The 139033-nt window shown below is 43.0% G+C and overlaps 1 protein-coding gene and 1 non-coding gene across 2 annotated transcripts; one reads left to right on the forward strand and one right to left on the reverse strand.

Moving 5' to 3' along the window:
- Positions 1 to 13110: 13110 nt before the first annotated feature.
- FOXO1 (forkhead box O1) lies at positions 13111 to 111310 on the reverse strand. Its single transcript, XM_045978211.1, has 3 exons — positions 110240 to 111310; positions 17457 to 18811; positions 13111 to 16995 (listed from the first exon to the last, which is right to left on the reverse strand). The coding sequence occupies exons 1-2, from the start codon at positions 110888 to 110890 to the stop codon at positions 17474 to 17476; spliced, it is 1989 nt and encodes a 662-aa protein (XP_045834167.1). The 5' UTR covers positions 110891 to 111310; the 3' UTR covers positions 13111 to 16995; positions 17457 to 17473.
- Positions 48897 to 48999, forward strand: LOC123925363. The gene has a single exon (XR_006814968.1). It is a non-coding gene; the product is annotated as a U6 spliceosomal RNA (small nuclear RNA).
- Positions 111311 to 139033: the final 27723 nt, after the last annotated feature.

Below are 139033 nucleotides of genomic sequence, written 5' to 3' on the forward strand. Positions count from 1 at the left end.
AGCTGCAAGGTAGAGACGTGGAGTGGCTTCAGATGGAAAAACAGTATTTCCAGTTATTTAGAAGTAGGAAGGCTGGGAAAGACTAGAGGGGCACTCTCAGTCTCACGGGCTGTATCAGAGGCGGACAGTCATGAAACGCCAGTGAGTCTCTCCTCCAGGAGGAGCCAAGAGGACCTGCTCAAGTCTACCACTTCACACCTGAGCCAGAAGAAAAGTATCAGGTAAACTATTGTGTGTAAGTAGGGTGTCCATATGACATACCCAAACCAGAACACTTCTGAAAGTGATAAGTAGGGTGTCTGTATGACATACCCAAACCAGGACACTTCTGAAAGTGAAAGAGGATACTATTATTAACTACCAGAGGCCAACAAGTAGAAGTTGAAGCTGTCCTGAGAAAACTGGGATGAATAATCATTCTATATAAAACAGAATCCCTAGCTTAAAACAATGGAGACTAGGGGTGCCTGGGTGGCCCAGTTGGTTAAGCATCTGACTCTTGATTTTAGCTCAGGTCATGATCTCGGGGTCATGAGATTGAGCCCGGCAACAAGGTCTGCCCTGGGTATGGAGCCTGCTTGAGATTCTCTCACCCTCTTCCTCTGCCTCTCCCCCTTCCCCTCTTAAAAAAAAGGGGGGGGGGAGAAAGACAAAACGAAACAAACAGTGGAGACTGGTAAACTTTTACTGAACATATGTGTATCTTTAGGAAAGACCACGGCAATCTTGGTTGAGGTTTTAAGGGAAAATAGATTGCTTCACAACTGAGTTAAATGTCCAAAGGGATGGCAACTTGGTTGGGTGTGTGTAAGCTGTATTTGTGGAACGGCATTGAGGGCTAAGAACACAAGGAGGCACAAGCTGCTTAAGAGGCAAAAATCATCCCCCTCCTCCAATCAAGACAGAGTGCAGACCTCAGCCCATGCCCCAGGTGGATGGTATGTCTCCCAGCAGAATGGACTGCTCTGTAGCACAAGCTCATTCATCTTTCAAATCTTGACCACTTTCTTCTTTCAAGTCAAAGCCAATTTTAAGTATTCGGTTTAATAATTTCCTTCAAACGTCTCGTCACTTAGGTCATTTCCTTTTAAAAGACATGAAGCCACAAGGATGGAAAAATGGGGACTCTCGTCAGGGAGGGTGTGTTCTCTGGGATAGTGCTCTCCTATGTTTATTTGGAAGCAAGCAGTCACAAACTCCACTACCTACCCAAGTTGTCTCCATGTGGTCTGTAGTGGGAAACACCTCTTTGGCAACAAGTCACAATCCGGTATTATTTTTCCCATTCTACTGAGGAGGAAATGGAGCCTTTGTCAGGGTGGCATGACTTGGTTAAATTTCTGGTTTGAGTCAGTAAGCAGCCAGAGTTGGGATTACGCCTGCTGGAGCCACAGTCTTTCACCTTTCATGGGAATAGTCAACATCCAGTTATAGGAGTGTTTATCCTGAGGTCTTATTTTTTCCACGCAGGGAAAGGCATTTCATGGTATCAATCTTTTCAACCTAAAAAGTTAGAGGAGGGAAGCCTTGCACATATCCATAGTGGAAGCAGTGGCCTCCAAGAAACCCACAGGGAAGATCAGGGATGATTAAATAAATTAATTATCTTATGGTGAAAGCCATGAGGATCTATGAGTAATCATTTCCACCTCGGAGTATCTGATGAGTGACCTACATTGAATACTTAGGTTAGAACCTACCCCGAAAAGTGCTCAGCGGACAGTGATTATTATTGCTGTTGCTGTAAATATTAATAAGCAACAACTTCAGGTTAACGCTGTGGGGAGAACTTAAAACCGGTGGTACAAAGCAGGTTAGCGATCTGCTGAAATCAGTGATGTCCTGGGAACTATTCAAGGTAAAGTCCATAGGGCGCCCAAATAGTTGTTACAGGGAGTTCTCTTCATAGAAGTTTTCAGCTAATGAATTTAAAAGAAATGATAGAATTTCCTCATTTTATAACCCGTAATAAAATAATCATGACAACAATGACCATCAGTGGCTGCTAAAATCATAAGAAAGAGACACAAACGTCATGTACTTCTCTTCCTATGTATTCACAGAACACCATGATACGCTCTTTACAAAAAATGAACATACATATGATCATAGCTCGAGATCTAACTAGTAATTTTCAGGACATCCAGGGATGAGAAATAGACTAAATGATCCCATGAAGATACAATCTGAAATCCAAATAGTGGGGTAGTCTACAAGATCAATGACCCAGTTTCTTCAACAGAGTGCAAAAAAAGAAAAAAGGCAAGATATATAGATTAAGAAAGACTCTTAGAGATGTATGAAAATAGCAGTATAGAACGTCATTTGGATTCTAATTTGAATAAACAAACTCTAAGGAAAAGTTAGAAAATAATAGAAAATTTTAACATTGTGTTCACTGGATCCTTAATAATATTAAGATTTTTCTTACTCCTTATGTGTGATAATGGTATTATGTTTGTATTTTTGTTGTTGTTTTTGTTCTTGATCCTATAAATAAACAAAAAAATGATTAGATGAAAACATAAGAAAACACAGGGGTGGATAAAGATTTCTTGGTGAAAACACGGAAAGCACAAATCCTAAAGGAAAAATGCGAATAAAGTGGACTTAAAAGTACTATTTATCAAAAGACACTGTCAAGAAAATTGATAGCACATTGGGAGAATATATGTGCAACACCTAGATCTGAAAAGGTAGATAAGACAAACAGAATAATACCCGTATCTTGTACCCACAATATATCAAAACTTCCAAAACTCAATAATAAAAAGACAAACAACCCAATCAAAAAAATGAGTAAAATACTTGAAGAGACACTTCATGAAAGAGGATGTACAAATGGCCAATAAGCCTATGAAAAGGGGTTCAACAACATTAATCACCAGAGAAATGCAAATTAAAATCATAATGACATACCACTATAAGCAACAGAATGGCTAAAATTAAGAAGATGAAAAATGCTAAATTTTGGAGAGGATGTGGAACAACCAGAACTCTCAAACACTGCTGGTGGGAGTGTAAAATGGGACAACCACTTTGGGAAACCATTTGGCATTTTCTTAAAAAGGCAAATATACCTATGACTCTGCAATCCCTATCCGAGGTATTTACTCAAGAGAAATAAAACTGTATGTGCACACACACAAACACACACACACACAAGCCTTGGATAGGACTGTTTATAGCAGTTTTATTCATACTAATCAAAAGCTGAAAACAGCACAGATATCCATCAACAGAAGAATGGATCAACCAACTCGCCTATCTATTCAACGGAATACTACTCAAAAATAGAGGGGTCAAACCACTAATACAAGCACTAATACATGGCTGAATCGCAATAAGAGTACACCAAAGGAAGCCAGGAGTTCAGAACTATGATCTCATTTTATGAAATTCTCAAATAAGCAAAAATAACCAGTAACAGTAAAAATCAGATCAGTGGTTGCTTCTCAACACAGGGAACTGACTGAGGAGGGCACGAAGGGATGGGATGATAAAAACGTGATTTACCTTGAGAAGGAGTTTCCAAACTCACTGAATGGTACACTTGCATTCTGAGGGTCTGAATGTATGTAAGTTCTACGTGTCAATAAAAATATTTTACCACTTAAAAGGATTCTTCTCTATATAATTATACAGATAAACCTTTTAAACAGGTGAAATCACGTGCTATATGGAGTTTCTTCAAAATAATCCAGGGTGAAGGGTGGGTATATATAAAACAAGTTTGGTCATGAGTTGATAACTGTTCAACCAGGGGGCGAGTACATGGAGGACCACTGTACTTTCTATTCTCCCTGCTTTTGTGTAGGTCGGAAACTTTCCACGATAAAGAGTGGGGAGAGTGAGAGACCCAGGGAGAGAGTTGAAGGGAGGGAGGGCCCAAAACCGAGATCTGTGTCAACAGCGCCAAGGACATCTCTGAACCCCAACTTGGCTCACTCGCAGATATTCTGTCATGTCATCCAAAAAGGTCAAGTTGAACCGGGTAAGATTCTTTTTGTAACCAAGATTTACGTCCTACTTTGGGGGACACTTTTCAAGCAAAAGAAAAAATCCAGGCAGCCATAGGAGCGGCGACTTCCTGTGAAGGTTCCCTTGTGTGGAACAGAGCTCAGCCTGAGGACACCACCCAAATGAGGTGTCAATGCATTATCACGACCGAGTGTCTGACCCTCCCCAGGGCAGTTCGCACTGTGGCTGTTGCTCCTCACCAGGGCTTTGGAACAGAGGCTCCCCACCCTGGAGCTGCAGCGGGCTTGGCCGGGGAGCAAGGAGACACTTGCCCAGCCTGGGCCACAGAGGTCTGTATGGTAAGTTCATCTCAGCCAGAACAACCGGGTCCAGCTTACGTTCCTTCAAAGATTTTGCAAGATGAGTTCCTTCTCTCCTACGGCTTTATTATTATTACTATTTTTTTTTTTTAAAGCCTCATTTCCAATGGAAAACAGATCCTTCACGGGCTGGATTATTTTCCTCAGACCTGGAAGCATTTAGCTCAGCCATGTGGTCACTCTGGATCAAACCGGCTGTGTTTCCAGGTCTGCCTCTTGGCTCAAGCTGCTTAAAAGCCACTCCACAGCATTATTCAGGGATTGGGCCTTGTGCTGGTGAGAAGCCAAACCAAGCCCCGACTCGTAAGCACCTGGAGGACAGGGGTCTGGTCTAGCCAGCCCACTTACTCAGCACTCACCAGCATGGTAGACAGAGAAAAGCCTTTGGTGGCTGACAGAAATTTTGGAGTTTCGGGGTCAGTTATTGGCCCAGGATTTATCTGATCCAAGTAGCCTTTTTTTTTTTTTTAAGATTTTATTTATTTGACAGACAGATCACAAGCAGGTAGAAAGGCAGACAGAGAGAGAGGAGGAAGCAGGCTCCCTGCCCAGCAGATAGCCCGATGCGGGGCTCAATCCCAGGATCCTGGGATCATAACCTGAGCTGAAGGCAGAGGCTTTAACCCACTGAGCCACCCAGGCGCCCCCCCAAGTAGCCTATTTTTAAGATTTTATTTATTTATTTGAGTGAGAGAGAGAGAGAGAGAAACAGCATGAGAGAAGAAAGGGTCCGAGGGAGAAGCAGGCTCCCTGCCCAGCCGAGAGCCCGATGTGGGACTCCATCCCTGGACCCTGGGATCATGACCCGAGCCGAAGGTAGTTGCCCAACCAACTGAGCCACCCAGGCGCCTCCCAAGTAGCCTATTTTTAAAGAATACTTCATGATGTCTTTCTGGTCGAGCAAATCTCCCTCCACAGCTGAAAAGAGTAGGAGTCGTGGAGCCTCAGGAGGGTGGCTGACGGGTCTACCCCTGTCCTGCTGACCATACAGCGTACCCCTCGCACTCTGCAGAAGGCCCGGGACACAGCAGGTGCTCAGTAGATATTTAATCATTGGACGGATGAATGAATGGCAGTAAATGTTATTAGTACCTCCATAGACCTGGGCGGGGTAAGGGGGGCAGTTCTCAAACATCACCGTTCATAAAAATCCCCCGGAATAGTTAAAATACGAATTTCTCAGCCACTATAACTCCTTTTTTTTTTTTTTAAGATTTTATTTATTTGACAGAAAGAGATCACAAGTAGATGGAAAGGCAGGCAGAGAGAGAGAGAGAGAGAGAGAGAGAGAGAGGGAAGCAGGCTCCCTGCTGAGCAGAGAGCCCGACGCGGGACTCGATCCCAGGACCCTGAGATCATGACCTGAGCCGAAGGCAGCGGCTTAACCCACTGAGCCACCCAGGCGCCCCCCACTATAACTCCTTTTGCAGATTCCGAGCCTGTAGGTCTGGGAGGAGCCCTGGAAGGGGCGTGTCTACAGAGTCCTCCCAAATAATCTTATTGGCCACAGTGAGTAATTCCTCCTTCCAGGTTCCCTCAGGTCTCCAGTAACACAAGTCCACTGCCCAGGGGACATTTTTTCCTAGTCTGTGGTCCACCTAGAGTGGGTTTGCTCTGCTCTCTTTATTTAGTTTTGTTTTCAAGTAATCTCTACACCCAACATGGAGACTCGAACTCGAACTGATCAAGAGTTGCACACTCTACTGACTGAGCCAGCCAGGTACTGTTCTACTCTTTTTAATTCAAAGGGAAGAGGAGGACCTTACATCAGCAGATGCTTGGGATCCTTTGACGGAGGGCATTACAAATGCTAAGCGCTACCGAACTCATGAAAACTTCTGAACAGGAGGCCTTGACTAATAACCCACGCACTTTTCTTAATTATAGTTTTCCCTCCACAAGTCTTAGAACTGTCCTGGAAAAAAAATATGGGCTCATTTCGCCAAGAAATACGCAATTCCAGCACCTTCCTTGTGTAGGTCAGTAACTAGCCCTGCTGCTTTCAAACATTTTACATTTGGGACTTTTATACTCAGGAATCAAGGAAGGCCTCCCCTGTCACTCAAGCTGAGGAACAGGTACCTGCAGCTTTCTTCCCAAGCAGGAACAATTGAAACAAAGGCATGCTTCATTCCAAGACACTTGGGTCAACCAGCATCTCTGGGATCCGTAGCTGATTCAAATTTCTTTTTGCTGTCAAATACATTAAGAAATTCTAACCCCAGAGGGAGTATCATTGTCCATAATAAAGACTGAATTTTCATTCACTCAATTCCTATCAGTTTCTCCAACACTCAGATCCAGGAGGGGGGAAGATGGCTGGGTTTGGAGCCAACTCTTCGAGCAAAGGAAGGTAAACTCAGACTCCAAAAGTATTACACAACAGAATGCCCAGTCCTGGAAACATTCCGAAGTCTTTTTTTAGTTCCCCAGAAATGACAAAGGAAATTATTTACTCCAGGAAGGTTTGCAGATTGGTGTGGCTGCGAGATCCAAGAATGCATTTTTCTTATGTCTTCCTCCCTATCCCTACTCCTGCCAGTAACCAAGTGACAGCAGAATTATTGCTAGTCATCTATTTTTTTAATCATGTGATTTTCTTACAAAAGACAAGGACAATTGTTTCCAAAAAAAAAAAAAAAAAAAAAAGGCACATGATGGTTACATGAGATTCCATACAGCTGTTAAATGCTTCCAGCCTGTCCTAGCCGGGGTTTTGAAAATTATTCATGCTTTTAACGGAGTATCAATTATTCAAGACAGAAAACAGAGTCAGAAGGGAACTGGAACCTAAGATAACACTAATTTAAAGTATAGCCCATAGGGCTTGAAGAATTTTGAGATCTCTTCAGGTTATGTCTTATCACAGCTTCAACAGTATTTCTAAACAAAATGGCCAGACCTCAGGAAATGTCTCGTTTTTACCAAGTCCTGGGTTTGGTAGGTGTGGTGAACTGAAGTAGGAAAAACTTCTTGTTTTTCAAAGGAGAAAATCACCTCCCTTTCAAAATATTTTATTTCCAGAAACAGTTGAAGACTTCAAATTAATTTCAAAATAATATTCTTAAAAATCAGGATGCAAAAGTCCACGTATTTTATCTAATTCCACTTGGTAGGGGGAGAAGTGGAGGCCACCCAATGCCACAGCAACACTTTTTAAGACAGAAATTACAAATGACAGCATTTATGTCTTTTTCAGGGGAGGTTCTATGAAAACACATCAGCAACTAAGGCTGAACAGTTGCCCCCCCGCCCCCCTCCGCCGCCCCAACCTGTTTTCTAAACTGACACAGGATTGACACAACCCGTAGCTACAGACATGCAGCTTCCCTTCCCGGGGTGGCGGTAAGCGGATGCACAGGCATTATGTTCTTAATGGCAACTTCGGAGGTAGGTGATAAACACAAGGAACCGGCTCTGTCCCCTGAGCCCAAAGAAAAGCCATATGGAAAGGCAGGTCCCCCATATGGGGACCACCGGCTGGAAAGAAGGCTGATGATCTCTTATAGATATTTCATCATGGGTCCTTTCCCCTCTCCCATCTTTTTGAGCCTTTCCTTGGTTGAAGAAAGCAAATAGCAGTTCCAGACCTGTCAAAGTACCTTGGGCTTCTTGGTCCGCTTTTAATTTGTTGGAATGTTGGCAGACGCACACTGGCTCACCAAAGAATGCCTTTGGCTGTGTTTGGTGGTCAAGTGTACCGGCCAGTTGCTTTCGGCTCCCTGGAAGCTTGATGATGACCCAAATGAGTCAGGCCTGGCTCCGAACTTCTTTTTAAGATGGCTACGGGGCTGCCTTGGACTACGAAGGATTATTATTATTTAGCTAGAGCTCATCACGGCCACACTTGTGTAATGGGAAAAGAGCCCTGAAACTCAGCTAACCCACCTGTTCAAGTAAACCCTCTGAGAGGGGAGGCTGGGGTGGGGCTGAACGGTAGGGAAGGCTTTGAGCTGTACCTCGCTTAAGGAAAGGAGAAAGACATTGCCCCCCCCCCCCGCCCCCAAACAAATAGTCCAGCAGATGAAAAGTCTGGAAAGAAGGCTGGAAAGGATCTCATATGCCCGGGATTACAGTATGACCCTCCAGCCCAAGGCAGCTTCTTCCAGGGGGCCCTCAGTGCGCTCACCCACTGGGAGCTCTGAGTACCTCCATCGTGAAGGGAGGACTCCGGGAAGCAGAAACCGAACAGCAGTTATTCATGGGTATAGTGAACATGTAATTAACCACCCAAACCTGAAACCTTCGGAGTGATAAGAGCAACAGTAACAATTACGCCGGGCACAAGTTGCCTAAGCCTGTCTTGGGCAAACTAGAATGTTTGGTCACCCCAATTTCTGGAGCCCTTTCTGTGTGCCAGGCATTGTGAGGGGGTCTTGACTTGGGTCATTTAATTTCCCCGCTCACTCCAGTAAGTAGGTCCCTACGTGACACACCTTGAGTCGAAAGCAGAACTGGCATCCTTTTGCATTCCACTTTCAACTCTGGAAACTTTCTCTTCCATCAGCAAGTTTCAAAGCCTCTGTTGATGCTTAGGGCATCCGGCTACCCTCCTGTGTGCCCTTCCTGGCTACTGATAATCAGCTGCCACGTGCCTCCTGGTTTCTTCCCCAAATTAAAGGCATTGGCACTTGAATTTGAGACCTCCTCTGCACCCCAGGTGTTGCTGCTGTCCCTTTCATTGGCTCTGAAGTAAGTCTAATGTGCATGCTCCACGCGACTGCCAGGCCTCACCTTCCCCTGACCTCATCCCCCCTAGGGCCTGTACCTCACAGCAGCATCACCCAGTGCCCCGACCACACCCTGGGCCTCGCCACCACTTCCTGTTCTGTCTGCCCTATTCCCACTCTACCTGTTTGTTCTAGATCACCCAAACTGCCAGTCCTCTAGTGTCTTCATGACGCTGTCAATATTTAACCTGCTCTTCGGATGCCTGGATATACAGAAGTTTATTGTGAATTTACTGCCATGAAGGATGTGTAGCATACAATTTACAAACAACATAATATACCATACTCTCTGTTGTAAATTCTGTCAGGCCAACTGATTCTCACAAAATGCTTTCATTGACTTTCGCCTGACTCTTTTTTTTTTTTTTTTTTTTTTTTTAAATTTTTTTTTAATATTTTATTTTATTTATTTGTCAGAGAGGAGGAGAGAGAGAGAGAGCACACAGGCAGGCAGAGGTGGAGAGAGAAGCAGGCTCCCTGCCGAGCAAGGAGACCATGCGGGACTCGATCCCAGGACTCTGGGATCATGACCCGAGCTGAAGGCAGCGGCTTAACCCACTGAGCCACCCAGGCGTCCCTCGCCTGACTCTTTTATCTGGTGCCAACATAGGACAGCGATTCAGCCCGGATTAGATGAGTGGACTTGCATCTCAACAGACTCGCTTCTCAATAAATGTATTTTCCCAGTAAATTTAACTGTTACGATTTACTGTTAAACTATTTCTTACCCTCATTCAAATTACATTCATTCAACTGAAACTGTTCAGCTTCAGCAGAGCGGTAGCACGCCAGGAAACGGTATTCCCACCAGACAGACACAGGCCACATACACACCTCAAGGGCAGACAAGAGTACAATGTAGTTGAGCCCCACGTCGGGCTCTGGGCCTGGACCCTGCTTAAGATTCTCTTTCCCGGGGCGCCTGGGTGGCTCAGTGGGTTAAGCCGCTGCCTTTGGCTCAGGTCATGATCTCGGGGTCCTGGGATCGAGTCCCGCATCGGGCTCTCTGCTCAGCAGGGAGCCTGCTTCCCTCTCTCTCTCTCTCTCTGCCTGCCTCTCTATCTACTTGTGATCTCTCTCTGTCAAATAAATAAAATAAAATCTTTAAAAAAAAAAAAAAAAAAAAAAAGATTCTCTTTCCCCCTCTCCCTCTCCCTCTGCCCCTTCCCCCACTTGCTCTCCTTAAAAGAAAAAAAAAAAATGGCTCTCAAAATCCCTACAAATTTAAGCACCACTTCTCATGAACTGGAGGGTCAGGATCCAATACCTCACTGTGGCCTCCACAATATTGGGTTTCCCCGCCTCCCCTCTCCCTATCACACAGGATGGTCTGAAAAGAACACATAGAATTGGTGTCCTCCACGGTCTACTGGGTAAACATGACTGGAGTGAAGTTAAGGTCAAGCAGCCTAAAAGGTCTCTCAATTTTCTTTAGTATGGGTACATGGGAAACTTCTTGAAGACCAGTATCACTAGTTTGTATTGGGCACTTAACAGGTTTACAACTTACTATTTACCAAGTGCTTCCTTCTCAAGTTACCAAGGAAAGAAAAGCCTACCGACTCCCCTGGGAGTATGGATCTGGCCAACTGTCCACACCCTCTGCTTGAGAGATGGAAGAGTGCAAGTAAGAATGCAGAGTGAAGATGGAAAGGAACCAAGTGGCTCTCCCACTCATCCTGCAGGAAACGCTGACTGTCCAAAAGCCCCATTAAGGAAACACATCCCCAAAGCCTACTATTACCTACACTGACACCAACTTACATGTACAAGGTCTTTCTTCCCGACACAGGAAGCCATCTTTAGACATTACCTCATCCCCTAATCCTCGCATCAAACCTAGGAGGCAGGTAGTAGAAGGTAGCCTCCACTTTGCTTATCTGTGGGGCAATTACTTCGCAGGCATCAGAGCTGATCACACTCTTCTACTGAGCATCCCCAATACCAATGGGGAGCTCTGTTCTCGTCCTGCAACTGAGCACCGAAGTGCAGGACAGACCTCCCTTTTGCTCCAACGCATCAGACAGAGAGAAAACTCTGGCGTAAAATGCTCCCCCATGAGCCCTACTGCAAGCAGTGGTTTCAACGAAGGTCATCTCCATGGGCTAGCCATTTTCCTATGATTACAACCCCAAACATGTTTGCACAAACCCTAACGGTGCAGGTGCCCAACATGGTTCCCAGGCCACATCCACAACTTGTGAGCTCTCTGAGAATTCTGAAAAACTGGCTGGTGGGGGACTGGAGCTCATGGAAGGAATGAGAAGTAAAGAATGAGTAGGTGAGCTCACAAAGTTGCCCTCTTTCTTCCTGGAGGATGTAAATCCTTATTTTCCACCAGTGGTTTCTGGTGCAAACAAGACTTGCACTTTTGGAAGGCAGAAAGACGGCAAAGGTACTAATACCAAGAAATTTCATTTGGCCTTTAAGTTCACAGTGGACTGGGAGGCTGGGGTAGGGGAGAAGATTGCATCCCGCAGTTAAGATCAGTTAAGACAAGTTTTCTTTCTAGAAACAGTCTCCTTTCCTAGAACAGACACGTCTTCTCAGTGTGGAGCCTCTCCCTTCGCAGCCATACTGCCAAAGCCAGGCGTCCGCACCATCAGCCACCTGCAGTAACTAGCAATTCTCTTGAACATCTGGATGCCTGTGCCACTTTGTAGCTTCCTCCAAAGTACCCAGACACCTTCAGCTCACACCACAGCTGTCCCCATTTCACATCTGGTTTCCTGATGTATCACCCACTGTCAATGGGACTCCCTGCCTTCTTTCTTCTCTCACACCATCAAACATTATCTCCCTTTCCATTCCACAGAAACATCATTTTCCAGTTTAAGGAAATGGAAAAACATCCTAGATTCCATGTATGTAATTTATCACAGTGTAAACTTTTTAAAAAGATTTTATTTAGGGGCGCCTGGGTGGCTTAGTCAGGTAAGCGGCTGCCTTTGGCTCAGGTCATGATTCCAGGGTCCTTGGATCGAGCCCCACGGGGAACCTGCTTTCTCCCTTTCCCTCTGCCTACTTGTGCTATGTCAAATAAAATCTAAATAAACAAAAATAAAGATTTTATTTAGAGAGAGAGAGCAGGGAGAAGAGTAGACGGGAGGGGTGAAGAGGGGGAAAGACTCTCCAGCAGACTCTGCCTTGAGTGCAGAGCCTGACCCCACCACCCTGAGATAATGACCTGAGCCGAAACCAAGAATCAGACACTTTACTGACTGAACCATCCAGGTGCCTCCACCAGTGTTCTCCACCAATATAATACAAGAGCAAATTGGAGTAAGACACCTGGCATGACCACACCCTCATTGTGGAGGTCACGGCCCTACCGGGCTGCAGGCTCACAGTGTAACGAGCACCAACAGATCAAAGCTCAATGTGCATGCAATGCGTCTACTTCGGAGACTGCCACTTAGTGCCATACAGGTCTCAGAGCCGTCCTCCGCCTACCTAACGACTCCAACCAGCATGCCTTTAATGAGCCCATCACTGCTGGGGGCCAGCTCAAATGCCAGACAAGAGCCGACGCAGAGCCCATCAAGGCGGCAGGTCTACTGGTCAGGAAACAATCCTAGGTACGATTCCTGGTTTTACCGTCAGCAGTCTGCTCGTTATGGTTATGAGAGGAGCCTGCCAGCTTGAGTTCTGATGGTATGATCAGGGCACTTCTCTGCATTTGGGCTAAATCAGTTTTCAAAGTGATCTGTGTGTGAGCCCCAGGGTCTGGGAGTAGATGCTTTTTATCTGTTCTACATTCCGATCTTTCCGGCTATCATGTGTTTTGAAGGGTTCTATTTGCTAGAAGCAAGGGAAACCAACCAACCAAACCTGAAAGCAGGACTGACCTTCTGGTGCCTAAAACCTTATAAACATTAGAATAACCTATCTCCTTGTTGCTACTCTAACTCATTTATTCTCTTGCCTTGTAAATGAGTCAGGAGCAAGGAGACGGCGCTTTGTCCTGGTTTCAAAATTTTAACCGTATTAATCTAGCTCATTCCTCAGGTATTTTCTGAATAAAACAATCATATAAACCTCCAATCTGTGGCCACTTCAAGGACACAATCCTCTGCCTTCAGCAAGGCATGCGGAGTAGGGACAGGAGCCACATGTGGCCCCAGAAAGCCACTGCTCCCTCCACACCAGCTAATGTCTGCTCGGTGCCCTCCCGGCCAGGACCCTCCTAACTTGCCCTTTTACCTTTAGCACACTCTGTTTCGACACTAGATTTAATATGCCCAGGAATTACTATACAAAATGTAGTTTCAGACATTCCAAAGACAAAGTACTCCAGGGCCAATGATTATCAAGAATTACTTGTTCGACTCTTGGAGCTTAGAGGGACTCTTAGAGGGACGGTTTCCCTGCTGGCATCCCCTCACCCCAGCCCCCACACCAAGGGAAATACCAGATTTGAAGACACCATGGCACTGGAGCTCACAAGGTTTAACTCAAGCAAAAAAAAAAAAAAAAAGACAACAAAAACCCACTAATAACAGAGCTTATTCTGCACAATTAGTAAAGAAAGACACCAAACCATTTAAACATAATTTATGTACATTTATGGCTTTATACAATAATAGCAAAGATTGTTCTTGTGTCTGTAAGTACATCAGCATCATCAGGCACTTCTCAGAGAGTCTCGGAACAGGAACATGGAATCCGCACTGTTACTGAACTCGAGTAGTGAAATGCGGGAGGGCGTGGCCGCGTCCTGACCGACTCCTCTGGCCACCTGGCCACCATGCCAGGCTGTGCGCACCACCCTCGAGGAGGAGGCCAAGAGTAATGCAAGGCTGTTTTGTTTGCATAAACCACATAGCATTTTTTAATGAATGATTACTCCCAAACCAAAACCACAAGAGAAACTTCCCATTTAGAAGTCAGTTATAAATTAAGCACTCTTAAGAGCTGAATGTGAGAATTTCAAGTAAGTCTGGGGGAGGGAGAGTGGTGTTGGGGACATATACCCAGCAGTTGTTGAACAAGTCCAAATTGTATAACTTTTGGAAACTTTCTTTTTCTTTCCCGTTTTAAGTGTCCTTCTCCTCTTCTTGGTACGTTCCATTGATTTACTGCCCACTGGGATACAACATTTGCTAATCAATTTAGACTGTCAGTTTGTTGAAGCGGAACTTTGCAAGTAATGCGTCTATTATCTAAATATATTCCATACGTCTATATTACGGAAACAATACTTTATATTTAAAATATCAGAATAGCTCTATAATACAATATGCTTTTAATAACAGTACAAACCAGAGGAAATAAATCAAACAAGGCTGCATAGGTGGTATCATTTGCACATTTCACAAAGCAATCATGTACAATAACTGATATACTAATTACTCCAGAAAGTCAGTATTCGTACAGAAAAAGAATTACCAGAGGTCACATGATGTTTGTTTTCAAAATAGACAAGGTGCCTTTCACTGGACTTCACTGTACCCCAGAGAGATACCCAAGACTCATGTCAGAATCTCGACACAAAGAAAAAATTGGAAGGAAGGAAAAAAAGATATTTACATAGACTCAGGAGGAAGAAACATCTTTTTAAAAGTTACTCTAGGATGTAGTAAGATTTTAAGAGTGATTTTCGCTGTAGTTGCCTCTTTAATGAACAAATGGGGGACTCTAAGGCTTGTTGTATGAGGAGGGCACAAGAGGAGGAAAGAAGGTGGACACGTCAACAGGATTGGGAACCCAAGGACTCTGGCACCAACGAGTTCTATCACATACGCAGAAGGCACTGCTTAGAGGAACGATAGTTTCCAAAACCAGACATATTTTGGAGTGGCCAACCGTGAAGATGGCTGGAGAGGAGGCTGTTCAATGAATTTTCAAAATAGTAGAAGTCACAGTGGAAAGCTTACAATAGAGCTGGCCTCGCATAGGAAATCTTTCAGGAACAATTGTGTTCTTGTTAAACATGTAGGAAAAACCAAGCCAACAGATCTGCGATTCACATGCAAGACAAAGCAAGTGTGATCCAGGCTAAGTACACAGAAAGAAATCAGAGCCCTCTCAAAAAGGCAAGAGGAACACTTTTGTACACCTGCTCCTTTTATTGTGCTGATTTAGGGCATTCCACATGACTTGAAAATACTGATGGGATGCAAAGCCAATTAACCTGGTCTGTCAGCTATAGGTAACTGCAAAATATTAAAACATAATGACACAGAATTATAGCTGAGGTTGCTAAAGGCTAAAGAAATTCTCCAATTTCTAACTTACACTAAGAGCTTTGAAAATAAATTCAAGAACAACTTATAGCTGGTTTGTCGGGTTTTCCAATTAATGGCCCCGATTTTTTAACAAGCTCTAGTCCCTTTGGTAGCCATCTGCACTCAGGGACACAAAGTGTTCTGCACATCAGTAAAGCCCTATTTTAAATTTTCCTCCTTCTACCTAAAATTTCCACAGTGTGCTACGTAATCTGCAGGACAGAAGGGAGGGAGGGATAAAGTGTGTGAGTCTTAACATAATCCTTAGAGGCAGAGCTACAAAACCAACCTCCACCTACACCAAAATAAAAGCACAGAAGGATGAGGGGAAACATTTGGTGAAGCTCAGCACAGAAAGGTTAGGTTGACCCCAACTCCCAGTTCTGAGAGAGGAGCACGAGCACGATTTTAGACGCAAGACTCCCTTTCTGAGCCACAGACATCATCACGAGGCCCCTCGGAAGCAACTGAAGGAACACAGCACACAGGCATCTATCACAGGACTCAATGCTCTGCATGCACTTAGTTCACGGGAAAACAGGAGCAGACGGGAGCTTTTTCAAATACATACATTAAAAAAAAAACGTATTAAGTTCTCCTAGACATGAAACGCAAATGTCTGTAACTATACATCGCTCTCCTGCCAAAACAGAGCCCGAAACGTTGAGTATGCAAGTACTAATTACAATGATTTTAAGATTAGTCAGAAACACCGCGTAGCATCCTGAAGTGTACAAACCAGTTAAACACGTATAAAATTAGTACTAATCCAGTTAGAAATACGAAATGAAAATTATGGATGCTGCCTCAAATATCTGGGATTCCACAAATTTACAAGCAGACTATGTAACAAAGTAGACTCTAGTTTTAAGAAAACATTACAGTTCAGTATCTATTCCAAAATGATCTCAAGTCCCAACGATAACATCAAAAATCGCTTATCTGGAAATTAGAACCATTTAAATGTTTGTACAAATTTGCAAATAACAAGATAAACAAACAAAAAAAATAGAAAAGACCTGTACAAGGCTGGCATTTAATCTGCTCCCCCCCCCCAAAAAAGGTGTTTGACAAGTCCATGAATTCAGCAGACTGATAACAGGCTATCGGTTCTCATGTGAATTGTGTGGCTGTGTGAACAGGCCCAAAGCTGTTCCACGGAGGCCCAGGATGGAGAGCTTGGTTCTCTGTGGTTCATCTGTTCAGCGGAACACAGGTAGTACAAACGAAAGTCTAACTTATCAAAGACATGAGACCATCACAGTATTACAAAAAGAGTATAAACTTTCCTTGGACCAAATGGATATATTAAAAAACAAAAACAAACAAACAAAAAAAAAACCCAAAAAACACACAAATACAATTCTGTAGCTACTGTTTATGTACAAAACTTGAAAGCACACCAGGGTTCAAACGTCTTTTCTGCAATTATATGGTGTAGTGAGTTTGGCACTTCATTGTAATGAAATTTCCAATGGCACAGTCCTTATCTACAGCAGCACAGAACCTGCAAACATCGGGCAGACATCCTGTACAGGAAAAGTGTCTTCGCTGCCAAGTCTGACGAAAGGAAAAAAGAAACTTTTTTTTTTTTTTTTTTTTTTAAATCAAGAAATGAAAAGGAGGGGTGAAGGACATCTTTGGACTGCTTCTCTCAGTTCCTGCTGTCAGACACTCTGAAGCACTTTTAAGTGTAGCCTAGAAAAAACACACAATGAAAATACAGCCAAATTAAAATCAATTCAATTTAACATATTAGAGTGACAGACATGCTTGGGGGTGAGGGGAAGCTAGAGCTTTCTCAACAGCTCCAACATCATTCGGGGTGGGGGGGGCATTCAACTTAAGAAAAAACTGCAGTAGTTGTTTGTATCAAACACATTCACTTATTGAAGAGCTACTAAAAAGATGCAGCCATCTAACTGTCAGAAGAAAATCTTTAAAGCAGTCAAAGGAAGCTTCCCTATGCTTTAAAAAAAATTTTTTTTTTTTTGAGCTGTGAAAAGGGCAGAGAGCGCATGATAAAAGATGCCTCTCTGCAAGGAACAGCCAGCTGACTTCAGAGGAGGCCTAGCTGTGGAAGATATATGTCAAGCTACTGTGTTCCTCTCTTTCAAGCTCTGGCTTCAGAACGTTTTTTGATAGTGGGGTGATCTTACCTGTTCGAAACTCACTCTTAGCCTGACACCCAGCTATGTGTCGTCGTCTTGACGCTGTGTGGGAAGCTTTGGTTGGGCAACACATTGTCAAAGTTAAAATCCAAAGTATCTCCATCCATGAGGTCATTCCGAATGATGGACTCCATGTCACAGTCCAAGCGCTCAATAAACATGCCGTCCAAGTCACTGGGGAGCTTCTCCTGGTGGAGAATGCCCATTCTGCCATAGCCATTGCAGCTGCTCATGGAGGAGTAGGCCCCCAGGGTGTTCATCTGCATGGGGTGGGACAGAGGCACTGGTAAAGCTGTCTTCACTGGGGCCAAACGGTTCATACCCGAGGTGTGGGGCATGGTGTTGACCGCGTGGGGCAAGGCACGCCCATTAACTGCAGATGTTGGTTGGCTATGTCCAGGGTGGGTATGGGAGCTGGGGTTCATCATTTTGTTATGAGATGCCTGGCTGCCATAGGTTGACATGACCGAATTAGGGGCAATCAACACATTCTGACCAAGGACCCGGCTGTTGGGTTGGGCGACCCCAGGATCAACTGCTGTCATAATGTCATTATGGGGAGGAGAGTCAGAAGTAAGCAACTCCTTCAAGAGTCCCGGCGCACAGTTATACTGATTCATACCTCCATAGCTCGATTTGTTGTCCTGAAGTGTTTGCATAGGCATTTGGGGCAAAGGGTTCATGCTGGACTGGCCATATGTATATTTTTGGTAGTTTGGACTGGGTGAATTCAGACTGGTGTTTGGTGGTGCAAATGAGTAGCATGGTGTCTGCTGCATCATGGTGCCAGGTGAAGACTGGGTGGAAACAGTTAATGGCGTTGGTGATGAGAGAAGGTTGAGATTATCCAAAAGATTTTCCATATTTTCAGGATTGCTTATCTCAGACAGACTTGGTAGGGTAGATGCCATCTTTGCAGCAGATGGCGGGTACACCATAGAATGCACATCCCCATCTCCAAGATCATCCTGTTCGGTCATAATGGGAGAAAGTCTCCCACTAATAGTACTAGCATTTGAGCTAGTCCGAGGGCGAAATGTACTCCAGTTATCAAAGTCATCGTTGCTGTGAGAGCCAGGACTCGCGGGCCACTTAGAAAACTGAGATCCTGGGCTGTCCCCAGCACCCTCCTGGCCAGACTGGAGGGATGCTTTCTTCTTAGCAGCCCGCCCCCGGCTCTTAGCAAATTTACTGTTGTTGTCCATGGAAGCAGCTCTTCTCCGGGGGGATTTTCCACTCTTGCCTCCCTCTGGATTGAGCATCCACCAAGAACTTTTTCCAGTTCCTTCATTCTGCACACGAATGAACTTGCTGTGTAGGGACAGATTATGGCGAATTGAATTCTGTAAAGCAAAACATTACGTTAGAAACACAATACTTCTCCAGTTGGAATACCTACTGGAATACCTATATCCAGTATAGGTAGACAAGTAAGACAAGCAAAAAAAAAATTTCAGGTTTGTGGTACAGATTTCAATCCATACAATCATATGGGTTCTGAACTTCACTATAAAAGAGCTCAAACCAGTACAAGAGAAACAGTATCTTATCTTAAAAGCAGCATGTGCATCTTACTGTAATGAGGGGACAAAATTAAATAAGCACTATTATAGACATCTTTTCTACAGCTATATTTTATAAGGCAATTACACGAACTGGTTTTAAAGCCACTTAAGTTTCTGCTTGGCTACAGTGCTATGCAAATAGCACTCTGTAACTAAGTGCTATCAAAAACCCTTCCCGTTCTATCGCCCCTAAAACTACTGCCAGTTCTCTTCAGACGGCACATATGCCATTTACACAAGTGAGAAGTTTTATATTACTGGGCCCACATGATTATGGAAAAGAAAGAAGTGAAGCAGGGTATATTCTTAGTTAAGAATTAAAAGCCTGAAAACTAGTAAGACCTAAATTCCTTTCTACTTTTCAAGTCCATTCGGCAAATATAGGTGAACATAAGACAAACAGGATCGTATTTCTTATTTTAGAAAGTTGAACTGCCAAAAAGAGGGAGAATTTAAATTTCAGTGTTGTTCACCAGCGCCCTCCTCCCGAAAACAACCAGTAGTACATGCCAACTAACTGAATGTCAGTCACTGCATCGGAGGTCAAGCTCTGTCCAAACAGACCCCCTGGGTCAGGGAGAAGTGGCAGCAGTACAAAGCGCCATGCTTCAGCCGCTAAGTACAGGGGCTCCAGGGTTAAATCGTGCCACGGGTATGCTTAACACAATTAGTAAAGAAAATCAACTTGACTTTGGGAGACTGCTTGGCCCCTAGATGTCTTAGGCTTCCTTATCTATAAAACAGAGATAAAAAATAAACCCATTCAGGGCTATACGAGAGATTGAATGACAGAGTTTATAAAATGTCTGATGGTGCCTGGCACATGGTAAGCAGTCCCCAAGAAGTAGGTACCAGATCCCAACTTTGGGGGCTCAAGGATATTGCCAATCTGAACCCTGCTCCCCTCTTCCAATTCACTGGGGGTGTAAGTTGGAGCTTAGTTGTAAGGCAAGCATACACCTACAACTCCAAACATACAGGAGAGGCCAGAGACCATCTCAAGCTTGGGCAAAAGCACCAAAGTCAGGCTGCAAACAATGAAGCCCCAATCTGATTCCTCTAATGGACGCGTGGTGAGACTGCCAGCACCTGGGGAGCCCCTGGGACATATGGAAAAGGAACAATGGGTTCCAAAGGAAGGACTCCAAGGGTCTCCTATCCCTTGTTTTAGAGCTTTTTGATCTCCATACCAAACAGGGCACACAGCAGACCCTTCCTAGCTGCTCATTCAGCAGCCTCTGTCATCAGGGCCCTGAGCTCAGGTCCAGGAGCAGGATTCTGGGGGTCCTAGACACCTAGGAGCAGGGCCTTGTGCGTGACTTCCAAGCCTTCCCTGGCACCCTCTGCCAACCGCGAACAAGGCTTAGCAGACTGAGCCCCCTGGACCTCTTGTGGCCCCTCTCCCCGACCACAAGAAGGCTCTGGCTGGATTGTGGTCAGCTGGGGATGCAGCCACAATGTCCACATCCTTCTGCCACCCATATGGGATGTAGATGCTTGAGTGCCCATCACTGTGCCAGAAGCGCAGCAGGATGAGGCAAGGCTTCAACAAAAACGATGAGTTCAAGTTCCTTCTTATTAAAAAGAGACTAGAAACAGAAAAGAAAAGTAAGTCTCCCTTTCTAAAAAGAGATGCGAAAGTCTGAGTAGAGTAAGGCCGGACAGCCAGGGCTGATCCCTATTTCAAAATGCCCTCTGACCCTCTGTACTACATTCCACCCAAGAATTGCAACAGAGCAGTGACATGACAAGCCCTTCTGCCAGTGTATACCGTGAGTGCGGGGCAGACACGGGGCTTCTGGGCTGGATGCCGGGGTAAGTGTGCAAGTGGGTGGCAGCCAGTCTCTTTTGTTCTCTAGACTTTCCCCTTTCTTCCCATCTCCTGACCTATCCCCAACTCCAGCTAAGCTCTGAGGAAGACTTTAAGTACATAAGGACCCCTAAAAGAGGCCAAGGACTACATTTCTACAATGGTCTATTTTATTCCCAAAGAGTCTCCAAATCCTACAGAGGTATCTTAAATACACACACCTATGTATGCTCCAAGAGCCACAGCCTCATCTCCGGGGCCCACCAACACCAGCACACTAAGTTCTAAATCCGTCCTGAAGGAAGGGGGGGGGGGGCGGCATGTAGACCTGGAAGGGAGCCAAGTGCTCCGCCCCTGTGACATGTTCTATAGGGTGGAAGTCTGGACGTTTGCACAATATTCCATCATGACTATCTTGTTTTTGGAACACAACAGACACACAGATAAGCCACACAGAAATCTCTGGAGGAGAGGAAGCTTGACTCCTGTCCTTGTCACATTTAGTTAATGATAAAGGGGGAAGATCCTCCCAGATAACAGCTTCCTGGCTGTCTGCACTGCCTGAGAGGGTGGTGCAGCCCTCCAACACACAAGATAATTACACCAGGTCATTGGGACTGCAATTAGGGGACATTTTTAACAAGACTGCAGAATGTGTAATGATGAAATCTTTAAAAAGTTTGGAAAGCATTCAACTAACTCAGGTGGGACATACACTAACTCATTACTAAGACTCAGACCTACTTCCCCCCGCCAAAAAGGGGGTCCACAGCAATCCCCTACTTATCAAAACATCACGCTCCATATTTTCTAAGAGGACATTTCAGGTCGCTCTTTGAGTAACAGAGCTGTCTTCTAACTTTGCCAACAATTAGAAAAATTTTTTTTCCAAACAGGAAAAGGTTTGCTGTGCAGGGCTTGTTACAAAAATTCCTGTTTTTCATACAGCCAGTGGGGCTCTGGTGGAGGGGGCGGGGGCGGCCAATAAGTAAAGCTTGTAAAATGTGTGCTGCTATTAACAGTATTATGTCTGCAGATCCCTGTGGGACACAGCCATGGCTGCGGGAACCATAGTGCTCCCGTGAACCATGCAGCACAGCCACACATGGCTGCCGGTGGAGCTACTCAGTTCTTTTTTTTTTTTTTTTTAAATATTTTATTTATTTATTTGACAGAGAGAGAGGTCACAAGTAGGCAGAGAGGCAGGCAGAGAGAGAGGGAGAAACAGACTCCCCACTGAGCAGAGAGCCCGATGCGGGGCTTGATCCCAGGACCCTGGGACCATGACCTGAGCCGAAGGCAGAGACTTAAACCACTGAGCCACCCAGGCACCCCCAGCTACTCAGTTCTGATGAACGAAACAGTATCCAAGGAACGAGGCAGGCTGTGGAGACAGAAAACTCAGGCATTGCAAGCCACTTACCCAAATCCCGAGTTTTTACATGATGCCATTCGGCACCCCACCCCCCGCCCAAAGACACATCAGCAAATTTCCTCTCCACCAGCTGTATTTCCCTGCAGCCTGGGCTTTTTACTAATGCTGAGCTGGATTTCCTCTGCACATACCCTCTCCCCAGCCTGCTCCCCCGACTGTGCCCCAAACAAGGCAGCATGCTCTTCTTGGGAAGTCCCACCTGAGACCTGAGGAACCCAGTGGGTCGCGTCGGGGGCAGGAGCAATTGCACAAGGTATGCATTCACTTGTTCGGCCTGTTTCTGACTCCCAGGTGCTCGATTTCATGAGCTCTATGGATTCCAAGCTGCTTAAAGGCCAAGGGCTGAAGGATGGTTTTATTTCCTAACCTGAAAGCCCCTAGAAGATGCTCCGTGCATGTGCACGCAAAAATACACATGCTCCACACACAAGACAAACTCAATGCGTATCTGTTGACAGTCATCCCAAACCCATCACAGGGAAGATGTAATGTCTTACACATCTTTACCCATCTGTCCATGCACCGATTCACGCCAATTAACATTTGCTGGGACCTATGTTGTGCTAGGTGCAAGAAAGGGCAAGAGAAGGCATTAGGCAGAGTCTGCCCTCTAGGTGTTTTATGATCTATGATCTACCTGGGGCAAGAACAAGTCCACCTGAACAGCCACGTGGGACAAAAAATGATGCACAAACAACTGTCCAGGCGCACTGACATTGTCCTGCCAATGGTCACCACCACCCAACCTCCTCCAACTGCTCTCTCAGCCCACACGTCCCTCTCTTCTGGAACCATCCCATTCTAAGGCTCTCTGACACAGGACCTTGTTTACTCACCACAATTACGATTCTGCTATGTGTGGTCCCTTGAGGGAGGGCCTGGCTCCCCACTACACTGTAAGCTGCATGAGCTCGGGCCCTGGTCTGTCTTCTCATACACTGTATCCTCACAGCTCCATCACCAAGAGGCACTCAAGTATCTGTTGAATGGATTAATAGGTTCTGCGTTTACAGGGCTGTTGTCGGGATGAAATGAGATAACACATGTAAAGTGCTTACCTCAATCAGTGCTAGCTGCCGTTATTATTAGGATAATGGTACCTACATTGGTCTTATTTATGATCATACCTTGCACTGTTGCCACTAACATAAGACTTTTATATGTAAGGTACTGAAAACATAGACCAATTTGGGGTAAGAGCTACGATGTTTTCTCTTGTACTAGATAGTGTCTCGAGTGCTGTGGACAGGTGTCAGTAAGGAAGGAATTCAGAAACCAAAGCTGGTCCATTACTACCCTAGACAGCAAGTGTCACGAGAACCCTGAAGTCTTCTCAAAGGTGTGGACACCGAGCCTTGCATGTGGGCATCATACACGGCTGTGGGCTCGCCACACTCTGGGCTAAACCAGCCTGTGATGGGGGGGAGCGGTGGCAGGGATTACACGGGTCACAGGCCACTGTCCACAGACCACAGTCTGGTATCTCCTCGGGGGTGGTTATGACTGAGCCCTGCTGGTCCTCTGCCTCCCTGGCTGGAATTAAGCTAGGCTCTGAGGTTGGCCCCTAGAGACCCTGAGGACACAGGACAGGAATTGCCCCTCCCTAGGATGCTCCCAACCCTCTGTCAAAAGCAGTGATCAGAGAGTCACTGAAGCACAAGCAAAAAGAAATCTTCACACCTTTCATCTACTTCTAAGTTTTTTATTCATTTTAAATCTGTATTTGCAAATATGTTACATAATGTATGCAATGTATTGTTATACTACACATTAATAAATGGTACATTGGAGAGCATATGTGATTTTTACAAAAACATTTAGACACTCCTAGTCTATTATAGTAGGCTTCTAGTCTACCAGAAGCCTGAACAAAGAAAATCTAGGGAGCAGACCAGCTCCAGAGTCAAGTCTAGCAAACTGTTTGGCCCCCCCAGACCTGGGTTGAAGAAACGGTCTAGTCTAGCCCTTGGTCTGCATCCCCCCACCGCCCCTGCCCTGCCCCGCCCTGGGCTCCATCCTGACCACTTCTCTGTACCCTAGACCCTCATCATCCTGAATTCTGCCGTCTGACTTAGGCTGGCTCCATCTAGCCTATCCACTGGTGTGTGTGGAGACCGGGCTCTTGCCATCACTCTACTTTTTTTCCTGCTTGGCAGTTCTAAGACTACTCTGGTCTTTGTGTTTAACCAAAATATAAAACGAAACCATCAACTTAAGTTGGCCTTCATACTTTATGTCTGAATTTTACTTTATACACAACTCATCTGGGGGACGCCTGGGTGGCTCAGTTGGTTGGGCGGCTGCCTTCGGCTCAGGTCATGATCCCGGTGTCCTGGGATCGAGTCCCACATCGGGTTCCTTGCTGGGCAGGGAGCCTGCTTCTCCCTCTTCCTCTGCCTGCTACTCTGTCTGCCTATGTTCGTTCTCTCTCTCTCTGACAAATAAATAAATAAATAAAATCTTTTTAAATAAATAAATAAATAAAACTTCATCTGGGGGCGCCTGGGTGTGGCTCAATGGGTTAAGCCTCTGCCTTCAGCTCAGGTCATGATCTCAGGGTCCTGGGATTCATTGGGCTCTCTGCTAAGCAGGGAGCCTGCTACCCACCCCCCACTGCCTGCCTCTCTGTCTACTTGTGCTCACGCGCTCTCTCTCTCTGTCAAATAATAAATAAAATCTTTAAAAAAAAAAAAAAAGCCCTCATCTGATCCCACACTTGGAAGATCGTTATAAGGCAGATATTACTGAACCTGTCTTAGAAACGGGAAAACTGAGGCTCAGAAAATGAACTGACCAACTAGGATGCAGACCAAGGTCTCATGAGTTTGCATGTAGCACTGCTGCCAGCCAGAAGACCCACCTCCTTGGCTCCTCCACCAGTAAGCAGCAGCAAAAGAACATACTTAAGACTAAGGTTATATGAATGTATCTTGAGGGAGTGAAAATAATTCTGCTTACAAAGACTAGTTTACAAAACTAATTTTCTGCCTCACTGGATAATAGATTTACAAACTATGATTTGCTTTCATTCTAATGGGTTACGCTTCATGGCAGAAAAGCATAGCAGCTAAGTGTGAACTTCAGGTACCAAGCAGCACCCTGGGGAAAGCGTGTGTAAGGAGGCTGTGGGGACCCACAGGAAAATGGAAAGGCCCCAGGGGCCCCTGCAGCCTAGAACTGCCCATCACCCTGCCACAGGGTGGGTGTGAGCAGCAGTCACCAAGTCAAACAAAAAGAACTTCAAACTAAGACACTGGAACACATGACTAAATGAACTTGTTGTTCTAGAAATTCTAGAAATTCTTTCAAAATGCTAGGCAAACTAGATTTTTCCAAAAGCATTTTATCTAATTTCTGTGAACTCTGCCAATGCATGTAATTGTTCTGTAGACTCCCAGCATGAACTTGCCTCCCTCCTCCTGCTTCCTCTCTTTTACACCATCTCTTCCTGCACTTCTACGAGTGAAAACAAACTAAGGAGAAAGTCGGAATAATCTGTATTCAACAGAGTTCCCATTAGAGTTGCTAATAAAACAACTTTGTAAAATAATCCATTTTGCCTGCAAACAGAGGGAAAACATGTGACCGTTTGCCAACTGTTCTTTTTACAAGTGACGTCAATAGACACGCTATCAATAGCCAGCATATAGATTCAACTTTGAAAAGTGTTGTAATAAAAGATCTGCTGTGAATAGCTAATCTGCATGCTTACACATTAGGCTCCAGCAGCCTTCAGCTCTTCTTCCAAAGGCTGATATCACTGCCCAGGAACCTATCCTTCTTGCCTGGACACCAACGATCCCATAGGCCACTGTCCCCCGGGGTCTGCACTGAGGAGGACTCAGGCGTCTCCAGTAAGCCCAGGGCTGTGAAGAAAGGACTCACAGCCTCATAGTATTTGCAAACTAGAAGGCACTGGGAATGTCATCCGGCCCCATTTCACATTAGGGAAAGGAGAGTTCAGAAAGATTAAAATGCAGATGAAAAATTTATGAGTGTTCATTTACAAAAAGCAGAAGCACATGGGGCTTTACTCCAAGAAGAAATGTAGAACAAGTATGAAGAACGTGCACCGTTCTTCCCCTAGCCAAGCCAATTCTTAGCTATAGATTCTCAAATGGCTACAGATACGCATTTAGCTCTAAACAGCTTTCTCTGACTCAAATCATTCCAAAGAAGGAAAATATGACTACATTAGAGAATCTCCAGCAAAAAAAAAAGCATGTGGGAGATTATGCTCTCATGTAAAACAACACCAAAAAGACAAATGTAAGAACTCATGAGCACCCTGAGAAGTTTCACGTTTGCGGGGAAGCACACAGAAGGGCAGAACCCAGGGTCAGGCTGACTACCGGTCCATCCTGAGTGAGTGCCTTGATCTCACTAAGCCTCAGTCTCAGTCTTGCCATTTGTGAAACAGTGATAACACAGGACTGTCACACAGGATGCTTAGGGACTGAACAGCAGCATGTGTATAGAAAGCACTTAGTGCACCCCTGGACACAAAGCTGAGGAAATAAAGGTTGGCTATTTTGTGATAGGAAGCAAAGGGATATATAAACAGGAATTTTAAAGCTATCATGAATGGTTACAACTTGATTAAAAGCCATTCATCACAAACTTCCTGTTTAACAGGCTGCCAGCCTTCCTCAGACTTGTTTCCATGTCCTTACAACTGAACTATAATCCTTCTCTTACAGAAAAATTATTTTCGTCTCTTAAGATTTTAAATGCAAAAATGTGATTGTTGGGGCACCTGGGTGGCTCAGTAGATTAAAGCCTCTGCCTTCAGCTCAGGTCATGATCCCGGTGTCCTGGGATCAAGCCCTACACCGGGCTGTCTGCTCAGCGGGGAGCCTGCTTACCCCCCTCTCTCTGCCTGCTTGTGATCTCTGTCAAATAAAAAAAAAAAAAAAATTGTGATTGTTTAGTGTGTTCTTGTTGGCTTTTTGGATAACCTACATCAGAACACATGTGTGCCCAAGGGGTTGTTCAAGAAGGAGACAGACCAGGGCGCCTGGGTGGCTCAGTGGGTTAAGCCGCTGCCTTCCGCTCAGGTCATGATCTCAGGGTCCTGAGATCGAGTCCCGCATCGGGCTCTCTGCTCAGCAGGGGGCCTGCTTCCCTCTCTCTCTGCCTGCCTCTCTGCCTAGTTGTGATCTCTTTCTGTCAAGTAAACAAATAAAATCTTTAAAAAAAAAAAAGGAAAAAAAAAGAAGGAGACAGACCAGCTGACTGGTGACAGCTTATATTTAGGAGGGCAATTATTAGAACAGTGCTCTTTCTCATTTCTTCTCACACTGGTGAGAAATGGTGGTCTTACCACCATTTACTTTGCTGAGAAGAAACCCTATAACAGCCCTTTAGAGGTGGGGGATTTCACAAACACACTGCAGGACAAAATATTCTGTAAAAAGGTAAGCTACAAGTGAATGGGACCACAGTACTTATAAACAATGAGGGAAGACAGGCACCCCCAGCCTTGAAGGAAGGACAAGAAGAAACCTTGCAATGCAGAAAACAGATGATGATCCGAGGATGTAAGACGATGCTTGCCTGATCTTTGACAAGCTCTCATATTAGTCAAAGCCTAAATATTTCAGAATAACATGCCAGCCAATAACCTCAATGGTTTAGGATTTAAGAACAAATCTTCAGGGATAGAACAGAAAATTTACTTAATGATAACAAAACTCTCACAAGCTTTGATTTTTCAGAAGGTCATAATCAAAAGAAGCAAGTGCTTCCCCTTGCTGTGTCCTACAGCAAAACCCCATATCAAAGAAAGCTACTAACTTAGGAAGAAAGGATAAAGCCCTTAATTTTCAGAACGTGAAAGGAAAGTCTTTCCTGTACCATTTAATGCCTATGTCTTACATACTATCAGAAACTAGGAATTCCAAAACACAAAACTCCAAAAAAATCCAGGTAAGATTGAAACCTTAGCTATAGCTAATAGATACAAGCATCTTTCCTTCCGTTCCAGATCATGGGGTGTTTATCTTAATCACTCTCCCTCTAGGACTTCCATAAAAGTTGCTAATGTGGATCCCTATTTTAAGTCTAGAAAACAGAAACTACCTCAGGCTGTCATACACTTAGGCCAGATCACCACAAAACCCAACAAGGCCACTCTCAAGTGTGTGTCATCAACCCTGGCTAATTAGGTCCCAGTGGTGGATAGAGAGAGACTAAATTTCATTTAGCTAGAGTTCTCTTAAGTGTGTGCGTGTGTGTGTCTTTAAGGGATCTGTAGGCTAACTAAGGATTTCAATGTGGAGCTTGTTTCTCTCAGGACTAATTTCGTTTCTGTGCAGCGTGTAGGCATAGCTGGCAACCCTTTAACCCACCTCCTCCCTCAGGGAGACATACAGACCAGGCTCTGCCAAGTCCACAGCAGAGAGCTTCAACTCCCCACCCTACACATTTAGGTGACCTAAAGGAGCCCATCCTTTCTGAAACTTTTCTGTTTTCAAGATTGGTCTCTGAGCGCAGTGTGGAGCCCAACCAGGGGCTCAGTCTAATGACCCTGAGATCATGACCTGAGCAGAAATCTAGAGTCAGATGCTTGACTGAACCATCCAGGTGCTCCTGAAACTCCAATTTAATTGTCCGCTCAGAATATGGACTTCTTGCTGCTGTTGCCTATGACTGCCTCAGACACATAGGGCCTCAGACACCAAAGCGTAATGTTAAGAAGAAATTCATTTGTTGCTGAAGTGATCCTGCTGTTTCCTAATTAAACTTTTTGTCCATTTTATAGGCCATACCGTTTTTCTCATCCTCAGTGGCTTTACAAATGCTCTGCTTTACAACGCAATTAACTACCTCCGTATTTGGCTACCAGAGTAAGGTAAAATAAAAACAAAGAACACTTTAGAAGTTATTTTCTTCTGATAAATAACTCAGATTAGGCATAAAATGAAAATAGCACAAACAGTTTGATCAATTTTCAAGTTTTCTAAAGTTATTAAAGGACCAAAGTGAATGTTAAAATATATTGTTGAGCTTATATTGGAGTCCATCCAATCTGCTCATGTTAGGTGAAATGTTTATTCTGGTTATGTGCCCCAACTCTTGGCAAGAGCCGGTGAAAAACTTTATGAACTGAATATAAATTCAAAGGCAAGAACACCGAAACTTTGAAGGATTAAAATCTCTAGAATAGGGCACCTGGGTGGCTCAGTCAGTTAAGAGTCTGCCTTCAGCTCAGATCATGATCTCAGGGTCCTGGGATTGAGCCCTACATCAGGGCTCTCTGCTCGGTGGGAAGCCCACTTCTCCCTCTTCCTGCCGCTCCCCCTGCTTCTGCTCTGTCAAATAAATAAATAAAATCTTCTAAAATAAAATAAAAGCTCTAGGACATCATCCCATCCATAGAATGCACGATCTAGAATTGTTTTTCACCCTAAATATGTTCACTGCCTGGAAAATCTAGGGAAGAATGAATCCACTGAATGCATAATCTATCTACCCAAGAACTGCTACTCTTAGTGCACAGAATTTAGAAGTATGAAGTCAAAGTCTTTTTTCCATTTTGGAACTCAAATATCACAAATCCAGATTACAAAAAGAATGGAAAGAAACTGCAAAAATACAATATTCTGAATTATATATTATCTGCAAAAAGAAAATAGCTTGCTTGCCCAATACTCTGGCTAAGGGGCCTAAAGCAACAATGATTTGTGAATGCTAAGCATATATTATTTTCTGTTTGGGGCCACCTCCCAAAAACTCTTGTCCCAAATCAAATAGCTATTAAAAAAAAAAAAAAAAAAATCACCGGCTGACTTAATACCAAAACCTAATAGCAAAACCATCTGGGCCCTTCTGCTTCATGATAAAATAAAATCTCCCCTGCCATGGGAGACTGGGCCCAAGCCAGGGCTGTTTCCAAGCATCCTGTAGATATCCGGATGCAATTCAGCAAGCAGACCACATGCTGCATAACAGCCCTATCAGGTCCAGATTCCAGAGAGGAGAGAAATCCAGGCAAGACAAAAAGGATCCCAAACCACCTGAGGACCCCCACCCGAGCAATCAGCAAACCTTTACATCTGCAAAGTTTTCCTTGCATTAAATCTTTTACTCTAATGCACACTTTCAACTCATATCCTCTTTGGAAACATGAACACAGCAGCTAAGAATTAAAAGTACAAGACTGTGTTTATAAATCTCCAAAGACAAAAACCTCACAGCTACTTCTAGTAGTAATAAATATCATGTTTAGGAAGGCATTATCTTTTAAAATGCACTAACTACACATAATGCTCATTTGTTGTTTTTAGCTGAGAAAGCAAAAGGAGAATTTTGTACAGTTAGCTCTATCTTGAACACTTAAGAGAGAAACCAGCAAAGGGAAATGAATAAATGAACCACTTCCTAGGGTGATTCAAACCAGTGGAAAACTAGAACTTCTCACCTGAGCCCAAAGTTGGTGATATACCTTAAACTCCTCTTTGGAACTCCGTGCTCCCTGTTCTCAGTCTGAACTCCCTCCAAAAGGGAATTATTAGCAACCATCATGCCTGGAATCTTGCACACAGTACAAATGCTTTGCATCTCTCCCAAGCTACTGCACTTAAGGATACTGAACCATGGCTAGGATCTATACCACAATTTATTTATGTAGTATATTCAGGATGCCCTTTCCTCCACTTAATCTTTAAGAATTATGTATTTGCCAATAAGAATCAGTATTAAGGGTCTTCCCACAGGGCAGGTCCTGTAACTGGGTCCAAGTTAGGTCACGGACTCCAAAGGTTGATCTGACATGACAGGTCAGATGGTGCCCCAGGGCCTCGCCACTATATCACCCAAAGTAGCACTGTGATGACTGAGCACATGTTTGGAAACCATGAAGAATATTCAAAATATAAAAGATACTAACAACTTCCACCGCACGAGAGAATCCTTCTGTAACTTGATATTCCAGAACAGAAGTAATAAGGTTTTCTAGAAGTTGTCACTCCTGTTATCATGGATACTTAACTACAAGCAGTGACATCGATCTAACAGACAGCTTGAGCATGTCACCTCCTCTCAAAGTCACTCTTCTCTAAACCAATGGCAGTCTCTTTCTTTGGTATTAATTTTTTATAACTGAGAAAAGCAATTCAGTCAAATTCTCTTTTTTAAAATGTTTTATTTGTCAGAGAGAGAGAGAGAGGGAGGGAAGAGTGCATGTGGGGGGACGAGGCAGAGGGAAAAGGAGGCCACCACTAAGCAAGGAGCCTGGTGCAGGGCCCTGGGATCATGACCTGATCTAAAGGCAGACACTTAACTGCCTGAGTCACCCAGCATCCCAATCTAGTCAAATTCTGACAACCTAGTTAAGATTGTAATGGATAGTTTAGAATTGCTATCAAATTGAACAAAGTAAAGTTTGAAATAATCATTCTTCAGTGCAACCCTAGCCCCAGAAGATAAATATTTCATTTTAACCATTTTTCAAGTCCACAATACATTTCTATTAAACAATTCATGGAGATAAACACCAATATATTGGATAACCATTTCAGTCCTCAAAGTAGCTATACATTAAACCAGAGTATCACACAATTTTAGAACAAAACCTAGTTTTCTAGATTGGGTTATGTGTGTGTTTGCGCACACACACACCTGACTGTTCTAAAAAGACCATAGGATGAATCAGGGTTGGGATAGAACATGCTCAGTCAATCCCAGCCCACCGTCAGGGGAGCGGGGGGCACCGTGTACCAAGAAGGAAGGATCTCACAGGACCTGATGTCAGCCATTTTTATTGGAATACAAACAAAAGATAAAATTTTACCTTTGTTTTGAAACTGGGAAATCCATCCAAAATTAATCAAGAAATTGAGCAAAGCCTAGATGAAATCAGTCTAATGCAAAGCATTTAAATCTACTGACAATCTCAGAAATTTATTTATTTACATTCACATTTCAGTTTGAAACTTGGCCAAACTAAAAAGCAACCAATGGAATTTTCATTCAACAATATTCTATTAAGCACCTACTGCATACCAAGTCCTATGGAAACAATAAAGTAGCATGAGCTTTCCTGTTTCCTGTATATATATTTGTATACGTGTATGTGTATGTATATGTGTGTATGTATATATGGGCAACAACACAACAAAGGAGCATTCGGACTGCTGAATAAAAAGGGAAAGGGATTCTTAATGTGAGGGCAGAGCATGAATCAAAGTTGACAGCATACTGTGGGGTAGCTAAGAACATGTGTTCTAAAACCAGAAACCTGGACTCAATCCAGTTGCCACCATATACCGCATGTGGACTCCTATGCAAGTGACACACACCTTACCGTATTTATCTTATTGAGTCACTGTACTGAATGTTCAGTATGTGCAAAGTGTCCAGTAAGTATCAGCTAAGTAATATTTTTGAGAAAAAATATTTTAAAGCACTAACAGAACATGTCTAGAGAAGTCAGAAGAATGAGTTCAAACACAGAAAGAGGGGAAAATGGTGGGAAATTACTTTTAAAAAAGACTAGGAGCAGGACACGAGATGGCTCAGTTGTTAGGCATCTGCCTTCGGCTCAGGTCATGATCCCAAGGTCCTCAGATGGAGGCCCACGTCCAGCTCCCTGCTCAGAAGGAAGCTTGCTTCTCCCTCCCCCACTTCCCCTGCTTCTGTTCCCTCTCTCGCTGTGTCTGTCAAGTAAGTAAGTAAAATCTTTAAAAAAAAAACAAAAAACTAGGAGCCAGGAGCTTGTTGTATTGCATCCAACATGTAATAAAGAGCAGACAAAAGATCAGAATAAATATGACGTGGAATCTGGAGTAAAGTACCAACCTACCTCCCTCCAAGATGGTGGGAGGGAAGAGTCTGTATCCTGCTTGGAAAGTAGAGGCTTCTTTGTCCAAAAACGTAAATATGTGTGGGTGCCCATATTTTAATGTGCATATATACTTTTGTTGCTAAGCAGAAGCCTCTCAGGGAGGTGCCATTTCAGCACCATTCTTCCCCACCCCAAGAGGTGTCCATGGTTCCATCCGCTAAGGGGACACGGCCACAGCTCTCGTGGAGAGACCCGTGCACAAAGCCAGCCTCACAGCTGCCATCCTTGGAACCCAATGTATCGGAAAATGATGGAGTTTTACACTCAAGCAGCTGTGTGGCTTTTGTCTCATGACTTGAATGCTACTTGGTTGTTCTGGAACTCATGGCATAATCTCTGATTTTTTTCCTAGTCACAGGAGGGCAGGAACATTTGTTTTCAAAACAAATTTTAAAACTCTCCCTTCGTGAAGTCCAGTGTGTTTTCATAATTTCATCCATCGTTCACAACATTTGGCATTCAAATTCCATTCTCACTTTTTCAAAGGTTTATTTTTGTTTCTTGAGGTCATTGTCTGGGCTCAACCATAACATCTTTCAGATTGTTTTGAACTGCTAAGGGGAAATTAAGGGAAATAATGCCCTACAATGTAACCACGAACTGTTTGACATAAATATGGATAAAGCTACAACAAATTATTCACTAGTTAAGTCAGTGTTCTGGTGCGGGTACATGAAATCCAGGGCCCCAAATGGCCCACTATAGCTGACCACAGTGATGGGACGGTAAGCCCAGATGGCATCTGGCTCCCCAACTGTCCCCACACAACACTCCCTCCCACCCTCATGGAAGGCACCACACACACACGCACAAAGGAAAAAGGTCTAAATTTGGGGAACTTATTATTTACTAGCTGATTATCCCATCAGAATTTGATTGTAAAAGCACATGATGGAGGGCATAAACCCTACCACCCTGGGCCAATCCCACAGACTTTTTCTTCTTCCATGACAAAGATGCCCAAGCCTCTACCTGCCTCCTGCCTCCTTTCCTTTCTGTCCCAAAGTAAATTAGTGCCACCCAATTTACAATCAGGTTGACAAGTCACAACGTCACTAGCAAACAAACAACAGCAGACAGTGGAAATATTTTATAAAATGTAGGTCACACAGTGTCTTGCATTCTCTCATCACTTGTCCAGAGGGACAGCTAAAGGCCACTTGCTGGGAGGAAGATCACGCCTTAGGTTGTTAACTTTCCCATCTACTTCACAGCACCTTCTCCCAGTCAATCCTCCTACTGGATCATTTTACTATCCAGACCAAAACAAAACCAAACAAAACACTTGCAATTAATTCAGAGTTTCTATTTTCTGATTTAAAAATACTACTGTACTATAACTTTTGATCTACACTCAATTCTGGAACAGTTTAGGATAAAAGCAGGTAGATTCTCTGCTATTAGGAAGGAAACAGAAAAAGGGGGGGAAAATCAGGGGCACCTGGGTGGCTCAGTGGGTTAATAAGCCCCTGCCTTCAGGTCAGGTCATGATCTCAGGGTCCCTGGATAAAGCCCTGCATTCCCACATTGGGCTCTCTGCTCAGCAAGGAGCCTACTTCCCACCCTCCCCGCCCCCCCACATCTCTGCCTACTTGTGATCTCTGTCAAATAAATGAATAAATAAAATATTTAAAGAAGAAAAAGAAAGAAAAAAGTCAAGAGTGATATCCAAGATCAGTTTTAAGAAGCTGGACTTGCTTCCTTGGTCTGAGATTTCAATGCAAAATAATCCTTCATTTCTCCCTGGTTGGAACAACTCACTTCAAAATAAAGGAGTTTTGTTAGAAGTTCTGCTTCTGCTGAAAGGAAGGAGCAAAGCGGATTAATGAGATGCTGCAGAATCTGCCACTTGCACCTTTATCATCACCCCCCAACATTAGCCAATCCAGTAAGAGTAACAAGTGCAAAGTTGACTATTAAATATTAAAGAAAGCTGGGGGTAGGCGTGTCGATGCAGTTGGCTTCATACGGGGAATGTGCCTTGTCAAACGTGTGCCAAGATGCAGCAGCACGCTGTTCTGGGTCCAGATTTCTTAAGTCCATCCTTGCCAACAGTGCAGCTGTCAGGCAGGTTACAGTTCATGGATCTTTACCTGACAACCCAGACAAGTGGTCCCAGAATGCTGATCCCGTTGATTAAGAACCCTCCTCCGTGAAGCTCCTCCAGAACTGCTGACCAGGACGTGATCACAAGGATTCCCCGTGGCCTGCCTCCTACTCCACCCCCAGGGCAGTCTTCACTCCCCACCATCATCCCAATCACTGCCCATGTAACAGCATCCCCTGGATGTTCCCTCCAGGTCCCTGCAGATTAAATTTTCCTCTAACCACTGAGGTCTCCTGGCACACTTCTAAAGTAAGCCCAGGACCAAGAAGCACAGTGAAGCATCCTGAATATGAGCTCCAACAACCATGATTCCTCTCAAGGTGAAAAGAGCTCACTGAGGGCATACAGTTCGGACATGTGGTCACAAAAATTCTTCACACTAATACACAAAGCAAAGCAAAAAGCACCCTCCAGTACACTTTTTGTTTGGTAGATGCGGTAACACATACCCTGCCCTACACACACACACACACACACACACACACACCCCTACCCCGATGATTCTTGACAGACTCTGCTGTGAAACCAATGTTTAGTGGCACACACTTTGAAAAATGCTGCCCCAATGGCAAGACGGTGGTGAAAAGGAAGACCTAAGTCTAACTCTTTGCATGTAGCACTTGGAACACATTTTATATCCTGTGTGTCTCAGCTTTCTTGTCTACAAAGTGGAAAAAATAATGCTTTTCCTAACTGCCTTTCGTAACTATCCATTATGAAAAGGCATAATGGATACCACTGCTTCAAAAAGCATAAACTAAGTACTACCCATTTGTGAGATTTTAGGATTGTGCCCAGGGCAGAAGGGGACACTAATACGAAGCTGGAGAGCTGCCCCCAAACTTCCTACCAAAGAACCAGCTCTCCCAGTTACCCTGGAAAGCCCAGGTGCACTGTGAACCATACCTCTTATTCTTGGAGGAATGAAGGAGACACCGACTGTCCAACCAGGTCAGACTGCTCTGTGTGAAGCGGGTCTTGCGTAGACCCCTCCCCCAAACATCACACAGTTAAGAGTCAGCAACAGTGTCTTCAAAATACACAAGGCAGGGGTGCCTGGGTGACTCAGTTGGTTGAGTGTCTGCCTTTGGCTCAGGTCATGGTCAGGTCAGTCATACCCACGGTGGTATCCCTGCTCAGCAGGGAGTCTGCCTCCTCTCCCCCTGCACATTCTCTCTCTCATAAATAAAATCTTTAAAAAAATACAGAAGGCAGAGCTACCAGGGAAGAAGAATGGGCCCACTCTCATTTCATTTCCAAATCTCTTCCATCTCCCTAAATGCTTTTGTGAGAGAAGAGACAGACAAGACACAGGAAGCAGAAGAGAAAGGAAGAGGAACGGAGGACTGTAGCAGGCTGATTTGCTTGGAAGACAGCTGAATGAAACTAGTAACAAAGAATCCTTAGAGTTCTCCTGGGTCAGGAAAACACTCTTTTGGCTGGGACACCATTCCTCACACTGTTAAGAACTCTGATGTGAGCAGAGGGGAACAGAACCTGCACACGGTCTCTCCTATGAGCACAGCGAGTAGCGGAACTGGTGTCGAAACAGACTGGGCAAAAATAGTGACTAGAACTGGAAAGTCTGCATACAACATTTGACAAAGAATGTCAATTATGACGTCCCTGAAACCTCTAGTGCATGCTTTTATTAGAATCTGTAGCTAATACAAATGGTGCTCTTCATTGCCAGTTACGTAAGATCTGCATCGTCAAGTATTTCTTTTACAAGGTATTTTAATGAATATAATGATGTTGTCTCTGGATGGGCAAGGTTATGGGGATTTTCACTTTCTAGTTTACCTTTACATGTTATCTTTTTTGCCACTGTTAAAAGAAAGAGCCTGTATAACTTTTATAATCGGAATAAAGCTACTTCCTTTGGGGGGTAGGAGTGGAGGACAAATAAAATACTTAGGCCTATTCTTTCAGGCATTCATTCAAAAAATAAAAATAACATGTTAACACTGATTTCCTATCAAGTGCCAGGACCTGTATCAATGTGATAAACACACACACACACACACTCAAATAAAATGAAGTTCACAAACCATACATATCCTAAGATTTTTGTTTTTCCAGGAAACAATAGTTCTTTCCTTAAGCAGGAAGCGGAAAAAACAATACTGTTACACAAAACTGGTAGGGTACAGTGGTTGAGGAACATGGGCTTGTTATCAGACAAACCTGGATTCTAACCCAGTCTTGGGACTTAGCAAATGTGTGACCTTGGCTGAGTCACTTAACCTCTCCATGCTTCAAAGGCCTCATCTGCAAAGTGGGCATAATACTTGCCACTACAACACAGGTTTTTATAAGGATTAAAATTAGATAATCGCACAAAGCGCTTATAAGTACAAAATGTCAAGCAAATGTCTCCTCTCTGACTACAGGCAAAGGCTACACTTCATCTGACCTCACGTTGCCTCCCCGCACAAATTCGAAAAGCACCCAGTGCTGATTTGTTCTTTTAGGCAAAATACATCCAGGGTACTGGGTCTTTATGTTTATCCAACCATTATTAGCAGTAGCAACAAAAGATGCTGCCATTTCAAGGTGAAAGTCATCCAGGGCACAATCAAGCAAAATAAGTTCAGCCAGAAGCTCAAACACACATGGCTTCAAAACAACCTCTCCTGCACCTCTTAGCGCTCATGCACACACAGCGAATGCTTCAGTTAGGAAGACATGGGCATTCCTGCATTAAGGCCAGGAGAGCATATTGGGAGAAATAACAAGAATGACAACATTAAATCAAATGCTAGGGCACTTTCTTGGAGAATACAAGAATACAGAAGAGGATTTAGGCTTTCCACTGAAAAGTGTAGCCAGATTGGTGATCCCTTCCCTTATCTTAGACCCTGAAGAGAACTGCTTGAAGGCAAAAAGGTGAACAAAAACAGAGCACAACCTTCCCACTTGTTGCTGAAACGCATTCCTCCACCTTTGAAAAGATACTCATGATGGCTTGCAGAGGGCTGCCCTCAAACGAGAGAGTACAAATTGCGTTTAAATTGGGAAACCAGCTGCTCCTTGATCAGTCATCCTTTTATCAACAACAGAACTTTAATTAGCCCCCATCTGCTTCCTGTTTTATGCCGCAAATCTTAACTTTCACCTGTTTGGACCAAACTGCAGTAACTATACCCACAGTAAATAAAAGCAATTAAATTTTCATACAACGTGCAATTAATTCTCATTAAGCTCATATTGGGTTATTCAAAATAGTGCATAATTCAAATCAACTATTTTCCCATAAATAACAATGTTCTATACTAAAAATTCAACAGAAACTCTCTCCCACCCACATCTTCTTGAATTTTTTCCATTAAGAAGGTTTTCAAGCTGTCTGGCTTCAATTTCCTGATTTTACTGTTAAGTATGCGGTCATGTCAGGTCATGTAACAACAATGGATAAATCTCAAAAACATAATGCTGACTTTAAAAAAATCAAGTTGCAGAATGATACCTATGTTAACTGACAACATTTATGTAAATGTAGGGAGGGGGAGGCAGTAATAGGTGTTCCTCTATAGGGTAGATGGACCTGCATGGATCAGCCCAGCCAGGAGGCAGACTTCTTGAAGGAAAGGGACCCTCCAAGCCAAGAAGACTTAGGCAAGATGACTGACATTTATTAAAACCTGGCAGGGTCACATGGGTGCTAATTATGTCAGCCTCTGTGCTTTCCTATATGTTTAAAATAGTTCAGGGGCGCCTGGGTGGCTCAGTGGATTAAAGCCTCTGCCTTCCGCTCAGGTCATGGTCCCAGGGTCCTGGGATTGAGCCCCACATCGGGCTCTCTGCTCAGTGGGGAGCCTGCTTCCCTTCCTCTCTCTGCCTGCCTCTCTGCCTACTTGTGATCTGTCAAATAAACAAATAAAATCTTTAAAATAGGGACGCCTGGGGGGCTCAGTGGGTTAAAGCCTCTGCCTTCTGCTCAGGTCATGATCTTGGGGTCCTGGGATTGAGCCCTGCATCAGGCTCTCTGCTCAGCAGGGAGCCTGCTTCCCTTCCTCTCTCTCTGCCTGCCTTTCTGTCTACTTGTGATCTCTGTCTGTCAAAAGAATAAATAAAATCTTTAAAAAATATATATATTTTTTTAAAAAATCTTTAAAACAAACAAACAAATAAATAAATAAAATAGTTCATAAAGCTTTAAGATCAAGACAAATGGAGGATGGCCAGCAGCCATCAAGGGAAGGAGAGCCCCACCACACAGGCACACATCCATCTGACTGCCTGGGTTTGAAAGGCTCCCCAAATGATTCTCATGCCATCCCCAAACTCATCCCTTGAGAAAGGCTGAGTAACAATCCACTCTCAAAAGCAGGGACCCTACTCACTCATCTCGAAACTGCCCACACTCACCTATCTAGTTGATACCTGAGATGTAAATATTATTTGAATAAATCAACAGATAAGCAGAAGAGGATTCTTTGTCCTATTATTATCTAGCTCAATAACCAAACACATTAAGTCAATTTTCCTCTCCTGAAGGAGTCTGAACAGAAGAGTCGTTATCACTCCAAACCAATAATCAGAATCTTCTAGAAAGCATGCTGAAAACAGAAACACTTAAACCTCTTGTCTCAGGGGCTGGGATTCAACAGGTAATGAACTCAACAGGACCAGGAACCTGTATTAAAATACGCACCAGGTTTGGAAACAAATGGACTAGCTTAATGACCAACCTTCCTTTCAGTTCTGATATTCTAAGAAAATAACTCAACTGTGTTATTTCATATAAATTCTGATTCAACAGCAAGAGGATGAAATCCCAGATATTCTTACTAAGTATCTCATATGATAGAAGAGTTTGAGAAATGTGGTGTTCGTGGTACTTTGGGTCACTAACACCAAATAATAAAAGGTTATTTATGAGTATGATGTTATTTAATAAATGATTAAGAAAAGATGTTTGAAAGTATAATTATACGGTGATGGATAAAAGCCAGTTAATTCTGAGATCAATTTTTAAATCATCATTGTTTTTCAGAAAGAAAAACAGAAGCATCGTTAGTGAATGAGGACGTGTCAACCTCACCTTTCAACTTCCTGGAATTTTCCTCCCCCGCTTTCCCCTTTAATATTTCCCTTGGACACACACACAGCCAACTTCACAATGGAGTCCTTACAAGATCATTGCTCCAGATACCAGCAGGCCAGTCAGGGACTCGGTGGGAGGAACGTGACTGCAGCCTGACCACCCTGGTTTTAATAGCTCCTGCTTCGCAGAGAAAGGGTAATGATTTCTTATCAAACACTGATAACAGCTAAAATTCCTTTACATTGACAACAACTTGGGTGACTCCAGGGTGAAGGTGGACTTCACATGTGCTGAGGAAATGAAGAGTGGAATGTACTTTTCATGGGATCAAAGGTTCTGCAGACAACTGAGCATCAGTCAAATAAGCCTGATTTAGGTTAATGCAGAAGAGGAGCACGAAGCCCCATCCAGCCAAGTGGATCCAAGCCAACTGCCAGTTTTCAAGGGCTGAATGCAAAATCTAAATAATAAGGATGTCCAGATAAGTATAGAACTATCCGGGCACATCAGGGCTCAAATCACATCAAACAGCTTCTGGGGTCTTTCATTTCGTGCATCATTTTAACTAGTTCCATGTTTGAGACCAATCCAAAGATGCACTACATGCGCACCCAGGGAGTCACAAAGCCCTCCTCCTTGCGTCATGCCTGTAGGCCAGTCTTCCACACACAGATGCACCCACCTCTTCTCACCGCTGCTGCCATGACACGAAGGTCTTAAAAGAATAAATGTGGGAAAGCCCTCAGACCAAAAACTCTGTATCACAATCCATAAAGCAGTAAAATCAATTTTGAGGACTGAGGCCAGCATTTTTTAAAATTAGTAAAACAGAGCACATCTCACTCAAAAGGGCAAGTACAGGACTATTTTGTAAAACTCTTGTATCATAGGTGTGCGCGTGTACCCCGAGTCATAATATGAAGTGGATTTCTTACGACGCATCGGGCTGGGGGAAAAACTTTGAGAAAGCCACAGAACAGAAAAAAAGTACTACTCTCTGGAGGACATGTTTTCCCGCTCCAGAGAAGGCTTACTGACAAAGCCCAGTCAAATGGTAGAATAGCTACGCCAGGGCTTCTAGCAATGTCCCATAACCTTCAGGGAGTTCCCACTCTGCACAGGCAACAGAGGGTCCTCTTCTCAGTGGCCCGCAAGGCCAATATGCTCCTTTCCCCCTGGAACAAGGAAGGGTGTGCAATGGGAAAGGGCTGTGGAGTACCATGCTGGCCAGTTTTTAAGCAAGTAACTTCTGAGCAAGTTATGTTCTTATCAACAGAAGGAACAGGGCATGTTAAACCTTCACAGAGTGCAATATTAAAGTACTACTACTTAAGCCTTTCATCTCTCCCTCCATCTTTTCTCTGGGTGGGTGCAGCACAAGGAAACCATGGCTCAGGCAAGTGAGGAAAAAAATGAAATTTGGATTATGTTTACAGCCAAGGCAAGGAGGAAAGGAGACACGCTGAACAATCCTCTACTGGAAACATTGCTGAAGTGTTTTTAAACTGAAGATTATACCACCACTTAAGATATTTTTTTCTCCACTATTTTGCCCAGCATATTATAAAACTGCATCTAGGACTGAAATAGCAGATTGCCTCAAGAGCAAATGACAATATTTGTACCAGAAATGTTGGCAACCAGTTGCACAGATGGGTTTCTGCACAGCAATCTTCAAACTGGGGCTCCAAGAATAACTCCACCTACTGCACCAATGCTAAACTGCGAATCCAAAGTCAGAAGGGCTCATGATTCCATATTTTCCCACCACCTCCTTCTGAAAGGCACGTGTACCTGCCTGACCTCCTCTGCCTCGGAAAGGCCCAAAATGCAGAAGAAAAGGAGAGAGAAACCAGTGGGAGAAGTTCCCCAGGCACCAACCATACTCGGATGGTCAATGATCCAAAAGAGGCAAGACACAAAAAGGATGGTAAAACCCAGATAAGCCAGTTATTTACATGAATAGTTTTTATCTTCCCCTTCAAATACAGAAATAATAAATAAATAAATAAATAAATAAATAAATAAATAAAGATTTATCCAAGTTTCATCTTCTCTCCAGGGTTTGGTACCTTCGTAAAATAAAAAGTCATTTTGTTAAAAGACAAACGCAAGAACTGAGGGAGAACCTGGCACCACCCATAATAATTACTAGGATGTTCCCAAAGGCTGTCAGTCAACACCCACAGCACGGCTCATTAGATGAAAACCCAATCTCCTTCAAGTGCTCGAAGGAAACAGCCACCTTTAAACAAAGGAGCTGGCACGTCCACGTCTGCTCTCACCAACTGCCCGGCTGAGATGTGCTGTTGTTCCCCTGCTCCTCTGCAATTTCTACCAAATGGTCAAGAAAGGCAAATTAACAAAAGTCTTCACTTAAGGAGACATTAATTATGAAGCTCACCCAATTTAGAGTGTTGTCTTAGGCATGCACAGTATCCTTTCTCTGCCTTTGAAAACGGCTAGCAGTTTGGTCATGGAAATTGGTCTCCGCCTCTGCACAGACCATAGGGTCATCCATTAGAAAAGTGGGATCGAGCCCCGCATCGGGCTCTGCTTGGCAGGGAGCCTGCTTCCTCCTCTCTCTCTCTCTCTGCCTGCCTCTCTCCCTACTTGTGATCTCTACCTGCCAAATAAATAAATAAAATCTTTAAAAAAAAAAAGAAAGAAAAGAGAATCAATGTACAAACTGTTTCATGATATAACAGTGCTTTCTAAACTACCTTCAAATTACATAATGCAGACTACAGAACACTACATTTATGCTCCATATCCCCACATCTCCTGTGGTACACACAGAAAGCCTATAATCTCACAGATTAAATTCAAGGAACAGAAGTTTAGGGGTTCGGGCAAACAGAATCCCACATTTAAATAACTTAATTTAACCCTAAAGAAGCTGAGAAAGGAGGATTAAGGTAGGATGACCCCTCCCTCCTCCCCAACCTTTCCTCTCCAGCTGATCACAGTGTGTTCCTAGGACAGGCTCTGGCTGTTAATTCCCTGAACTGCACTTCTTAGCAAGGTCAGGTGAATCTGGAGAACAGAGCTCTTTCATTACCACCCCTGATTCACCTGATCTGAATAAGCCAAGTGATGTCACAAGTGAAACTAAATTCCCTACCAACCTGTCACCTTCCACTGAATTAGCTAATTAAAACAAGGGTGTTAAACCCTCTACAATTACCAAATGCTCACAGAATCCCAAAATTCATATATCCTCCCCCCCACCCCCCCACACAAACCATGGCCAACATTAACCTTTCGAATACATCTTCATCCTTCTATTTGAATGAGTGGATAAGACTGAGGTCAAGGGGGGAACGGATTTACTCCCAAGCCAAAAAAATCACCCTAAGACCCCCCCAAAACTTAAAAAACGGCTGGGAAGCAGTATGGTGATTTCCCTTTTATCCTCCTAATCTCCTAAGCCACATTGGTAGAAGATCAGGGTGGTCTTCAACCAAACTGTCTCTAGAGAATTCAGAATGAGCACCCATGGAAGCTTCCTTGGTAGAATAAAGGGCTGGTCCTTCAGAGACAACAAGAAGACAGTGACTCAGAAGTGCCACTGATGTATCCACAGGACAGTAAAGGTAGATCATCAAGCAATGATTTTAAGAGTGTTCAACACTAAAAGAAACCTCATACACTTCCATCTATTCTCACAAACAGTTCAATCTAATTCTCATCAATTCTAAACAAAGAGAGACTGGCATGTAATTTACATTTTCTCCCCAATCAAGGCCTTCCCCACCATGACATGGAATTTTAAAAAGCAAAAAAAAGAGAAAGAAAAAGAAAAACTCACATAAACACAATCAGCATTATTTTTAGAAACAACTTTCATTTCCATTTCAATTTACTTAAAATTTGAAACTTCTCAATAAGAGAAATATTTAACTGTCCCTAAAACTGGAAGTTGCTGCAAAATAAAATACAGTATTATCAGAGTAAATTCAAGGATCTGTGTTATAAAATATTTGGTCTTTGTTACTCTCTCAGCATTCAATTCTAAAAAGGAAACATGTTCTAGTTTGGTTAACTAACCACTAACATAAATAATGAACGTTCCTGCCTCCTAAATAAATCAGAATAGGTTGGAATCTATTCGTTTCAGAGCGCATTTTGAAGCCATGCCAGTAACTCTGTCTGGAAGTTCAGAAGAGGAAATGTGCTTCTGGAGATCAACAGCAGGACCATCTTCAGGAGCCCCATTGTTCCTGTGTGTCTGGAGCTCAGCTGTTCGGGGCTGCCTTGAGCTGAGACAGGAAGAGGTGTCAGACTTCTGGGGCCGGTCGCTAGAGCATGACTGCACAAGGCCCGAAGCAGCAGATGTTTGAGGGGGGGTTTGGAAACAGCAATGTGAGGACCTAAGGACTAGAATCTGAAGAGTGACAGAAGTCTTACTCTTTTGTCATGACTTGCAATCAAGAAGTTTTCGCAGAAGTCTGCAATTTTGTCCTACAGCAACCTGTCTCCTATCTCTCTGGAGTGTTTAGGGCCCTTACCCAACTCCTCCCAGTAACGACAGTATTATCTTAGGACCCCTAAGGCATGCCTGAAAACATAACAGAGAGATTCAAAAGTCATCAATTCGGTCCAAGAATGACTATTCCAGCACATTGACAAAGAGAAGTCCACTTAGATAAACAAAAAAGCTATTTTCATAAAACAAAGAATTGGATTAGACTAGTAACATCTAACAACATCTAAGCCAAATGATGCAAACCAAATACCATGGGAGGAATTTGTACCACAACTTAAATACCACAAACAGGGAAATCCTCTCCTTGCTGAGACTCTTGGGTCCCTTCTTACATAATGAATCCTGGCAGTTACCATTCCTAAAATAGCTTTCTTTCCAAAATGCCCATTATCCAAAGGCCCACTCCTTCCAGAGTTAAACTCACTCAAGTTTTAGAGAAGCGTTCATCTGTCAAGGGTGCAAAATGGAAACAGAGATTTCCTTCAGCCTGCTTTCAAGGCGCCATGGCTGGGAAGAAGCACCAGTGTAGGAGAGGATACTGTGCAGGGAGCCAAGAAATCCTACTCTGCCTGGTGTCATTAACCAGCCTGGCGACCTTGAGCATAATGTGCCTTAGCTTCTCTGCTACTCAGAGTGTCCCTCGAGTAAACAGATGGCCTCCCAAGACCCTTCAACTCCTGTAAAAGTCAGTCTAAAAAAATTTAGTAATCCACTTTAGTAATCCCACCCAGTCTGAGGAAACAGAGGGAGGGGCCTACGAACACTCTGCAAGACGACACTAACTATCCCCAGCGATAGCCCACCAAGAATTATGACAACTCAGATCCAGAATGAGTGACATCTAAGATGAACCAAACAGAGCACAAATCCAGAAAATGCAACAGATAAAAGGTTAGCTTTCCATCTCCACAGCACAGGTCATCCAGCAGTCTCAAAGTCCAGAACTTGCTCTGATGGCTCAGACTTGCTGGGAGCAGAGGCACGATGAGGAAGTAGAGATACGCTGAAATGTCATTCCAGTTTCAGTAACATACCAAGAGCTGCACTGATGCCGTCTGTGCAGTCTTCTTCAAGAAAATCAAATTGCTTGGGAAAGGGGGTGGACTTAATTTAACTAAACATTTCACGTGGCACCTGACAATTTTTCATTTTAACATTCCATTTTATATATTGGCCAGCAAAATCCTCTTCTACCTAATGACTACAGTCCACTTCCTTTCATCCTTTTCTGATTTTTAAGGTGGCAGGTATTGCCTAAAACACAAAGGACAGGTTCTGCAAGACCTCTGGAGGTCCAGAGCATGACTAATGGATAGAAGATGAGCAGAGGCCAAGAGGACTAGCAGTCTCGAACTGAAAGGGCAAGAATTCACCAGAAGTCCATCATTTCTGCTCTGCCAACTGAGAAATAAGGAGGCCCTTCTGCCAACAACTGAGGAGGAAAGGGGAGCTCTGAGAAATACAAGAGGGAATGCACACTTCGGAAGAGGGAATGGTGGCACCTTGCTGCTGAAGGATGGCAGTGACTTAAGACTGTTTCCTCGTGCTCCTTCCCTTCCAGACACTGAGCACCAGAACTAGGTCCAGACATGGTCCAGACAGACAGCAGCTCATGGACAAGGAAAGCCTCACAAAAGAAGAAACCATCATCAGCAAGGAGCTCAGAATTGCAAACAGCAATTCTGAGAAACTGAAGCTCCGGAGACAGCCGGGAATGGAGGGAGTGACTAGTAAGTTAGTGTGCAAGGTAGCCCAAGGCCCAGAACAGGAATCCCAGTGCTGTCATTACCCAGCAGGCCAACCAGGTGCCGGAAAAGACAGAAAGCAGAGTGGAGGCTGCCAGAGGAAGCACCCAATGGGTTCTATGAACAGAGAAAATGTAAAACCATTCAAGGCCAATCATTTTGTAATTTTACTACTGTTTTATTTTTACCAACCCTTATTTCCTCGTGGTGTGTGCTGTATCTGATTGGATAACTGGATGAAAAGTCAGGAAATAGTTTCTTCTCCTTCCTTGGGGTGCAAGAAGAATTGTAGCTCTCAAGGCCAACCTGAAGAGACAGAGTCACTACTGCGTGACATCGCACAGGGACAGCCTCTAAGACGCCCTCAGGCTACTCAGACCCTCTGTCATCTCCTCTCCTCCAGGCACTCAGCTGAGCTAGGCCCCAGATTCCTGACCACACAGAAACTGAAACAAAGACTGTGTGTTGCTTAGCTTTGCTAAGTTTCAGAATATGCTGTTATTCAGTAATTGATAGCAAAAATATCCCATTTCACTGAAGCCTTCAATATAAAATTAAGCAACTGAAATTACAATTTCCTTAAGTACAAAGTCAAACAACTATCTTTGGGCTCAAAAACCTCATGAGGGTGCAGGATCCTAAGAAAATGACATCGTAGTCAAGAGCTGATATACTATGTTTTTTCTTTTTCTACTATGTTTTTTCTTAATATTTACTTCTGATAGGGCACCTGAATGGCACCGTCAGTTAAGCATCCAACTCTTGGTTTGGGCTTAGGTCATGATCTCAGTATCATGGGATCGAGCCCCATGCTGCACTCTGCACTCAGCATGCAGTCTGCTTAAGACTCTCTCTCACAGGAACCTGGGTGACTCAGTAGGTTAAGCAGCCCCCTTCGGGTCATGTCATGATTCCAGGGTCCTGGTATTGAGCCCTGCATTAAGCTCCCTGCTCAGCGGGGAGTCTAACTCTCCCTCTCCCTCTGCTTCTCCCCAGATCACGCTCTCTCACACTCTCTCTCTCTCTCTCAAATAAATTAAAAAAAAAAAATCTTAAAATAAAGACACACTCAAGGGGCGCCTGGGTGCCCCAGTGTGTTAAAGCCTCCGCCTTCGGCTCAGGTCATGATCCCAGGGTCCTGGGATCAAGTCCCGTATCTGGCTCTCTGCTCATCAGGGAGCCTGCTTCCTCATCTCTCTCTGCCTGCTTCTCTGCCTACTTGTGATCTCTGTCTGTCAAATAAACAAATAAAATCTTTAAAAAAAAAAAAAAAAGACACTCTCTCCCTCTCTACCCTTCCCCACCTCTTTCTCACTCACTCTCAAATAAATCTTTAAAAATATCTATTAGTGAAGAAGAAATCTATGTATGTGGTTCAAGATTTGAAAGACCTCACCATTTCAGGTCTCTGCATAAATGTGCCCCAATTAAAGCCATCCTCAAATCCAGGGTTGCCCCAAACCCCACTTTCCTTAACATTTTTTTTTTAGTACGCTCTACGCCCACCGTGGAGCCCACCATAGGGCTTGAACTCACAACCGTGAGATCAAAATATGAGCTGAGATCAAGAGTCAGACACTTAACCAACTGAGCTACCCAGATGCCCCACTTGCATTATTTTTTCCAAGGCACTTACCACCATAATATACTTCACATTATACTTATCTAACCATTATCTATCTCTCCTGCTGGGATTGTAAACTCCACATGGGTATGAATTTTGTAAGTGCTGTGTACTGCTGGGTCTCCAGCTCCCGGACTATGTCTTATAGCACACAGTGACTCCATGAATAAGGAGGTATGGTGAGAAAAGTCTCTGCATATTCTTGACAGGGTCACTGATGTAAGAATTCATATATGATACTAAATTTAAAATACTTTTCTTCTTGCATGTCTTACTTTTTTTTTTTTAAGATTTTATTTATTCATTTGACAGAGAGAGATCACAAGTAGGCAGAGAGGCAGGCTCCCTGCTGAGCAGAGAGCCAATGCGGGACTCGATCCCAGGACCCTGAGATCATGACCTGAGCCGAAGGCAGCGGCTTAAACCACTGAGCCACCCAGGTGTCCCAGCATGTGTTACTTTTTACCTCTTCAAGAGCTCCAACAGAAACAGGACTTTTCTACAAAAACACTGAATCTTGCCCTCGTATATCTCAGAATGAAGACATGTGATAACGAAGGCCTTTTCCTTCAATGACTTTTGTGAAATTCTACTTTTGATAAGAAGTTCCAATGCATATTTTACGTTAAGTCAAAATCATTACAGATACTTCAAAGTGTGGCTGCATCATCTTTCCAATCACTGTATTGTTTAAGTCTTATATGGGGAAAAAAAAACTTTAAAATTTCAAGTAACAAGAGAGGTTATACTCTAAGACTTGCTTCAGCAGTACATATACTAATAGTGGAACGATACAGAGAAGATTAACATGGCCCCTGTGCAAGGATAACACACAAATTCATGAGGTGTGCCCTATGGGAGAAGGTCCAATTTACAGTAAATTAAATGCACAGATCTTAACAGGCGATTGAGTTTGACAACTGCATACCCCGTAGCCCACCAGCCCAATCAAGAAGAGGACACTTCTGTCACTCCTGAATGTTTCCTTGTGTTCTTTTCCTGTTGATCCAGCATTCTGCCAACTCCGCTCCTCCAACAATGGCACCCTCGATTATGATTTTATTCACCATAGCTATTTTTACAGTTCTAGAATGGCACATAAATGGTCACATACTTTAAAAACAAAAAACAAAGCTGCACAAAAATGGTTATATTAAAAAAACAACAACAACAGGGTTAACACCGCTAAAAAACAAAACCCAAGAGGTTGTGCACACCACTGTAATATGGCTGGTGTTACTCAATCTCTCTTCCTCCTCATCCCATCCCCACAAGCTGGTGGTTATGTATCTCCTGGGGGATGCGCATAACTTAAAACTAGAACAAACACGATTCAAAATTCTTGGTTGCTATAGGTCAATAAATAAGTTAACACTTTACAAGTAGATTAAATGAAATAAATGATTAGGCCCTGCTGAGTACTCACAGACTGATGTCTTCATCCAACAACGCTACATACATCTTACTCTTCCAAGTTGGAGACACCATAATGTGCAATGCCCATCTTACTTAAATCTCATGCTACTCTCACCTCCTCCAAAAGCTCTCAGATGACAACACCAAACAAATTAATTTGAGAACCTGTGTACCTAGTCCTCCAGGAAGTAGAGGGTGGGAGACAGACCATCAAAACTCAGGATACAGATAAAGTTCTTCCTGTCCACAATTTGCTTGGTGAATCAGGCCTACTCCCTAGCTTTCAGGGAGTTATCTTAAATTTTGAAAAGCAACAGATCAATCCGTATTTCAAAGATCCAGAACAAAGAACATTTGCTTTTTGAACAGCGGTGAAAGCAAGGCAGAAGAATGCCTGGATTTCTACATGCCTCAGAATATTTTCTGAATAGTTCCAATCCAACGGCTATAACTGTAACATCAGCTGAGCTCTGCCCGGTTTGTGAGCTCCTGAAGGAATTAAACTCTGCCTTACCCTTGTTCCTCCTGCAGGACTCAACACAGTCAGGAAACCAAACCTTTCATCACCAGAAAGAATCTACAAGTTACTTTCTCTTGTTTTCCAGTCTCAATAAGCCCAATTCCCATTTCCCAGTCCCTTTTACTACATTACAGTGATGATGTGCCCCGACTGTCCTGCCATGAAGTATTAAAGGAGTACACAGGGGGCATTTCTGGGTCTCACACTATTAAACATAATTAAAAGGTACATAGCTTATGATATTACCAATCTAATAAGCAATAATTTCACAGCCTACACAACAATTATGTACATAAAACTGAATACTGCTAAAATATCAACTATGCCTCAAGAATAGAAGGAAGCATTATGAATAAGACTATTTAAAAACCTAAGATCTAAGGAGGAGGAGTACGGGAATCGAGTCACACATATAACACAGTAAATAGAAAACAGTTCACTTCCAGGGTCTTAAGTGCCAGTTTACAATCATTCCAAGATGTTACTGTTTTCTCCTCATGTAATGTTAAAAAAGCTTAGCAAGATAATTACACATGTTGTAAAGAAAAGCTTTACCACTGTAGAGTGTGCTTAAAAAATATTTTAAGTTTCAGGCGCCTGGGTGGCTCAGTCGGTTAAGCGTCCAACTCCTGATTTCAGCTCAGGTCATGATCTCAGGGTCTTGGATCTAGCCCCGTGGAACTCCGCGCTGAGCATGGAGCCTGCTTAAGATTCTCTCTCTCTCTCTCTCCCCCTACTTCTCCCCCATCTTAAAAAATATTTCAAGTTCAAATTTGAAACTGGTAATAAGCAATACAAACTCTGGACATTCCCACCTATGAGATGTTTCTGTTTATATGACAAGTAAAGAAAAGGGAATTTTTTTGTTATTTGCTTTTTTTTTCCCCCCCAGATTTATTATATAAAGAATCCTCTGGCTTCCAGTAAACTCTACCACAATATAACAAAAATGCAGGCCTTTGGATCCTTCTGACATCCTTCTTTGCTCCTTAATTAGATGTTTCATTGGCTTTCAAGTGAAACTCAACTACTGGCTCTGAGATCATTTACATTTACTTAGACATTTTAAGCCGCCCTGTCACCATTATAGAGCACTGCCTAATGAGGTCCCCTTAGACAAAGGCTGGCTTGACAACAACCCACAGCTAATATTAAAATGACCCAAGATTTCCTACTTTCTCTGAATTTAAAAAACTTATGTGAGCCTCCTCCCTAAAAATAGGAGGGGGAGAGGTATTATTTCATAAAGGGGTGCTTCTGCTTGAAGCACTTCCGAGAGAACTGTACAATCATCAAGTGGAGACTTAATATGAATTCAAATAAATTCACAACTCTGAGTCCTTGAACATGGAATCTCCCTCCTCCTTGACAGTGCAAAAAACCCACATACTGACCACTTCTAGGCTATTCTGGAGTTTAAGGAGATGTGTGAGAGCAGGAAGAGCCTAGCAGAAGGCAGGGCAGTAGGGGTGGAGAAGGAAGGTAAGAGAAGAAAGAGGTGTCAGGAGCTCGGCAGACGTGGCCACAGGTCATGAAGAGCTGGCTGGAGAGGGTAAAAATGGGCTGGTGAGGCTCTCCAGAGTGTAGGAATCCAACACAAAGCCAGTAAGTGACAGGAGTCAGGCCCAGGTCACCTGCTGAGAGGGCAGGATGCATAGACAATAAACCAAGAGGTGGGAGCCCAGAGAAAAGATGTGCTGCTGGAGGAGCCAGAGGGATTTGATGAGTGGTTACCAGCTTCCCTCTTCAGTGGGATGGACAGGAGATATTATGCCTGTAATTTGGTTGAGATTTGTATACTCTCAAGAGGCCAAGATTAACTCTTCAAATATTAATTCAAAGATTAACCCCCCAAATAAAGAAACACCCTACTAGCTTTACATTACTAACAGAATACAAAGACAGTATAGAAAAACTGAGATTAAGAGGTTTAATAAATAATTCAGACTTTGCTAGAAATGGCAAGATGCCCCTTGATGCTAAATAGCCAAACATGACATTTCTATTCTTTAGGGCTCTAAAATAAAAAATGTTATCCTTGAAATGAACTTTGTAGAGAAGAAGCAAGCTTCCATTCAGTAAACTTAACCAGTAACTTGAAGGGGGTTGAGTACCATAAAAACCGTGCTTCTCATACTTGAACATGCATAGGAATCACCCAGGATCTTATCAAAAGGCATAGTGATTCAGTATGCCTGGGATCAAGCCTTAGATTCTAACAAGCTCCCTGGTGATGCTGATGCCATCAACCCAATCCATGAACCATACTTCAAGTACCAAGGCATAAAAAACACCAAGTATGAAAGTCACATTTCAAGGTATATTTATTTCACAACTTGGTCTGCTAGCTACAAAACAGTGACATTTTTCTTTCCTTTTTTTTTTTTTTTTTAATCAACATATAGTGTATTATTAGCCCCAGGGGTACAGGTCTGTGAATCGCCAGGTTTATACTTCACAGCACTCACCAGAGCACATACCTTCCCCAATGTCCATAACCCAACCACCCTCTCCCTACCCCCCACCCCCCGGCAACCCTCAGTTTGTTTTGTGACATTAAGAGTCTCTTACGGTTTGTCTCCCTCCCAATCCCATCTTGTTTGATTTATTCCTTTCCTACCCCCCAAGCCCCCTACGTTGCCTCTCAACTTCCTCATATCAGGGAGATCATATGATAATTGTCTTTCTCTGACTGACTTATTTCGCTTAGCATAATACCCTCTAGTTCCATCCATGTCGTCGCAAATGGCAAGATTTCATTTCTTTTGATGGCTGCATAGTATTCCATATATATGTATATATGTACATATATATACACATGTATATGTATATATATACATATATATACATATACATGTGTATATATACATATATACACATATGTGTATATATATACATGTATATGTATATATATACATATATACACACACATATATACATATACATATATATACACATATACATATGTATATATATACATATATATGGAATACTATGCATATATATATACATACACACCACATCTTCTTTATCCATTCATCTGTTGATAGACATCTAGGTTCTTTCCATAGTTTGGCTATTGTGGACATTGCTGCTAAAAACATTCGGGTGCACATGCCCCTTCGGATCACTGCATCTGTATCTTTAGGGTAAATACCCAGTAGTGCAATTGCTGGGTCAGAGAGTAGCTCTGTTTTCAACTTTTTGAGGAACCTCCATGCTGTTTTCCAGAGTGGTTGTACCAGCTTGCAGTCCCACCACAGGGTAGGAGGGTTCCCCCAAAACACTGACATTTGAGTTCTCTTTTTGGTGATTGACTGGGTCTGTAGAAATGTGAACATAATTTTTCAGAGGGGAGGAAGGACTTTCAGTCCAATTAAGTATAAAAGCATTGTGATTATTTAATACAACAGAATTTGCTCTGGGCTCAACGGGAAATAACAGAGTCTATGTGTTTTGTCATACGCCAAAGAGACAGCAAAAGTTGATAGTTGTGGGATCTGATTTAAGTCCTCTTGAGTGGCCAAATGGACCTGTTCATTTGCATGAAAGCTCATCTTTCCTTACAGAAAAGAAAATAACACCCATTTGCTCTCAAATGGGCATTGTGTTGTTTTCCAGGAGTCCTGAGGCTTTCATCCTGACAGCTCAGCCGCCTGGGCCAAGACAATGGAGCTGGGTTGTTCGAATCCAGGTACAAAATTATTAACAGTATTACTATTTCTGTCCCTGGTTTCATGGTGCCTTAGTGAAAACATAAGCCTTCTGAAGACTATCCTCAAGTCTTTGTGGGCTAATCCATATTTGAGGAATAAAATTTTAAAACCTAGCCTTAGGAAGCAACGTGGCTTTCTTTGGAGATCTTTACTCAAATGCCTGCCGGTTCCAAGTTATATGACCTTAGATAAATTATTTAACCCTTCTGTTTCTTCCACTATAAAATGAGGACAATAAATCACGTACTTTGAGCTCCTTAGCAGCTCAGGGGCTGGCTCAGTGAGGTTCAAGGATAGGATTATCACTGTTAGGGTCAGGGCCACCTTCTCCAACTGAAGCAACCAATCCCAATTTACATGGTGCTAAATACACACACACATCACTGGTGGGCTCTGTTCTCAGCTGGCTTACATTCTAAGCCAACAACACATGGAAGTCACACTTACTTCTTAAATTTCACTTAGTTCTTGATTTCTTCATAATCTCCTAAGCAGTATGGTATTTAGGAAAGAAAGTCTGCAATACACACAACCATTCTCTTCACTGTCCCCAATGCCATCTCACTAATCCTCCTCTGTCTTCCCTGTTAGCCTCATTCTGTCTGAAGACAGCACAGCATCCCAAAATACTCCATATCTCCACCAGCACAGTGTAAGCAGGAATGCTTTGCCTTTTTTCTGCCAATTTAGTACTGATCACATGGGGAGGACTATTTACACACAGCAAAACTCTGGAAGACCATTATTTACAAATATGTGTGTGAGATTAAAACTTTAAGTTCCAGTCTTCCATACATTATTATCTCAATCAATCCTAGCAATAACCCTGTGTATTTAGGAACACTATTCTTATTATTACAGAAAAATCTCACAGAGTTTAATGTAAGAGACAAGTTCATGGCCACCCAGTCTTTCTGTATGTTCTTAGTCTCTAAGACAGAGATCTCCCCAGTAAGAAGGTGGCAGGGAGGTAAACCACCTTTGTTACTGGAACCATCTACATAATTCAATTACATCTGATTCTGACAGAGACCACTGGAGCCCACTTTTATCAGTGTGAGCTGCATCCCTCTAAGTTATCAGGGTCTGTAAACCACAGCCTACCACGTGGAGGCCCTTAATCATAGTTTAAACAAGGTCTCCTGGGCGCCTTGGTGGCTCAGTCAGTTAAGCATCTGCCTTCCACTCAAGTCATGATCCTGGAGTCCTGGGATGAAGCCCCGCTCATGCTCATCGGGCTCCCTGTTGGGTGGGGAGCCTGCTTCTCCCTCTGCCCTCCCCCTGCTTGTGCTCTCTGTGTCAAGTAAGTAAATAAAATCTTCTTTTAAAAAAAAAAAAAAAACAACTTTTTTTTTAAAAGATTTTTTTATTTATTCATTTGACAGAGAGAGGTCACAAGTAGGCAGAGAGGCAGGCAGAGAGAGCGGGGAAGCAGGCTCCCGCTGAGCAGAGAGCCCAATGTGGGGCTCAATCCCAGGACCCTGAGATCATGACCTGAGTCGAAGGCAGAGGCTTAACCCAAGGAGCCACCCAGGCACCCCCTTTAAAAAAAAAATTTTTTTTAAAGATTTTATTTATTTGACAGAGAGAGAGATCACAAGTAGGCAGAGAGGCAGGCAGAGAGAGAGGAGGAAGCAGGCTCCCTGCGGAGCAGAGAGCCCCATGCGGGGCTGGATCCCAGGACCTTGAGATCATGACCTGAGCCGAAGGCAGCGGCTTAATCCACTGAGCCACCCAGGCGTCCCCCCCTTTAAAAAAAATTTTAAACAACGTCTCCTGTGTCAGACTGTTAATGGCAACACTATATCCAGGTTGAAGCCAAAACCCTGGTAATGGTCCTGCTCTATAAAGAACCTTCCCTTGAGCATGCATCCGTCCCTTCTGCCAATTCAGGGATGAAAAGAAACAGCCAGCCTTGGAGCACTCACATGCATCCTGAGGATCCGGGAGGACCCTGTTCACCAGTGTGAAATCTCCCCTCTCTCGCTCTCCTCTCAAGCCCTCTGCTCACACACCCTTCTTGTGCTGAGAAGGCCTCTCAAAAGTATTAGAGATGTGCTACAAAATCTTCATTAAGTAATTTAATAATGTGTGTGCCTGGTACCTCAGTCCCAAACAGAAAGGAATGTGCCCAGTAGCCAGCAGGCAGAGCCACGTTCTTCCTGTTAACCTGTAACAGCAGGCAGGCTAGCAGCGGGCTGGCAGGAGCTGCTCTGGGGACAAGTCCTCTGACAGCACTGCTTTCCCAACATCAAAGGGTTGGATCTCATCTTCAATTTGTAACTTGGATTTTTCTCAAATCATAGCCTGACAGATGTTGAAGTCTGACAGGGTACAGAATCATCCTCTACTGAGTCAAGAATATGATAAGCAAGAGGGAACAACGGAATAAAAGAGGTCCCAATTCAGAGGAGGGGAATGGAAATTTACCCGCCATGAGAGGGAAACACGAAGTAGTGAAATTGGCTCTTTAAATGGCATACCGCAGAGTGGTGGTGATTTTGTCGAGTATTGTTCATGGAATATGGTGACAAATGGGGAGGGACTGTGTCTTGCCAGTGGTATTCAGTTCAGTTTTTCTGGTTTTTTAATTTTATTTTTAAGGAGGGGCAGTCACAAATGATTCCAAGTTATTTTTAAATTTCTTTCCCTAAAAGTTCTGATTGAATTCAGGACCCTTTCAACTAATACAATGTTATTTTCAAGACAGAACAAAAACAAATTAATGAAATAAACCAGTTTGGCCCACTAGTATGAAAAAAAAATCACTTGACATTAAAACTTTAAAAGAGTTAGTACTTTCTTGAATGGGTCCTTTCAGGAATATTTACACAAATATGGCTCACCCAGTCACTATCCACCCAAACTGGTGGGCCGGTTTTCATGAGCTAAGTTGTAAGTTGTTCTTGCTTTGCCCTCCATGTCCCTCATTCCCTGCTACTCAAAGTGTGGTCCACGGACCCATAGCAGCACCTGAAAGCTGGTTGCAAATGCAGGGCCTTGGGCTTCACCTCAGACCTAATGAGTCAGAACCTACATTTGTACACGATCCCCAGATGATTCATACACACACCGAAGTCTGCTAACCACCATCCTGCAAGACATTTATTATTTAAAAATCACTTAAGTCCATTTTAACAGCTCTCCTAAGAAAGTCTTCCCTACATTGATCTATAGTAGGCCTTCCCCTAAGTCCCATTTATGGATGCTTCCCTAGAATGAGAATACTCAGGGAAATAAAAGTTAAGTTTGCATAAAATACTTTTAAAACAAAATCAAAATTCTTCTTTTGATGTGTGCAATGTTTTGGGGGGAAAAGAAACATTAAAACTATTGCAAGCGTTCCATAACACACCACACTTGCCACTATTTCTATTGACCATCAAAAATGTACGCTAAAAAATACAAGCAGGTATCCACATTAAATCAACAATATCAACTAAGCAATAACCATGGCAATAAAAGATTCAAGTGAAGAAAAGAATACAAAAACAAAAGGTCTTCAAGGTCAAACTATTTGCAGATTAGTCTTGTTGGGGAATAGCTGTTCCACAATTCAGAAGGAGAAAAACAACCGTGGAACTGCAGCATGGGTAATTTTTCCCATGTGCCAGTCTCTATGCCTGGCATCTTAAACCCATTATCTAATTTAAGCCCATCACAGCCCACAGAAGGTGGGCACTGTTCTAGTCTGTTTCATTTACACCAAGCCCAGAGCCGATACCTGCCAGGTACAGCTATACAAATTTTTACGTTTGTTTATCCCCATGCAACCACCCGCCCCCCACCCCAAGCAATTCCAGAACCCTAGCAGGAGGCTCTCTTACTCGGCAGCCTCTTCCCCAGTGTTCTGTCTTCTACCACACAAACCAGTTTTCTTTACTGAAATTCAAACACATGGAATCGTGCAGAATACACCTTCCTGAGCCTGACTTCTTCCAGTGAACAGTTCCAGACAGATCAGCGTGGACAAGGAAAAGGGCATGTCCTGCTGGGAGTGGAGAATGAGTAACTGTAAAGCTGTAGGGAACAGATGAGTGTCTTATGGCATGGAAGGTGGGCTGGTAGAAGAGTCTGTAGGAAAGGAAGCTGGAAAACTGGGCCTTTCAGATGGTGGAACGTCTGAAGGTGTTTGAGATAAATGGTATAATTAAAGTGACATGTAAAGAAATCTGTTCTGGTAGCCAGTCCAGGGTAGAGTGAAGAAGGAAACTGGAGGCAGCAAGACCAGTGTAGAGGTCCAGACAGGAGATGGTGAGCATCACTGGGAAGGAGAGAGACAAAACCCCGAGAGTTCCATCCTGACACTTGACAGAGGGGCTGCAGTTGATGGGAGGAGTTGTTTTCCAGAGCTCCAGGATGAGACTCTTGAAAGAATGGTGGTAAGTGCTACTCAAAATGCAATGTAGGCAGTAGGGGAAACAGGTTTCAGGGAGGAAGGTGAGTTCAACACCACGTGGTCACCAGCTGGCTGAAAAATCAGACTAAAGCTCGGGAGAAAGACAGAAAGATGGAAAGACGTAGACACAGGAGAATACGGGAGGTGAACAAGATAGCAAGAACTAAATGGATCTCCAGAAACCATGTGTTTGTTCTCACCTGGCTAAACCCAGTGAGGAGAGAAACCACAGGACTGAACCCTGGGGAACCCTCACTCAGAAGAAGGAAAAGGAGTCTTGCAAAAAAGGGCGGAGGACCAGGTAGGGACTGGATAAAAACGGAAAGATGGGAGCATAAATTTAGCAACAATTCCTGCAATAGGCATTCAATTTAAAGACACTTTTTCTCAAGTACAACCACTGTAAATGCTGAAACAGGCTCTCCAAGAAAACCCTAGGTACTTCAGAAGCTTCATTAACTCTTTCTAGCATCTTCGAGGTATTACTTTGCAAATTACTGTCTGGGTATGCTAAAGTTAGTAAATTATTGTTTGGGTAGACTAAACAGCAGCCTAGTACTCCGAAAGAGTTAATGGAGCTTCCAAACTGTCTAATTTACTCCTAAGGTACTGTTCATATTTAACACTGTAACTCAATTTGCATATCACCAATGATTAAAAGGCAATCCATGAAACCAAGCATTCAAATTTCTGACCACATCAGATCTAACAGACCCAATATTTTATTTAGACTTCCTAATCATAACTAAGTCTAGATAATTTTTTTAATGATTTTATTTATTTACTTGAGAGAGTGTGACAGAGAGAAAGCACAAGCAGGGGGAGGGGCAGAGGGAGAGGGAGAAGCTTCCTGCTGAGCAGGAAGCCCTATGGGGGGGGGGGGGGGGGGGGGCTTGATCCCAGGACCTGGAGATCATGACCTGAGCTGAAGGCAGCCACTTAACCAAATGAGCCACCCAGGTGCCCCACAAATTCTAGATGATTAACAACCAAACAGTGATCCTTCCTCAAGAAATCCGCTACAAGGGCGCCTAGGTGGCTCAGTGGGTTAAAGTCTCTGCCTTCAGCTCAGGTCATGATGCCAGAGTCCTCCGATCGAGTCCCACATCTGAGTCCCACATCGGGCTCTCTGCTCAGCAGGGAGCCTGCTTCCCTTCCTCTCTTCCTCTCTCTCTTTCTGCCTGCCTTTCTGCCTACTTGTGATCTCTGTCAAATAAATAAATCTTTAAAAAAAATAAACTTAAAAAAAAAAAAGAAATCCGCTAAAAATAAAAACTAAAAAGAAAATACAAGATCAATGCCTGTACAGAAACAATGCCTGAAAACATGAGCCTGAGCCATATCCAGTCTGTATATAAAATTATCCCACAGGCACTAATTATAACACAATCCCCCCCGTTTGCCTGCTCTGCACTCATCTCCCCCTTCACCAGACTCTAACTTCTACCAAATGACAAATAATAAATTGGTATGCTAAAGCCCAGCCTTTGGGAGATATTAAATAAGAATCCCTACGATGAGGCATGCTTCTTTTCTGTTTATTTAGCTGTTGACTTGAAGCTAATTTTTACTTGCTCAAGCCACTTCCAGTCACGCTGCCAATGATATTTTACATTATTCCCTCAATGAACTTACTCTATTAATCAAAAGCAAGTTGGCAAGTTTTATACATGGCATTATGCAGTGATTTTTAAAAGACAATGCATAGAAAGTGGAAGCATTAGCTAAAACATTCAGGTGTTTCATTAAAGAAATAAAGCAGACTCCTATTTTTCAAATTTTCTTTAAATCATTTTTATAATTATAAATACAAATTTAAAGCCAAATTTGTTCTCATCAAGTCTCCAAGCAAATCTGAACAAATGAATCTTCTGAACTGCCCAATACATTAAACACGGATACTTCACTATAACCCCATTTCAGAATACTTATTAAAATTCTCAGTGGTTAAATGGCTTTTTTTGGTCAGACTGGCACTTTTTGGCATACGTTTTGTAAGATGTTACTCGTGCTATGCTGCTCTTTTGAAAACGATAAAGCACTAACTAACTGTATCTTTGTACAAGCACAGTTTTTATCATTAATATCTTGACTTGACGGGCCCCTGGGTGGCTCAGATGGTTAAATGTCTGCCTTCCGCTCAGGTCATGACCCCGGGTCCCGGGATAGAGCCCCGTACCCCGTCCTGGGCTCCTAGCTCAGTGAGGAGTCTACTTCTCTCTCACCCTCTCCCCCACTGCTCATGTGGGCACATTCTCAAGTGAATAAAAATTTTTTTAAAATTCTTGACTAGATAAATACCTTGAAATGGACATATCATCAAAGATCCTCAGTTCAGACCTGTTATGTAATCCAAAAACAAACTGTAAGATTTATGGTTAAAAAAATAAGGTGGGTGCCTGGCTGGCTCAGCCCGCACAGCAGGCAACTCCTGATCTCCGGGTTATGAATTCAAGTCCCACATAGGGTGTAGAGATCACTTAAAAATAAAATCATTAAAAAAAAAAAAAAAAGGTAACTGAACTCTATGGGAGTCAATTTTTTTGAAGATTTTATTTGTCAGAGAGAGACAGCATGCACAAGTAGGAGGAGCAGCAGGCACAGGGGGGAAGCAGGCTCCCTATGGAGCAAGGAGCCCAACACAGGGCTTGATCCCAGCACCCTGGGATCCTGACTTGAGCCGAAGGCAGACACTTAACCAACTGAGCCACTCAGACATCCCTGGAAGAACGCATGTTGTTAATGAAATTATACATATATAGATTTTCAAGTGAACAGGCACGGGTTGAAATCACACACAGAAAAACTCATGTAAACTTTCACAAAAGACAAGCATTCTGGTTTTCTTTTTATTTTCAGTTCCATCATCATAGGAACAAATTAAGTTAAAATAAATTTTTTTAAACTAGCTTCAGATTTAATAACGAACCTACAGCTAGGATGAGTGAAGAAGAGGGAAGTAAACAACCAAGGGACAGTGGATCTATTTTCTGGGATTTAAACTAGTCATCTGCAAAAAAAATTAAGCCTGCTGTGCAACTGAAAAATTCTCAAAAGAAATAGGTTCATAAGATTAAAAAAAAGCTCTCAAAGCAAATATGAAAACCCTCCTCCTTTTTCTCCCCAGTCTCTTATGAGGACAAGAAAAAAAGTTTAAGTTCAAAGCATAAAACTCATTAATACAGATCTCTTGGGGTTCAATGAGAATATGGGAAGATGCATAATAAATGTACATGTTTAATGTAAGAGAGAATGAAATTCACAGAAGCAGTATAAAAGATTATTTCAAATACCAACAGAGTGCTCACTTCGGCAGCACATATACTCAAATACCAACAGAGAAATATTTACCTTCAACTGATACTACAGTTTTTTTAAAGCCCATGTTTTTCTAGACAAAATCATTTAGAGGGGCATCTGGCTGCCTCAGTTGACAAGAGTAAGAGACTCTTGATCTTGGGGTTGTGAGTTCAAGCCCCACGTTGGTCCTACAGTTTACTTTAATAGAGCCCCTGAGTGGCTCAGTCAGTTAAGCAACTGCCTTCCACTTAGGTCATGATAGCAGGGTCTGGGGATTGAGTCCGGACAGGTTCCCAGCCTACTAGGGAACCTTCTTCTCCCTCTCCCCCTCCTCCTCATGTGCTCATGCATTCACTCTCTATCTCTCAAATAAAATCCTTCCCAAAAATAAAAATAAATAAATAAATCATTGAAAATTTAAAAAAAAAAAAAAAACTGTTACTTTAATTTCATCCCAACACAATGCAACCTATCTAGCAGGCATGATTTACCATCTCTGGCCAGTAACTGCCAATCATTTTAAGGCTTTTCCAGGATTTGTACCAGAGATTAACAACATATTCTTTTGAGTTGACACATGTAAGATAGTCCCGAATGCAATACAAAACAGCATACTACCAACTACCAAACCATACTACCAAGCTTGTTAACTTGATGAGCACAATTTTCTGCATGTTACTCATACTATCATAAAATCAGCGCAGAGTTCAAGGTCCCAATCTAGAGGCAATTTTGTGTGGGATGAGTAAGGGGTGAATGTGAACACAACACACACACTCAACTCACCCACTCACTGTCTTAGTCACTCAACAGCTACAGCACTGTTAGGGCCATCTCCTTGGTCATTTTAACTGAAGGCCCTGGTAATAATCTTTCAAGTCTCTTTCAATTTACTATGCCTATGCCTTTTATTTATATTTTACTTCTCTCAGCACATCTTAAAAGATAAATCTACCATTTCAATACAGGGTGATAAGGAGCAACAAAGTAGGTTAGATGTGGCTTTTTGGTAGTTTGTGCTTTTTGTTTTTTAAGATTTATTTATGTGGGGGGGGGGCAAGAACACACAAGCAGGAGGATGGGCAGAGAGAGAACCTCAAGTAGACTCCCTGCAGAGTGCAGAGCCAAACTTGGGGCTTGATCTCATGACCCTGAGATCATGACCTGAGCTGAAACCACAAGTCAGACACTCAACCCAATGATCCACTCAGACATCCCAGTAGTTGATATTCTTAGGAACACTGACCCTTAGATCAAAACATGTCTGTTATCCAATCAAATCCAAACTAGATCAAAACCCTCCTTGGTCAATTAATCCCTCCCCCAAAAAAGTACAGAATTTTTTTAAATGAATACAGGATTTAAACATTTAACTTAAAAATACACATGTAAAAAGTGCTTGAGATAAAGTAAAAAAACAGAACAAACAAAAAAAAAAACATGTTACTTTGAGGCAAGGTCCTATGATTGGATTTCTAATCTTTCTTATCAATCTACAATGCACTGTCACCAAATACTTGCATTTTTTATTTCTCTAAAGTGGAGAAGGAATCTGCCCCTAGCATGGCAATCCAACTACAGAATTCTTCATGCTTTCCCCCTAATCTTTTATAGGGTTTGATCACACCTAACTTAACAGCAACTTAAGTCTTTCCAAAATGTTCAACTTAGTTTTCCTAAAAATCATTATTTCATTCATATTTAATGGGTTCATTCAATAATTTTCATTAATTGGAAAAACAAGTAAAACTGCACAAATATGTCTGAAAAAGCACAATCAAGTTTCAAAAGAAAATCAACTAAGGCAGAGGGTAGCTCAAGCAGTCAGATACCACATTCAAGCAGTAAGGGGTTTTATGTGGAGGGAATGGAGAGCATGGGTTAACGTGCGTGCTGAGGAAGTGAAGACCAACTAGATGAGCTTCTAACAGTAGATGCTGGTGTGGCCACCAAGACACTTTAGTGCCAAACGGGAATAAAAAGGTGTTTTGTTTTGTTTTGTTTAATGTCTGATTTAGTTTTAAACTGATAGAATTAGCCTGAATTGTTTCAAGCTCGATTAAAAAAAAAAATTGCCACCCAAGAAGCACTTTGTATGAACACTTTTTAAGTGTGTAAGAGTTGCACGTTACTTGTTCCTGCAAGTCCATCTTCTGGAAAATCTGAACAGTGGTAGAGTGTGTGTGTGTGTGTGTGTGTGTGTGCGCGCGTGCGTGTGCACATGTATGTACATGCTAGTTCATGTGCACCTATGACCACATGTAACTCCCAATATTTTATAATTACCTTGATGCCAGGTAATTTTTTTCTAATTCTCCGAAGCTTTGGAATACATAGTATTTTCCGTATGCGGTTCTCTTCATATGTTTACCCTCCTAGGTGTTCTACATATCTCTACTAGAACTGAGTCGGATGCTTTCAGCCGGGTGTCAGAGCAGTACTAGGCAATGACACCAAGCCACCAGCATCAATGAAAGGGGAGACACACAACCCATACTGCAGATGACTGAAAGGTGAGGCTAATCATCAGAGACCTTACCTGCAGAAAGGTTTCTCTGAAAATGTCCTAATCGTCAATATGGCTATAAACCAGACAGCTCTGTATTTGCTCACATATTTGTAAATATTACTGCCATCCCTAAGTACAGTTCTATGTGGAAGAATAAACCACATGCCCCTGGGTTAAAATGTTATTTTTTCCCCCAGACAGACATCGAAAGCGTATGTATTTAACATTATAGAAAGTTAACCAGCTCTATGTTTAATTCCTCCTAAAATCCAACTGGTTCCTCTTGACAGAAATTCTTTCCTTCTAAACTGCTTTAGGAATGCAAATTTTGCTATGAATAATCACATTTGTTAAATACCATAGAAACCTGAATTCTTTGTTTCCAGAATTTAAAAACTGGTACATATTTTGTGATTCACTAAAAAACCAACAAATAATCCTGGGTAGTGCTGTTCCTCATTGTTTACTCAAACAAAAAAAAAATGATTTAACATTTTCTAAAACTTTGAAGTTTCTAATAGCAAAAGAAAGGGCATTCCTAGGAAAACTAATTATGCTCAGTTATGTTAAAGTCCTGTTTTTAAAAAGATTTTATTTATTTATTTATTTATTTATTTATTTATTTATTTGAGAAAGAGAGAAAGAAAAGGAGAACACGAGTAGGAGGGGAGGGTCAGAGGGAAAGGGAGAAGCAGACTCTGCACTGAGTAGGAAACCCAAAGCAGGGCTCAATCCCAGCACCCTGGGATCAAGACTGAGCCAAAGCCAGATGCTTAACTGACTGAGCCACCCGTGTGCCCTATGTTGAAGTCCTTTTAAGTATGCTTTCAGATTAACAAAACTGTAACTTATTCAAAATGCATGCAAGCACACACACACACACACACACACACACACACTTTTGATTAACTGTAATCCAGTCCTTTTTCTCAGCCTGCAAAACCACATACTGTAGAAAAAGTCAATATTAAAAGAAGTAACTAAAACAGAAAAATACTCTTAAAATCCACTGCTTAATGTTATCATTTTATTCCCTTATCAAGGAATAAGTCGGTAACTTCCAGGATATTTTGAGGTTAATTTCAATCTGTCTGCAGATGCCGCATTACAATTCTACGAAGTCCAGAGTGTCACAGCTGGTGCTTAAAACTAATAGTAATTGAGCATCTGCCTTCAGCTCAGGTCATGATGTCAGGGTCCTGGTATGGAGCCCTGTGTCCTGCTCCCTGCTTAGCAGGGAGCCTGCTTCTCTCTCTGTCCCTCCCCCCTGCTTGTGCCCTCTCTCTCTCAAATAAATAAAGAAAAAATCTAGGGGTGCCTGGGTGGCTCAGTGGGTTAAGCCTCTACCTTCGGCTCAGGTCATGATCTCAGGGTCCTGGGATCAAGTTCTGCATCAGGCTCTCTGCTCAGCAGGGAGCCTGCTTCCCCCTCTTTCTGCCTGCCTCTCCTCCTGCTTGTAAGCTTGCTCTCTCTCTCTCTCTCAAATAAAAAATTAAATCTTTAAAATAAGAAGAGAAAAGAAAAAATCTAAAACTTTAACAGTATTATTGTCAACAATACACATATGAAGAATACCCTCCCCGGGGCACCTGGGTGGCTCAGTGGGTTAAAAGCCTCTGCCTTCGGCTCAGGTCACGATCCCAGGGTCCTGGGATCGAGCCCCACGTCGGGCTCTCTGCTCTGCAGGGAGCCTGCTTCCTCCTCTCTCTCTGCCTGCCTCTCTGCCTAGCTGTGATTTCTGTCAAATAAATAAAAAAAAAATTAAAAAAAAAAAAAAGAATACCCTCCCCAAAACGCCCTACTCTCAAATAGAAATGATGGGGACATGGCCCTCACTTTTCCAGCGTCATCTTTGGTATACCCAATTCCAACTACAGTGCCCTTCTCAATTACCTTATCACTCTCATCCTCTACCACAAGCATCCCTTTGGTCACGCCCGCTCCTACTACCCAGGATTTCCTCCTTCCTGGCCCAAATACTGCCTCAGCCTGGTGAAATTCTACCCTTACTTCAGCACCCATTTAAGAGGGGGAGGGCAGTACTTTTCCTGGTGCTTCCACCCAACATGACCTTTCCAGTCCCTGAAGCCCCATGGCATTCCCTTTTACATTTCTCTCTAGTCACATGCCCACCATACCTGCAGGCCAGTAGCTACAGGAGCCCTGACCAGTGGTTAGGCTCTCAGGAAGGAGGCTGTGTCATTGCTAACTGCACAGAGGGAAGGGACACCACTGGTGATCAGGGAAGACACAGGGCTAGCAATGCAACCAACTAATGTGGAAGGATACCACAAATTATACCAATAATACTGCCAACACTAACCACTAAAAGATGCCTCTTGTATCAGCTGACAACTGTCTAAAGCTGGCTGAGCATGAATCTAATAATCTAGAAGAATACATAATAATAAAAATACCAATAATAAAAAATAAAAATATCAACAAATCTGCAACAGAAAAAAGATACCCTGACACAATAATACAGTGGAATTGACTGAAAGGCACGTCTACTTAACCAAAATACTACAAAAACAAGTTTTCCAAATGTCTGATAGCAAGATAAAGCGAAGTAAAAACTGAAGATCAAAAAAAAAAAAAAAAGATCCATTACTCTGGTACCAAGGTGGTTTCAAACATACCAAGTTGACAATTTACCAAAGTGAGGTTTTAACATCCTTCAATACTGAGACTATACCACACCCATCCTGTCACCTGAAGCTAACTTAAAACAGACTATTTCAAGGACTAGTAATATTTCAGAATAGGACACTAGCTACTGTCAGCTTATGAAAAAGGGGTTTTAAATGACTGCACATTGTGTGTTCTGTTTCTCAGAAGGGCAGGGCTATGGAAGTGGCTGTTCATCCTGAACTACCTGCGTCAGGTGTCCACCCCGCCCCTCCACTCTCCCCAGCCATACTGTCATGAGCGTCCTGTGTCACCACCATCCAACTTCGCTGCTATTCCCCACATTCTAAAATCTGATCACATCCTGACCCTCTTAAAACCCTTTCGTGCCTTTCTTTTCCCAGATTAGAAAGGTGGTACCACCAGGTAAAGATCAAGTTCAGGCAAAGTTCTCAGATCTGACCCTGCCTGCCTCTCTGCAGCCTTGTCTCACCCTCCTGACTTTGTATGGGCCACCAAAACATACTGTGTGATTTCGTGCTTCCCAAAAGCTCTCTGTAAACCCCTCAAGTTTCTTCTGAGTGAGGTCTCTCTGTTCTTCCTGACCGGAGGTCACTGCTGCCTCCAGCCATGTCTCTCCCTGTGCCTTGTCCAGGCCTCTGCTACAGAAAGAGGCACATGGTACAAGAAAGTCTCAACACCTGGGAAACTGCAGGACAGGGACTGCTTCCTTCTCCGGCATCCTGACTACTTAACAAAATACTGCAGACACAGCAAGAAATCAAAGAGTGTATGTGTCCACATCAGTGCTGCAATCTTGGACTACTGTAACACCACAAATCCCCAGCGGTAAACAACTAAACAGGAGCACCAGAAAACCCTGATTCTTCTTGGAAACACTTTTAAGATATACTTCCATGAGTGTCCTATTTGGGAAACAACCTTCATTTGTTCCAATGTGCTCTACTACATGTCAGGCACTATACTAGGCACGATGAATGAATGATAAAGTAAACAGCACTGTCTCCACTCTCAGGGAGTTTAGATCCTACTGGGGCCTTCTACAGCCCCAAATACAGCAAACAGCAGTCACTATTCCACACCACTTAGTACAATACACACAAAGGATCAATCCCCACACGTTTAATGCTTTTATTCGTGTCCGCTACTGAACTTCCTTTGGCCATAAAATCATTAACTGTTGCTCTTGAGCATTTCCTAAAGCTTTACACCTTTCCAACACATGGCAACAAGGGTGGACCGGAGATGACAATAAATGAAACCTGCACGTACAGGTAAGAGAATGGAATCTAAATCCTCCCGGTAGAAGAACTACAGAGAGAGAATAGCCCAACATCTTCATTTTATAGAACAAAAGGCCCAAGGCAGAGACAAATTTCAAGAACTGCCTAGGGTCCTCCAACAGGTAAATGGCTAAACCAGATTTCGAATCCAAATCCCTAAATCTCAGCTCACCCCTTACCTGATAGTAGCATGTTCTCTGTGATATGTTACATTCAGTCCACAGTCACATGAAAACCTAACTGGTGTTTCTTGGAGCATGGGAAATGGTAAAAGCCAAAGACAACAAGGTAGCACCATATAATCTCATAACCAAATGCTTCCTCAGCTGCTAACATTTTTAGCATTTGTGGTAAATAGAATTGTTGATCCCAATTGTTCCCAGGTGGCTATTTCTATGGCCTCTTGCTGGCTGAAGTACATTTCCCCACTCCTTGATTTCAGACTTGGCCATGACTTATTTTGGCCAGTGGGGATGGTAGTGAACCTGGCACCAACAGGCTTGAAACCATTTGCACAATAAGGTTCCCTCCCTCTCCTGAGCATCTATCATCATGGCGAGAGGAACTTATCCCAGAGTTACTGACCTTCCAGTCTGGGCCTCAAAGTGAGAAACAGAGCAGCCCCAGGCAACTGCATACACATGAACAAGAAATAAATGCTTGGCAGGTGCGTGCCACAGAGATTTTGAGGTGGTTTGTTATGCAGCAAAAGATGCCTGATACACTGTCTTATCCATCAAGTCAGAAATGCGTACTTATGGTAACCTGTCAGGGCTATATCGCCTTAGAATATCAGCTTGCTGTTAAAGTAGCAATTACTTTACTCTTTTTTATTTCCATTTTACTAACTCCTCAGAGCCCTCTTTTATTTGAATTGCCTGCGGAAAGAGCAGGTCTCCAGATTACAGTGTCATCTCCAGACGTTTTACGGATTCCTAAGGCAGGCATCGTGAGAGTGGGGGGAAACATTCTGTCAGTATCACGTCATAAAATGTCTTCTTTCCCCTTCAAAGCAGTGAGATTTGTCACCATCACAGCTAATTTATTAAAAATAATTCTCGGCTCATCTGATAGGGAGTACCTTTCAGCACAGGTACTTAAAGACTTTTAAAAGGCTGCTTTAAAACCTTCAACTACAATTAATGTTAAAATACATTGAATTAATTCTGATATTTTTAAAGGGCCTCCAAATCAGGGTAATATTAAACGATAAGGCCCATGTAAATGTCCTTCAATGTAGCCATCTCTTATTCCAGCACACAGTTCAATGTTGTTAAAACCACTACAGCTTAATTAATTATAGTTATCTGTAATTTTTGAAGCTGAGTAGGCTTGAAATAAAATTACATTTTGACCCACAGAACACCCTATGTCATCTGGAGGGTAAAATACCAAACTAGAACCCTACTGCTGATTTCTCCTTCTGGTTGTCGTGACAAGGTTCATGTGTCACCTCTCTTTATTCTTCTGTATACAAAATGAGGACATACTTTCCTTCGAAAGGACGTAACTTCCAAGTTCATCCAACAGTATACACTGTATTATATGCCTGGACCATGTACAGAATTACACATGAGTCCAGGCACCCGTGAGTCCATTCATGTAATAGCACAAAAAAATACAGGTTTGGGCGTGCCTGGGTGGCTCAGTGGGTTAAGCCTCTGCCTTTGGCTCAGGTCATGATCTCAGGGTCCTGGGACCAAGCTCCGCGTTGGGGAGGCCACTTCCCCCTCTCTCTCTCTGCCTGCCTCTCTGCCTACTTGTGACTTCTGTCTGTCAAATAAATAAAATCTTTAAAAAAAAAATACAAGTTTGAAGGCACCTTTTTTTTTTTTTTAAAATGTCAAACAAGTTGGTGCTCTCCTTTATAAAAATGAAGTCCATTGTGGACTACAGATGGTTCATTAAAATCTGGCCAGGAAAACCAAGTTACACACTGCTCCCCATTTCTGAATCAAGACCTGGAAAATGGCACGGTCTTCATGAAAGACTATTTACTTACATATATTCAAACTGATGAAGATATTCTTCAGGGGGTAGGGGAAATCCCTCGAAGCCAAATTTCTTAACACAGAGCAAAACTCAAGGGATGTAGTAACTGGGGGGCAACAAACGACATACACTTTCTTTTAAGCTAACCTCTCACTGAAATTTAGCATTACTTGAAATGCAACATAGTATTAGCAGTTCCTGTGACTTTGGCACCAATGGAAGTTTGGTATCTCCACATTAGAATTGCTATCAAAAATTCAAAATATTTACTTGTAATGAGTAATTACCTCAGAATTACGATGACTCACCAAAAGATCCTGTTATTTTAATATACTGATAAAGAAACACATCTACTGCCCTGCAACAAATGTACCCACTATAACTGGCTTTCTTCACAATCACTTGTGCTGCACCCTGGGCCCCAACTCTGACTCTCCGGTCCTTATTAACTGAGGATATCCCGAATGCGGAGAGAGATGAGCACACTGGAGGAAGGGAGAGGAGAGAACAACGTGTGTGTGTGTGTGTGTGTGTGTGTGTGTGTGTGTGTGTGTAAAACAGTGAAATTTAAAAAGGGTAATTATGATGAGGCATCTGTCTATTTGGCACCATCTAAAATCAGCAAGCAATAATTGTACAACAAGGGGGTGTTTAGTGTGTGAGGTTTAGGACATTGTGCCAGAAAACCTAAAGCATCCAAGTTGTAAAACATTGTAATAAGCAGGTAATCCTAGGCCCAGCGTCCAAGTTTCTGCCCTAACCTGTTCCTTATGATTATGATTTTAAAACATCCCAGTGTCAGCAGGTTCACTGTGAGTCAGACCTGAAATAATAAATGGCTTATTTTCCATCCTGATGGAGGAAATACATCATGGCTCATTGTGGCTCACTTCACTGAGGCTGTTTTTACAGGAAAATATAAAAATAACTAAGTCATTCCGCCTTACCATTTTTATTTTAGTTTTATTAACAAAGCTCTATACTACAATCCACTTTAAAAAGAAAAAGCATGTTTTCCACATAAGCTATAAAGACAATACCTTGCAAACATCTAGAAGGAAAAATAATATAAACACCCAGAAAGAAAATTAAATTTTTGACCAACAAACACCCTGGTGGGCCAAGATAACCAATCAAATGCATTTGCTTTTATCAAGATAAAGTGCTGCTTGTTTAAACTGTCAACCACATGATAATACTGTTAAAAGATGACCAAAATATTTCGCCACCACTTGTTAAGGTTGCCAGGTTTGATAAAACTACATTTACGTATATACAAATACAGACATACATTCCAGAACCCAAAGTCTTGGCTACCACAACCTCCCAACTAAAGTCAGGGGAAAAGGGACACCTTTGCCATAATAAATGATTATCCAATGACATCTACACTGCATACAATACCGTTAAGTTCACCATGTCTGCAGATAAAATAACTACAATGAGTGAGCAGGGCATTCTAGGAACAATGAGTTTGTTCCCTCCTGCTACTTAAATTCATTCTTTGGGAACCTTATGGGTTCTAGAGAACACTGATGATAACACTTCAGAATGCAATCTTGTTTGTTATCCAAAATGGTAGCCAATATTAGATACATACGTACTTCATGATATGACAAATTTAGAATTATATATGGCTCTCTGTAACACATTTGAATACAAAGAATCCACAGCTCTGCTGACCGTTTACATTGAGAGACTTAAGCCATCATTCCATGTCCTCTTTTTTTTTTTTTTTAATGCTTTTTATTTGACAGAGAGAGATAAGAGTGAGAGAGGGAACACAAGCAGAGGAGTGGGGGCGGTAGGGGGGGTGCAGAGGGAGAGGCAGGCTTCCTGCTGAACAGGGAGCCCGATGTGGGGCTGGATTCCAGGACCCCAGGAGCACAACCCAAGCCCAAGGCAGACGCTTAATGACTGAGCCACCCAGATGCCCCTTGAAAGGTACTAAGAGACAGAAAAACCTGCCAATGTTCCCACTGCCTTACCTGCTCATTCCCTTCTCACCTAACTTTCCTTATGTCCCTAACCATGAATGGGGGAATGAGGAAAGGCAAATAGCAGAAGGCACATTTTGGAGTGTTGTTCTCATTCTCAAGAGTTTTAAAAGGCACAAACTATGCTCTCTCATAAGTCCTGTTATCTCACTCCTATCACAGGTAGTACTGTCAATACAAAAATCAAGAACTAGGGGACTAAAGTTTGCCCTGCCTCCCTGCAGGAATTACCAAGGACAGAGACAACAGATTCTTAGAGGCCTGGCCAAGAACTGCACTGCAGAGTTCCAACTCTTCATCCTGCATTTTCTAGTAGTCACACTGTGGAGACCTCGAGTCTCATCCACAAAATCTAGGCTTCACCACCTCTCGCATGCGGTTCTATAAAGATCAAATGGGACAGAGCAGCGCAGGTGCACAGCACATGGCAGACACTGAAATATTAAGGGAACGTGCCATTAATGTTAAAGGGTGTCTATGAATCTGTGAAATTAAGTACGAGGATGACACCTCAGGGTTTCAACCTTAAAAAATAGGAGGGATTTTGATATATATGTGTGTGTTACACATACACACACACATAAATATATACACAAGAGCAAGAATACCCAAGATTTCTTTTAAAAACAAAGCTCACCCCACAATTTCTGCGGCCAAGGTATTTTAAAGTCCTAGGCACAAAAATCTCGTTTTTTTAAGGTCAGTTTCATTACTGGTATCAAGTGGTCTAGAATTTTAATGGCAACGTCTTCAAGAGGAAATGATCCACAAACTCTGCTTTCCCATACTTCTTTCCTCAGCAACATGACATCAAAGAAGTAAACTTTTACCAGCCCCAATTTTAAGAAACCTGCCAGATTGATCCCATGTACCTGAACCCTGGGATCTTTGTTAAAAGAAACACCTAATGCATATAAACTCTTGTGTCTCCATCAGGACGATCAGCATAGGTCAGTGAAACACAGCAAAGTCAAAAGTGTCCTCCTTTTGGCAGGAAGGGGTCTGTGTGCTGGGGGCAGGTGTGAGGAACAAATGGCTAGAAGCAGAAAGAGACAGTGAAAAGGTCAGTGGCCTGTCACCTCACTCTTCCTCAGGCACATAAGGATGTGACACAGTTGCCTGTGGTTTGCAAGAGGCCTCCTCCCTTTACAAGCTGCTTCGCCAACCCATCCCCAATCTCAATCAATTTTTATTTTCAGTTTGGTGTAAAAAAAAAAAAAAAAAAAAAGGATTACCACACACAGAGGGACTTTAAGTCTGAGACTTTAATCACATCAAAGTCTGGAACTTCAAAGTTGCAGTTCCCACAGCAACAGCAACTCTGCTCCCATCTGCAATTTGAGTGTTACTGTATATGGTAGTCTCTCTGATTTAAGACCTTGATATGTGTGTGGGCAATGCGGCCAAATCACAGGCACTATGAATTTGAATTTCCTGGCTCTCACTTGGCTGAGTTTAGTGGGTGATTATGGGGTGTTAGCATCTGCATTTAAAGCAGGTCCCCAAAGAGGAAGCACATTCAGGTCACTTGAACAAACAGGAGTGTAGGCCACACCAGAACCCTCTGCCGGACCGCCTGGCAGCCCCACCTTTTCAGTTCTGCAGTCCTCCTCAGAGCCCAGTGACCAGGACCACCAGGATGGCGCTCACAGCATTTCAAGCTGCACCCTAATGGCTGGCACCATTCAATGGCTTGTTTTTCTAAGAGTCTATGAAGAGCTTTAGCAGACAGAAGAGAGAGCAAATCAAAGCCCCTCTCTGAAGGGGCGGGGGAGAAAAACAAAAACAAAAGCAAAAAAATCCTAGCATCCAACCCAGCATTTGACCAACTGGTAGTTACCTTTCCTCTACCATGTAACACAGTGGTTTCCAAAGGTATTTTCCAGCAATCTAGTTCCTGATTTCAGTGGCCACTCTGTTTCAGGAATAAGAACAAAATTCAACACGGAGACAAATATTGGAAAAGTCCCTGGGAACTGACTTAGCGTCAGTGGTTGGTTGCGTGCGTGTGTGCCCAGCCATGCCAGGGTGTTTCTGAATACCCAAACGAGGGCTGTATACTTGGGCCCCACTGTCCCCACCTCCTCCAGTGGCTGAAATTCTGAGGCTACACACATCTACCCATCAGAATATGTGCTGACCACCAGCTAAGGCTACTTTAGAAAGACGAGAGCACTGCCAGGAATGTGGCCGTCCATTTCAAAGCACAATCCTGAGGCAGGATGGCAGCACGTGTAATTCATCTGAAAATGCTACCTGGAGAGTGGCCTCCGTGACTCAAGGTCACTGGAATTGTAAAAGACTTAAAAACACAGTCAGATCCCCCTCACTTTTCTAAAACTAAGGCACAGACCACTCCTGAGAACAAATCTTCACGTAGAGGGTTTTGTTACTGAGAATGGTGCTAGAGGAATTCCAGTGCAATGCACTCAGCGGAAGACCCAGGCCGAGGCCCTGGGGAGGCAGACCACAAGCACAGCAACAGCCCGTTCTCTGGCCGCAGCCTTCCAGCAGAAAACGTTTAGACTATTTGGACAAACATGAACCAGAAAGTCAGGGCAGAAAGGAAAGAACGAAAACCGACTACTAACCTACAAAGCACAAAGACCCTCTCAGACCGTCTTCTGGAGCTTGCTTAAACTTTGTATAAAGTAAGATCAGTTATTTAACACTGTTTATACAGGTTCTCCTGAGAACCTCATTCCTTGCTAATTTGACGACCAGTTTTAAGGAGTGAGGGCTCAATCAGTGCACAAGTGAAGAGGGGTTTCAAAAGCTCCAGAAAGCATTAGGACACAACACAAAACAAGCAGATGTTCCCAAAGACCACCCCAATCCTCCCCAGTAAGACAGAAGGCACAGTGAACTCGGAGGTACAGAAAAAGGTATATTCCTGCAACAAACAGTTGCAAACACTTACTACGTGCCAGGTTCAACGGAATGAGCGTAACAGAAAATGCTTGTCTTCGTGGCATCTGGCTCTAGAGGGGAGACCGACAAGCAGAATACATGCAGTGGGTCAGGTGACAATACATGCCACCATGAAAAATAAAGTAGAGAGGAGAATGCTGGGGAATACCTGGAGAAGAGCATTACAAACAGAGGCAAAGGATGGTGCCAAAGCCCTAGGGGCAGGAAGATGCCAGCCTGCAAGGAGGTCAATGTGATCAGAAGGTTACCAAGGAGAGCGAAAGGAGGGCAGAGAAATGACTGTGGGATCAGGCCACGGGAGCCTCACAGGCCATCGGAGGAATCTCAGCGTTTACACTGAGAGGGCCAGGCTGACCGGAGGCAAAGGCAGAGGTGGGAAACCAGTGAGGAGACACAGCAAGCAACTGGGGACAAATCATACGGCTTGGACCAAGGGCCAGGGGTAGAGGAGGTGAGACGTGGGAAGGAAATCTGAACTCTCTGAAGTTAAAGAGAGCAGAATCTGCTGATAAAATCGCACATGGGATGGAGAGGGAAAGGAAAAAGGTCTTTCTGAATTCAAAAGTGTTATCTGGAATATTTACTTGAATGGAACACAAATATCTTTAGCAGACCACACGGAGCTCTCTCAGAAGAGCTCTACAAAGACACTAATGTTTGAAGTACGAAGGAGACAGATGGAAATACTAATTGATAAAAATAAGAATCAAAACAGGTACCTCTAGAAAGTTCTTGAGAAGGAAATGAGTCTTGAGGATGAGACACTGCAGGTCTAGTGAAGAGAAAGGGAAGCAGTATTTCAGACGAAGAGGCTCAAGAGAGGGCAAAATGCACACAGGTTAGGACAAGAGATCTATCGGTAAAATCGTAAGCAGGAGTAGCAGAAAGGGCACTTTGTAATAGAGAGACAGACACCTGATGTACGAAAAACCTATGATCAGGAATGTTACTTACTGTAAGAGGTAAGTGTTGGAAGCTACCACAGGAATGGAACCAACCTGAAATACAGAGGGGAGAGATGAAGCTTTGTTTCTGGACTGAAGGACAGAATAGACCAGTGAGTTAGGGTGGATGCAAAGGTAAAGAAGCACAGTAAAATTAAGACCTAAGAGACCCAAGGAATGAAAAGAATAAACTGGCAGTACTTGGTGGTCTGGATGGGGGTGTTGTAGGGGTCAGGTATGTGGGAAAAGTAGCAACTAACCCCCAGTTCAAACTGCAATTAACTGGTAGTGGTTGGTTGCTTGATACAGGAAACACAAGACAAATTCTGAGTTTTTCAGGTGTTCTTTTTCCAAGTTACATCCCTTCTGCTCTAGAACCCTAACACACAAATACATGCAATGACATCCCTTACCCACATTGCTGAATCCAAATAATTTTCAATTAAAAAGAAAAAACTGAACAGATTTTTAAAATATTATACAAAAATATTCACCTTTACATGGATACTTCAATTAGAATTTCTGCATGGAAACCAAATGGGATAATAGGAAGAGAAAGTGTATTTTAGCGAACCAACTATCCCTAATGAATAAGGGAACTGGAAAAGGTGAAAGGTTTTAAAAAATATTTACCACTAAAAAGAAAGAGAGGTGACATCACCGCAGACCACAGAATCTTCTGACAGAAAAGAAGACCAAATAACATGTCCTCAGTATGCAAGGGCCAGGTGGGAAATACAGTTCGAGCTAGTAGAGACAAGGAGCCCCAGCACACAAGCCTCAAGAGGCCAGCATCTCTGTGATCCTAAGTTGTATTTGGATGAAGGAACAAAAAATATCTATCAGATGAGTTGTTAGGAGGAAAAGAAATCACAATCTGGGGGCGCCTGGGTGGCTCAGTGGGTTAAGTCTCTGCCTTCGGCTCAGGGCATGATCTCAGCGTCCTGGGATAGAGCCCCACATCAGGCTTTCTGCCGGCGGGAGCCTGCTTTCCCTTCTCTCTCTGCCTGCTGCTTTGCCTACTTGTGATCTCTCCCTCTCTGCCAAATAAATAAATAAGATCTTAAAAAAAAAAAAAAAAGAAAGAAATCACAATCTGAAAACAGAAAGAGTCATGTTAACAATGTTGAGTAACTAAGAAGAAAGCAAAACAAAAGAGTATTTAATTTTTAATTTCAGATTTTCTGAAGCAAGGAAAGCATGAGTAGACTACACCACACACGGCACAACATGGCACACGGCACGACAAAGGAGGTGTACTATATGTGAAAATATCTGGAGAGAATGGAAACTAGAGTGTAAGCCCAAGATCATCATGAACAAGAAATGAAGAAGTCAAGTCCTCTCACACATTCTGAACCACTGAACAAATAATTGTCACTTCAACCCCATCCCTTCATTGACAAAACAGAAACCAACAAGTAACAACACCTGTCAAAATGATATTATCCACATTTCCAAACATTCCTTCCAGACCAGTTCAAGATTTAAGAACTTTAAAAGTACACGTGTAAATACCAATTCATAATAAAATAAACACTTCGTTTTTCTAAGCTCCCAAGAGCTGTGTTCCATATTGAGGGATTATGTTATGTGGGTGATTCTGCTCAAATGGATGATAAAGGCAGAAAGAGGAGTACTTTCATTCTATTGAAGACCAGAACTACAAAACTGAAGGTAGTACAATACTAGAAACTAAGAGCCTTGGAGACAGACAGACCTGGATTTGATTCCAGCCTGTCCTTTCTATTAACTGCATTATTACCTGAATTATCTAAGCCTTAATTTCCACTTTAAAGAAGGGGAATATCAACATCATCTACTTTGCATGGCCGGAGTAAGAATTAGAACTACTTATGCCCTTACCAACTAGTACAAAAGAAGTACCAAATAAAAAGCAGCTGTCTCATTAGCTCATCTATGCCTTAAACTCCATTTTTTTTAAAGATTTTATTTATTTATTTGATAGAGACACAGTGAAAGAGGGAACACAAGCAGGGGAAGTGGGAGAGGGAGGAGCAGACTTCCCACTGAGCAGCTGGATCCCAGGACCCCGGGGAGCATGACCCAAGTGGATGGCACGCTTAAGGACTGAGCCACCCTGGTGCCCCATTAAGCTCAATTTTTATTTCTATCAGCATTCCAGCAGTAGAAAGCAGTACAAAACTGGGGTTCTTCCAAATCCTTAAAACCCTAAAAAACAATGAAATGTAGGTAAAGGGGAAGAGAACAATGAAGATGGTAAACTGACTTCTGAAAAACTACACAATCATATTGAAACACATTTATCAAAAACATGACCATAAAACATTAATCCATTGGTAGGCCACTCTATGAACACAGGCTTTTTAAAGTGACCCTGGGGAACACCTGGGGCATTAGTTCTTACTGCTGCTGTCTCTTACTAATAAACCTTTTCTTATTCCATGTGTATACCTCTGTGTATCACGTGATAACCCAGAAGGCAGACCAGCAAACTTGACAAGAAGTAAAATGAGACAAGCAAGAAAACCAACAACAGAATTAAATTACACTGACAAGTTAGAATGCTGGGTTAAAAATCAAGATGAAATTGAAAGTTCAACAGAATTATAAAACAAAGATGTGAGAAACAAACACTTGCTGACTGCAAGTTTCAACTGAACCATCAGTTAGGTTCTGTTAGGGTCTTAGGCTGCATTAATCAAAGGAAGATCACAGGAAATTAAAGTCCCACTGTGCTCAAAACTAACCACATCATAGCCAGAGGATAGGTGAGCTCTTGACTGGCACACTCCAAGAAGGACACTGGTAAATGAGAGTGCATCTCATAAAAGGAATGGAGGCCAACAGTGCAAACTATGGTCAAAAAAGCCCTCATTTCTGCAGATAAACAGGGACTAAGTGACTTCTGCAGGACAGGCTGAAAGGAGATATACCATAGTCTCAATTCTAAGATGTCGTGCACCTGGAGTGTTACCACATCACAGCCTGACAGTGCCGTCAACAGAAAGCAGAACAGTAGTATTATCAAAGCTACTGGCAACAAAATCAAAAACACAAGAAACAATAAGTGCTGGTGAAGATGGGGGTGGGGGGGAAGAACCCCGCTGCACTGCTGGTGGGAGTGCACACCAGTGCAGCCACCATGGAAAACTGTACGGAGGATCCTCAGAAAGTTAAAAGTAGAACTACCCTACAATCCAGCAATCATACTACCAGGCATTTACCCCCCAAAATACAAAAACACTCATTCAAAGGGATACATACACCCTTATGTTTATTGCAGCATTATTTACAATAGCCAAACTAAGGAAGGAGCCCAAGTACCCACTGAAAGATGAATGGCTAAAGACGTGGTAAGTATATAATGGCATATTACTCAGCCATCAAAAAGAATGGTATCAGGACGCCTGGGTGGCTCAGTGGGTTAAAGCCTCTGCCTTCAGCTCAGGTCATGGTCCCAGGGTCCTGGGATCGAGCCCTGCATCGGGCTCTCTGCTCAGCGGGGAGCCTGCTTCCTCCTCTCTCTCTGCCTGCCTCTCTGCCTACTTGTGATCTCTGTCAAATGAATAAATAAAATCTTAAAAAAAAAAAAAAAAAAAGAATGGTATCAGGACGCCTGCGTAGCTCAGTGGGTTAAGGCTCTGCCTCCGGCTCAGGTCATGATTTCAGGGTCCTGGGATCGAGCCCCACATCGGGCTCTCTGCTTGGTGGGGAGCCTGCTTCCCCTCCTCTCTCTCTCTGCCTGCCTCTCTGCCTACTTGTGTTCTCTCTCTGTCGAATAAATAAATAAAACCTTAAAATATATACATATATACATATTTTTTTTTTTTGAAGTGCAAGTTAAAGGAAAATGTGGCTCATGGTAGGGATGTTACATAGATAGCAACCTTCCCTACTGCCACCTGAAGACATCACATGTACACTTTTTTTTTTTTAAAGATTTTATTTATTTATTTGACAGAGAGAGATCACAAGTAGACAGAGAGGCAGGCAGAGAGAGAGAGAGGGAAGCAGGCTCGCCGCTGAGCAGAGAGCCCGTCACATGTACACTTTTAAGAGCAATCCAGGACAGTACGGATTATCAGCTCCATTTTACATATGCTGAAACTGAAACAAGAGAGTTTAAATGAGGGCACCTGGGATCTGGGTAGAAAGCTTTTTTCATCTTTACTACTCTCTATTTTAGAAAATACCTGTTAGGAAGGAAGGAAGGAAGGAAGGAAGGAAGGAAGGAAGGAAGGAAGGAAAAAAGAAAGAGCAAATACTTGTTCTAAGAAATACAAATCCTCCCCCAACTTACGATGGGCTTACATCCTGATTAAATTGTACATTGAAAATATCCTAAGCTGAGGGGCGCCTGGGTGGCTCAGTCGATAAGCATCTGCCTTTGGCTTGGGTCATGATCCCAGGATCCTGGGATCACATCAGGTTCCCTGCTCAGTGGGGAGCCTGCTTCTCCCTCTCCCACTTCTCTTGCTTGTGTTCCCTCTCACTGTCTCTCTCTCTCTCTCTCTCTCTCTGTGTCAAATAAAATCTTTAAAAAAAGAAAAGAAAAGTAAATACCCAAAGCCGAAAATGCATTTATACACCCAGCCTACGAAAATCACAGTTTAGCCTTGCCTACCTTAAATGCACTCAGAACATGGACATGAGTCTACAGTTGGGCGAAATCATCTAACATAAAGCTTATCTTAAAATAAAGTGTTGAATATCTCATGTAGTTTATTGAATACTGTACTGAAAGTGAAAAACAGAGCGGTCATATGGGTACAGATGACTCTAAGTGTATCTATTGTTTACCCCCGTCATCACGTGGCTGACTGGGAGGCGTTGCTGCCCAGATGGGAAAGGATCCAAATTCAAAATTCAAAGTTTGGGTTTCTACTGAATGTGTATGGCTTCTGCACCACTGTAAAGCTGGAAAATCGTTTAAGTCAAACCATTATGTATCAGGGGCAATCTGTATTCAACTAAAATCAAATAAAAGAGAAATCCCACCAACAGGCATTCTAGTAACAGGATATATTTTTAACTAATCCCACTACTTAAGATATTGTAAACACTTTCAAAGATACTCCCAATCTCCTGACAAAGGAACCAAATAAGTTCACTGATCTTAGGTGGTTATAATGGTTCAATATAAAGCAATAAGCTTTTACAAAATTGGAAATGTAACACTGTCTCTAAAGCGGTCCTATCAGTGAGAGACCTGCCCCAAACCCCGCAAGGGCTTCTCAAGGGTTATAAAAGGGTTATAAAAATAATTCCTAGCCCATTTAATACTTTTTTTTTTTTAAAGTAATCTCTATTCCCAAAATGAGGCTTCAACTCACGACCCGGATTAGCAAGAATCGCATGCTCTACCAACTGAACCAGCCAGGTGCCCCCCATGTCAGTTTAGATTCCCAAATTTTCTTGACTCAACTGTATTACACAGAAAACCCAGAGGTAACTCCTTACCTTTAGTGTAGTGTTAAATACCGAAAGAAAGTTAAAGTAGTCTATATAACAAAGTTGTAAACTCCACCTACACCTCTCTCCCTTCCAAATGTGTACTGAGTTGTGGTTTCACAGCTGACAAGTTCCCGAAAACTGAGTAGTTCCCGAAAACTGGGTAGCCAGACTCTGCGTGATTCCTTAGAGCCAGAGGACCAACCTCCCTCCATCCAAAGCTGAAGGATGACCAGCTATCAACACACGCCCAAGGGAGACTTCGCTGACAATTGCCCTTTGTGTTACAAACTTCTATCTATCTTGCCACCAGATCCAAAACTCCTAATATTTCACCACCTCTTTCTAAACAAAGTTAACACTGGTCAAAGGTGTCATGATGTCAAGAATTAAGAAACATATGTATATGACTCGGGGACATGAGCCTGCCCTTGTCCAATTTTTCTTTACTCCTCCCTCCTCTTTATATCTTCAATTTGCTAAATCATGAGCATTACTAGAACCCTGCAATCTCTTCTGCTCTTCCCCAGTTCGACCCACAGACAAGCAATTTTATCAGCACTTCCTCCAGCCTAACCTAGACCTCTCTGAATCTCAACAAGACCATTGCCCCAGACCCTCTCTTTGCCCATCCTGACCCTGTTCAGGTTCCCTGGACCCAGAGGGATCACTTCAACCACCTGCTCAAAAGCCTGACACTCTTTAATCTAACTGCTGTGTGTCCCTTCAACTGTCAACTGCATGAGAGATGAAACTGAGAAACTGTTCAAAGGCATTACTGAAGAAAGTAATGTTTCAATGCACAGTGCGGCCAGGCACTGGATCCTGTACCAGGAGAAAAAGCACACCACTAGTAAGGACGCTACTGGGAAGCTGACAAAAGTGGAACATGGAATTAAAAAATGGAATGAAAAGCACTGTATTAATGATAAATTTGGGGGGCACCTGGCTTAGTCGGTTGAGCATGCAACTCTTGATCCTGGGGTTGTGAGTTTAAATCCCACATTGGGGATAGAGATTACTTTTGGAGGAAAAAAAAGCTATCTAGGGGTGTTTGGGTGGCTCTGTGGTTGAGTTTCCAGCTCTTGGTTTCAGCTGGGGTTGTGATCTCAGGGTGGTGAGACCAGCCCTTCATGGAACTCGCTCAGGGAGGCATCTGCTCGGGATTCTTTTCTTCCTCTCTCTTTCCCTCTGCCCTGCCCCCCACACCCTCTAAAATAAATAAATAAAATGTTTTAAAAATGAATAAAGTCTAAAGAAAATAAAAATTTTAAATAAATGATTTTTAAAAATTTTTTTAAAGGATTTTATTTGTTTATTTGAGAGAGAGAGTGCGCAAGCACAATCAGAGGGAGCTGCAGCCAGCAGTAGAAGAGGGCTCCCCACTGAGCAAGGACTTGATCCCAGGATCCTGGGATCATGACCTGGGCCTAAGGCAGACACTTAAACTAAACCACTGAACCACCCAGGCATCCCAAAAACAAAAATTTAAAAAATTTTTAAAATAAATTAAAGTAGGAAGAAAAAGTAGTAAATTTCCTAAATGTGCCAGCTGTACCATGGATATATGGGAGACTACTCTTTGGAAATACACACTGAAACATTAAGGGATGAATGAAGCAACACCATTTTACGTAAGCTACTCCTGAATGGGTCAGGGAAAATGTGTGTATATGTCTATATAAATTTACACACAAACATATATATACATAGGAACGCAAACAAATGTGGCAGATGTTAAAAATTGGTGAATTTGGATAAAGGGTGCACATGAATTCTTTATATTTTTAAGCTTACCTTTCGAAAATATTTCCAAACAAAAAGTTTTGTTTTTTAAAAAGCCCTTTGAGGGGGCATGAGGAAGCTTTTCAGTGATAGATGTTCATTATCTTGACTGTGGTAATGTTTCGCATGTGCATCTGTACGTCAAAACAAACAAATTGTGCACTTAAAATATGTGCAGTTTATGTACTGAGTTACACCTCAAAAAGCGGTTTCTTAAAAACACACACACACTCAAAGCCCTAGGGTTTCAGTCTTCCTGGACTGACAACTTGTCTCACCGTACCTTATGATCACATGGCCCTCTGTTCCTTTACTCTTCACCCCTCCTTTCCACAATCCTGAAGAACTCACTGTACTATCTGAGCTTGTCTTTCTTCCGCTGTTTTGCTCATTCTATTACTACTTTCTGGAAAAGGAATAGTGGAATTTGGACTCGCAGCCAGATGCAAATCGAAGAGTTGTCAAATGCTCAATGAGAAGCCCACTTCCTGATCAGTGAAATGGGAATTACGGCCACCTACTGACAAGATGCAGCTGGCAACTGGCAGGGTGGCTGAGGTCCAAGTAACTGAGGCTGACATTATGACAGTACTGTGTAAACTGAAATAATACAAAATAACGTTGAGAGTCATTACCTCCACATATCGAAAGCCCGAAGTTTTCCCCCAGGTGCCTGCTTGGAAACAGACTCCCCTCTCCCCTGAATTAAAACAGAAATGTCCGTGATCCTTTGGTAGACCATCTGTGGTCTACCACATTCATCACAATACCACATGGGGGTGCCTGGGTGGCTCAGTTGGTCATGATCCCAGGGTCCTGCTCAGCGGGGAGCCTACTTCTCCCTTTCCCCCTGCTTGTGTTCCCTCTGTACCTCATCTTCCTATGCTTCCTATGGCTTGTGTGCTTCCTAAGAACTCCATGTCTGAATTCAGGAACATAATGAACTGCAGTGATCCAACTGTGGTCAGTGAACAGCCCCAGCCAGTAAGTGGCAATGGATGGTTAGAGCAGTAAGCTCTCCACTGCCTCAACTTCATTTGTAGTCTGTGGGTGTATAAAGTGGCTGGATGTGGGCCCACCCACCACAGACCCTCCTTTCACATACTGGGTTGTGGGCCTGGGAAAAGACCACAGATCCAGTTGCCCTATGGGGCATTGGCCTCCAATGGCTCCCAGGGGGGCACTGTGTTCTCAAGAGGAAGCTACAGATGACAGGATTCAGGACAATGAAATGAATGTGCATCATTCTGAAACCAGAGGACCTAGAAGGCAGATAGGAACTGGTGGTCACCAAGATTTTCTCATGCTCAGCAACTCAAGCCCATCAACATATGGTGCAATAAGAACCTTTAGTTACATTACATTTAGTATTTTTAACTTACTAAAGAATGCTCACCACTTAAAAACTGGCTAATCTACCTCCAAAAAATAAGGGAAGGTTTTTGGCTTTCTGTGTTTGGGTTTTTGCTTTTGTTTTGTTTTGTTTAAGATTTTATTTATTTGACAGAGAGAAAGAGAGTGAGCACAAGCAGTGGGAGCAGCAGGCAGAGGGAGAACCAGACTCCCAACTGAGAAGAACCTTGGGATCATGACCTGGGCTGAAGGAAGATGTTTAACTGACTGAGCCACCCAGGCACCCAGGGAAAGAGGTTTTAGAACATAATTAGCTAAAACCAGGAACCCCAGACCTCCCAAAATGCTAGGCACTTTGTTCTTGGAATTCAAGTACTATGCAAGGGGAACTGAAACCCTGAGAATCTCTGATTGTATAGAAAATCTGCATGTAGTTTATACACACACAAGCCAGGGGGAATCCTTCAAAAACAGTCCTGGGCTATTTTTGTTCCTACTGAAGAGCAAAACTTACTTGTTGACACTGGAAAAACCAGGAGAGGCTGGTCATCTAATGATTGGTCTGGTAAACAAGAAAAGGGCCTAAAACAATCTACTGAAGTCCTGTAAAGGCTACATCCTTTGGCAACACCACTGTCATTTTATTTGTTTTAAATTTCTTAAATGGGAGGGAGGGAAGCTGCCTTGAGGTACAACACTAAGATCCCTCTCAGCACACCACTATGCTGGAGTGCGGTCAGAAGACAAAAGGGACGCGCATCCACACAGGTGGGACTTCTGAGTCCCAAAGAGGCTTACACGGAGGGGGAGTCTTCTACTTAACATAAAGTATGCTGTGGAGGTAAGTGAGAAAGAATGAAGCCATTATGTTGAATAAAGAAACATGAAGAGGGTGCAAAAATAAGTAACTGCCAAAGTCTCTGCTCCAGACTTCTCAGTCCTCTGGGGCTAGGAGAGGGCGGTCTCAGGGTCCTGTAGCAGGTGGTGAAGAAGGGCCCCCGCCAGAAGTGTTTATGCTCCAACCTCGCAGCATAACCAACACAGACCAAACAACTGGAGAACACATTTAAAGTCAACAGTCCAGGGGCGCCTGGGTGGCTCAGTGGGTTAAGCCACTGCCTTCGGCTCAGGTCATGATCTCAGGGTCCTGGGATCGAGTCCCACATCGGGCTCTCTGCTCAGCGGAGGGCCTGCTTCCCTCTCTCTCTCTCTCTGCCTGCCTCTCTGCCTACTTGTGATCTCTTTCTGTCAAGTAAATAAATAAAATCTTTAAAAAAAAAAAAAAAAAATAAAGTCAACAGTCCATAAAAATATGAATGGGAACTCATATACTGAAATTAACTCAAAAGTATCAAAGACTTAAATATAAGAACTAACGCTACTAACTCTTAAAAGAAAATATAAGCAGAAATCTTTGTGACCTTGGATTAGGGAAGGAGTTTCTCAGACACAATACCAAAAGCATAAGCAACAACCACAAAACTATAGATAAATTGGCTTCCACCAAAAACTCTTAAAACCTTTTTTTATTTCCGGGGCGCCTGGGTGGCTCAGTCATTAAGCTTCTGCCTTCGGCTCTGGTCGGGATCAAGCCTCAAGCCTCGCACAGTGCTCCCTGATCAGCAGGAAGCCTGCTTCTCCCTCTCCGTCCCCACGGCTTATGTTTCCTCTCTCACTGTGTCTTTCTCAAATAAATATATAAAATCTTAAAACAACAACAACCAAAAAACAAACAAACAAACAAACCCAAACCCTTTTTTATTTCCAAGAACACCACTACATATTCTACATCCATGTTCATGGCAGCAGGAGCAAAAAATGGAAGAAACCCAAGTGTCCATTGGCAGATGAATGGAAATGTGGTATATGCAATGGAATATTATTTGGCATTTTAAAAGGACAGTCTGTTACATGCTATAGTATATGCTTGAAGACCTTATGTTACGTGAAATAAGCATATTCAAATTCAGAAACAGTAGAATGCTGGTGGCCAGGGGCTGACGGTAGGTGGGTATGGGGAGTTACTGTTTAATGAGTAAAGAGTTTCACTTCTGCAAGATGAAAAGAACACTGGAGAAAGATGGTGATGGCTGCTCAACAATATGACACTACACCCCATGGACTACACACTTAAACATGGTTACAATGGTGACTTTACGTGTCGTTCACCAGAATTCAAAAAAAAAAGACAAAAATACCAAGGAAGTGAAAAGACAATCCAGAGAATGGGAGAAATTATTTACATTGCTCGCCCTGCAGCAATGGAGGTATGGAATGGCTAATAACATTAGTATAAATCCTCACAGCAGTTCCACATGCCGAGCTCACCCTTGACCTGAGTCTTCCCAACTCAAAATGTCCTTCCTATTTTCTGCCTTCTATAAACTGTTCTATGCTAAAGTAATGATAATAGCTACCATTTATTTTTTTTTTTTAAAGATTTTATTTATTTATTTGAAAGACAGAAATTACAAGTAGGCGGAGAGGCAGGCAGGCAGAGAGAGAAGGAAGCAGGCTCCCTGCTGAGCAGAGAGCCCGACGCGGGGCTCGATCCCAGGACCCTGGGATCATGACCTGAGCCGAAGGCAGAGGCTTTAACCCACTGAGCCACCCAGGCGCCCCAATAGCTACCATTTATAAAACACTTCCAACATACCAAACACTTCACTAGAACATTCTACATTTTACTGAATTCTCACAACTTAGAGGAGAATTACTATTCACATTTTTCCGAGGAGAAAGCTACAGCACAGTGAGGTGGCTTGCCCAAGTAACAAAGTCCTAAAGGCAGAAGTTGAGCCATCAGTGTGACCGGCAGAAACCAAGATCTTGGCCACTCTAGTCCACCGACTTCTCAGAAACTAGTAACTTTTATGAGAATAACTTAAATCTATGGTTTAGATAACCAATACTACAGAATTTCAGAACACTGTTTCTCTATAAATCAATTACAGGCGAAACTAAAATTTTGAAGCACTTTAAGAGTTATTTCCAAGCTACAATACACGTTTACCTAGAGTCCACCTATTTCCTTAACAATGATATGTCTGCCTACTTTAACTGTACCTTTTTGTTTAATTCTTGAAATTTCTTTTTCTACCAGCACAGTTCAGTGGCAGAAAAAACTGAAATACTCTCTTCCTTTCTACATGTAAGAATCATATGGATTGGGTTAGGTTAGGTTAGTCCAAGAGCAAGAGTGGACCTGATAATTTAAATGGTTACTCTAGAAAAACATGTGAAGCCAGATAAGAACCTTTGATGACATCATCACTCTCATCATCATTATCATCATCACGTAACTTACAGAGGGAACAGTAAACAGGAGGAAGACAGAACTTGAAAGAATAAAACAGTTTCACATCCTCATCAAGAAAAACATAAAGTGTTATTTTTTAAATGTCTGTCTCGTGCCCATTATATGTGAGGAACTAAACTCAGGTGTTTCCAGAACCAGGAAAGAGAAGGAAGAGTATTGCCCTACAGAGCTCAGAGCCTAATGAGACAGAGGAAGCAAGAGACAAATCCAGGAGAATCTCCATGAGAAAGCACACCTGTTATGAGGAATCCAAGGGAAGAAATTCCACTGAGGAAATCAAAAAAAGCATCATAAAGGAGGTGGTAAAAGAGGTTGTGTGGGAGGAGGAAGGAAGCACAGTGGGAGCAATGCCCATTCTGTGTGTAGGCCTGAGGACCAGGCCTGGGATGAGCATTTTGCTAACACACACCTGGGGAACCCAAGGTCTCAGAAGGCAGCAAGGGTCCTGAATGATCTACTGACGTCTTAGGACGGTGAGAAGAACTGAAGCAAACTCTATATTCATGCCATTCTGAGTTTTGCAGACACTTAATGATCAACAAATAACGGGATTTTAGTGTAAGGAAAATATATAGTATAATTTTGCACAGAGCAAGGTTTCTCAGTCTCAGCAGTATTAGCCATTTGAGACCAGATCATTCTTTGTTGAGGGGCTGTCCAGAGCACTGCTGGATGTTTTGATGTTTAGCAACAACTCTGCCCTTTTGCCTCCAGATACACCAGCAGTAACCCCCTCCTGCCCCATTTCCACAATCAAAAGTCTTTCCCCAATTGCCAAAGGGGGGCAAAATCCTTCCCAGTTGAGAACCACCAGCCTAGTCTTTTATACAACAAGAATGTAGAAATACTTAGAATTTTTTCCTTTCTCCCTTCTATCTGAAAAAATCTCTGTGGATAAAATGGATAGAGGACAAGGAAGACAGCAACCGCTGCCTTCTTATGTGGTAACCCCAATCTCAGCCCTCACAACAATCCCAGGAAGTATTATTCTCATTTCAGAGATGAAGAAACCCATACTTAATGTTAACTTGAATAAATTCTGCTAAGTTCAACAACCTTGAATAAATTTGGTGACAATACTCAAGGTTCTAAACACTACTTACTGCCCCAAGGAGCCCTTTTACATAGGTAAATAGAAATTCTATCACTCTGGGGCACCTGGGTGGCTCAGAGGGTCTGCTCAGTGGGGAACCTACTTCCCTCTCTCTCTCTGCTTGCCTCTCTGCCTACCTGTGATCTCGCTCTCTGTGTCAAATAAATAAATAAAATCTTTTTTAAAAAGAAGAAATTTTTTTTAATAAAACAAGTATTATGGAGCATCTGGGTGGCTCAGTGAATTAAGCCTCTGCCTTCAGATCAGGTCATGATCTCAAGGTCCTGGGATCAAGCCCAGCATCCCGCTCTCTGCTCAGGGGGGAGCCTGCTTCCCCCTCTCCCTCTGCCTGCCTCTCTGCCTACTTGTGATCTCTGTCAAAAAAATAAATAAAATCTTAAAAACAAAATATTAATAACCTAATGCTACATTATATATTATATAATAACCTAATACTAATAATCTCATGCTACATTGGCACAAATCCTGTCCATCTATTATGAACTACTTGTTTAGGAACATCTAAAATACCACCACTTCACAGAAGCAACATACAGAAGCCATGAAAAGAAAGAACCACTGTTAAGCTGACATGATTTCTTAAAAGTTACATGGGAATGAACATTATTTGGAAGCAAGATCCAAAGGCAAGTAGTACTTACCTGTGAAGCCCAGGCTATCACTGCCTCTGAACCACACAACTCTCTTCATGCACATTGCAAAGCAAAACCGAAAGACTTTCTCTAAACAAGGGAAATCCCAGTAGTTATACAGGCCAACTGATGATCTAGTAAGAAGGCTTGGCAATCCACAACTCCTACAATGCCAGGAGGGTGGTCTGGAGCAAGCCCCAAGGCCTCCCTTGGCCTCAGTTTCCTATCCATGCATTGGAGACACTGCCAAATGGTAAGGAAGACTGACTAGCACTTAGTGAAGTTTGGATAACAGCTTAATTGGGAATTTTACCTCATCCTTGCCCCTCAAATGAGGACTCGCTAACCTTTTTGAAGCTTAAGCTCACCCCAAGAACAAAGTCTTTTCTGTCCAAATGGGTCAGTACTTGTTCTATTTGTCAACCATAGAGCATCAACAAGCCAAGTCCATCTGTGAAAGGAACTACTTTCCTTCTTTGAAGCAGTATGTGGAGGGAGTGACAGAGTCCGCAGCACAAAGGAGTAAAGTCCACCCATTCACCTACAAAGGAAAACATCATCGGGGAACTCCTGGCCACACTGTGAGCCATGTGGGGTCATTTGGTCATCTCTTCCAAACCACTCATTAATCATCATCACAAATGCACTCTTTCCTCTCCTCAGAAGAGGAAAAAATCCACTAACCCAAAAGTTCTTTATATCAAAGTACTCTGTCAGCGCCTGGGTGGCTCAGTCATTAGGCAGCTGCCTTCAGCTCAGGTCATGATCCCAGGGTCCTGGGACCAAGCCCAGCATCAGGATCCTTGCTCTGCAGGGAGCCTGCTTCTCCCCCTCTCACTGTATCTCTCTCTGCCAATAAAATAAATAAAATTTTTAAAAAAAAAAAGTTAACCAGCTGGATGAGTCAACAAAAATTTGTCTTGGGATTGTCAGTTTCTGCATTAACAGTTTAGATTCTGTTAATTAACCGATTATTATCCATTAATATTATTTTACCCTCATATTTCCAATTTTAAATTTAAGTTCTAGTTCTGTTTTTTGTGTGTTTTTTTAAAAAAGACTTTCATTTATTTATTTGACAGAGAGATCACAAGTAGGCAGAGAGGCAGGCAGAGAGAGAGGGGAAACAGGCTCCCCACTGAGCAGAGAGCCCGATCTGGGGCTCCATCCCAGGACCCTGAGATCATGACCTGAGCTGAAGGCAGACGCTTAACCCACTGAGCCACCCAGGCTCCCCTTGAGTTCTAGTTTTGTTCTCCAAAAGTCCAAAGATAATCATTCTCTCTGATGTAGCACAGTGAAGTGGTTAAGAGCCTGAGTTTTATAATAAAAAAACCACTGACATCTTGCTTGGTTCCATTACTTACTATGTAACATTGGGCAATTAATTTTGTGCCTCAGTTTCCTCATCTAAAAAATGGGGGTAGAGGGCACCTGGCTGGCTCAGTCAGAGAAGCACGAGACTCTTGATCTAGGGGTCATGAGTACAAGCCCCATGTTGGGTGTAGAAATTGCTTAAATGAATAAATAAAAACTTAAAAAAATAGTAAAAACAAAAGGTAAAATAATTAAAAATGGGGATAGTAACAATATCTACCTGGTATGCTTATGCAATTGAATAATAAATATGCAGTCCAATTCCCATCCTCTTCTCCTTCCTTTAACAGTAAAACTAATCAACACTTGCTTGAATCCAATATTCTCTCTCAAAGAGGAATGGAAAACCATAAACTTAATTTTCATTTCAAAAACCTTACCCGCTTCTAATGTGTCTGGCGCTTAAAATGTGAAAAGACAGCAAAATATAAAGGAAAAATAAATTACCCATATTTATACAATCCAAATACTTCCCACCATTAACATCTGGATATTACTTCCTTCAGATTTTTGACACAACTGGAAATTGAAAGGCATTTCATACAGTCAGATCAGTTTATATACAATTTTATATTCTGCTTTTTCATGTTGCTAGGTATTTTCCCATGCCATCAGAAGCTCTTCCAAAATACAAAACAAGTCTTCCAGAATGTCCCTATCGAACTCGATGCCGTATTATTAGGAAAGATAGCTGGGTATTTTGGCTCTTTCTTTGGTTCTGATCTGTGCTTTTTACCTGAAAATATTCCATAGAAGGGACCCAGATGGCTCAGTCAGTGGGGGCCAGGGGGAGAGCCTGCTTCTCCTCTGCCTGCAACTCCCCCTGCTTATACATGCTCTGTCAACTAAATAAATTTTTTAAAATATAAATATAAATAAATAAATATAAATATCCCAGGGCACCTGGGTGGCTCAGTTGGTTGGGCATCTGCCTTAGGGCTCACATCATGATCCAAGGGTCCTGGGATCAAGTCCCACATTCAAGTCCCACATTGGGCTCCCTGCTCTGCAGGGAGACTGCTTCTCCCTCTGCCTCTGCCTATCTCTGTCTCTCATGAATAAATAATTAAATAAAACCTATTTAATAAACAAACAAGAATATTCCATATAATCCAGAAGCCCATAAACGGAAAAATGAAAGCCCCAAACTCTCAGCTACTCTGAATTTTAAGTCCAACTGTTTTGACTAATGCTGAAGTGTATAATATGGCGTAATTATACAGCTCCTGCTCTAAACACTTCCATTCGCCCTACCAAGTTCTTGCCCATGATATCATTAACCCCATTTTACAGATCAAGAAACTAGGACAGCAGTGATGTGATTTATCTAACTATAAATTATCTGGTTACCAATCTGAAAACAGAATCCAGGACTCCTAATAATTACCGCAATATTACAAATCTGGGTGAGGCTCTTGAGGTCATTTGATAAAACGAAAATGTTGGGAATTCTGATGGCTCTGCAATGGTCCCAACATCAGTTCGGGAACACCTTGGTAATCTAAGGACATCCTTCCAGAGGTGTAAGAAAACTGATCTGACTAAAGACCTCCGAGCATGTTTTGCAGGCGCTGGTACTGGCCAGCCAATTAGACTGTCTAAAATCACAGGTGGGAAAATGGAGACAGAAGGAAATTAAAACACACATCCCCCAACAATCTCTGATTAAGACCAGTATTCCTCTCCCACCTCAGCTCACCTCAAATGAAGCGAAGTAGGCAAAATTTCCACATCGACTAACAGAGGAACGTGGGAACTTCACCGCTTCTAACAGAAAGGGAAATATTAGGAGGGGTAGGGAGATGATGATGAAGGCAGAGATGAAATGAACACCCAATCCAATGCAGCTGAAGAAATATTCATGGCACAGTATCTGTACATGGGTCATCCCAAGGCATGTAACAGGTCACACATGCAGTGCTGGCTCAGGCATTTCCCAAGCAGTTTACAGGAGCTTGGAGCCCTTAGCACTGGAGATGCCAACTCCACAGAGCCTGCCTGGTTTGACATGGTCAAATCTCTGTGATCAACAGACAAAAATGTCCATCCCAAGTATTAAAGGAAACCAGGGACAGCATTCTTGCTCATACTCATTAAAGCACAAAAACCATACAACCCTGCGATTTTTAACTCCTTTTACTAAGGTACAGACTATGCTAACACAGAGACATATCAGAATGTGAAGTCAGCCAACACCACCCACCTCCAAATTAGGAATTTCTGGATTTAACACAGATGGGACAGGAAGGCTGCAAAGTCTGCTAAACCAGATTATGGCTCCAGAGTTTAGGAGTCACCACTGAACAGCATGAAGATATACTTTTAACTCTATGAGGACAAGTAGTAACAGTACCACCTAAAGGGGCACCTGGCTGGCTCCACCAGAAGAGCATGTGACTGTTTTGGGGTTGTGAGTTCAAGCCCCACACTGGGAACAGAGGTTACTTTAAGATCGAAAAAAAAAAAAAAAAAAAAAAAATGCACCCAGATTTAACACTGATACGGCTGTATTTACTTATTATCTTGAACCTTTGTTGGTTCTCTCTTCCCAAAAGTCAAATACAGGTTAACTACACATCACATAATGGGACGGATTTGATAGTGCAGATTCAATGGAAATTGACATCTATACAACCAGACTATCTTATGCCGGAAGAGCTGTTTCCTTCCCTTCCCTGCCTATTTACCAGTACAAACTGAATTTTAGTAAAACTGAGCCACCTGGATGGCTCAGTTGGTTAAGCATCTGCCTTTAGCTCAGGTCAGTCCTGGAACAGAGCCCCACGTCGGGCTCTCTGCTCATCAGGCCTGCTTCTCCCTCTCCCTGCTACTCCTCTCCCTGCTTGTACTCCCTCTCTATCAAATACGTAAAATAAAAATATTTAAAAGGGGGGGCACCTGGGTGGCTCCAGTCATTAAGTGTCTGCCTTTGGCTCAGGTCACGATCCTGGGGTCCTGGAATCGAGCCCCACATCAGGCTCCCTACCCCACAGGAAGCCCGCTTCTCCCTCTCCCACTCCCCCTGCTTGTGTTTCCTGTCTCACTGTGTCTCTGTCAAATAAATAAATAAATAAATAACCTCTTTAAAAAATATATGTATCTTTCAAGACAGATAAACACACACTTACAGACTTTTAGCTTCAAGACTACATATACATTGAGTTGTTTCCATTTAGCTTACCCCTCTCAGTTACTCTCCTCTTTATGGGCCTTGCTTAATGTGGAACTTGCTCTGATGAGGCACAGTACTCCCATCCTCCCAACACAGGATAGAAGCACAGGTCCCTAGTCCCTACAGTCTACTACAGTTCTTCTGTGTCAAATGGTGACAGCATCCAAAAACTAGCACAGGCTCAAGCCACCCTCCCAGAAGCATGGTGTCCCCAGACAAGGGCACCAGCAACCCCGCTGTGTACTTCACTGGTCATTCCCCACCCACAACAGAAGACAAGGTTTGGGATTCTGTGTTTTGTCAACACACAGAAATCTAAGTCTTCTGAAAGGCTTATTAAAGAGTTAGGACTGGTTAGCTGGGAAAAGAATAATTATAGGAACTGGCTTCCTGTTCCAGCAGGGAAAATAAATTAAGCTAATTCAAGGTGGCTCCCAAATCCAGAACCAGAAGCAAGCCAGGGGCAGCGGAGAGGGGAATTATAGGCAAACACCTAGGCTTATAGCAGTGTGGGAAGTTAATAGATTCTCAACATCCACAAAAGGCCGAAGAGAGGCTTCTGTTTCAGATGGGTAGTTCTAAAATTTGTTCGAAATGAAACTTCAGGGGCACCTGGCTGGCTCCATTAGCAGAGCATGCAACTCTTGATCTCGGGGTTGGTAGTCCGAACCCCACATTAGATATAGAGATTACTTAAAAATAAAAAAATAAAAAATAGTCTCCATGATTCTTCATATCTTCTTTACACAAAGTTTAGAGAACTTGAAAGCCCAAGCCAAAATTCAAGAACTAGGAAATAGATGAGAAACCAAACACTTCAACCTAACTCCTATATAATCTGCCAGACATTAAATATTCTACTTATAAATACTTTTGAATGGGATTAGATCTATTAATAATTTAGTGACCATTTCCCATGGCAGTAATTGATACAACAGGGTTGTTTTAACAAGTAAAAATGTACCAGTAACCAGCAATAACCTTGGAGAAACGTTTCACCTGATTTACATTAATAGGTTGGAGAAATTTATTCAAATTAAATAAATTAGGGGGCTGAAAATAAGAAAGAACGCAAAGAGGAAATGAAAACGTAATGGGGGGAGAAGTAGGAGATGATCAAAAAGACCCTTTTAATATAAGCCATTTAGATCTGTACCCTCAAAAGCTCAGAAGACTATGTGGCATTCTTCATTTAGTGAATAATTGAGACCAGATCAGACAGATTCCCTATATCCCACATTTTTAACTAATCTACCCCAGGTATCAGCCTTAGATGGGCAATGAGAAAATTAATGAACAAAACGTAAGCCTTTTAATGCAGGAGGTGGGGGGTGGGAGGGGAGTAGTCAGGAAGGGTGTCATAAACAGGGTGTCATGATTTTCTGTTTAAAGCACTTAAGGCAAAAGTGGAATTTTGTGACTTCTAAAGAGGGAATACTGCACAAGTCTGGCTTCAACATTTCTCTCTACCTCAACAAATTTTAGGTACTGAATTTTATGACAATTCGGAAGGGATAATTTTTGATGGAGGTTCTAACAGTGGTTCAGGAAAACAATCACACATGTAAACTTAATAACAGCAAAACACTCTCCTGCTCAGGGGAGAGGAGTGATATGTTCCCTTTTGCAGCTTTCTCTGCTATTGATAGCATACGTAAGACATAAAAGCATCACAAAAAGACATCTTCTTTTTTTTTTAAGATTTTATTTATTTATTTGAAAGAAAGAGATCACAAGTAGGCAGAGAGGAAGGAAAGGAAGCAGGCAGCCCCATTCGGGGCTTGATCCCAAGACCCTGGGATCATGACCTGAGCCCAAGGCAGAGGCTTTAACCCACTGAGTCACCGAGGCGCCCCAAGACATTTTCTTTCTACTACAAATACAAGAGTTCAAAGACCCTCAAATATCTAACTAGTCAAAAAATTAAACCCAGATCAAAAAAAAAAAAAACCAACTAAATATCATTATACTATTTTCCTAATATTCTGCACTAAATAATTTTGTAGGCTCAGACTCCTATAAAGAACACGCTTGTTTTTGAACCACACCCAGCAGAAATAATTAAGACCCTCTTTGTGTGGTTCAATTTTTATTTTTTTCCTGTCTTCCTCCACCACTGGTTGAAAGAGCCAAAATGTGTATTCCCCACACTATCACAGGAAACAAAGCAAGGGAATTCCATCTAAACTGAAGGATGTTAAATTCCCAGGCACAGCCAAGCAGGATGTCAAAGGTCATACCCCATATTTGTCCAAAGAAAAATACTATTAATATATTTATAGCTAGAACGAATAACTATAAATTCAAAAGCTATAACCTGATGAAAGATGGAAGAGGCATTAAATTCAGAAGTTTTTAAGCCTACATGGGTGTGCTGTCCTGGTGACAGCAAAGTTCATCTGCAAAATAAATACGGTCTAACAAGTCATTATGCTCTTATCAGTGCGCCCCTGACGTGACAAGCCCTGCTAAGGTCTGCAGAAAAGCCGCTGCTCACTTGTTTCAAGCCAGAGTCACAAAATAGCCTGAGGGAGCAGGCCAACCTCACCAGGAGAGATGCGGTTTGTGCAAAAGGCCAGTCACAAGACTCCAAAGTTTGCTTAATAAAATTCAATGTCATTTTTTTTTTATTTAAGTGAGTCCCTAAAACAGTCTCAGCTTAATAGGGCATGTAACTAAAGCAGGGCTCTCTATTTCAAATCCCAGATGTAATATTCACAGTTAAGGATCACAAAAAGAATTTTATCAGGAAAGGAATCCCTCTGATGCAGTACCTTAGAATCTGAGATGTTTAAAGTTTTCATTTTATGCCTCTGACATCTTTACTTCTTTCTCCCAGTCCTCTTTAAAAGTTATCTGAACACAAATGGGGGTGGGAAGTGTGAAAGAGCTTAAATGGAGGCCCTGAGCTGTCAATCAAAGGAGAATGACCTCAGCTCTTGACTTCCGTGACTGCATGTGTTTTCCTTTTTTCTCTTCTTTCCTTTTACACAAACACAGGCGGAAGTCATGGTTAGTCTAAGAACCATAGCCATCAACAGCTTGTCTTTGATTAAAATGTCTCCATGATTTCATCACAAAAGAAATTAAATAGGGTCTTTCTACGAATGCATTCAGCAAATGATATAACCTAAGATCATTTACATTGTTCAACAGAATCACATGGCACAACAGCTATTATTTTAGTTTTTTAAGAGAAAATGTAATTTTATATTTCTTAGAAATATAATTTGTAAGCCATGCAATCCAATGGTAATGAATTCTGAAACTGACTTGCAAACATGCACCTTTCCTTAGTTTGAGGACCAGAATGAACAAGTAAATGTGAGCTACATATGTATCGATATAATATTCTCTCCATTTTATCCTGTATCTCTCTCCCACATCCTCTAAATAAAGCAAAAATAAAACAATCACACTAAGGAATGCAATGACACAAACTTCAATATTCAAACTACTTATTAAATGGCTTGAAACCCAACTAACCTGGAAAGATGACTCCAGAATATTTACTTCTGAGTTAGACACCACAGGCTAAAAAGAATCATACAGAAGGTCTGTCTCTGAAAAAGTGGAAACAGACAGTGTGGGGACTCTCCCCCAAATACACAGGACCCATCTAAACACCAAAGTGTAAGCAGGGAAATTATGAAAGCTGTTACAACCATGATTCTCAATTTCTATTTTGGTAATTCTAAATCTGCTTTCTTGCATTCTGGGGAGTTTGGGGGGGGGGGTTGTTTGTCTTTAGAATGTCCTCTATATAACTATTCAAAGATATCAAATGGCATTTCAAGAAATACAAAGCACCTTATCACAGTTGGGGAAGTACCCATTACAGAACCAAAAAAGATGATGTAAATCACATCAAAACACACCTAATTACAGGAATTTTTAACCCTAACACCCTTCCTTAGTATTTATTTTTTAACTTTCCCCAATACTTCAGAAGAGAAAATAGCAATAAAAACCATTTGGTGATCTCTTCTAAAATGCAAAGCCATCAAATACTGTGTTTGAAATCAGTGTTATATACATACTATCCCTCCCTCCCCGCCAAATATACAAATTTGCCTGCCTGTTAATACAAATATATATAATAGACATACATCTAGGCTCTATATAATCAATTCTATTTTATGAATTCTAAGAGGTTTAAGAAACCATTTAAGACATACCAGTAACAGGTGTAGGAATCTTTCACATTCAGTATACGCAAATGTTATAATGGGACACTAAAAAGAAAGGAGAAACCTAAGTCAGCCCCACAGATTACATAAAAGTCAGCAGGATGGTCCACAGGAAGCTTTCACATTCACTGCATGTAAATTTCAAGATGGCATGCATATCTACCCATCCAGGGAGAAAAGGTTTACATTCAAATTTAGAGAGATGCAACCAGCTTGGTACCGAATACACAAACAACCTTAGGTGATATTTACAAGTTTGGCAAGTTCCCCTCCCCCCACTTCAGAGCTGGCCCCTCAGACTGCGAGACAGAGAGGTCCCAGATGCAGACAGGTGATATAACACTTGCCTTAAGGTAGGCGGGTTTCTCCTACATTCAAATCACAGTATGGTGGGCTGAACCTGACGTTGAAACTTCACTGGTGTGACAAATTGATGATTCTGCAAATTACAAGTCACAAATTCAAGAAACTACATCATCTCTGAAACGAAATTGGAGTGACTGATTTATCCTGATGCAACCCTACATTTAAGGTTATATGAGAATAACAGGAAAAAAAATTCCTTTCATGTCAAAATAGTACAATAAAATCCACATTTTGACTTATCACTACCTCAAGAATCTGCCAAAATAAGAGCCTCTAGCTAAACCATATGCAAATCATTTCCTTTGACCTTGCTTCCAAGCAACCAAACTGTCTAAGGTATTTGATATTTACTTGTATAGACCATTCCCAAATACATATGTGGTTATTTTGTTCTCAAGCTTTGAAGGACACAATATTTACAACGCTAGGAATTACGCAATTCATTTTAATTTCTCTCTCCAAATTGGATTTGAAATAGGGTGAGCCCTTTTCACTCACCCTCCCAGCCACTGAAAAGATAAAGACCCTCCCATTCCGTATGCAGGGATTTCTCACCTAGACAACAAGATGGGTCCTCTCTCAAGACACCTGCATGGCAGGCTTTTTGCAGCATGAAACTAGTAGAGGAAAAGCACTAATTTTCTAGATTAAAAAAGGAAAACTGGGGGCGCCTGGAAGGCTCAGTCAGTAGAGCATGCGACTCTTGAACTAGGGTTTGTGAGCCCAAGCCCCATCCACGGTAGGAACAGAGACTACAAAAAAAAAAAAAAAAGGAAAACTGTTGTGGGGAGGAGGGTGGTGCACAGGGAGGAAGAGGGGAAACAGTAAAACGTAAGTGCCCCCCGGCCTCAGATAACCATTTGGGAGATACTGAAATGAAAAGATCTTTATCTGCCCACAGAATCCAAGCTGGTTCTCCTCTTCCTCTTCCTTCATTAGGCCTCTCTCTTAGCTAGAATCCAAGTAGACTGAGAGGTTAATCCTGCTCTTCGAGACTTTTCTCCTGCAGTTATAAAATGCAACCACTGAGGTCCCCTCCCCTTCCTCAAGTCAGGTTCCTTTAGCTACTTTCAGACTGTTAACTCAGCAAACCAGTAATTGGATGCCTCTCACCAGCAGTGCACTCACAGCTCAGGATCCCCGTTAAAAGGAGAAAAACATTTTTTCTCAACTCTGATGTTTATCAGATCCCTCATACAATAAAAGAAGAGATCCAGGAAACCATAACCCATTTTCCAGATTCATGAGGAACGGCAATTGAGAAAAATCGGTTTATCCAAGAAATGTGTTTAATCCAACAAAAGAAAACAGGCCACCCCTTCTTCCCACCTCTTTCGCGTAACAGCTCTCCTTTAATCCGAGGAGATCAGCAGCATCTCCATAGCCAGTAAGGTCACAGGATTTAGCATCAGGATCAGTTCCTAACTTAAGCCACACAAAATGACACACTGTAATTAAAACCAGTATCATCTAGGGGGAGAAGGTAATCAAGGCTGAAAAAGATTGTGTTTTCAGGTCTCAAAAATCCACACAGAGATGCGGGAACCAGCCACACTCACCAAGGTGGCAGCCTGGGGACTCCAACGTATGCGGCCAACAGGAGAGTGTACAAAGAGCATGGGTTGTAGGAGATAAGAGCACATATCCCAGGTCACAGGCACTACAGTGCACACCAATGAACCACAGGCTTTAGAAGTAGCATTCTCTTCTGGAGAGATGTGCCATCCACCATCACTAAGAATTCAAGAACTCCTGTGACTTAGTGTCAGTAGGGACAAGCTACCTTGGAAAAAAATGACCTGCCCTCCTACAGATCTACAAATTGACTCTGCCTCTCCTCCTAGGAGCTAAGACCCCACACTGCTGCCCTTCAAGATCAAACTAAGATAAGACACAAGTTAAAGGATGAAGATGTTTTACATCTCTCTCTACTTACAGAATGAAAGGATCAAAGATGAGCTACAATTCTGAACCTCAGATTGATCTCACAAGTATATCCTGGTGTGCTATGAAAGCTATTTTGTCCACGTGGAATGTAACTTACACATTTAATAAAACCTCATAGTAGTGAGCTCCTTGTTTGTTTTTGATTCCCTGTCCCTCACTCCCCAAAGCAAGGTACCTTTTAAATGATATGCTGTCTGCCACTACAGGTATGTATATAATACTAAGATAGCTTTCTACATTTCTCCAACACTTGTTATTTCTAACACGGCTAATAAGTTCTAATAGGTGTGAATTTGTGCCTTTTGCTATACCTGAATACATTTTATATTGCATAGATCTTTAAGTTCTCCATGAGCTAGCCAGGCTCACTCACACAAGGATTCAGGGATGCACTCAGTTCCATGTCTGTCTGCCTGATATCACTTCTAGGTTTAGCACATCAAAATTTAACTCCCTTTGGATCCACTGAAGTATCTCATTATAACATTTATTCCTACAGTAAGGTCAGTGGGTAAAGACATATTTTTTTTTAAAGATTTTATTTATTTATTTGACAGACAGAGATCACAAGTAGGCAGAGAGGCAGGCAAAGAGAGAAGAGGAAGCAGGCTCCCTGCTGAGCAGAGAGCCCGATATGCAGGGCTCAATCCCAGGACCCTGGGATCACTACCTGAGCGAAAGGCAAGGGCCTTAATCCACTGAGCCAAACGCAAGGGCCTTAATCCACTGAGCCACCAGGCGCCCCAGGTGAAAACATATTAAAATGAGAAAGCTATCAAGAATTTCTAGTATTTTGCTAATGTAACACTAGAACTGATGTAAATTCTAAAGCACCTTTTTAAGCCAATATAACTTTGCCTCACAACTGCCCTAAGTATATTTTGAGACTGCTAACTCTAGCTTTAGGATTTCTCATTTAAAAAAAAAAAAAAAAAAAAAAGTAACAATTAGCTCTCTGGGGCACCTGGGTGGCTCAGTCAGTTGGGCATCTGCCTTCAGCTCAGATCATTATCTCTGGGTCCTGGGATCAGGGTGGGGGATGAGGCCTGAGGCCCGTGTTTGGCTTCCTGCTCAGCACAAGGTGGGAAGTGGGGGGTGGGGGGGGTGTATGCTTCTCTCTCTCTCTCTCTATCCCTTCCCCCCCCTCCTCATTCTTGCTGTCTCTAAAATGGATAAGTAAAATCTTTAAAAAAAGGGGGGGGTGCCTAGGTGGCTCAATCAGCTGGGCATCTGCCTTTGGCTCCAGTCATGATCCCAGGACCTGGGACTCTGCTTCTCCCTCTGCCTTTGCCACTGCTCGTGTTCTCTCTCTCACTCTCTCTAATAAGTAAATAAAATATTTTTAAAAAGATAAAACCAAAAACAATGAGCTTTCCTTGTTTAAATCACTCTCCCAGACACAAAAGTATGAAGGTTAGGTTTTTGTTTTTGTTTTAAATAAACTCTACCCCCAAGATGGGGCTCAAAGTCACCACCATGAGATCAAGAATTACATGCTCCACCATACTGAGCCAGCCAGGCAGCCCCTAAATATTAGTTTTAAAGAGCAGACCAAACAAAAAGCTAAATATTATCTAAATGCCTATTATTCATATACTTTTCTTATTTTTTTAGTGGGGGGCCCAGAGAAGGGGTACAGAAGAAGAGAATCCCAAACAGACTCTTCCCTGAGCACAGAGCCAGACACAATCCTGAGAGCCTAAGATCTCTCCTCAGATTATGAACCCAGCTGAAACCAAGAGTCCATTTCAAGAGTCAGACACTTGGGGCACCTGGGTGGCTCAGTTGTTAAGCATCTATCTTTGTCTCAGGTCATGATCCAAGATCTGGGATCGGGCCTGGCGCTGAGCTCCCTGCTCCACCGTGAGTCTGCTTCTCCCTCACTCTCACCCCTTGTGTTCCCTCTCTCCAGGTCTCTCTCCGTCAAATAAATAAAATCTTTAAAACAAAACAAAAACAAGGGTCAAACACTTAACTGACTGTACCACCCAGGAGTCCCATGCCTACTATTCATATTAAATTAATTATATAATGTGTTCCATTACCAAATTCTATGTATGACTTTTAAACCAAATGTAGTACCTTGGCTTTATTTGCATTCCATGGATTTCTAAATTTATATGAGCATCTCTAAGAAATTGGATTTTTTTTAAAGTTTTTATTTATTTACTTGACAGAGATAGATACAGCAAGAGAAGGAACACAAAACAGGGGGAGCGGGAGAGGGAGAAGCAGGTTTCCTGCTAAGCAGGGAGCCAGATGCAGGGCTCGATCCCAGGACTCTGGAATCATGACCCAAGCTGAAGCAGACACTTAACGACTGAGCCGCCCAGGTGCACCCAAAGAAACTGAATTTTAAGGACTAAAAATGTGACCATATTTTCATAATTTCTTAATTTATTAAAAAATATAATTTCATAGAAAAATTTAATCTAACTTTTTTAAGAGGATTTTTTTTTAAGATTTTATTTATTTGATAGAAGACAGGGTGAGAGAGGGAACACAAGCAGGGGGAGTTGGAGAGGGAGAAGCAGCCTTCCTGCTGATCAGGGAGCCCAATGCGGGGCTCTGATGTGCGGCTCGATCCCAGGATCCTGGGATCATGGCCTGAGCCAAAGGCAGACGCTTAATGACTGAGCCACCCAGGCACCCCTGTAACATTATTTTCATACTATATACCAAGTCCAATTTCAATCTGACAATAGTCTACCTATACTTCTTCAAACTTCCTAGGTTTTATGTTATCACTCAGAGAAACTGATGCTCCCCTATTTGCATGCCTTTATGAATGACAAACCATCACTTAGAAATCAATTTAGAAAATAATCTGATGGGAGGCACCCAGGTGGCTCCCTCAGCTGTCTGCCTTCAGCTCAGGTCATGGTACCAGAGACCTGGGACTGAGCCCCACATTTGGCTCCCCACTCACTGGCAAGCCTGCTTCTCCCTCTTCTTGTGCTCTCTCTAATAAATAAATGGAATCTTTAAAAGCATAATAATATGATGGATAGAAAAATGGATGTGCCAACAAAAGATACACACTGACGCAAGTACAATAAAATGTTAGTAGTAGAAACTAGATGGCAGGTATACAGGTGTTCAATGTAGAATTCTTCCAACTTTGCTTAACATTTGAAAATTTTATAACGAAATCTTGGGAGACTAACATCCCATTTTCAAGGTCCATCTCAATAGCCAACACAGAACTCAATTTTTCTTGAAGGAACATAACCCTTTCTACAGTGTATTATACAGTTATTTACTTGTCATACTTCATCTCCCTACAGGATCCATGTTTGAATCATTTTTCTGTCATTCAGATACATTTAATACAACATCCTGTAAACATTCATTACACCAATAATAAAATAATCATTCAACAAATGGAGAAAAAATAAGATACTGTGACCATCTCCAGAAAATAAAACCATCACAGATCTTTAGTTATACTAATATAAACATTATCACATTATGAACACACAGAAAGCTAAAATAGAAAAGATTCATAGTTTAAGAAAAACTTTTTCCCAACCATATATTTACAATATAACTGCAGGCATTAAAGTTAAGTTATAATACAAAGCAGCATGAAATTAAGAGATCACCAGGCATTCACTAAGAGAATGCATTCAGGCAGGAACCAAGACTGGAAGTTGGCAAACAGATGTGTGAGTTTTGCGTACTAAGCAAAGTTTTCAAAACCTCCAGTAAAGGCACAAGAGGATCCAAGTCCTGGGGACAGGATTGTTTAGAACCTAAAGAAGAGACGTAACCTAGAACAGGTAGGGGTCAGGAAGTCGATGTCTCAGGAGACTGAGAAAGAAGAGCTGAGAGACTCCGGGGAATGAACAGCATGCAAAGAGTGTGCTGAAGAGGATGTCCAAGTCTGAAAACTAGGTAAATGGTTAACTAACTAGACCACTAACCAAATCAGGAAACTCAAGATGGGAACCTCACCTCAGAGTAAGAGGAAATACAGCATGCTTGGGTTTAAATGTGTTCAATTTGAGGTGAAAGTGGGACATTTAAGGCCTTTAAGTAACTGGAGACAGGGACAATAGAGGGGTTAAATTATCTAGGGAAAAAAAATGAGAAAAAGTCCACAACTTGTCCTGAGGCATCTTTAGGTTTGAGCACAGAAAAAAAAAAAAATGATAAATAAGTGAACCAACTGGAAGAGAAGCCAGACTGTCCATGTAACTGAGTGCCCAATCAGAATGGACTAGGGATCAATGGAAAACTGCAGAAGGGGAAGACTTGGACACTCCCCTGTCAGTCTTAGTGACCTCTGACCATAAAGATGGCAAGCTTCAGCAATCATCAGAAACCAAAAACTGGGGGAAGCTCATCACATAGCTCCACCTCACTTTTTTTTTTTCTGTAATAAATACAGCCTGAAATAAAGGACACTTGTTGAATTTCTGTCCTTATTTCAAGTAATGCATTAAGGTGAAAATTCACTACATAATAAACTGGAAAGGGACTGCAAATTTAGCTTTCTAATCTTATTTGACATAATATCAAAACTAGTTGGCTCTTTTTAATAGCTTATGTCAAAGCTATACAAGGATGAATAAAAAAGAAAAAGAGGGGGGAGGAAAGCATCCCCCAAAAAAAGCCTTCCAAGTGGCAAGAATAATTCAACCAAGTCTCAGTAATTGCAGTGCTTACCCCACAAATTTATAAACCATACATAGACTGAGTGGAATAAAGTGGGATGCCATGAAGAGGGTGGTTTATTAAAAACCTGAACCATGTGAAATCACTAATATATAAAAATCCATTTTCACATTTCATATATTCCTTAGAAGACCACAGATAACAAGCAGTAATTTTCTGCAAAGAATTTCTGCATCACTACATGAGTTCTGTTAGTCCTTATCAGGAATTTAGCAAAAAGGGTGAATTCTTCCAAACCTTAGTGCATTTATATACAGCATATTCATTGGAACACAAGCCCTCACCCCTTAGACATCAAAATATAAACTTTCCAAGTTCATCCAATCCTCTGTTTGGCAACTGAGAGGGAACCCATACTAACTTCAGAATTTTGTACATACCAAGAAAAGGTAGTTATCTGACCCAAAGGAGGTCCCCGAGGCTGGGCCAAGGGCAAGTCTCTACAAATTGTTATCATGAAGGCCAAAGCAAATGTTGAAAGAAGCAAGGCTAGATCCACTCTACTCAATGTTCCAATGCTCTGTACAACTAAACACTCCTTTGCTCTCTCCAATCACCACTGGGTTTATAGTGCTTCTCTGAAAGGATTGCAGGAAGCCCCAAAGTTATGGCACATGCAGGGGGGAGGAAAAAAAAAAACAGAAAAACAGCCGATTAAATTCCCATGATGCCAGGGTACTGGGTAGTTTCCAAGGGCAGAGTGTTCTAGAAAAATGCAAATAATTCAGGCTCTCCAAAGAAATTCCAGGCAAATACTGACAGCTGCTGTCTTAGAAAATCATACAGAATAGTAGTTTAGGGAGCCTGGATGGAAACGCACAAAAACAGGCAAAACACTTTCAAGCTATCAGGGATTCTAACTCACCACTGAGTATTCCATCCCCATCTCCCATTTTATATGTCGCCTTAAAAGATTCTCTGTACAGTATATGGTATCTAGCCATATTTGTGCCCATTGCCAATGTAATAGCTTCTAAGTAATTATGGGGCGGGGGGAGAGAGTCTCAATGTACTTTAACTTTTTTTTTAAAATCTCCATGAGAATTAAAAATGTCTTCTCTCCAGTATCCAAATATTTGCCACCCTGAGACAACAAAATCGGGGGGGGGGGGGGGGGGGGGGCAAACAAAAACAGACGTCGCCACTCTGGCCACATCTCTCCCAAGGATCTGCCACAAAAACATAGGTAAACTAAAAATAAAAATAAAATTCTGATAATCACCAATGAAGGGATTCATACTTGACACCGATTTTGGAATTTCTGGAAAAAAAAGTACCAGCCATAAGAACTGTCACATTAGTCCCACATACTGTTTTCAGTCTTCAGCAAATATGCTTACAAATTTTGCTGCATTAATTCCCCTACTCATTTTTAATTCTCTTACCTCATGCTCCCTTCCCCAAATACATACACAGAAATTTTCACTCCACTGTAAAACAAGGTTTTCTTTAAGGTAATTTCAGTAACAAACTGGAATTGGCCTCACCAAGAGGCCATTCTTTAAGTCCAATGTGAGTATGCAGCAAGAAAACATCTGTCATCCCTGTGCCAAGGATTCTGTAGGATTTAAATCACTCACCTCCAAAATGTGAATTTTAAAATAAAAAAATTTTTAAAAAGGACTGTCGGGGGCGCCTGGGTGGCTCAGTGGATTAAGGCCTCTGCCTTCAGCTTGGGTCATGATATCCGCCCCCCCCCCAGAGTCCTGGGATCGAGCCCCACGTCCGGCTCTCTGTTCCACAGGGAGACTGCTTCCTCCTCTCTCTCTGCCTGCCTCTCTGCCTACTTGTGATCTCTGTCTGTCAAATAAATAAATAAAAATCTTAAAAAAAAAATAAAAAATAAAAAGGACTGTCAGTTCATAGGCCAAATTAAAAAAAGTCATTCCAAACCAAATAGCTGAGCTTTATAAAACAATTTAAAATTTTCTTTAAGTATCAAGTCTTATTGCTGAAGCATTCTTTTAACCCAGATGTTCCAAATAATGTCAAAACAAAAAACAAGAGTCAACTTAAAACTGCCATTAAAAGGGGGGAGGGGAAGTGGAACCAGAGCTCACAATACTACTTCCCAAGCTCTAGAAAGCTTTCTATGGGTGGGAGGGTGGGGGAGGGGGACAGGTCATGGAAATGAAGTTTCACTATTTATAAATACTGTACATGGTTTAAAAGATCCCGGGTTTTCCAAAAGTCTTAGCTTCCACTTTGAGTGTAACCTTATGACAGTTATGGCCAATAACAAAGCAAGTGTAAAACCGATGTAACATACCATCCCTACAAACACAAAATGCACATCCCACAAATACAACTAGTGTCTAAGGAACTAGAAGTTTATGAACTCTTTAGCAGCTTTTCAACTATTCTGTCCTATGCAAATGACTTTCAAAATCTCTGGCAGGCCCCAGGAATTTAAAAGCACAAGAAACTGTATTTAATTAAAGATTCAGTCTAATTCCCAGTAGTAAATCACAGGAAATACTTAGTTCCAAACCAGCCTCTCCTCAGTTCTAAAAGTTAGGTTTGGGCTGATTTGCATTTTAGAATTCGATTTCTTCTTTAAGCTAGAAGTCATAGTAAAATGTGTCCCTTTTATGAATCTTTAAAAACAGATGAGTCTTTCAAATCTGAGAAACTTGGTTTTAACAAGTAACTCATTTTTATGAAAACTCTAACCAGAAAACTAGTTATGAGTTAGAATACTTAAGGTTGTTTCTTTGCTTCTTAAAATATCCTTTTACTCAAAGTGAAAATGCACTTGCTGTAATCTGACTTGCACCAACGGACTCTCATTACACCTGAAACATTTACTCACTTGAGAACAGCAGCCTACTCCCTCCCAAAGTCCCATTTGGTTTCCACTGGGAGCTGTCACTGGGCCTCCAATTCTTAACAGATAGTAACAATTCTTACTACCACTTAATGGATCTTTAGCTACAGTAAGTATATTTTTAAAGAAAAAATTTTAATTCCATTTAGGTAAAAAAAAAATTATAACAAGAAAGAACCTAATAAAAAAAAGTTTGGGGGTTTGACTTGTCCTTAATATCTTTTTTTTAAAGCACTTAATCTTAAAAGTCTAGGTTATACTCCTAGTTTAAGAAGAATACTCTGATTTAAGGCCCTATGAGAGGCAAAACTAAATATAATCCCCAAATACTGCCCTTCTCCATCTTTTAAGAAAAGCACTCCAGCAAACTGAAGTAGATTGTATCCATTTCCAAGGACATAAAAGAATGGTGTAAGTACACATGGTACTTTCAATTAAAAAAAAAATTTTTTTAATGGCAAATACTTTATAATAGATAGCTCAAGCAGGGTTGACAGATGAGCAAGTCAAGTACTTAAACTCAGATGTTAAGTAAAACTGGATCTGCATTTTGTGACTTAAAAGAATACATACCAAGCTTTTTGAAACAGTAAAACCGCACGTAATGCCTAGGAATGAGATTGTAGGTGGTATTTTACTCTAAAACACACGTTGGAAAAAATAAAATCCTGGCTCCTTCTCCAGGAACTTCAAGAAGATATGAGTAACTTAACCTTTTTTGACACACATTAACCACAAACATGACACGGTATGTAAAACTACCCTGGTGTAACCAACTGCGCAGCAAAGATCAATCTTTATTATGCTATACAGTCAGGATAAGGGATGAGGAAGAAGGTCTCAACTTAACTTTCCTATCGATCCCTCCACCTGTGGCAGTGAGAAACCGTCAGCTTCAGAAGGCCACACGACGAACGGACCCCCGGTAAACCTGCCCACAGCCTGTCCTGAGAGCCCCCGGGTCTTTTCGACCCGCAAGTAGGGAAGTACCTGTCCCGGCCCTGAGAACCTGAGGCTCCTCTCTCTGAAAACCAAAAAAGAACCAGACGCGCCCCATCTACAGTCCTCTATTGAAGCAGGACTTCCCCACACGTTCCTTTCATGCGCACCTCCACTCCCACTACCTGAAACACTTGTCACAAAGACCCCTGCCTCGTCTGTACTTCCGCGCTCGGTAACACTGAGGTGGCAGAGCGAGAGAGAAGGTACACACATCTCCAACTCTCGTCACCCCGAGCAGCCTCTCCATGCCTAATTAAAGGCCTCGGACCATGGGCGAGGCCAAGTTTGGGGGCATTTCCTTGCGCAGAGAAGTGCTGGCCTCACAGCCCCGCGGCCGGGCCGGGAGCTGCGCACCGCCCCGGCGCGCTGGCCCTTTAAAGGCGCTCTCTTCCTACGCCTGCGGCCCCTCCCTCGCCGTCGCAGCTCCCGCTCCCGCCCCCGCCTCCGCCGAGGGTCACACTTGAACTTTAGCTCGCCCCGCGCGGCCCAGCGCCCGCGCTCCGCAAGCGGTGGCCGCCTCTCCACACGTGTCAGATGCACTACCTCCGGATCGGCTCGCCCGGCCCCCTGCATTCGAGGCCACTTCGGATAAAATCAAAACAAAGCAAAATGCATACCGGTCTCAAAAACTGCGCTGCCTGCCCCCAGAGACCGGCTGGCGACCTGTCTGTCCCCTCCACCTACAGCTCGGTGCTGGGGCGCCGGGGCCCCGAAGAGCCCCGCCGCGCCTTTATTCGCGCGGCGGAAACTGCTCTGCTGCGCAGCCCAAAGCTGCTGGGACGCACACCGCAGGAGACCGAGAGGAGCCGCCCTCACCCCCCCCCCCAAGGTCCTGGAGGAAAAGGAGCAGTGGCACCAGACCCCTCCAGTCCTGGTGGAGCAGACCCCAGGAAACCCCTTCCTCCCCTCACTGGCGAACTTTTCTGCCTTCTCTGATGTCCACTCCTTGCCGTACTTTTTTCACTCCTAATTCCCAAGTGAGCCCCCTTCCCCGTCCCGCTCCAACTCTCACTTCAGCGCGCTCACACACACTTACTCTTGACCCCGACAGGTCCCGGGCAAGCCCACCACTCATGTCTGCCACTTTTCGCGCTCTCTCTGCACGCGCCGCCCGCATGCCCTGCACTTTCAGGACAAGCAAACTTCCACAGTCGCCCCCTCATGTGCCCCACCACGACCCTGGGTGGAGGCAGGGGTCCCCGCGCTCCACCCCCCGTCCGGCCCTGCGCCCCGAGGCCACTGACCTTCCAGCCCGCCGAGCTGTTGCTGTCACCCTTATCCTTGAAGTAGGGCACGCTCTTGACCATCCACTCGTAGATCTGCGACAGCGTGAGCCGCTTCTCCGCTGAGCTCTCGATGGCCTTGGTGATGAGGTCGGCGTAGGACAGGTTGCCCCACGCGTTGCGGCGGGACGAGCTGCTCTTTCGCGGCTGCCCGGCGAGCGGCCCGGCGGCGGCTGGGGGCACCGGCGGGTGCTGAGACAGCGGCCCGGGCGGCGGAGGCTGCGGCGGCGCCGGGTGCAGGCAGCCCGCCTCCGGGCTCTGGAAGTCCCCGCACAGACCCCCGGTGGCGGCAGCTGCAGCCGCCGCCGCCGCCACCGCTGCGGCCGCCGCTGCGGCCGCCGCCACGGAGCCGGGCGCCTGCGGGAAGTCCCCGGGCTCTTCCAGCAGGCTCAGGTTGCTCATGAAGTCGGCGTTGACAGCGGCCGCCGAGGCCGAGGGCAGGCCCGCGGCGGCGTCGGGGTTCGCGGCCGTGCTGCCCGACGGCGCCGGACTGGAGGTGGCCGAGTTGGACTGGCTAAACTCCGGCCTGGGCAGCGGCCAGGTGCACGAGCGCGGCCGCGGTAGCGGCTCGAAGTCCGGGTCGATCTCCACCACCTGGGGCGCTTCGGCCATGGTGACCCCCACCCCTCCCCCAGCCGCGGGAGAGCCAAGGGGTCGAGCGCACCACACGGGGCCGAGGGGGAGGGGTGCGAAGAGCCGGTCCGAGATTTGTGGGGGGGCGAAGTCCGTGCCTCGAGCAGACGAAAACCTGGAGGAAGGCGCGGCGGAGTGGAAGCGCGAGCCCAGAACTTAACTTCGCGGGTCCATCAACATCTAGGCTCTTCCAGGTCCGCTGCACGGGTAGGACTGCAGGCCAGAGTCACCGGGCCGGACAGCGGTCGGCGTCGTACTCCTGCTGACAGGGCCCGCAGACAGAAGGACAGACGGACGCAGCGGGCCGCTTGCTCTCCCCGCGGCGCAACCGCGGCGCTGCTGCCTGTTGAATGTGGCGGCGGCGGCGGCAGCGGCTGCTGCGACTACGCTGCCGCCCGACTTACGGGATCTGCTGCCGCCCCCCGCCCGCGGCAGCGCGCGCGCTGGCCCGCCCCTGACGGACAGCGCGCGCGACCAATGGGCGCGCGGCGCCGCCGCCCAGGCAGCCAGTGGTCGCCCGCCTGGGCGGGGTCCTGTTTTCCACCGGGAGGCGGCAGTGGTTTGGTGGGGGGTAGGGGGGTGTTTTTCTCTTTCACTCTCTCTCTTTCTCTCTCTCTCTCTCTTTTTTTTTTTTTGGATCTCTGTTATTATTTTCTGGTAATTCTCAAGTGTTTCTGTGAGTCTCTCGCCCTCTCAGTGTTTTGATTGCTAGGAGGCAAACCAGCGTGGAGGCGGCGGCGACACTTTGTTTACTACTGAGGAGCAAAGCCGAGTACTCGGGAAGCTCGAGTGGAACGAGTCTCTTGCTTCGCCTCGACCTCCGCTCGGGGCCCAGAGTGAGGAGGGGCGGGGGCCGGGGGAACGCTTCTCGCTCCGCAGGCGCTAGGTGGGCGGCGGAGGCGGCCTCGCGGAATTCTACTCCATCGCCCCCCTTCTCGGCTCCACCCACGATTTTTTTGCAGAGAAACGTGGGGAAGTCGGTGGGTTTTGTGTTTGTTTTTTGTTCTCTTTCCCTGCGATCTGTCAAGTTCTCCAGCCCCCACGCGGGCTTCGCAGCAAACACCCCCCGCCCGCACCTGGGTCCCAGCGGTGGAGTCCGCGCGGCGGCCGCCCTCCCCACGCCTCCAAGCCCGGAACCCACCTGTCCGCACCCCCGAGCTGAGCCTCTGCGGTTCCCTCTGGCCGGGGGCCAGGCTTCCAACCCACCAGCCGCCAGCTGGGTTCACTCCATTCTTGACCTAAAAGGCTAGAAATGAGGGAAAGGGGACTCAGCGCGAGCCGAAGACAATCCTATTTCACACGCACACCCAGACTCAAAAGCATCCTAGACCTCACGCCCTCTGTGGGAACATCTTCCCCTCGGCGGGAACCTCAGACTCTAATAATCCAGCGGCGGCGGGGAAGGGACCAGAGAAGAGCATGTAGACAGAACCTTGTCACTTTATTACTTACCCCTAATACACTTCCACTATTTGCTTATTATTTCCTTGCTGTTGAGGATGGAATTGGCAAGCGCCCAAGGGTAAGACGAAAGCCTTGGGGCTCAGCCCTGCCCTAAACCCAGGTTCCTCTTAACTGTTTGCCTCGAGTGTCAATAAACCCCTCACCCACCCTACCCCACGTTTTTCCATCTGGGCTCCAGGTCCTGTGGAGATCAGTGGGGCCAAAGGTGGGAAGACAATGGTCCTTGTGTGTTAGGGAGCAAAAGAAGCAGTTTTCAAGAAACAGGGTTTTTTTTTTGTTTTGGTTTGGTTTTTTAGGAGGAATATGGAAGGCATTTCCTTTCATAGGGATGGGATCACTCAGGTTGGAAGATTGACAGTCTTAAATATCTTGTCCAAAATGACGGCTCAGTGAATTAAGCCTCTGCCTTCCGCTGGAGTCATGGTCTTAGGGTCATGGGATAGAGTCTGATTTTGGGCTCTCTGCTAGGCAGGGAGCTTGCTTCCCTCTCCCTCTGCCTGCCTCTTTGCCTACTTGTGATCTCTCTCTCTCTGTCAAATAAATAAAATCTAAAAAAAAAAAAAGGAAAGAAAAGCAAAATGACAGCTCCCTATTACTTTAAAAATCCCCTTTTCCTTACAGGTTTAATTCTTCAATTAAAAAAGTGGTGTCTAAAGAAACTTGGGCCTCCTTTACAAAAGTTTGAAAGGACTTAGAGATTTATTTCTTCCTTTACATTCTCACTATCATCTCCCTAGTTCAGACCCCTATTTCTTCATAATCCACTTATCGCAAGAGCTTCCCACCGATAATGGGGGGGCGGGGGGAGAAGGTCGTGAGCCTGATGGATGAAGGATCGGGTTAGTTCCCACCCTCCTCCACTTGTGGTCTCTGTATCTACTATCAAACTTGGACAGTTTGGGCCTCCTCTGCCAGCCGCTAGGGGACCTCAGTAACCCAGATGATGAGCTCAGAGGAAGGAGGTTAATGTGGAACTGTTGATACCCTCAACCTCGCCAATCGAGCTCTGCAGAGGCAGCCCCCATTCAGATGGCCGCACCCTGCAAATAGGCGGTGCCCTAGTGGATCATTCTTGGCAAAGGAAACCAGCTGCAAATTTGGCTTTGCCTTCCTTTCAATTCCGGTTTTTCATGGCTTCAATGAGAGGACGGTACTTGATTAAGGGAGTTTTCTTACAGATTTTCCTCAGGTCCTTGAAATCTGAACTGTCCTGCCTAATTGTTTTAAGTGTTGTAGTTTGCTTTTCTTTGGCCTTGTTATGAAATTTGACTTGAAGTAGGCACAGAGTACCTAGAGGGCCAACGTCCCTGACACAACAGTTCCAAAAACACTGACCATATGTTTAAGGTGTTTCTAGCTTCCAGCTGCCTACTCTACTTACTGAACCTTAGGGTGCTGGTGAACATTTGGCCTGTTTCCAATCTTCAGCTTGCACAAGCTGTTCCGTAATGAATAACCATACATAACTCATTTTGCATCTGTGTAAGTATAGACACAGGAGGAATTTCCAGAAAAGAGATCACTGGGTCAGCAGTTAAATGCATTTGCAGTTTTGAGAAACACTGTCAAATTGCATTCCATTAAGAATTCTATCAAGCTAAACGCTAAAGGTTCTTTTCAGCTAGATCCACAGAATGTTAAAATTGAAAGTAGAGATCACCTTGGTGGCCTCCTTTAATTTCTCCATAAGGAAATCGAAGCACAGAGAGGCTGATTTGCCCAACGTCACACAGAAACGAGTGCTGCTGCCATGGCTGGAATTTTCTGCTTTCCCATCAATGATCGCTTCAAAACACAAACAGAAAATAAGAAATACCTGCTATTCCTATATAGTGGTAACCACTTTAAAACTTGATAGTATATTTCCTTCCAGTCCACCACACAGATTTTAGTAATTTTAGTTGGCTGAACTCCACTGAACTAATCAAAGTTTGGATTTGGGAGACTGAAAAAGCAGACACAAAAAAAGATGAGAGTGACAGTAAGAAAATGAAAGAAAGAAGATTACAAAAGAAGTGATTTGGGTTTTTTTAGTCAAAATACAAACGTTTTCTCTCTTTAAAGGATGCCAAAGTATTTAAATTGGCACTTGCTCTGCTTAAGAGAAAAAGTTCATTTCTTTAGTATTTTTTGTGGTAGCTGTTTGCTTGGAAGGCTGATTCTAATGATTATTGCTTACTAGCTGGTGCATATATCCCAGCTGGGAAGAAAAATGTTTCATGTCAGGTAAGAACAATTAAACTGAAAGAGGGAAATTTATCCTCACAGAGTCCATCTCACAAACCTATATGGTGTTCTTTCCTCTGCCTGGTTTTCGGAGTGGTTATCACACCACCCTTGACAGGAAGACTGAGGGATGGTTCCTTGCCATCAGTTCCTTGGCAGAAACTTCTGCATTTGCCCCTCACTACCAGCATACTGATCCCTGGTTTAAGTTCTTACTTGTCAAAATAGGTAACTTAAGTCCAGTTTATTTATTTTATTATTATTTTTTAAGATTTTACCCATTTATTTGACAGACAGAGATCACAAGTAGGCAGAGAGGAGGAAGCAGGCTCCCTGCTGAGCAGAGAGCCCCACAGGGGGCTCAGCTCTATCCCAGGATCCTGGGATCACGACCTGAGCCAAAGGCAGAGGCTTTAACCCACTGAGCCACCCAGGCGCCCCCTTAAGTCCAATTGAATGAGTAAGCGAAAAGTCTGGACGTCTATTTTTCAGTTATGACACTTTGCTTCATACTTTGCCTTCCCTTTCCCCAACAACTGCCCATTTCTGATATTCTGTCTGAATTATTATGAGGTACTGCTATCAGCCTAAATTGGCCTTTCTTTACTTTGCCCCTAGAAAATAATCTGAAAAACCACAGCTTCAGGTTCTTAAGCCAATATCTGGAAACCTGACCTATTAAGTGGTAGCTCTAGCAATCGTAGAAGGAGTCACTCATTTTTCTTGAGGGGTAAGTTCCTTTGGATTTGGTTATCCTTTCAACAAAAATGTATAGAGCACCTGTTATACATATGCAGGTATGGTGCTTCTCAGGGTACTTGGTTTTGATGGCAAATTGCTTGAGTTCACAAATGACTTTTTTTTTTCCTCCTTTTACTTTCCTTTATATAATTTTGAAGTCAGAGTTAGAATGATGATACTCTTGTTTTTCATTTATTTATTTATTTATTTGACAGAAAGACAGAGGCAGGGTGAGAGGAAACACAAGCAGGGAGAGTGGGAGAGAGAGAAGCAGGCTTCCCACTGAGCAGAGAGCCAAACGTAAGGCTCGATCCCAGGACCCCGGGATCATGACATGAGCCAAGGGCAGACACCCAACGACTGAACCACCCTGGCGCCCTGGGGCCAATGATATTCTTAAATAACCAGAGCATATTAACAATATTTATTTGGAGGAAGCACACACACACACACACACACACACACACAGAGCATTTGGTACAAAGAATGCTAAGTCAAGAAAAAACTGGAATATTACCAATTTTGAAGAAAAATGATAAGGTGAAGTAGAAAAGCTAAATAAATGTGCAATTCACGGGCATTGGGAGTATGAGCTCTGGCTACCAACCCTTGGAGTTTAGATGATCTTGCTTCAGATGCGCAAAAGACTCAAACTACATTAGTTTATTTGCCTATTGCAAAAAAAGACAATGCTTATTAACCTGTAACTGGAGAGAGAGGCATTGGGCCAGTCATGAACCAAATGATCAATATTTTCAGTTACAAAGAGCCAATTTTTTTTTTAAGATTTTAGTTATTTATTTGACAGAGAGAGAGATCACAAGTAGGCAGAGAAGCAGGCAGAGAGAGAGGGGAGGAAGCAGGCTCCCTGCAGAGCAGAGAGCCCAATGTGGGGCTTGATCCAGGACCCTGGGATCATGACCTGAGCCCAAGGCAGAGGCTTAACCCACTGAGCCACCCAGGCGCCCCGCAAAGAGCCAACGTTTGTCTCCTTCCACAAATTCTGTTCCCTTACTTGAAGTGTTAGTAAGAGATGCTTGTGGGTCTCTACAGGAATACTGAAATATATTTGTAGGTAATTTAAATGACCCACAATAGAGAACGGTTAAATAAATCATGATTTATCTGTAAGGCAGAAACTTAGGGGATCATTTCAAATAAAGTGGACAAAGCATTTGTAATGACATTGCAACGATGCTGAGGACAACAATATTTAAAAGATTTGAAGGTACTCCTGTCAGCTCAAAATGTTAGCACTGGTTGTATCTGGGTGATGGATTTATAGGTGATCATTATTGGTCGAACACGAACTCTTCCTTTTACAGGTCAGAAAACAGAGACACTAAGAACTTAAATGACTGGCCCAAGGCTGTACAGTTAGTGAACCACTGGGACCGTAATGCGGACGTATTAACATTCGGGCCATAACTGAGGTCTATCGCATTGCTTCTCATGACACTACCTTTCCTAACTGGGATTTTCAGACTATTTGATGACATTCAACCTACTTTATTTTATTTATTTATTTATTTATTTATTTCAAATCAACTTTTTTTTTTTTTAAGTAAGCTCTACGCCCAATGTGGGGCTTGAACTGACCACCCAGAGATCAAGAGTTGCATGCTTTACCGACTGAGCCAACTGCCCCTCAAATTCAACCTATTTTAAACACTAGGTCTTTATCTTTGAGGCTATAAAATAACTCTCCCAAACTCCAAATTGTACAAATGTTACCATTAAAATTTTTTCTGACATTAAGAACTCATAGGATTGCCATAAAATTCATGGATGGCACATGAAATCCCAAATTCTTTGAATGTCACAAATCTGAATTTTGCATCCCTGCTTAAACACAATGTGTTTTCACTATTTTATTTCTGTTTCATGTCATATTAAAACTCTTAACATGCTTCCAAAAAAGGGGGGACATATGTATTAAATAAGAAAATGCTGCCATGTAGAACACAGATGGTAGTACATTTTTGGCAGAAAGGAAGTTTAACGAGGCATTTTACTTATTTACTTGGAAAACTAATATGTATGAATGTTCAAGTTAAGCAGTAAGAATTAATTGCTGTTTTACGACAAATTTTTTTTTTTCCAATCCAATCGTCCTATTTCCATACCATTAGTAAGGAAAGGGAGTCAAATGTGATTGGAGAGCAACTCCCAAGAGAGTTGTGACAGCAATACAAGATTGAAGAAGAAATTGTTTGCGTTTTATGGTAAATAACCATGTTGCTTGTCCTTGGTTGATAAAAATCAATAACAAGAGGTAATGACTGTGTAGAGTACATGTGCTTTTAATGATACGTAGAGTCGCGTTGCCGACTGTGTCAGTTACGGTGTGAAAACAGGAGGTAAGAGTTTTATCAAATTTCAGATTTGGCTGACTCACAGGGCCCACCCATATGCAAAGTCGGCTGTGCCAAAGAGTAAACATAGATGGATAGTGAGTATTTCTGCAGGAAATCAGGTTTCTATTTGGTGGTAAATACAGCCTTTTAAAACACACTGAAATATTCTATATTCTAAGGTTTAACATTTAAAAATGGAATTTCTAATTAGCTGATTGCTGATATCATGCTGGAGGAAAAATTGGTTTGTCTCATAGGATGCCATGTGTGTTTTAAATAATTTTGTGTTTGAACAACAAACTAAAAACAGAACATTTGACAGCTATATTGCATGCCTGCACTCTGGAAGAAACCAACCTGGAAAAACTCTTTTCACAGTCCAAGACTAGGCTTGGTGAAATCCCTTCCTCCTGTTTTTCAGATTTATATATGATCTGAAACAAGATGTTCCATCAATTGACAAATGTAAATATATACTTCCTATTTCAAAATGTTTTCAGTTATAAACCATAGATCACTATTTACCCAGAATCAAACATATACATGAAAGTTATTTTCTTTGTGCCCCAGGATTAATAAAAACAACTATTTTTTCAACTATTATGGACGAAGCATTTTATGGCTATGATCTGAATTAGCCCTCAAAGCACCCAAATAAGGTAGAAGATAGTATGATTCACATTTTACAGAAACTGAAACTGAGGTACAAAGACCTAAGCGATTGACCCAAGGGCTTACCTTATAAGTTTATCCACTTATGGCCAGACCTGAGCCTACCATTATCAAAATCCAGAGTTTGTCTCCTGTTAAACACTAACTTTCTGCCTCCATAAAATGTTGGAGTCTTTAAAAAGAGAAATAGAAATTAACCAGAGATTAATTCGATGATTCCATTTTTTTCCCCCAGAAAATTGACTTTTGGACCTTTTTTGGTGGGTCTGGAGAGAGGGGTTACCTGCAGCTGGCTCTGCCTGAAACCAGTTTAATTTATGTTAAAGAAGAAGCCTAGAGATAGACCATAAATAACAATAATAATGCTTATATTTGCATTTGTATAATGCAAATGATGTGGGGGATGTCAAGCCATTAACACTTGCTTATTTGAACCAAACATATACAGTAAGAGCAACCTGCCCTTCCGGAATAGTTGGCTCATCTGGAACTCTTTCCACAGCTCGTCATATGCTGAAGAAAAGCACATGAAGACAAATTGAATGGCTAGCTTGAGCTCTCTCCCCACCAAAGAAGGTTATATGCATTGGATTTTTACCTAAAAGCCTTCCTTCATATGAGTTTCAGAAGTTTGGGTTTAGATGAGAACACGTGAACATCTACTTTACAGTTCAAGGAAGCCTTACTCCTATAGTATTTAAAACCCAGCTCTATTGCTGAACCTGCTGGGGGGTGGGGGTGAGAGCCTTCAGGTCTCCTTTCTGGAGACAATAAACAAAATTACAAGTCAAACAAATAAAACCCTTGTGTTCCCTTCTATTTTGAAGTCAACCTCAAAAGGAATCGAACGTGCTACCTCTGCTATCAGAAACATTTTTAAAGCACCTTTAGAAAGCGACTATGGAGGGGCACCTGGGCGGCTCAGAGGGTTAAGACTCTGCCTTCGGCTTAGGTCATGATCCCGGGGTCCTGGAATCGAGTCCCGCATCGGGCTCTCTGCTCGGCAGGGAGCCTGCGTCCCTCTCTCTCTCTGCCTGCTTCTCTGCCTACTTGTGATTTCTGTCTGTCAAATAAATAAAATCTTAAAAAAAGAAAATGACGTGGAAATGTACAGCGGCATATCTTCATCCCCCAAGTTCTCTTCAGCTAAGGGTTTAGGGTGTGTTCTCTTGCCTTTCGCCTCACAACCCAAGGAAGTATAGGCAGCCTCTACAAACCACAGACTACCGGTCAGTATTAGTCAGAAGAACTTATCTGTGGCTACCTTCCTTTCAGCCAGGAACCATTTCAACTGCCAATGAATCACAAAAAGGAAAATCACTCCTCAGTGCTTTCTAATCTCAAGGATATGGCCTCATTTTACTCACCCACTGAACTGTCCCCAATCCATCCAGTTGCTGTAGGAGTCTGCAAATTTGAAGATGAAGGCCAGCCTTTGTGTGATAATCAAGTTTGGTCAGTCAATCATCCAAATATATCATCTCTTTTCTTTAATAGCCATATATCTGAGTTTTGGTCTCTGAGTTTTCACTTTTCACTATAGACAGGGCCTGGGGAAACATTTCAGGGGGAGCAAGGAGCAGAATGCCTCCTCTTGAATCTGAAAGCCCGCCCCGCTGTGTCCCTGGGGTTGTTTCCAGCCAGGGCTTGAGGGAGTAGGAAACCGCAGAGACATGGATTTGACAGCCTTTTTATCAAGAATGCCACCCTGATGTTTGTTGGCCCTACATGCAAAATATGATAAAGGAAATCATCAATGGATCTTCCAAGAAAAGCTGAAAATCAACAAGGCATGATCAACTAGGAGCTCTTTTCTTCCCTATGCAATGTTCAATTTATTCTGCATTATGAATTTTTATCTCGGTATGACTTGCCACCTACATACCTCAATAAGGTATTATAAGGATTAAAATAATGTCTTAAAACGCTTTGAAGCGGGAATGAAATGTTTGTTCTTTGACATTGGTACAACCTCGTGGGTAGGTTTTTGTTACACTATGAATTACTTTAAGGAAGGTAAACATATGATTTCTAAATCACTTAATCCTACCATGGCTCCTTCGTATTCAAGCATTATGAACATTGCTTGCCAATTCCAGCTGATTCTTTGTGAATTCAGAAGTAATATGTGTAATATCCATGGAATATCATAGCAAGCATTTTGGAGAAGTCTCAAATTAGGGATCTTTACTACCTATCAATGGCCTACAGCTGAAGTTAAAAAGAAAGCAGTACATAAAAAGGACTTGAGAATTCTAAACCTTTGATCCACCTTTTCAAATGGTCTTATAATATCAAAACTTTGCTATAAAGACCTTAAAAATCCTATTATTCTTGACAGTCTCAGTAGACTATTAAAAAGCAGTTAAAAATAAAGTTAGCTGACTCATTTGTGGAGTTTAGTTGATGATGTTACTGGCAGCTTCAACTTCAACAGATAATATTATCACAGAGGGCAGCCCAACTTAACAATAGAGAAAATTTCTCTAAAATAATTTCAACAGAGAAATGATACAATGTGTTCTTTGGTTTTCTGTGGTTCTTTAGGGTAAAATTCTTTTTTTTTTTTAAAGATTTTATTTATTTATTTGACAGAGATCACAAGTAGGCAGAGAGGCAGACAGAGAGAGGGGGGGGTAGCAGGCTCCCTGCTGAGCAGAGAGCCTGATTGGGGGCTTGATCCCAGGACACTGAGATCATGACCTGAGCCCAAGGCAGAGGCTTAACCCACTGAGCCACCCAGGCACCTTAGGGTAAAATTCTTTTTTTTTTTAAAGATTTTATTTGTTTATTTGACAGAGATCACAAGTAGGCAGAGAGGCAGGCAGAGAGAGAGGGGGAAGCAGGCTCTCTGTTGAGCAGAGAGCCTGATGTGGGGCTTGATCCCAGGAGCTTGGGATCATGACTTGAGCCAAAGGCAGAGGCTTTAATCCACTGAGCCACCCAGGTGCCCCTAGGGTAAAATTCTTAAAAATGAAGCCCACTCAGACATTCCAACATATTTTATAACAGGTAGATGTGCTTCTAAGAAACATAGAAACTAAAGACAAGTGACTTTCTCATGAAGAGAAAACAAACAAAAAAATCCTACAAAATACCTCTCTCAAAAAAAGAAAAGGAATCATACAGAACAAGAGTGACAATAAGTATTCTATTTAAATGGAAATAGAATATAGCGGCTTCTAAGTCCTGGACTTTTTTTTTTTTTTACGTATGATTTTTTTTTTACGACTATTTTTATAGTTTATTGAGGAAGGAGTCAGTAGCTTAACTCCAATATTCACTTTTAAAATTAAAAAGGACTCATGTCTGTTCACGTAGACAAATTATTTCTAACAAGAAACACCTCCTGTATTATGAGATTTTGCGGTTATTCCTAGAGAAGTTATTCTTGGCGGCTGTGCTGTAAAATCACGTGTCAATGTGTGTGTGTGTACTAGTGTGTGTGCGCGCACGTTCCTATGCGTACACACCAGGATTCTATTAAAAGATCACAAATCGCCACCCTATTTTTACAGTCCAATGAAAACATACAGCAAATTTAGTCACTAATAAAAGTTGATGAGAACCATGGAAACCTCTTAACTTAGAAATCAGGTGGACCTGAAAGACAAAAAAAATTTTTTTTGAGAAAATTAAGCAGTCAAGGTAAGAATGTTACCCCAAAACATTTAAAGATGTGAATGTTTTTTATTAGCAAGGGCCTTTGCTAATAAATTCTTAAACTGATCATAATGGAAAAATTATTTTTAAATGGGTCATGATGGAGAAATTATTAAAATAGTAATTTTAATACCCCTGGTAGGGGTGCCTGGCTGTCTCAGTGGTTAAAGTGTGCAATTCTTAACCTTGGGTTTGAGCCCCATGTTAGGTATAGAGATTCCTTAAAAATAAAATCTTTTAAAAAATAGTAATAATGGGTAAAGCACTCTCCCTTATCTCTCAGTAAGTCCCAGGCCTTTCTTGAATAGGACAGGTGTGTGTGCGTTGGGGGTCATGTGGTAACAAGGACAAGAAGTCAGTTTTCCTGAAGTAGCTCTTCTCAGTCATCATTTATTTCCCTCTGCTATCCCTGACCACTTTGCTTCTGGTAGCCAGCTGATAGAGAAAGGAGAGAGAAGCTAGGAAAAATTCTAAATCATGATATCCTACTTAGTCCACAATCTGGAGTCTACTTTTGTGCCTGAACATTCTCCTGGCCATGGGACGGTATTCCTGCTAGCATTCACTAACCATCAGCTCCCAAGCTCTCAACTTCTCCCTTTAAATGAAACCTGTCGCATTCTTTGATTGATGTTAACACATCTGGATTTCTTTCTTTTTTTTTGCTTGAGGAATCTATTATGGTCTGAATTGAGCCCCCTTCTCCCATGTATCGAAGCCCCCAGAACCTCAGAATGTGACTTCATTTGGAGATAGTGTCTTTAAAGAGGCAATTAAGTTAAAACCAGTCATTAGGGTGGGCCCAGATCCAATCTGATTAGTTTTCTTCTAAGAATTGGAAATTTGGACACAGGAGAGACCCCAGAGGCATATGATATGAGGACACTGAGAGAAGCAGGCTTTTTGCCAGCAAAGGAAAGAGGCCTTAAAACAAAAACACAAACACAAACAAACATGCAAACAATCCTGCTGGCACCTTGATCATCTTGGACTTCCAGCCTCCAGATCTATAAGAAAATTAATGCTGTTTAAGCCCTCCCCCAACCCGCTCCCCAGGACCTATTCACCCCCACACCCCTCATGCCCCCACCGCCATCTGTGGTATTTTGCTATGGAAGCCCCAGTAAACTAATACCCTGACTAAATGATCAGCTATGTTTTTCCAAAGCATAAGTTAGATTTTTAATATTCCATTGAGGAACTAAAGGCCCTAACCCAGAAAGACAGTTAAGCAAATAAACCACTAATTTGAGAGCCAGAGTCTCATCCGAACCCATCTGCTAATGCTGGGGTTATTATCAAGTGGCACAGTCTGCATTAGAGGGAAACCGAGCCCCAGGCATTGGGCCGTACAAACTCATTTCATCTTCACTGCCTTGCGGGGAGGTCTGACTGTCTTACAGGTGAGTCCAGAAGGTAGAGTCACTTGCACAAGGCCACCTGCTAGTAAGTGTGAGAGCTGGAGTCTAGAGTCTTTGCCCTTGACCAATAAGCCATGCGGCATCTTTAATTAGTAAGTCTACTACTTGGGACACCTGGGTGGCTCAGTCGGTGGGTGTCTGCCTTTGGCTCAGGTCACGACCCTAGGGTCCTGGGATCAGGTCCCACATGGGGCTCCCTGTTCAGCAAGGAGCCTGCTTTCTCCCTCTCCCTTTGCCGCTCCTACTGCTTATGCTCACATGTGCTCTCTCTCTGACAAAGAAATAAAATATTAAAAAAAAAAAAAAGTAAATCTACTATTTATTACCCTTCCTCACCAACTCAACTCTAGAGGAGAAGTTAAAAGACCTGAATTCAAATTCACACTCTACCCCTTAGCCCTCTAGGTAGCTTCCTTATCTGAATGATAATAGTACCCCTTCCGGGACTGATAATACCTATCCACTGTGGGGGCCAACTGAGAGGATCATATAAAGGTGCTTTGCAGGTGGGATTAGCACCAGGCATTGTAGACATGATTAAAGGGGCTGAGATTCCTTCTGAAAATTTTTTTTTATACTCCTTTTTTTTTTAAGGATTTTACTTATTTGATACACAGAGATCACAAGTAGACAGACAGGCAGAGAGAGAGGAGGCAGCAGCCTCCCCGCTGAGCCGAGAGCGGATGCGGGGCTCGATCCCAGGACCCTGAGACTGTGACCTGAGCCAAAGGCAGAGGCTTACCCCCCTGAGCCACGCAAGCACCCCCCTTCTGGAAATATTTAGAGGGGTTCTCAGAAGAGTGGGAATCTACCACGGCCTTAGTTCCATCAGGGCATTATATCCCCTACTTGTCGGTCCTTTTTTTTTTTTTTTTTAAAGTTTATTTATTTTTTAGTAATTTCTACAACCAACATGGGGCTCGAACTCAGGACCCCAAGATCAAGAGTCGCATGCTCCTCCAACTGGGCCAACCAGGTGCCCACATCGGTCTTGTATCTACAGTCCGTGAGGGCTCAGTCAATGCTGCCTTCTGTAAACCATTCTGTGGACAAGTAAGCATGGGAGGACAGAGAGATCCCCCTCACTTCCCCTAGCCTCTGGAGCCTTCTCTCCTGCCTTCCCTGAGTCTTCCCAGAGCCCTTAGAAACACCACATTTAGGACAAGCAGAGTCTTTAGATGAAAAACATATGTGAGCGGGGCTCTGGAAGATAGGGAAGGACGGGCCCCTGGCTGGCTCAGTCAATAGAGCACGGGACTCTTGATCTCGGGGTTGTGAGCTCGGGCCCCACCTTGGGTGTAGAGTTTTTTAAAAATAAAATATTGGGGTGCCTGGGTGACTCAGTCAGTTGAGCATCTACGTTTGACTCAGGTTGTGATCCTGGGACCCTGGGATCCAGCCCAGGGTTGATCTCCCTGCTCAGCAGGGAATCTGCTTCTCCCTCTCCCCCTGCCGGCTGATCCCCTTGCTTGTGCTCTCTCTCTCTCATTTTCTAAAAAATAAATAAATAAAATTTTAAAAACAAATAAATAAATTCTTTAAAAAATAAAAAAGAGGGGTCCCTGGGTGGCCCAGTGGGTTAAAGCCTCTGCCTTCGGCTCAAATCATGGTCCCAGGGTCCTGGGATCGAGCCCCATATTGGGCTCTCAGCTCAGCAGGGAGCCTGCTTCCTCCTCTCTCTCTGCCTGCCTCCTGCCTACTTATGATCTCTGTCTGTCAAATAAATAAATAAAATCTTTTGGAAAGCCAGCCTATTGAATAAGGCAAGGACAAGACCAGCTCTGACCACAGCTCCCTGCAGGCCCGTGGGAAACCTCCTCCCTCCCACCGCCAGCCGCCCACAGTGCACTCACACTCATTGCCCGCTATGGTCCCTGTGGCTGTGAGGCATGGGAAGGCCGCCTTCCCTGGGACAGGCCTCAGTTGTCCGTGTTAGACCCAGTCCACCCGGATTATAAACCCTGGCCCTCCAGGTTAAGGCCTGTTTCTTCCTCCCAGGCCCCCCTACAGCTTGGGCCTTCTGGAATCACACTTTGTAAGTTGTCAGTCACCCCCATCTCTGACACTCAGCCTCGGCAGCGTTTTCCATGCCTTGCCATGCACCTGTTGGGGTGCAATAATTAATTAAATGACAACATTTAATTAATTCCCTGCCTACTCTTGATCTTAGCACAAGCCTCAAGGATGGGAAGAGAAAGACTCTTTCAAGGACTGGCTTTTGAAATCGACACTCCCCACTGAAGCTTGCATTCCCCTCAGCTCCATTCCTGCTGCTGCTCCCATGTCAGGATCCAAATCCAGCTCATCCCATGTGTGGAGCAGCTAATTCACCTTCCGGAGAAAGCTCTGTACATCTTGGCAGGGACAGAGCATCAAGCTTACCCCACAAGAGACTAGCTGGGCTGGGGCCCATATTGAAGATAAATCTTCACATATTCAGAGCCATAGGAATTTTTTTTTTCCTGTGCTGTTGGCTTCTTTCTATACTACAAAAATTTGCAAAACAAAGGACAAAAATGCCACAGGCTGGGCTAAACGCCCTGCACATTCTCTAGCTCTGTGGCACAGTCAAAGGGAAGTGCATGGGCTGACTTTTCCCTCTGTTCTCATGGAAATAAACACTCCAAGAAACTGAGTGTTTCACTCACTGTTTAAAGATCTAATGGTCATTTACCTCCCACTGTTGGTTGTCGCAGCCAGTAGTCAAGGCCCCCAGCAACCCAGCCTTCCCAGGTGAATATGACACCCCACCCAAGAAGGCCATCTGGCCATTCTTCACCATGGACTCTTGCCATGGTGGGACAGCTTCAAGGGGACAGCTAAATGTTCCAGGCCTAAGCTATCATCTCTCTGAAAGCTATTACAATCTAGTACTTTCCGAAGTGGCTTATTCTAGACCACCAAAATGTGCAACAGGCCATGTGCAATTCAGTTTTTCCATTTGTTTCCATTTGGGGGATCCTCATACATAATTGTCTATGTTCGTTGTGAGGCGTCCGGGAATGAGCATGGAGTTTTATGTTCATGAGCCCCTCTCTAATACTGAACATATTCAAGTGGGCTGTCATGCTGCTTTTTACACAGAAGATGATTCTCCACAAATTTAGTAATGGTTATTTGTTAGTTTTCATCTTCTCCTTGAACCACGTTTCTCTCCCTTGCCAGTGTCCACCATCATCTTCTGATGAATGAGAAGAGGCAAAGAAGTTGCCAAAAAGTCCTTTTTCACTTTGATGAAAGTACTTTTAATAAGGTTTAAAAGCAGTGTTTTAGTGCCCCCTACTGGTATATAATATTAGTAGTCCGTCTGCAAAAAAATGGTTTCCTTTTTAAAGACGAGACAATAAACTCATGGAAAAGTAAAAAAAAGAAAAAGAAAAAAGAAAAGTCTTTTATAAGCCTTTTAGAAATTGTTTGATTTTTAAAATATCTTAAGAGTAGGGGCGCCTGGGTGGCTCAGTGGATTAAGCCGCTGCCTTCGGCTCAGGTCATGATATCAGGGTCCTGGGATCGAGCCCCGCATTGGGCTCTCCGCTCAGCGGGGAGCCTGCTTCCTCCTCTCTCTCTGCCTGCCTCTCTGCCTACCTGTGATCTCTGTCTGTCAAATAAATAAATTAAAAATCTTAAAAAAAATAAAATAAAATATCTTAAGAGTAATATAAATACTCCACCATCTTCACTATTGTACATTATGTAGGCGCACTAACATGAAACGTCTTGAATTCTCTATCAGCTTTTTCTTCCATCTAATATTTAGTTTTGGCTGGGAGGAAACCTTTATCAGTTGTACTTTTGTTTTTTAATTTATTTTATTTATTTATTTTTAAAAATATTTTATCTATTTATTTGACAGAGAGAGACACAGCAGGAGAGGGAACACAAGCAGTGGGAGAGGGAGAAGCAGGCTTCCCACCCAGCAGAGAGCCGGACACAAGGGCTCTGGTCCCAGGGTCCTGCGATCAGGGACCCAGCAGAAGCAGACGCCCAGCAACTGAGCCACCCGGCCGCCCTTCAGGTGCACTTTTGTAAATTGTGTCATTTTTACTTAATGAGTAAATATACTTACTAAGAGAGAATTTTCCTTAGATCTTCACACCCTCTCTGAAGCATCTTTTTTGTTAATCTAAAAATAGCAATGTTCCACTTGAGGAAAAGGGAGGAAGTAGGCTTTGGGAATGAATCAATCTTTAAAGGAAATTGATGCCTTAGATTTTCATGAACGATGATAATTCTGAAAGTAGATCGATGATAGCCATTAGGCTAAAACCCCAAACCCCTACAAGAATACTAGAAGAACACGTCGTGCCACATGAGAGACTGGATAAAAGGGCCACTGATGTGGAGAGGAACTGAGGCAAACGGGTAGGTTGTGGGGTGGGGGGTGAGTTGGAACTAGAATGACTTTTAATTAAATGCGGAGAAAGATTTTTGTCCTTAATAAAACAAGCCCTGCTTTGAATAGTAAAATAATTTTGCAACATTGATTTGCACACAGAAACTACTTTTTCTCCTTGCATTTGGGTGGAATGCCAGCCAACTAGGGCAAGAAGGACCACATATGGCCTAGACCTCTCTGTGCACTCTTAGCCAGAAAGAAAAGGAGAAAACACAAGGGATCGTCCAAGCAGCAGGCCACAGCCAAATGACGCCCGATCTGCAGTGATGGCTCCCAGGGGCCCATGGGGAGTGGGGGGGAGGGGGGAGAGATGCACTAGAGCAGGGGTTTCCAATTCAGCCATTGATGGGCAGGTCTGTTTTGGCAAAACCAGAGGGAAATAGCCATGGATTCCTGTCAAAAATATGCCAAGTGAAACCATTTCACTGACAACCTTGTGCCAAATTTGAATGATTAGCCCTGACGTGAAAAATGCTCTCAAAGTATTATATCCTCACAATGAGCAAAGCTTCCCAGGAAATTTAAATTGCCTGAAACGTTCTTCTGCTACTTCCTCAGGGATTTTCTAAGCTGTTTGCAAATCTTTTAGACCTGATCTTCTCAGGTTTTATTTTTTATCCTTATCCTAATTTTAATTTTAAAATTCAGTGGAGAAGATCATTTGAGGTACATTTGTCATATTACTTTTATTTCTGTCACTTATTTCCACCTCTTGCTTTTAAATCTGTTAAGCAAGGAGTGAACATTTCACCAAGGCATATACTTAAATGTCCAAAACTATGGAATGTCTCTGTGTGTTCTGCCAAAATCATTCTAGGTATTTTGGCTTCAGTGTTAATAACTACCATTATTAGTCATACTGAAGCGGGGGGAAAGCGCCTGACAGTTCTCCTAAAACCTAACCTACCCATTATAATTTCACAGGAACTAGACAACTTGGAAATCTGCGCTCGTCTCCAGGGTCTATTTCTCATAAGGTCAGAAGCACAGTATAAATTTGACGCAACTGTACATCTTAGCTCATGTTCCAGGGGAAGCGAAGGGACAGGACGAAAGCTGGGTTTTTGTTTGTTTGTTTGTTTGTTTTTGTTTTAATAAGCAAGCCTATTAACACATAGATCATTCTATTAACACACAGATCATTCTCATGAAGGAGCTCACATTCATCTGCAATCCATAGTTTGACTAAAATACCTACCTCGGAGAAAGAGTAAAAATAGACTGTCACCCACAAACACATTATGGTTTATGCAGTCTCAAATGTGCTTTAAAAATACAACTCCTGGAGGGCGCCTGGGTGGCTCCGTGGGTTAAAGCCTCTGCCTTCGGCTCAGGTCATGATCTCAGGGTCCTGGAATCGAGCCCCGCATCGGGCTCTCTGCTCCGCGGGGAGCCTGCTTCCCCCCCTCTCTGCCTGCCTCTCTGCCTACTTGTGATCCCTCACTCTCTCTCAAATAAATAAATAAAATCTTAAAAAAAAAAAAAGTACAACTCCTGGGGCGCCCAGGTATCTCAGTGGTTAAGCATCTGCCTTCAGCGAGGGTCAGATCCCAGGGTGCAGGGATCGAGTCTGGCATCCGGCTCCCTGCTCCGCGGGAGGCTGCTTCTCCCTCTGCCTCTGCCTGCTGCTCCCCCTGCTGTGCTCTCTGTGTGTGTCAAGTAAGTAAGCAAGTAAGTAAGTAAATAAATAAATAAGCATAACTCCTACAGGTAAGGAAAGTTGGAAACCCTGATATAAAAAACAGTTGTCCTGATTTTCTTTTGCTTTTCCTTTCCTGTTTTCTTCTTTAATCTGAGTATAGCCGACACAAAACGTTACATTAGTTTTAGCGTACAACATAATGATTTGACAAATTTACACATAAGCTCTGCTCACCACCAGTGAAGCTACCTTCTGCACTAATTTTCTTTTCTTTTTTTTTCTTTTTTTTTAGATTTTATTTATTTATTTGACAGAGAGAGTGAGAGAACACAAGCACACAAGCAGGGAGAGCAGTAGAGGCAGAGGGAGAAGCAGGCCCCCAGCCCAGCAGGGAGCTCGATGCAGGGCTTGACCTGAGCCCAAGGCAGCCGCTTAACCCTCTAAGCCACCCAGACGCCCCTGCTCTGATTTTCTTTATGCTGAATTCCACCCTGAACCTAGAGAAAACCTAGGATTCCATAGGGGTTCAATAAGAAATTCACTGAAGCCTACTTAGGCAATGTTTAGGGCTACAAGAGAGATGTACGCATAAGCATTTAGTTCATGTTTAATATGTGCCTTTATTCACAGTCTACAACATATCGCAACAGTCGTATGGGCTGGGGAAAAGTTTTACAATCCCTGTCAAATGAGGAAACGAAGGCACAAGGTAGTAAACATTTTATGCACAAAGACAAAGTTCATCAGGGAACCAGGGATTCAGGGTCCCGGGTGTCGGCAAGCCCAGCAACAACAGGGAGCCCACCTCTCCCTCTCCCTCTGCCCCTGCTCATGAGCTCTCTCTCTCCCACTTATTCTCTTGCAAATAAATAAATAAAATCTTAAAAAAACAAAAAACTTAACACTGCTTTTAAGAAACCAATCACTCTGGAGAAATTGTGTGATCTATTTTGGGCTCTTTTAGTTATGCACATAGAAACAAATTCATCCTCATTGTTCTCAGGGACCACAGGATTGTGATGCTTCAGGAAGGGATGCTAAGTGTTCTGTTATTATCTTCTTATAGGACCATGCTCCAGTAAATTGTGTTTCTATTAGGGGAGCCCTTCCTACCCAAATCTGGATTCAGCCCACTCGATGCTTACAGATTATAGGATGATTTTACAGACTTGAGTCTGCTGAGCTGGTGTTTGCAAAGGTGATAAGGACTGAGAGAGAGAGAGAGAGAGATCAGGGGTCAGATCCTTCCTTCTCCTGAGCTGGATGCAAGACTGGGAAAGGAGGCTGAGCAGCCCAGTACCTGGGGTTGAGCTGTCAGTGTCCGCCAAGTGAGGAAATCAAGAAGAAGGACCTGAGGGACACCTGGCTGGCTCAGTCTGTAGAGTATGTGACTCTCAATCTTGAGGTCATGAGTTCAAGCCCCATGTTGGGCTTTGAGTGTACTTAAGAAAAATAAATAAAAATTGAAAATTGAAAAAAAAGAGATATGCTACTACTGTACCTCGGCAGGGGCAATATTAGCCTTTAGGGCAGTTCTTCAACATACTGGACTCTTATGGTGTGTATGACAAGGTGTTGACTTAGCAGTTGTGACCCGAGCAACACCACTGTCCTGTGCGAGTCATGGAGACAACCACAAAGCAAAGAACACCCTCCTGTCACACACATTTCCAAATACCCTCTGAGTAGGGTGGTAACATTCCATAATGAGTTTAGAGAGAATTTCAAGTAAATATCCTGATATTTCCATATATCACCTGCAGTAAAGTAGAATTAATCAAGTGATTTTCCCCCAGAGGACACAGCATCAGAACCAGAAATCACGATTCAGACTGCTTTGCAATTAAACCACCACCACAAAAAAAAAAAAAAAAAAAAAAAAAAAGGCTCATGTCCCCAGAACTCATACATGGATTTGGAGGGGTGTCAAGTGTTCAAACTACACAGTGCCTAGCACCAAAAATTGGGCATTCAATAAATTACACGTGGTTCTTGGGTTAAAATATACTGACTTCTGATTTGCATTGACTTCTAGCTAATCATTTTATGCCTGTCTTTCACCCCAGACCCAGCTGTTTAGCTAGCGATCTTAACTTAGTCATCTTTACCTCCCACAGTAGATCTGCAAATAACAGGAAGTATCTTGAACATCGTAAAGGTCAATATCGATGGAAAGTGATGAAAGATATCAGTAGCTGGATTAACTGGTAGCACCGTCGGCTCATGCGCTGGTCCCTGGCTCCTGGCTGCATTTCAGAATCACCTTGGGGCGGGAGGGTGGTTAAAACTTCAGATTCCCAAGACTCACCTCACACCCTCTGAAATCAGAATCTCTGGGGCGGAATCAGCAGCCTTTGGATTTTTTTCTTTTCAGCAGCATTTGGATTTTTGTCAAACTCCCCAGGTGACTCCTCTATGCCTACCCGGGACACATCCAAAGACTTGGGTTTATGGAACCAACTTTCACAGGAGTGTCTCTCATACTTCCCAGATGGCAGAATTTATTAAATAAATTTCCAGGTTCCTACCTCAGAGGCTCTCATCAGAAAATCTGGGCTGGGTGTCAGGAGGCGAGGTTTTTTAACAAGCATGCCAGGTGATTCTCATAACCACTCAGGATCACTAGCTTAAAGGATTACGGCTGAATCCAGTCCCCGTGGTGAAGGCGGGCGCCCAGGCAAGGTTTTGTGGTTGGTTGGTATAGAGCATGTGATAGCAAGAACTAATCAACACTTTCTTCCTCAGAAAGTTATCAGGGGATGTGCTTCAGCAAAAGATGAGGTCAACTAAGAAAGAGGAAGACGTAAGCAATATAGGAAGAACTATAAGCAACACGGGAGAGAGGTCCCCTTAGGAAGCGGTGAGGAGAGGTCCTGGGGTGACAGGTAATCACCATGTGCAGTGGACAGCCAGCCCAGAGCAGCAGGTGAAGAGCCCCCAGGCAAGACGTCTTCGGGAAGGTGAACCGGATAACACAAGAAGCATCTCAGTATCTTCAGAGGAGAGAGCTAGACCTTCAGAGAGTTTCCATTTAATCTCTGTTATTAGTGCAGAGCCTGGTATCCCCCAACCCCATCCTTCTATTTTACCCTCTCTGGAACACATCTCCAGTGTTTTATGAGTATGGTAGGTGAGACAGGTATCTAGAGGCTTGGGTGTGTGTTTTCTAAGTAAATTTCACCCCCAACTCGGGGCTCAAACTCAGGACTCCAAGATCAAGAGTCACATGCTTCACCAAATGAGCCGGCCCGATGTCCCACCTGACTTCTTCTTCACCTATTTTTCCACCAGTGTGTTTTATTTTACCTATTTCCTTCTACCCTCGCCTCCAGAGGATTCTGGTGCAATCGATGGCCAACTGGGGGGAGGGGGTAGATTCTGTAGCATACAACAGGTTGGTCCCATTTCCTTGGTGGGCTCCCCCTTTATCACTCACCCATTGGCTACCCAGCCTCCAAAATGGTTTCATCTTTTCTTCTATTCTGTCCAACTTTGTGTACTTGGGCCTCTTTTATTTATTATTTTTTTTAAAAGGAAAGATCCTTTACAGCCATTTTAATGAGGGTTCAGCAAGGACGATAGATGGTATGTGTTCAGTTTATTATCTTTAATCAATCAATTTATTTATTTATTAAAGGTTTTATTTATTTATTTGACAGAGAGAGACACCGCAAGAGAGGGAACACAAGCAGGGGGAGTGGGAGAGGGAGAAGCAGGCTTCCTGCTGAGCAGGGAGCCTGATCCCAGACCCCGGGATCATGACCTGAGCAGAAGGCAGACACTTAACCAACTGAACCACCCAGGCGCCCCAGCTTGTTATCTTTAAACAGAAACTCTTATAGATTGCAATTTTCATGTACTTCAAAAGTTTTTATTACGGAAAGTTTCAAATATATATAAGATGCCTGTAATGTTAATGAACCATCATGAGTTTCAACAACTACCAATCCAAAGTCAATCCTGTTTCAGTCCACATCCCTATTTGGCCCTCCTCCTGGATTATTTTGAAGCAAGTCCCAGGCATCGTATCATTTCATTTGTAAATCAATAATGGATTTGAAATGCTTATGTAACTACCTCAAGGAATGAATTTCTGATTAGGGCACTTCAAATGCTAACTAATCCCCCCCTAGAGTGTGGGTTCCTAATTCGGGTACTTCAAATGTGCGCAGCGTCTAGGGTGTAGCTTAATTTATACACACATACATCACACTGTTAATATTAAAGTATTTGAAAGTAAATCATCCTACAGACAATTGGACACTGTGAAACTCAGAGGTCTAGGAGCATTAAAAGTGCTTTGCTGTCCAACGAGCAGAAACTTAAGAGACAGAGCACTCAAAGCTGATATATTTTTTATGCAAAAATCCTAAGGCGCATTTTGCTCTTGAGAGAATACGAGAGGAGAAATCTAAGGAAAAAGAGTTAATTTGTGGGGAAAAATGGAGAACTGGAGATAATGTTGGGTGCCACAAGAAATACAGATGATTGATACTCCATGATTAGGGCTCAGAGAGAGGTCAGACTGGCTATTTGTATTTAATAACCAGTCTTATTGAAGCAAGAATCAAAAGCATGTGAACAAGGGGTTTGTCCAATTGAAGAGACTGGAAAGAGACCAGAATGCCCCCAGTTGGGGGATGGGGAGAGTAAAAGCGATACCTGTTTGTGGCACAGTCGGTTAAACACTGGGCTCTTGGTTTCAGCTCAGGTTATGATCGCAAGGTTGTGGATCAAACCCCACATTGGCCCCCTGCTCAGCGGGGAGTCTGCCTAAGATTCTTTCCCCATCCCTCTCCCTTCCCACTGCTCATACTTGCACACACACGTGCACGCTCTCTGTCTCTCAAATGCATAAATAAATAAATAAATAAATAAATAAATAAATAAATAAAATCTTAAAGAGAAGTGGTGCCTGGTTGACAGAAAGGGAGTTGGTGTGACACTTGCAATTTCCATTACAATATGTTATCATGGAGAGTGTGGTATAAATTTTGTATATGCTATGCTCTCAGAGTAGGGTTCTTTTTTTTTTTTCAAAGATTTTATTTATTTATTCATGAAAGACAGAGAGAAAGAGGCAGAGGTATAAGCAGGTTCCCTGCTGAGCAGAGAGCCCGATGTGGGACTGGATCCCAGGACCCTGGGATCGTGACCTGAGCTGAATGGCAGACGCTTAACCTAATAAGCCACCCAGGTGCCCTTGAATAATGTTTTTAAATGCATAAAATAAAATATATGGGAGTATAAGAGAGTTAATTATGTTGAAATACAGTTATCAAAATATTTTTGAAATGTGATATAATAATCAGTTATTACTTTATTGACACATTAAATAACAAGATCTCGTGGCAGGTCTAATAATTACTGTAATTTTCAAATAGTAATAAGCATAAATTATATTTTGAGATATCTGCAACAGTGTTCTAATGTGCTATGAAAATAGTTATGACTTCTGTGGGTGACAAAGTCATAGCGTGGCTAATATGAGTGTGTTGTGATGTGCACATTTATAATGGAAGGAAAGGCTAATTTTCCATGAAAGGGAGTGGAAATAGGATATATTTTCCTATCTAAGTTCACAGACAGTCCCCCACCCTGAACTCTAGCCCAGACACACCTCTTCTCTCAACAAGACCCTGGACCTAACTCAGCGACACCTGGGTGGTTCAGTCTGTTAAATGTCTAGGTCTTGATCTCAGCTTGGGCCTTGATCTCATGGTCATGAGTTCAAGCCCTACATTAGGCTCCATTACAAATATATATATTAAAAAAACACAAACCCACTATTCCAATGGTAGACAGTTGAATACAGTTGACCCTTGAACAACCTGGGGTTTAGGGGTGCCAGCCCAGTGCAGGTGAAAATCCACATAGAACTTTTGACTTCCCAAATACTTACTAATAGCTTACTGCTGATCAGAAGCCTTACCAATAACATAAACAGTTCATTAACATGTATTTTTTATGTTATATATAGTATATGTTCTTACAATAAAGTAAACTAGAAAAAGGAAAATATGATTAAGAAAATCATAAGAAGGGAGCGCCTGGGAGGCTCAGTCATCTGAGCATCTGCCTTCCACTCAGGTCATGATCCCAGGGTCATGAGATCAAGTGCTGCCTTGGACTCCTTGCTCAGCGGGGAGCCTGCTTATCTCTCTCCCTTTGCAGCTCCCCCTGCTTGCACTGTCTTGCTCTCTGTCAAATAAATAAATAAAAGCTAAAAAAATGAAAAAAAAAAAAAAAAAGAAGAAGAAGAACCACCAGAAGTGGATACTTCATTTAAAAGGTACAGAAGGGAGGGCTCCTGGGTGGCTCAGTGGGTTAAAGCCTCTGCCTTTGGCTCAGGTCATGATCCCAGGGTCCTGGGATCGAGCCTCACATCGGGCTCTCTGCTCGACAGGGACCTGCTTCCCCCTCCCTCTCTCTGCCTGCCTCTCTGCCTACTTGTGATCTCTGTCTGTCAAATAAGTAAATAAAATCTTTAAAAAAAAAAAAAAGCACAGAAGGGGGCAAAAATAGTGTGCTTCTTCTGTCCCCAAGGTCTGAACCATTCATGAGGTAAACAATAAAAATGGCATAAGGAAAGGTGCGTGGGTGGCTCAGTCAGTTAAGCATCTGACTCTTGTTTTCTGCTCAGGGTCATGGGATCGAGCCCCTTCATGCTCAGCGGGGAGTCTGCTTGAGAGTCTCTCTCTCCCTCTCCCTTTGCCCCTCCCCTTGCTTCCTCTCTCTCAAAAAAAAAAAAAAAAAAAAATTAAAAAAGAAAAGTATGGCATGTGGAGACCAGACTATTATGTTTATTATGAACAAAGCTGATTTTGGATAATGCAGCCTATCTCTACCTGTGAGCCCTCCAAATTCTGCACCCTAGATTTTGGCCAATCTACCCAGCGACTCACAGACAGTGCTGACCTGAGACAGCTCTCTGCCTGCAGGAAGTAAATATTTCAGCAGGCGTGCAGTCTGATTAAATGCTTGTCTTTTACACCCTCAAGCCATTTCCTGGCCTTGGCATCCATCACACCGTACAGCCACGGAATCTTTTTCTCTCTTCTGCGAGCATGTGTCATTCGTCCATTCCTCTCCAACAACTAGCGTTTTTAAACGCCTCTCTGGGGCCTGGTGATACGCTAGGTCTCGAGCACAGGATCTCCCAAGAGGACAGAAGCTGACACAACCTCTCCCCTTGAGGAGATCAGGATGGGGAATGTCGTAACGGAAGTAAACAGAGTGTAGTGTTAGACAATAAGTGTGGAGAAATGACTTAACGAAGCAGGGAGAGAAGGCTTTCTTGGGAAGTGACTTTTAAGATGACACGTCAAGGCCAGGGAGGACCTGGCCAGGGTGTTTATACTCTGGAGGCTGGGGGAGGTTCTGCACATGGCAGAGCTCAGGAAACAATAGCAGAGGAGTGATAACTGTCGAACCCTTCACGTGCTAGGAAAGGAGCACACGAGGGTGAGCCATTATCATTGGTTGATACCGGCGGATCTACTTTTATTCCACGTCCTTGGGGTACCTGAAGAGACGCTGAGGCAGACCACAGGAAGAGACGTCACGTAGAGGGCATCTGCCCGTCTGGACAGGTGCAGGCCCCTTCTCACCAGGCATGAGCCTGGAGCTATCAGGTACAAGCCTGAGCTCCCAGCCCCACAGAGAAGCCCCCACCCCTTTTTAAGAGATTTTATTTATCGATTTGTGAGAGAGAGCAAGATCAAGCAAGGGGGGTGGCAGGCAGAGGGAGAAGCAGGCTCCCCACTAAGCAGGGACTCTGATGTGGGACTCAATCCCAGGACCCTGGGATCATAACCAGAGCTGAAGGCAGATGCTTAATGACTGAGCCACCCAGGGCTCCCCCCTTTTTTTAAATTAACATATAACATATTATTTGTTTCAGGGGTACAGGTCTGTGAATCTTTGGTCTTACACAATTCACAACACTCACCATAGCACATACCCTCCCTCATGTCCATCACCCAGCCACCCCATCCTTCCCACCCTTGTCCACTCCAACAACCCTCAGTTTGTTTCCTGACATTTAGAGTCTCTTATGGTTTGTCTCCCTCTCTGGTTTCTTCTTGTTTCATTTTTGCCTCTCATCCCCTATGATCCTCTGCCTTGTTTCTCAAATTCCACATATGAATGAGATCATACGATAATTGTCTTTCTCTGGTTGAGTTATTTCGTTTAGCGTAATACCCTCTAGTTGCATCTACATCATTGTAAATGGTAAGATTTCCATTTTTGATGGCTGCATAGTATTTGTGTGTGTGTGTGTATCACATATCCTTTATCCATTCGGCTGTGGATGGACATCTGAACTCTTTCCATAGTTTGGCTATTGTGGACATTGTTGCTGTAAACATTGGGGTGCATGGGTCCCTTTGGACGGCTACATTTGTATCTTTGGGGTAAATACCCAGTAGTGTGATTGCTGGGTAGCAGGGTAGCTCTATGTTCAACATCTTGAGGAGCCTCCATGCTGTTTTCCAAAGTGGCTGCACCAGCTTGCATTCCCACCAACAGTGGAGGAGGGTTCCCCTTTCCGAAGGAGGCCCTTCTATCCCAACACCTGCCTGGCCTCATGCCCACCCACAAAAGCAAGAGTCTGCTACAGAGGGATGATGACGGTGATGAGACTGTTTATGGGTCTCGGAGGAGGACATCATAATAAAATCAAGCATTCTGTTTCAGTGATGGAAAGTAAAGGTAACTGTATGTGAAACCGCAAAAAGATCAAGTTGCCATTCCCAAATTAATGTTGGATAGTGGGAGAAAAAAAAAAAAGACTCCTGGAGTGTCCCTTCTGACATCGGGGGCCTGGGGAGGAGTACAGAGAAAGGACATTATTTTTGAAGTACACAGAAAGTGCCAGTCACGGCGATGTATGGTGCCTCATTCCGTTCTAACCCCTGCAGGTCCCACAAGAAGGGAATTCTAGGCACCGTTCACAAAGGAGCAAACAGGCTGAGAGACTGAGCCCTGTTCTTAGGGTCACAGCTGCTACTGACATAGCAGGGATTTGAACCTAAGCTTCTGACTCCAAAGTGGACAAAACCAAAGGAAGGAGAGACAGGAAGGACCCTGCAGAACTGTCAATGATTCAGGAGCTGGCAAAGCCAAGAAACTCTCAGAGCCTTTCTGTTTGCTTCCTTGCCCTCTGAACTGTCCAGTAAATAGTACAGCACGCAAAGTTACCTGGTTCAGACCAGCCGTTGCTTTCCAGATGGTTACATTAAGTTTGTCACAATTAAAATTGGTAAAAATAGGACACCTGGGGCAGGGGCTCCATCGTTTAAGTGACTGGCTCTTGATTTCTGCTCAGGTTATGATCTCAGGGTCGTGAGTTTGATCCCCATGTTGGACTCTGCCCTAGGTGTGGAGCTGGCTTGAAATTCTGTCTCCCTCTCTGCCTACCGCACTCCACCTGGTTCCCACTCTCTCTCTCAAAAAAAAAAAAAAAAAATTGGTAAAGGTAAACCACTCTCAGACATGCGAAATGCTCCCTTTTAGGGGTACTGTGCCAGAGACTAT

The sequence above is a fragment of the Meles meles genome, chromosome 14 (assembly GCF_922984935.1).
Source record: "Meles meles chromosome 14, mMelMel3.1 paternal haplotype, whole genome shotgun sequence".
Lineage (NCBI taxonomy): Eukaryota > Metazoa > Chordata > Mammalia > Carnivora > Mustelidae > Meles > Meles meles.

Excerpts from the sequence above, each read along its gene's own strand:
- FOXO1 (XM_045978211.1), bottom strand. The coding sequence starts at position 110,890 with ATGGCCGAAGCGCCCCAGGTGGTGGAGATCGACCCGGACTTCGAGCCG. Across the intron at positions 18,812-110,239 it reads ACAGCTCGGCGGGCTGGAAG|AATTCAATTCGCCATAATCT; the intron begins GTCAGTGGCCTC and ends TTTGCTTTACAG.